General features: G+C 36.3%; 1 protein-coding gene across 1 annotated transcript; it reads right to left on the bottom strand.

The window, feature by feature from the left end:
• Nucleotides 1-24,736: 24,736 nt before the first annotated feature.
• On the bottom strand, nucleotides 24,737-82,481 carry Cand1 (cullin associated and neddylation dissociated 1). The gene is made up of 17 exons (XM_074083857.1): nucleotides 82,043-82,481; nucleotides 74,108-74,251; nucleotides 65,803-65,957; nucleotides 63,999-64,122; nucleotides 62,266-62,522; nucleotides 62,075-62,180; nucleotides 60,838-60,983; nucleotides 57,549-57,841; nucleotides 55,578-55,719; nucleotides 53,825-55,318; nucleotides 52,952-53,047; nucleotides 50,053-50,222; nucleotides 49,810-49,974; nucleotides 48,045-48,152; nucleotides 27,864-43,262; nucleotides 27,506-27,654; nucleotides 24,737-25,173 (listed from the first exon to the last, which is right to left on the bottom strand). Exons 1-15 carry the CDS (start codon nucleotides 82,108-82,110, stop codon nucleotides 43,038-43,040), a joined length of 3,693 nt encoding a protein of 1,230 aa, XP_073939958.1. The 5' UTR covers nucleotides 82,111-82,481; the 3' UTR covers nucleotides 24,737-25,173; nucleotides 27,506-27,654; nucleotides 27,864-43,037.
• Nucleotides 82,482-144,179: the final 61,698 nt, after the last annotated feature.

The raw sequence follows: 144,179 nt of genomic DNA, 5'->3' as shown, positions 1-144,179 counted from the left end.
GGAAAACTTCTAATGCTCAACTGTCTCCCTTTCTATCCTTTCTTAGAGAGCTTCCCTGTGGACATCCTTTATGTGTTGAATTGCATGCTCCCAAAATTTGTATGTTGAATTCCTAATACCCAGTACTTTAGAATGGGAACTTATCTGGAAATAGGGTAATTGCAAAGATAATTAGTTGGGATGAGATCATGGTGTGGTAGGGAAGTTACCTATCTGAGAAGGATTGGTATCTTTATAAAAAGAGATAACTTCGAAACAGACAGATAGATACACACACATGAAGAACTGTCCTGTGAAGATCCAGGCAGAGACTGGGTGATGCAGCAGAAGCAAAGGAACACCAAAGACTGTCAACAAACCCTCAGAAGCTAGGAAGGAGGCATGAGATGGATTTATATTCACAGGGAGCCCACACCTTGTCCATACCTCCATCTCAACAACTGAGTCTCCACATCTGTAAGAACATACTTTTCCACCTAGCCTGTGGTCCTTTGTTACAGCAGCCCCAAAATACACTCCCTCCATCTAAATTAGATGACCAGTTCTTCCTTCTCATACCACTTCCTTGTGGTATTGATTAAATTAGCAAATACTTTTTTTTTCTCTGCATTGGTTTGCAACATGTCTGTTTTCCCATTTTTGTCTAAGCTCAATGAGACACCAGTGTCTGTTTTGTCCACTACTGTGCACCCAATATCTACAATTGAAGTGACTCTGTAAGCACTTTCTAATGAATACCTAGGCTATCTTGTCATCGGAGCCAAAATGCAGCTGACGTAGGGCAACACACACTTATCTTCAGGAAGAAAAGTTAAAATACCTGAAGATACACCAATGAGTTGTCTCAGCAATCCTTCCTCAACAAGGTAGAAAGTGACAGTTGCACATGGCTCTTTGCCACATGCTTAGGTTAGTTGGCTGATATTAGACAGAGATCAGGAATCTGAGGTAAGTTCTAGAAACAGAGACCTATGTGCCTGGAGAGAACAGGCCTAGAGAAAACACTGCAGTAAGCCTGCATTTTTGAAAAGGCAGGAAAAGGTGTTCCTGGCTACAAGTAAGCAAAGGTATGGGTTCCATCCCCAGCACCACAAAAAATGAATACATAAATAATTTTTTTAAATGGCTTGAAACACTTGGCAAGGGAGGGAATGCAAGTGAAGGGAGACAAGTAGAAACTACAACAGCAGCTCCCACTTACAGAATTTGCACTAAGTGCTTGTTGAAAACTTTATTGGCTTTCTTCACTATATCCCCACATCAGACTTCAGTCAGTATGATTATTCCCATTTCTTACAAGAAAACTGAAGTTTTTAGAGTTTAAAGAAGTTGCTCAAGGTCACACAATTAATGACTGGTAAGCCAGAATTTAAAACCAGGGACTTGCTGCTCTGATACTTTCCCAGCATTACAGTTTTGCAAACAGTTGACTCAGGTGGCCTTTTTTTTGCATTGTGGTTTCTGAAAGCTCAAAAGCCTGTCTGTTATAGAAGCCATGGCTTACCAATGATTGTTGACCTGTCTATGGCCACCTACTAGACAGTATCTTGACATGGTAGGCTTGTCTCCTCTATAATTGCACAGCCAAACTTACTAGATCTTGAACTCCTACTATCTAACACAGAAACTGGCAGATAGTAGGGGCTCAATCATGTTTATATTCTGAATTAAATATGCAGTTGTTGGCCACCTATATGTATTTTAAAGGAAATTAATGTTAAAACCTTCTTCTTAAAAAAAGAATGCTCACAAAGGTATTGATCTAAAATAAAGCAATTTCAATTGTGGAATACTGCAATACAGTTATATTTTTGTAAATAAAGAAGCATTCAGTCCCACAGTATGGAAAGTTCCTGTTCTTAATTGCCAAGCTGTCTCACATATCTACTCTCTCTCTCTTATGTTCAACTTTCTTCAGATTCCCTTTTGTATACCTATTCTGATTTTGCTCGGATGTTTTTTGCTAAATCAGAAGCTTCTTATTTTAATAAAATCTCCAAGGTAATCAAACAACAGATATTTTCAAATGAGATCATTCTGAAAGGTAGCTAATCCTAGACAGACAGCTGTGATTATAAATCTCGAGATAAGTTCCTATCTCCCCTGATAAGAAAACCAGAAATCCATTGGCAGGTAGACAAGCAAGATATCAAATTCCCATTCCCCAACAGAGGTCCTATGAAATTGTTCCTTAGCAAATGTCCTTTCCTTTCCTTAACCTGAACTTATCCCAAGAAGACTGCCAAATGTCCACTTGAAGAACTCTTTGCAAAACACTAAATATAAAGAGTAATGGATACCAGAGAGTATTTTTAAAGTCATTTCTGGATGGCTGATGGGGACAAAGGAACAATTGATTAGGAGGAATAATTTCCAATGTTCTATAGCACAAGAGGGTAACTATGGTTGACAACAATTAATTAACTATTTCAAAATAGTCAGTAGAGAGAATTTTGAATGTTCTTTTACAAAGAAATGATCAATGTTGAGGTAATCAATATGCCAGTTACCCTGATTCTATCATACACACTATATATACATATTGAAATGTCCCACTGTATCACATACATATGTACAATTACCATGTGTTAATTAAAAATAAAGTAAAACATTAAAAAAAAAGCAATCTCTAATAGAGCCTTAGTATGGTCATATCCTTAGAAAGCACAGCTGCCATAGTGGTTTTCAGCAAAAGCAATAATTCTACCTTCAAAAATCTCATCTATAGCCCCTCAAAAATCTCAGCATCTTTCAACTGGAGGCCAACCTACTAAATGAATCCTGTACTCAACAGTACAAACTCAGAAAATGCAAGAAGCTAAGTGAAAAAAGAAGTGAGCAGCTGAGCAGAAAGTCCCTCTGTCCTCTCTTCACATGTGACATGGAAGTCAAATATTGCAATGAAAATGCTTACCCATAGCTCCTATCTTGAATAGTAACCCACCCTGGTCATGGGCTCCAGAGTGAGAGGTCTTGAGGGGAAAAATGCTTGCATTTTGTACTTTGATATTTATGATGTTCTGTCGCCATCTCCTGGAAGAAAAGACCAAGAATGCAAAAAGGATGTGCCAGGATTTCAGACTTCAAGGGAAGATAATTGTCCTCATTTCTCAAGAAAGGTAAAGACATTCTGCAGTCACTGAAAATACAAATGTGCATCCTATTCCAGGTAATTTAGCATACTGTTGGGCAAACAGGAAAGCTAGCAGGCAAATGTGCAGGGCTCCAGAGTCAGTTATTCCAGAACCAATAATATCACATCAAGCTTCAGTAAAGAGCCTTTAGAACTGCCAGTCCCCTGAGAAGGTCTGCATTCTCATTAGTAAAGAGATAAGAGATCCTATCTTGCAAGAGTCAACAGCAGAAGCTCAGAGAGATACCAAAAGAATAATTTCCACACAGACTCTGAAAATGATCATCCTTATCTTTGCATTTCAAGTTTTGGAATTTGGCAAAAAGAGTTCCAAGAATTTTAAAATGCTAGCAACAAGACTAAGAATTTTCCCAGATGAACTTTTATTTCCCAGACTAGCTTGGTGAAGTTAATTGCATATTTGGCACAACCAAAACCAGATGAATTGTACTGTTTGGCTTTCTCTACCAAATCCTGTCCATTTTTGTTTCTCGGGGTTTAGCTTAAACAACGACAAAGGAATGTGGCACAGCATTTTAAAACACACCTTTATTTTCATCAACATGGCTTTTCCATCAGTATCCTCTGCAATGAGTGAAAAGAAAATGATAAAACTTCAGAGGGGGGGACTGAAGATCCCTCACTAGCATTCAAGTGCTAGAGTACCTGCTTAGCAAGTGAAAGGCCCTAAGTTCAAACCCCAGTAACACCAAAAACAAAACCTTCAGAGTGGGAAACATGTCTGTCCACTCACTTCACACTCCCACATCACAAGTTATTCACAGGAGGAAAACCACTGATGTCAGTCCTACCAATCATCTCAGGGATAGTGTGAATCATCTATCTTCGCTAAACAGTTTGCACTCCTCCTGCCCCATTGTCTTGACTTTTGGGGGCGCTAATAACCTAAACAACTCACCAACATCTACTACCTCACCACAGAACCTTACTTGCTTTGATCTTTACAGTTTGGGACCCCATACATTTACTCTTTGAGCTATTTTCCAGCTCAACATTTGTATTGTTTATATTAAATGATAAATCCATATACCTCAGATACTTGACAAAGATATACAAGATTTTGATAGTACCAATGGAACAACTGCCTTTAAACCTCCGCCAGTCTCTTATTAAAATGAGACAGCCAAGTCCTAACCTGTTCGTAAGATATTCAAAAGTAAATGCAGCCATTTGGTACAGAACAGGTTTTCACTGCCATCTTTCATAAAATTCACCTCACTATTTGAAAAGAGTATCTAATCCTTTTCCTATAGCATGCACCAGTCTCTAGTAAGTTGGTTATTGTTAAATTCTCATCACCCAAACTCACAGCACAAATTCAATTTCCAGCACACAGAATTACTTGGGAATTTTCCCAAATGAGCCAGGTTCTGGTGGCCTGCTTCTATGTCAAATGTCTTCACTCTAACGGTCAGGGAAATGCCTACTTCATCAAAAACAGCTCAGTTGCCTTTCTCCTGTCTCCTCCTGGTATTTTGCTATCCCTTGCCTGTGTTCCTATAAGACATTGTTTATACCTCCATCACAGGTTCTAGCACCTGCAGGCAAAATCATCAAGGGTTCATTAATTTTTTATTAGCATACATTAGTTGTAAGGATACACTGTGACATTTACATAAGTGCTTACAATATATTTTAATTAGATTCACTCCCTCCATTATTCCCTCTCACCCCTTCCCCCTTCTTAGAAAATTTTCAGCAGGTTTCATTATTCTATTTTCATACACATATACAAAGTACATCCACCATATTAGCCCTCCTTCACCCTGTTTACCCTCGCCCCTCCCACTGGCCCCCACTCCCAGATAGGACCTGTTTTCCTTTTCTGTCCTTCATCTTTTTAACTGTCTATTGATTGTCCAAAGGGGTTTCACCTTGGCATTTCCCACATGTATACACTGTACTTTAATCAAATTAACCTCTTCTGTTACTCTTTCTCTATCACTTTGTTCCCCTATTATTCAACAGCTTACAGTGCATTGCATTTTAGCATCTTCATACACAAGTCATTGTATTTTAATATTATTCACATTCTTGGGCTGGTGGAGTGGCTCAGTGGCTAAAGTGGTAGAGTGCGTGCCTAGCAAGCATGAGGCCCTAAGTTCAAATTCCAGTACTGACAAAGTATACATATTATATATTTTTTTATTCACACTCTCTATCATTCTCTTTTTCTCTCCTGCCTCCTGTAGTCCCATCAGACAGATCCACTAATCCAATCATGTTCTCTTTTTTTCTCTCTCCATGTGTATATGTGTGTGCATGTATGTATGTATATGTTTGTATGAATAACTTATAGTCTAGCTTCCACATATAAGGGGAAATGTGACCTGTGCCCTTCTGAGCCAGGTATAGTTTGCTTAACATGATGATCTTCAGTTCCATCCATTTACATGCAAACAACATAATTTTGTTCTTCTTTTTGGCTGAATAATACTCCATTGTGTATATACAGCACATTTTCTTAATCTATTAATCAGTTGGGCATCTGGACTATTTCCAATGCTTGGTTATTGGTTATGTGTATAGTGCTGTAGTAAACATGGATATGCAAATGGCTGTCATATCGTGACGTACATTCCTTTGGGTAGATGCCCAGGAGTGGTATCTCTGGATCATATGGTAGGTCTATTTTTAGTTTTTTGAGGAACCTCTATACTGATTTCCATAGTAGTTGTACTAATTTACATTCCCACTAACAGAAGATAAAGGTTCCTTTTTCTGTGCATCTTTGCCAGCATTTGTTGTTGTTTGTCTTATTGATGATAGCCACTCTATTGGACCAAGGTGAAATCTCAATAAAGGAAATGATTTGCATTTCCTTTATGGATGGTGGATATCTCTTCATGTATTTTTTGGCCATTTGTACTTCTCAGAATTTTCTGTTCATTTGCCCATTTATTCACTAGGTTGTTGATTCTTGCAGGGTTATTATTTTGAGTTCCTGTACATTCTGGTTATTAGTCTCTTGTCAGATGTGTACCTGGCAAAGTTTTTCTCCCATTTTCTGTGGTCTGTCTCTTTAGTCTAGTGTATTTCCTTTGCTGTGCAGAAGCTTTTTAGCTTCATACAGTCTCATTTGTCAATCACTGAGTTACTGGAGTTCTACTCATAAAATTATTACCTATTTCTATATATTCCAGTGTATTCCCTACTCTTTCTTGTAGTGATTTCACAGTGTCAGATCTTACATTAAGATCTCTGACCCACTTTGAATTGATACTACCACAAGGTGAGAAACTGGGGTCTAGTTTCAATCTTCTACAGGTGGTTATTCAGTTTTCCCAGCACCATTTGTTGATGAGACTACATTTTCTTCTACACATGTTTTGGGATCCTTTGTTGAAAATCAATGCAGTTGTAGCTGTGACTACATTTTCTTCTACACGTTTTGGGATCCTTTGTTGAAAATCAATGCAGTTGTAGCTGTGTGGATTTGTGTCTGGGTCTTCTGTTTTTGTGCCAGTAATATGTTATTTTTATCATTATGGCTCTGTAGTATAGTTTGAAGTCAGGTATTGAGATATCTCCAGTGTTGCTCTTTTGCTTTGGCTATTCAAGATCTTTCATGCTTCCATATGAACTTTAGGATTGATTTTTCTATCTCTGTAAAGAATGTCATTGGAATTTTGATGGGGATTGCATTGAACATATAGATTGTTTTCAATAGTGTAGCCATTTCAACAATATTGATTCTGCCTATCCATGAGCATGAGATGTCCTTCCATCTTTTTTTTATTCATTAATTCACATGTGCATGCATTGTTTGGGTCATTTCTACCCCCTGCCCCTGCCCCACCCTCTCCTTCCTAACACCTCTCACTTCCAGGCAGATCCTGTTCTGCCCTTATCTCTACTTTTGTTGAAGAGAAGACATAAACAATAATAAGAAAGACAAAGTGTTTTTGCTAGTTGAGATAAGGATAGCTATACAGAGAGATTCCTAGCATTGCTTCCATGCAAAAATGTGTTACAACCCAAGTTGATTCATCTCTACCTGACCTTTTCACTAGTTCCTGATCCCTTTCCCATATTGACCTCTGTTGCTTTAAGTTTTCTGTAGTAGTTCCTCTGCAGTGGGGACATCAATCACTTTCATGTTTTGGGTTTCCTACCTATCCCCATACCTCCTGTATGTGCTCTCCCTTTAGCATATGACTTAGGTCCTACAACATTGCTTTATTTGCCCTAGATAACATACAATTTTTGGTCTTCTGAGCCTGGCTAACCTTGCTGAGGATGATGTACTCCAGTTCCATCCATTTACTTGCAAATGATAAGATTTAACTCTTCTTCATGGCTGAGTAAAATTCCATTGTGTATAAATACCACATTTTCTTAATCCATTCGTCAGCAGTGGGGCATCTTGGCTGTTTCCATAACTTGGCTATTGTGAAAAGCACTGCAATAAACATGGATATGCAGGTGCCTCTGGAGTAACCTGTGTTGCATTCCTTTGGGTATATCCCCAGGAGTGGGATTGCTGGATCATATGACAGATCTATGTTTAGTTTTTTAAGAAGCCTCCATATTTTTTCCCAGAGTGGTTGTATGAGCTTGTATTCCCACCAGCAGTATATGAGGGTTCTTTTTTTTCCACATCCTCACCAACACATGTTGTTGGTGGTGTTTTTGATGATGGCTGTTCTAACAGGGGTGAGGTGGAATCTTAACGTGGTTTTGATTTGCATTTCCTTTCTGGCTAGAGATGGTGAGCATTTTTTCATGTGTTTTTTGGCCATTTGAATTTCTCCTTTTGAGAAAGTTCTGTTTAGTTCAGTTGCCCATTTTTTATTGGTTCATTGATTTGGGGAGAGTTTAGTTTTTTAAGTTCCCTGTATATTCTGGTTATCAGTCCTTTGTCTGATATACAGCTGGTAAATTTTTCTCCCACTCTGTGGGTGGTCTTTCAGTTTAGAGACCATTTTTTTTGTTGTGCAGAAGCTTTTTAATTTTATGAAGTTCCATTTGTCCATCCTTTCTCTTAGTTGCTGAGCTGCTGGGGTTCTATCAAGAAAGTCCTTGCCTAAACCTATTATTTCCAAAGTATTCGCTGCTTTTTCCTGTACTAACTTCAGAGTTTCGGGTCTGATATTAAGGTCCTTGATCCATTTTGAGTTGATACTAGTACAGGGTGATAAACATGGATCTACTTTCAGTTTTTTGCAGATGGATAACCACTTTTCCCAGCAACATTTGTTGAAGAGGCTGTCTTTTCTCCACCATATATTTTTGGGGCCTTTGTCAAAAATAAGGTGGGCATAGTTGTGTGGATTCAAATCCGGATCCTTTATTCTGTTCCACTGGTCTTCATGTCTGTTCTTGTGCCAGTACCATGCTGTTTTTTATTGCTATTGCTTTGAAATATAGTTTGAATTTGGGTATTGTGATACCTCCAACATTGCTCTTTTTGCTGAGTATTGCCTTGGGTATTTGCAGTCTCTTGTGTTTCCAAATGAACTTTAGGGTAGATTTTGCAATCTCTGTGATGAATGTCATTGGGATATTGATGGGAATTGTATTAAACATGTAGATTGCTTTTGGTAGTATAGCCATTTTTACTATGTTGATTCTACCAATCCATGACCATGGGAGGTCACTCCACCTTTTGTAGTCTTCCTCGATCTCTTTCTTCAGGGATATGTAGTTCTCCTTGTAGAGGTCATTCACATCTTTTGTTAAGTTTACTCCTAGGTATTTGGGTTTTTTTGAGGCTACTGTAAATGGAATTGTTTCCATATATTCCTTCTCAGTTTGTTCGTTATTGGTGTATAGAAAAGCTAATGATTTTTGTAAGTTGATTTTGTATCCTGCCACCTTACTGTAGCTGTTTATGGTATCTAGGAGTTTTTGGGTAGAGTTTTTTGGGTCTTTAAGGTATAGGATCATATCATCTGCAAATAGGGATATTTTGACAGTTTCTTTACCTATTTGTATTCCTTTTATTCTCTCTTCTTGCCTAATTGCTCTGGCTAGGAAATCCATGTTGAATAAGAGTGAGGATAGGGGGAACCCTTGTCTTGTTCCTGATATTAGGGGAAATGGTTTCAGTCTTTCACCATTAAGTATGATGTTGGCTGTAGGTTTGTCATATATAGCCTTTATAATATTGAGGTACTTTCCTTCTGTTCCTAGTTTTCTTAGAGCTTTTATTATGAAGTGGTGTTGGATCTTGCCAAAGGCTTTTTCTGCATCTATTGAGATGATCAAGTGGATTTGTCTTTGCTTCTATTAATGTGCTGTATTACATTTATAGATTTGCATATGTTGAACCACCCCTACATCCCTGGGATGAAGCTGACTTGGTCATGGTGAATGATCTTTCTGATATGTTGTTGATATTATCTCCCCTTTGGCATTTCTGATTTTATCGATTTGGGTTTTTTTCTCTCCTCATTTTAGTCAGGTTTGTCAGGGGTCTGTCAATCTTATTCATTTTGCCATTATTTTATTCAGGATTTTTGCATCAATGTCCATGAAGGAGATTGGCGTATAGTTCTCCTTTTTAGAGGTGTCTTTGTCTGGTTTTGGGATGTGTGTAATACTGGCTTCATAAAATGAGTTAGGCAGTGTTTCTTCCCTATTTTGTGTAACAGTTTAAGGAGGGTTGGTATTAGTTTTTCTTTAAAGGTCTGATAGAATTCAGCAGAGATTCCATCAGGTCCTGGACTTTTCTTTTTGGGGAGACTCTTGATTGCTGCTTCAATTTCATTTTGTGTTATAGATCTATTCAGGTGATTAATTTCATCTTGGTTTAATTTTGGATGACATATGTATCTAGACATCTGTCAATTTCTTCAAGATTTTCAAATTTATTTGAATATAGGTTCTCAAAGCAGTCTCTGATGATTTCCTGGATTTCTGTGGTGTTTGTTATTATCTCGCCTTTGGCATTTCTGATTTTACTGATTTGGGGTTTTTTTCTCCCCTATTTTAGTCAGGTTTGTCAGGTTTGTCAATCTTATTTATTTTTTTAAACAACCACCTTTTTGTTTCATTGATTCTTTGTATGGTTTTTTTGTTTGTTTCTATTTCATTGATTTTGGCCCTTATTTCTCTTCTTCTGCTTGTTTTAGGATTTGCTTATTCTTGTTTTTTTTGGAGTTTGAGATGTAACATTAGGTCATTGATTTGAGATCTTTATGTCCTTTTTATATATGCACTCATGGCTATAAACTTTCCTCTTTGGACTGCCTTTGCTGTGTCCCATAGGTTCCAGTAGGTCATGTTTTCATTTTCATTAACTTCCAGGAACCTTTTAATTTCCTCTATTATTTCATCAGTGACCCATTGATCATTGAGCAATGTGTTGTTCAGTTTCCAATTGTTTCCATGTTTTTTACTATTGTTTTTGTTGTTGAGTTCTGGTTTTAATGCATTGTGATCAGATAGAATGCATGGGATTATTTCTATTTTCCTATATTTCCTGAGGATTGCTTTGTGCCCTACAATATGATTGATATTGGACAAGGTTCCATGGGCTGCTGAGAAGAATGTATACTGTGCAGAAGTTGGATGAAATATTCTGTAGATTCTGTAGACATCCGCTAGGTCCATTTGATCTATGGTGTGACTTAGTTCTAGAATTTCTTTATTGATTTTTTTGTTTGTATGACTTATCTAATGGTGATAGGGGGATATTAAAGTCTCCCACTACCACTGTGTTGGAGTCTATACATGTTTTTAGGTCCTTCAGAGTATATTTGATGAAAGTGGGTGCATTGACATTGGGTGCATATAGGTTGATAATTGTTATTTCCTTTTGGTGTATTTCCCCTTTTATTAGTATGGAGTGTTCTTTATCTCATTTGATCAATTTAAGTTTGAAATCTACTTTGTCCAAGGTAAGTATTACTACTCCTGCCTGTTTTGGGGGGCTGTTGGCTTAGTAACTCTTCTTACAGCCTTTTACCCTAAGCCAGTGCTTGTTTTTGTCAATGAGATGGGTCTCCTGTAAGCAACAGATTGTTGGATCTTCCTTTTTAATCCAATTTGCCAAATGGTGTCTTTGATGGGGGAGTTAAGTCCATTAACATTTGGTGTTAGTATTGATAGGTATGTGGTGCTTCCTGTCATTTAGTTGTTTTTGTTGTTTAAGGGTTTGTGTGCAGCTGAATCAATGTTACTCTCTATTTTCTTGCCTTTTCTTCTCCTGTGGTTTGGTATTGCCTGTCCTCTCATGGTTTTGTTTGCTTTCACTTTTTTGTGTGCTGAATTCCTTGAAGAATCTTTTGTAGTGGTGGCTTGGTTTATATTGTCTTAATTCTGCTTATCATGAAAGACTTTTATTTATTTGAATAAGTTTTGCTGGGTAAATTATCCTAGGGTTGAAGTTATTTTCATTCAGTGCCTTTAATACCTAATTCCATGCTCTTCTTGCTTTTAAGGTTTCCCTTGAGAAATCTGTGATTTTGATGGGTTTACCTTTGGATGTTATTTGTTTTTTCTCTCTTACAGCCTTCAATATTCTTTCTCTATTCTCTATTCTTGTGCTTGTTGTTTTAATGATAATATGTTGTGAGGTAGTTCTATTTTGTTTGTTGTTTTGTTTGTCTGTTTGTTGTTCTGGAGGCTTCCTGTACCTGAATGGGTGAAATTTTCTGTTATTATTTTGTTGAATATATTATGAATTCCTTTTGTTTGCACCTGTTCTCCTTCTACAATGCCCATGATTCTCAGGTTTGGTCTTTTGAAGGAGTTGGTGAGTTCTTGCATATTCCTTTCACAGGTCTTGAGTTGTTTGACTAATAGCTCTTTAGTTTTTCCTTTAATTTCCATTTTATCTTCAAGTTCTGAGATTCTGTCTTCCGCTTGCTCTAGTCTGCTGGAGTCGCCTTCCAATGCGTTTTGTGTTTCTGTTTCATTCTTTTTTTCTGAGGTTTTTCCATGTCATGGGTCACTTCCTCTTTAATATTGTCTATTTTTGTCTTTAATTCATTTATCTCCCTATTTATAGTGATCTGTGTTTCACTTTGGTGTTTATTTAAGGCTCCTATGATTTCATTTATTTGCTTCTGTGTCTTTTTGTATTCTTTATTTTTGGTGTCTTGAAATTTCTTGAGTTCCTCTTATACATTTTGGTTAACCATGTCTAGTATCATCTCCATGAAATTCTCAGTGATTACTTGCAGGATATCTTCTTTAAGAGTGTTCTTGTGGACATTGTTGGGTTCCTTGGTGTCATTTATCTTTGTTTTGTTGGCGTCTGGAGCTGGGTATCCATTTTCTTCATTTCCCTCTGAACCTTGTATTAAATTTTTTTGGGGGGAGGGGAATGGTTTCCATCCCTTTATCTTCTTCCCATCATTCCTGCTGGTATTGTGTAACTGTTCTTGATAGGCTAGTTGGTGATTTCAGTTACCTGCTTTCTTTCCCTTGGTTTAATTTTGTTTTGTGGCTGTATTGGATTTCTAGCTAATTGTGTGTGTGTGCTGTTTCTGTCCCTGGTTTGGGTATAATTTAGTATTAACTAATTCACAGTGATAAAACAAAACAAACAAACAAAAACCAACCAAAACAAACAAACAAACAAAAAACCCAAAGAAATCAATGGGGAGAGATGAGCAAATAAACAAGAAAGAAACAAACAAATACTCCAGGTTCAGGATCAATTGAATTTCAGTATTAGTTTAAGTTCTGGTGTTACTCCTCCAGTATCCAGTTCTGGTGTTGGTATTTAAACAGAGGCTCTGTCTTAGTCTTGCCAGGTGGTTGGCCTGAGGGTAGTGTTTTGTTTTTTTTTTCCTTCTGTCTTTTAGCAGTTGCTGCTTGGTCAGCTTCTCCTGCAGTGAGGTGTGGCAGCTCTGTAGTCTACTAGTTGTCCTGCTTTGGAGTTGGCTTATCTCTGTGCTTACTTACTAGGGGCTTGTGTCTTTGCCACGTACCCTTTCCCTGGGGCAAGGGCAAGGTCAGTGATCTGTCAGCCAGCTGCTGCTGTCAGTATGTTGTGATGGTTCACTGTTTGTTCCTCAACTCTGCAGAGCCATCTGACAGTGGGTGCCCTGTAGTCTGCTGCCTTCTCTCCTTCCCTACTTCAGGCAGTGACCTGTCACCTGCCTGCTGGTGGCCCTCCTGCCATTTGTTTACTGATGGTTCACATGAGTTCAGCTCCTTGCCTCTCCCCCCTTCTCCTGTGCACTTTCAGCAACCCCCACCCCTTCTGCTGTGTGCTAGTTTTCAGTTCCATTGTTTATTCAGTATTTTTTTTTTTGCGAGAAGTGGGGATCAGACTGTCCAGGGGTGTTGTGCCAGGGGTGGCTGAGGGATACTGCGTGATGCTTGGCTCTCACCTGTTTGGTCTGCTGAAGGTCTCCCAAGCACATTTGGAGCTGGCGGCCAGCGCTGGCAGCGTGAGGGTGGTGGCCCCAGTGTATCATGGCATGGAGAAGTTCCCCACAGGCTAGGGGTTCAGGGTGCCAAAGTTTCAACTCTCCCTGTTGCTTCACCTCTGCCAAGCATGGCTCCAGCATCTCAGCAAGGTCTCTGATTTATGGAGCTCACACTGCCTGCATCTGTGTCACAGTCACCATTTTGGATCCTCGTCCTTCCATCTTCTAATATCTTCATTGATTTCTTTCATCAGTGATTTACAGTTTTTCTTGTGTAGGTTTCTGTCCCTTCTTTCATTAAATTTATTCTTAGGCATTTTAATTTTCTTCATGCTATCACAAATTGTATCATTTTTGTGATTTTTTTCTCTCAGACCATTTATTGTGTATAGAAATGTTACTGATTTTGTGCATTGATTTGTATCCTGGCACTTTGCTAAATGTGTTTATGAGCTCTAAGAGTTTATTGGCAGAGTCTTTACAGTCTTCAGGTATAAGATCATATCATCTGTAAATAGGGATAATTTGACTTCTTTCTTCCCTATTTAAATCCCCTTTGTTTCTTTCTGCTGTCTTACTGTTCTGGCTAGGAATTCCAGTACTATACTGGATAAGAGTGGGAGAGTGGATACCTTTATCTTGTTCCTGATTGTAGATGAAATGGTTTCCATTTTTTCCATTTAGTATGATGCTGGCTGTAGGTTTGTCATATAGCCTTTATAATGTTAATGAATGTACCTTCTGTTCCTAGTTTCTTCAGAGTTTTCATCATAAAGGATATTGAATTTTGTGGAATGCTTTTTCTGCATCTATTGAGATGATGTGGGTTTTGTCCTTGATTCTGTTTATGTGTTGTATTATGTTTATTGATTTGCATATGCTGCACCATCCTGATGCAAAGGAATGAAAACTACTTGATCATGGTGTATGATCTTTTTAATGTATTGTTGGATTGTGATAGCAAGTATTTTATTGAGGATTTTTGTATCTATGCTCATTAAGGATATTGGCCTATAACTTTTTTTTTCTTTTTTCTTTTTTTGATGTCTTTACCTGGGTTGGGTATTAGGATAACACTGGACTCATAGAGTGAATTTGGCCATACTCCTTTCTTTGTATTTTATGGAGTAGTTTGACAAGCATTGGTGCCATTCTTTAAAGGTCTGGTAGAATTCAGGAGTGAATCCATGAGGACCAGGACTGTTCTTTGTTGGGAGCTTGTTTATAACTATCTCATTCTCATTGCTTGTTACAAATCTGTTTAAGTTGTCAATGTCTTCTTGGTTCAATTTTGATGGGTCATATGTGTCAAGAAATTTGTTTCTTTTTCATTTTCCAGTTTACTGGAGTATGAGGTCTTCCAAATATTCCCCTATGATCTTCTGAATTTCATTGGTGTCTGCTGCAATATTCACTTTCTGTTCCCTGATTTTATTAATTTGGGTCTTCTCCTTTCTTCTTTTGGTTAATTAGGCTAAAGGTTTGTCAACTTTGTCTTTTTTTTTTTCAAAGAACTAACTATTTGTTTTATTGATTCATTGTATCATTCTTTTTGTATTCAATTCATTGATTTCTGCCCTGATTTTTATAATTTCTTTCTCTCTTTTCCCTCTTCTACTTTTGGAATTGGCTTGTTCTTCTTTTTCTAAGAATTTGAGGTACATCACCAGATTATTTAGGCTCTCTCTAATTTTCTCATCTGGGTATTCATGGCTATAAACTTCCCTCTTAAAATGGCCTTTGCTGTGTCCCACAAGTTCTGGTAAGTTATGTTCTCATTTTCATTTTAATCTAGGAATTTTTTAATTTCTTCAATGACTCATTGATTATTCAAAAGAGTGTTGTTCAGTCTCCATGAGTTTGAATGTTTTTTGTGGTTTTCCTTTCCATTAATTTCTAATTCTATCCCATTATGGTCTTCAGTCAGGGTATAATTTTGATTTTTTTTAATTTGTTGAGATTTGCTTTATATCTAGCATGAATTCTATTTTATTTTATGGACTGCTGAGAAAAATGATTAATCTGCTGATATAGGATGGAATACTCTATAAATATCTGTTGGATCCACTTCACGCATGCATTGTTTAGTTCTAGGGTATCTTTGTTAATTTTTTGTCTATTGTTGAGAGTTGGATATAAAGATCTCCCACTATAATTGTATTTGGACCTTTTTATTCCTTTATGATCAGAAGTGTTTGTTTTATGAATTTGGGGGCACCAATGTCCAGTGAATATATATATTTAGAATTCTTTTATCTTCTTACTGGACTTTTCCCTTTATTAGTATGCAGCAACCTTATCTCTTCTGATTTTTGCTTAAAATCTGCTTTGTCTCATATGAGAATAGCTACTTTTGCTTGCTTTATGTGTGTCTTTGATTGTGAGGTGTGTTTCTTATAGACACCAGATTGTTGAATTTTTCTTTTTGATCCAATCTGTCAAACTAAGTCTTTTTGAGAGTTTAGTCCATTTACATTTAAGGTTATAATTGAGAGGTATTTACTGATTCCTGTATTTCTATTGCTTTTTTTCCAGAGCAAGTCTTGTTTTCTTTACTTTTGGCATTATTTATCTTCAGGTTTTGCTGGTTTACTAAGTTGATCATGCTTAATACTTTCCTAGCACTCATGAGTTCATCAATTCCCCTTTTGAGTTTTAGTCTTTCCTTGCCTCTCTTGTGTGTAATTGTTTTTCTTCCTCATCTGTGAGAATTATTCCCTTAAATATCTTTCATAATGCAACTTGGTGGACATGAATCACTTTAGTTTTTCCTTATCCTAGAAGGTCTGTTCTGTAGTTTTGACATTTTAGTGATGATATGGAGTGGTTCTTTTCTGGTCATGTCTATTTGGAGTTCAAAATGCATCCTATACATGGGTATCTATATCATTACAGAGAGTGGGGAAATTTTCTGCTATGATTTCATTGCCTTTATTTTGTATTTTAGCTCTTTCTTCCACCTGGATATTCTTAGGTTTGGTCTTTGGATGATGTCCCACTGTTCTTGTATGTTGTAATCATATATATTCATTTTTTCTTTATGATTATGTGAACTATCTGCTCAATCTTGTCCTCTATCTCTGACATTTTTTCTTCTCTTTTATCTTGTTTGTTGATAATGCTATCTACTGTGGTTTTTATTTGATTCATTGAAGTTTTCATTTCTAACATTTTTAGTTGATTTTTTTTTTCATAATTTCCATTTTCTTGCTGAGTTTCTCACCCATATTCCTGACTTTCTTGTCCAGACCTTGGATTTGATTTCCTAACTTTATTTAACTGTTTATTTGAATTCTCTTTGAGGTCTCTGATCATTTTTAACAATAGGCTTCTGAATTCTGTCTCATTATCTTTGAATTCAGTTTTTAAGTTGTTGTGGGGTTTTGGAGGTGAGACATTGCTTTGGCTTTTCATGCTTAAATTTCTACACTGTGATTTGTGCTCTGTTGGGCTCTTTTACTACCTTGCATTAGTGAAGAACCTACTTGAGGTGGAGGCTTGGACTTCCCTTTCCCTAGGAGAGCTGGGTCTGGAACCAAAAACTGTTTCTTAATTTTCTCTGTTGCCTTTCTGTTTTGCCATATTTTTCTGCTGCTCTATTCTTCTTTTGTGGCTCTCAGTGCTTTTCCTCTATTTTGCTTTTCTATATGTAGACTCTTCTTTGTTATCCAGACTCTTATTCATTGGGTCTGATAGAAAAAGCTTTGACTCCTTTGCTATCTTACCCCTCTCCTCATCATGGATAAATTCTGAGAAAGGATTAGGAGTTGGACTCTGTATACCCAGCACTCATGGAAAACATGCTGTGAATGTTGCCAGATAGACAGCTGCTCCATTAGGGAAAGGTTGTTTTCCAGTGGCACGTAGGCCTATGAACAACCAGGGAAATGGCTTCCTGGTCAGTTAAGAAAGGGACGTAAACATGAAAAATCACTTTCTTCCTTCCCTGTCTTGCCATCTATTTTCTATTCTATACATACCCTAATCCATCTCCCTTGGCCAAAGTTTTGGAGTTACCAGGAATAAATCTTTAATTAATAAATGAGGTTACAAGTCCTCAGACTTTCTAGGCTTCCTTGGAGAATGACAGAGCCTATCTGAAGTCTGTTAATGAACAGGTCACTGATACCCATGATATTAGTGTCCTATAAGATGCATAACCCTATACCAAGCCTATAGTTGACCTCATATACTATATGAATCTAATTTTTCAGACATGGACTCAGCACAAACAACAGTGCTTGTCCTCGCCTCCCAACCTAACTTACTAAAAACAAAGACTTTTTTTTCTTCCCAAAGTCAACTTTGTTATAGAGTTCTGTTTCCAGTACAGATAGACATAAATTAATTACTTCATGTTTTAGACTTGTTATTAATTCTTCAAGGTATTATTACTATGTCCAGAGAAAAAGTACATTTGGGTAGATCTCTGACATCTAAAGAACATATTTAGATTTAAACTATAGCTCCCAAGTAACATGCTTTGGTATCAGTCAGAAAGAACACTAGGCTGGTTTGAATAGGATTTGATATATATTTTACCATGTTATGTATGATTCTAATGTTCTAGATTATGAAGTATTGGTTTACTCCTTTTACTGATTTTGATAATCTATAGAGATTTGAGATACACAAAGGTCTGAGTACTTATATTTAAATGCCAGTTTCCTTCTGCTGTTCTTCACCACACTGTTCAAATCTCCCTATTTCAGGAAGTTTTCTTTTTTAAGTTTCTAAGTAATTATTTCACTTCTGTGCTCTTGTTTTTGTCTATGTTTTATTAAAATAGAGTAAGTTTTAATATTGACCATATTCTATGCCCCTTTCCCTATCCTCTCTCCTCAAAAAGAGGAAAGCAGTAGCTTTCTTTAGGTGCTGCCCTCCATTACAAAAGCCATGGAACGTATCAGGAAATTGAGAAGGAATGGCCCTTTATTTTTATTTTGAAAGGAGGGGAGTTAGTTTTGGGTTGTTTGACTTAGTTGGTTTTGTTGTTATTGTTGTTTTCATTTTAAAAACTGTGACTTGATGCACTGGGGATGCAGCTCAATGGTAGAGTGCTTGCCTAGCATGCACAAGGCCCTGGGTTTGATCTCCAGCACTGCAAAAAGCAAACAAACAACAACCTGGAACCTGGGACTGAACATCATGAGCCAGATCCTGGTGAATCTGGGACATAGGTTTTAGACAATAAGGCCTACTATATGATGAGGTGAGTGGCTTTGTTACTTCCCAAATAAAATGAAAGTTGGACAACATTTTCATTTCCACAGAGTAAAAATGGGAGAATCAGAGGGGATGAGACCACCATAAGTAAACTGGAAGGTCCCAGGAAAAGGGCCTAGCACTCCAATCCCCAGGCTGATTCATGGGAACTAGGAGAGAGCAGGCCTATAGAAACTTCAATTGCACCCCAGAAAGGTTTGCAGGGAGCTCAGATTGAGGAACAGTGCCCCCCACCTTTTCCTCACATAGTGAGTGATTCGCTTTTATTCCCTATGTTAAATGGAAAAAATTAAAGTAATACTGGAATTAGTGAATTCTCTATATGAAGTCTCTGATGATGTGATTTAAAATATATCATTTACCTTTGAATTTCTTTTGCACATATAGGGACTGCCTCTGCAGTTACAGCTTAACTTTTCATATATGTGCACAAGAGGACTTGGAATTGAAAGCAAGCACAATTTCCATTAGAATAACACTCCTTTTATCTTAATGAAAAGTTAATGCTTAAAAAAACGCTATGTCAAACCCTCCTCTGCAACAACATGCATTAAATTATTTTTGTTGGGTACCCTCTTATTAAAATATTCACTCCTGACAGGCATGCTGATGTTTCCTCAGTACAGATACATCTTCTCATGTCCCCCAGAGTGGATGGAAAGTGTCAAAAAACATCTTGAGCAGGTTACCTGCTCATCAACTTTTTGAGAAATGAAAATCTGTACTTAATTTCACATTACACATGGGCTTCTCCCACCTCTTACTTTTTGAGTTTGTTGTTGCTGAAAAGATGTAGTGCAAAATAAAAAAGCATTATCAAACAACCTAATAAAAGAACTGTCAATTTACAACAGACAATAAGTGACAACATCATTGTATCAAGGGTTCTTTGGAAGGGTTCTTTCTCGTATTTCCCATCTCCCTAACCCAAAATTTAGCACATTATCTACTTACTCTGCCAGCTAATGGCCTGGTGCTGCATCTATCTTGAAGAATGTTCTAGGAGCCAAGTTATAACTGGCTGACATACCAAGTTGTCAGCAGAGACAATAATGTCAGATACTTCTATCACCTAAGATCACCAGTAGGAAACTCTTCACAGTTGTATGTTTAGTTCAAGAGTGACCTGCACAGTGTCCTTGAAAGGGAGTTGCTGCTTACCTAGTATCAGGAAACTGTTAGAAAACAAGAGACGGATTAAAACATAGTTTTAATGTTTCATGTGCCCAACAATATAAAACCATTTTTGATCAATAAGAAATGAAAAAAACTATTTTAATAAATTTTATTGTAAAAAATGTACCAGTTTAGGTGATAAGCTGGATTCCCATCTAAGTTTAATATAAGTATGGATTGTGTGGAAGAATATGAGAAGAAGAAGGTCTCAGACACCATTCAGGGGTTCTGATCACATCCTCCTGGTTTGAGAAGAGAAACAGGTGGAGCTAGGCAGTGTTCAGCCACTACTGACTCTTCTCCAGAACAGTTCATCTTATTTTTGTCTTCCATATTGGATTTCCATAGAAGTTCTAATGTGAAAAAATGATTCTATGGTTAAAAATAAACCTGATAACACAGCTGTGGACAATGAAAGAGTTTGGGGAGAATTTTAAGTATGGGAGTAACATGAGCAGGTTTACATTTTTAAAATTCACTCTGACAACAGATGGGAAGATGGATACTTATGAAAAATAAACACCTGGAGTACGTGAGCTTTGCACATGAATGCAGACTTCACTGCAATAAGACTTAATTTTATGTCCTTGGCTTTTAAGAAAGCCTCCCAAATCACATTTCCAAGGTATCTTGTATTATGACCTGCATATCAAATTACGATTAGAATTCCATAAAAGTGCTGTTTCTTTAGATGATCTAATTTGATTTCAATTACAAATTATATTAAATAATGGTGTTTCCTTTTTTTGCACAGCTTCTATATGCTCAGAACTCAATTAAATGCTTGACTATGGTATAGTATAACTTTCATGATTGTTAATATTATATAGAGCTTGCATGTGTCAGACAATATCCTAAACTCTTTGTATATATTAACCTGTTTAATCCTCTCCAAGCTAAATATGGAACTATCTTTGGTTTTGAGATTAGTGAACTTATTTATTAATAAAACATAAGTGACATCAGAGATGTCTGTTTCCCTTTATCATACATATTAGCTTAACTTTCTGGGCTTAAAATTCAAGCATTGAAATAGCCAAATTCAAAAACACCTTAGCTCCAACAAACTAAAAATTGAATCATCAAAAGTCACCTCCGTGATCCTCCACTCTTTTCTATATATAAAAATGTACATATAAAAATAATGATACCACAACATGGTAGTAGAAAAAACTGAAATGAATGTACAGTCATGTTGAAATTTTTAAGGTGGTAAACAAATGTGAGTTACTGTGATTCTAAAAAAGAGGCAAGATGTTTTTTGTTATTATTTTACACCTCCCTTGCAAACCATGGGTCAGTCAATCTTCACATTATGGTCAGAATTTGGCCACTTCTCAGTGTCTCTGCCTCAACTTCCATGGTCCAGTGCACCAGTACATTGCCACAGCCTTCTAATGGGTCTCCTGTTTAAAGCTGTTCTCCTTGACACAGGAGGTAGGTGAAGTGATTTTAAAATTCAGTGCAGATGCTATTTCCCCTCTGCTCAAAACCCTCTGAAGAGGCAAAATAATGTCCCCTCCAAACTGGCCTAATTGAACCGTTAGTCCCCAGGACCTGTGATTATGTTACCACACACAGTAAGCAAGTATGATTAGGAAAGGGTCTTGAGGTGGGAGAGATTATCTTTGATTTTCCAGGTATAATAGCAAGAGTCTTCATCAAGGAGAGCCAGTAGAGTTAGAGTCAGAGAGGAAGATGTATGGATGGAAGGAGAGGCTGCAGCAATGCCACTGCTAGAAGAAGTGAGTCAAGGACTGTGGGTTATCTCCAAAAGGTGGGAAAGTTGAAGAACAGAGACTCCAAAATGAATGCAGCCTCACCACTGCCTTGATTTTAACCCCATGTATTGTGGAATGAATTGTGTTCTTACCCCCAAAGATTTGCTGGAGTGCAAACCCCCAGTACCTCAGAATGTGGTCTGAAAGGTGAAACACCAGAAGCTAGAAAAAAGGTATGAAGCAAATCATTCCTCAACAACTCTGCTGATGACTTGATCTCAGACTTTAGCCCCCAGAACCAAAAGATGAGAATTTTCTGTTGTGTAAGCCATCCAGTTTGTAATTACAGAAGTCCTGGAAACTAATGCATCCTATAAGACTCATTTTGTATTTCAGAGCCTCAGACCTGTAAGATAAACAAGTTGAACTTTCCTAAGTCACAGGTTGTGGAAATTTGTTCTGCAGACAGGGAATAAAGACACTTTCCAAAGGCTCCCCACATAAAGCCCTAAAAGTCTGAAGTTCTCTCCAGAGCCTAAAGTCTTCCAGCCACTTCTTCTCTGACCTGATCTACCATTACTCTTCCCATCATTCCATTTGCTCAGCTCCACTGGCCTCCTTGCTGTTCCTTGAACAGCCTTATTCATTCTTACCCTAGGGCCTTTGCCCTTGCTGCTTCCTCTGACTGAAATGCTCTTCATCCTCACATATGCCCCACTTCCTTCAAGCCTTGATCATTTGTCACCTTATCAAAGAGGCCTTCTTTTGGCATGCCATATAAAACAGCACCCTGTCTCCTTCCTGTTTTACTCTTCTTAGCATTTATCATCACTTCATGTACATTTGTTAATTTGTGATCATCTCCCCTCACCCCTATGAGAACATAAGTTCCTTGAGAGTGAGCTATTGTTTGCTCCACTCCTCTGACCCCACTGGCTGTAAAGGAAGGACTGAATGTACTTTGTCAATTGAAGTATTCAAAGTTGTTGCTATCACCTGCCTCTAAAGTTCTGTTCATGTAAACTATTTTCCGTATCTCCATCTTTGAGCATATAAACAATGAAACCAGTAGGCCTTGAGATCATAAATCCCCTATAGACTCACCCATGTGATTCCCATCTAAATAAATTGGAAGATAAGAAACTTCCCAGGGTGGCAGAAGCCCAGATTTCTCCCCAGAACTTTAAAACCTTTCAAACCAGAGCCAAGAGCACAGACAGCACTAATAGTTCAGAAGCAGGCCACTCCTGACCAGAGTAATGAGTCAGAGTATAACAACAGTTCCGGACTTACAATTAATTTCAAAAAGCTGGCCAGGCAATTAAGCCTGGGTCTGGAACTAGGTATTAACATATTTTTAACGCACTCTCACTTAGAAGTAATAAAGAGGGGTCAGGCTTTGGCTATTTATAAGGAATTCAAACTTAATCAGTTTTTTAAAATTCTTCCTTTTCTCACTTTAAATTTAACTGAAAGATGTGACTGTGGGTAACAATCTGGGCAGCCATAATAGAATCACACTGTAGATGGCCAGGCTAGAGAGAGCAGCCTGGAAGGAGACTGTTTCTCAACCTCAGGCTCTTTTACAAGTTAAATGACTCCATCTCTGAAAACAGCTGAAGATATGTTTGGGTCTTGGTTTTGTTGGAGCCATAAAAATCACCATCTTTTGTTTATTTGTACCTCCATGCCCACAGGCTTAGGATTTACAAAGTTGAGCACAAGCAAAGGAAAACATGGACGGACAGACGTGTCCATCCTACAATGAACTTCAACGATGTGCCTTCAGCTACTTACCACTGCTGGATAGGATCAGCCTGATGAATAGTAAGAAGAGATTCAGCTTACATCTGGGGAGATGCTTCCAGCCTCCTCAAAGTCCTAATCTGAAATTGCCATTGTAAGGAAAGAATGCTCAGGCTCCCCAAGATATTCCAAGGGAGGAGTTGTTGATGAGTCAGAATCCATGATATAATGAATCAGCATGTTATTAATAGTGTACAGAGCCATTTTCCCTGTGCAGACCTTTGGCTGCTGTTCATTCTCACTGAGTCAGGGCTGCCTCCAGGGCCCAGCATCTTACTCTTTCTGAACACATGCCCAGACCTGTGCTCACTGATGAAAACTCCTCTACCAGGAGGCCATATAAACAAAGGTGGTAAAAGATTCCAAACTTTAGAGATAGGCTTGAGGGAGCTAAGGGGTCCCATTTGGACCTCAGACCTAAGCCAAGAATGTCCTTCCTTAATGTTAATGGTATACCAGCCTGGTCTATCTAATGATAAGTGGCCCTTTGTTTCTCATCTGCTATTGGTCTTTATGTCTAATTCCCACAGGCTTTCCTGCTTCCCTTTGTCACATGTTATTAAAACGCTACCCTTTACTATGCAAGGAATCTCTACCACCTCGTAAAGGAAAACGCTTAAACTCTGAAATGATCCCTTGGGTTTCTTAATAAGCATCAAAGCACACGCAGTCACTGGCTAAGAACTTACTGGCCGTCAGCTTGGGGTCCCTCACTGGTTACCCCGCCCTCTCAAATTTAAATGACACAAAGTTACATTATAGTAGAATCACATGAGCCTATAGATCTGCTTGCAACTACTCAAAAGTACAAGTGTGGGCTGGGGTAGAGCTAGTGGTAGAGAACTTCCCTACATGTCTGAAGCCCTGGGTTTGATTACTAGCACTGCAAAAGAAAAAGGAGAAAAAACCCCAAAAAACTGTTCATGTGAAATTCAAGAATGCTACGGGTTGACTTTTACCTTCAGTAATGTTGACACTATAGGTCACTGCAACAGTATTACATAGTTGTTAGATTCACAGGTTGAAGGGTTGGGCAAACTGGGGTAGAATTCTGGAACCACCATTCACCTTGAGCAATCTCCTTGAGGTATGTGACCTTGAGCAATACCCTTAGTACTTTATTTTCCTGGACTTTAAAAAGGTAATAATAAATGTAATACCTGTTTGGTAGGATTTTGTGAGAATTCAATTTAAAAAAAAAACAACCCACTGCGCATGATGTTTGTCACAAAGCATGTGCTTAGCAACTGTTAGGAGTGACTGACAATGCTGTTGCTATTAATTTGCTACCAAATGAATAAATCTCAGCAAATATGACAATAATGGAGTCTTAATTAAAAATGTTCTTTTACTGTTACTATAATTTACAAATGCATGTAAAAGTAAAGCAATAGCTTTACATGAAGAAATAGTATATACACGATATAAAATAACCCAACCCTAACATCATATTTGAGAGTCTCAAAGAGAGAAAAATCAATAGACTGTAATGCAATAGAATATGAAGCACAACAGAACTATGTATTAGGTTTCTATTGCTATACAATGAATGACCAAAATTTAGTAGCTCAAAACAACACAAGTGATTATGTCAGTTTAAGTGGATTAGGTTTCCAAGTATAGGTTAGCTCGGAACTCTCCTCAGGTCATCAGGCTATAATGTCAGTAGCACCTGAAATCTCATTTGAAGCTTGAGTCCTCTTCTGAGTTCACTGGTTCTTGGTACAACTGTTCCTTATAACTGAAGCTTTTCTTCTAAGACCTGGAACAAGACAAGATGCCCACTTTGGACACTTCCATTCAATATAGTACTGGAAGTCTCAACACTAGTGCTTAGGAAGGAAAAGAAGTAAAAGGCATCCAAAGGCCGGGCACTGACAACTCACACCTGCAATCCTAGCTATCAGGAGGCAGAGAGCAGGAGGATAGGAGTTTGAAACCAGCCCAGGCAAATAGTTCGCGAGACCCTGTCTGTAAAAAACCATCACAAAAAGGGCTGGCGGAGTGGTTCAGGGTGTAAGCCCTAAGTTCAAACTCCAGTACTGCTAAATAAATAAAGGCATCCAAATTGGAAAAGAAGTAAATTCATCAATATTTGTAGATGACATGCTAGTACAGAAAACCCTAAAGAGTCTACCAAAAAACTAATAATCAAATTCAGTAAAGTTATAGGTACAGAGTCAGCACACAATCCTAACAGCACATAATCTCCAAACCACAAGAAAACAAAACTGAAAAATTTCTCATGTGATAAAACTCAGCAGCATTTCTAAACACTAACAACTATAACAGCACCAAAAATTAAAATACTTATAACTAATTTAACCAAGGATAAAACATCAATATACTGAAAAGTTTCAAATATTGATTAAAAAGAAATGGTAGAAGATACAAATAAAATGGAAGGATATTCATCATTCATGGATTAGAAGACTTAATATTATTAAGATGTCCATACTGTCTAGGCTCAATATAATCATTCAATGTTGTGAAAAAGCAACACTTTTCACAGAAGGAATGAAAAAATATTTTTTCTTTTTTCTTTTGCGGTACTGGGGCTTGAATTCAGGGCTTATACTTTGAGCCACTCCACCAGCCCTTTTTTGTGATGGGTGTTTTTGAGATAGGGTCTCATGAACTATTTGCCCATGGCTGGCTTTGAACCACGATCATTCCTGATCTCTGCCTCCAGGACAGCTAGGATTACAGGCGTGAGTCACTGGCACCCAGGAATAGGAAAAAAAACTTAAAATTTGTATGGAATCACAAAAGACCCTGACTTAGGCAAAGCAATCTTGAGCCAAAAGAATAAAGCTAGAGGCTGATACTACCTGATTCAAAATATACTACAATATACTATGTAATCCTTTGGATTTGATGACTTTGAAAAAAGAGACAAAAAAATTATTAAAATGAACTCGCATTTTTGCCAGGGGTTGGCCTTGGACAGTGATCCTCTTACCATGCCCCCACATAGCTGGGATTACAGGCGCAAACTAGTGTACCTGGACTTATATTGACTTTTAAATATCAGCTATATCACATTAAATAACACTACTTTTCCATTGTCACTACTGCAAAAGTCAAATTAATTCTAAGAGTTTACTATTATGATGAGTGGGTATAAACTATTTCAGGTGTTTATTTCTAAAGAAAACTCCTTTGTACTCACATTAATCACTTCAGTTCCTCCATAGTTAATTAGAATTGTTTATTTGTTCTTACATCCCCATATCTGTGACTATTATAGTCACCAATATAAAATGTTGACATGCCCATTTTAATAATTTATTTGTTTACTAAAGAGTTCAGAAATTTTATAACTGATATAAATCAGTGATCAAATACTAAGAAACCTTTTCTTTCAAGGTCATCAAATCCACAGTGGCAAAAGTATCAAGAGGAAAAATCAGAGAATAAAAATTAAAGAATTATTTTCATCACCACTCCCCACCACCAAAAATATATAATAGCACTTGAATAAGTCTGCACATGAAGAAATTTAATTTTATATCTATAACTTACTATTCTTTTATAATATTTTGACTGTTGGGCACAAAAGGATTAGGTAAAGGGAAAATTCAGGAAGGAAATTCTCGGGGTTGTAGGGGAGGCAGGGACAAGGTGGGGGCAGGAGCATGGTTTGGTTAGGAAGGAGAGAGAAAAATAAATGAAAAAGATGACACAGGCACACATAGTCTCAGAACAAAAGAGATTTAAAAATGACACCAATAACCAAGTCATTTTACAGACATTCTGAATACCCCTGAATCAAAGTGGCCCTATCGAAACTTCATAAATATCTAGGTTTTCATTTTTGCTACCAAAAAAGACTTACTGTTCTTTACTATATTTATTAACCTAAGCTGGACTACAGGAGACCTATATTTTAAATTGTATCTTGTTTGGATTTCCTCACTGTACATATCACTATTGTTAAATATATCTGTCAGTCTTTTTAAACTGTGTAAGCCTCTAAAGATGTCCTAATTCTGTTTCCCAAAACATTTTAAAGAAGTTTTGAATGCTAAATACAAAGTAGGTTTATAGCTTTGAGAAACAAGGTATCCATTAGAAATTACATTGAGGATTACCTGTGCCATCCAGACCTGATAATAAGGGATCATCTTGTGGACCAGATGCCCACCACCCCTACTCATCTTCTCACCCTCAGGTTACAGGAAGGTCAATACAGCAAAATCTTGTCTCTGAAGTTCTCTAGTCCATCTGCCTGGTCTTCAGACTGAAAAATAGAATGTTTCATTATTAAGGAGTAACTTATTTAAAGAAAATGGAATGATACTGTAATTTTGAAAGAGAAATAAGGTAATAAAACATATATTAGACATTCAAACCATTCAAGATATAGAAGGTAATGAGAAACTGTACGATCTGTACAGTTGCCTAGAACAATGGATAATGGAGCAGTAAACTCTTGGATATGCGGCTTGCCTATAGGGTGGTTCTTTCCTCCCTCTCATCCCTGGTGAGGCAAGTCAGGCAGTCTAAGCACTGGGAGGCAGAGTGCAGCATAAGTAAGGAAGGAGTTCAGTGATAGGAGACTATTTGATTCACATCCTGTTTCACAAGACAGGGACAGTGGTTGATGATAAGGTAAGGCTTAATTTCTTATATATATAATAAGGATATTTTAATATGGCCAAGAACAAGCCAAAAAGAACATCACATTTACAAATTACTAACTGATACATTTTAAAATCTACTTTCTTTCTTTTTAGTTTGTTTTGGTCATATGAAAATGTCTTCATGTCAATACTGCAAGAATATTCACTGCAGCATTGATTGGATTGACAGTATGTTGGAAACAACTTCAATGTTAAACTAGCTATGTAAATTATGGGCAATCTATACTATGGAATGTTAGAGTACTTTAAAAGAATGAAGTGCTTTGTATTTCCTCAAAGTGCAAGATTGTTCAAGCTCCATTGCTAAATTTTGAAAAAAAATAAGGGAAGTGCACTATCATTTAGGTTAAAAAAGATGTCTAAAATATGTTCGTAAATGCTTTAAACAATTTCTGGAATGATACACAAAAAACTTAAGAGCAATGCCTTAAGAGCAAGAGAAAAAAACTAGGAGATAAGCAGAGAGATTTGTTTTTTAACATATTGCTTTTCTAAAAATTCATATTTTGAATTTTTTATCGTGAGTATATTACTGATTCAAAGAACGATTAATACTTTGACAAAAGTTTCCCCATGTAAAAACAGCAGCCTTAAGTGGTGCTGCCACAATGATTCTGACATTAAAATTACTAACGAAATTACTATGTCCATAGAGTTGGCACTACCATCTGGGATATCTAGAAACATGGAAGCTATTTGTTCATTTATCTGCTCACATATTCATTCAGTCAAAAAGATTTTATTGGGTGCCATATAAAAGAAATGCAAATCAAAACTACACTAATATTTCATCTCACCTCAATTAGAATAAACATGTTCAAGAGCAAAAACAACAACAAATGCTGGCAAGGATGCAGTGAAACAGGAGCCCTTATACACTGTTGGTGGGAATGCAAATTAGCAAAACCATTATGGTTAAGTATTATGGAAAGCAGTATGGAGATTCCTCAAAAAGCTAAATATAGAACTGCCATATGATCCAGTGATAACACTCTTGGGCATACATCCAAAGGAACATAAGTCAGGATACAATAGACACTTGCATACTGACATTTATCACAGCACTGTTCACAATAGCCAAGCTATGGAAACAACTCAGATGCCCTGCAACTTATGAATGGATTAAGAAAATGTGGCATACATATATATATATACATATATATACATATGTATATACATATATGTATATATGTGCATATATATATAAACACAATGGAGTTTTACTCAACCATAAGGAAGAATGATACCAAGTGGTTTGAAGGTAAATGGATGCAATTGGAGGACATCATGTATGTCTTTGTTTTGTTTGTTTTTTTGTAGTACTGGGATTTAAACTAAGGGCTTCAGACTTGTTAGGCAGATGCTCTACTATTTGAGCCATACCTTTATCCCCCATACTGTATACTTCTTATACATTAATGGTAGCAAATCAACAGATAATAAAAAATTCCACTGGTAGCTGAGCACTGGTGGCTCACAGCTGTAAACCTAGCTACTCAGGAAATAGAGATAGGAGGATCACAGTTCAAAACCAGCTCAGCCAAGTAGTTCATGAGACCCTATCTCAAAAATACCCATCACAAAAAAGGGCTGGCGGAGTGGCTGTTGGGTAGGCCCTGAGTTCAACTCCCAGTACTGAAAAAAAAAATTCCACTGAGAGTTTATGTTCTATGGGGGAGGGAGAGGCACTTATGAAACATACAATACATAGGCTATATTGTACATTTAAAGGTGACAACTGTATGAAAAGGAGAGGGACAGGACTGGTGACTTTTGAGTACACATTCCAAAAAGTGGAAGGAATGAACAAAGTGGTTATTTGCCAGAGACAGAGCACTTTGGGGAACAGTGCTCTAAGAGGAAGGAAGAGGCAGTGCAAACGTCCTGAGCTGGTAGTGTATCTGGCACGATCAAGCAGCAACCAGGAGGATGGAGGAGCTGCAGTAGAGTGAACAGAGATGAGTAACTGAAGTTAAGAGAGGTAACAGAGGACTAGACCATAGACGGCCTTATAGGAGTTTGCTTTTCTGAATAACATGGAAAGCCAGTGGAAGGTTTTGAGTTAGGGAATCAGACTTAGTTTCTAGCCGGACCAGTCAGATTTGTCTGTTTAGACTAGACTGTAGGAGGACAAGTGAGGAAGCAGAGTTTGTGAGCGTGGGAGGTGGTTACAACAACCGAGCCAGGTTAGAGATGATCATAAACCTCACTAGATTTGACAGAATTAGAAAGGCTGAGAAGGAATTAGAACTATGCATGATTTTTAAAATTAAGTAAGGTTTCCTTACAAATTGTACATGTTATATGAGAAAAGGAAAAATCAAGAATGATTTAAGTTTCTGGGTTGAGAAATTGGAAGGACAAGGCTATCATTTATAATGATAAAGTACACTAGAGGCAGAAAAGTTATGAGCGTTGAGAGTCAGGAGTCAAGTTCCTGATCTGTCATGCTGGAGAAGCTTATTACATGTCCAAGTGGTGATGTCAACAAGGTAGTTGGATATAAAGGGCTCAAGTTCATGGGAGAAGTTCTAACTGAAATATCAATTTGGGAGCTGTCAGTATATAGGCAAATCATTAGTTGATGAGCCCACCAAGGGAGAGGGCATAACCAGAAAGAATCCAAAGTCCTAATCCGAGGTAACCCATGTTACCAGAGCAAAGAGAAGAGAAGCAGCAAGGAGACAAGAATACTAACAGTTCTCTCCTAAACAGTATGCATGGGTGTATGCACATTTTTTTGATAAGTAATTGAGCCATATGCTTATGAGTTACATTCTTTCCTCTGTATATATTACTCTTCAATTTGTATCCCCCTCTAGTCCTTAGCTTTCTTGTTATTTCTCCCTGGAATATAAACAAATTAACCTCTTCACCAAATTTTTTTCAGGTTTGCAGTTTCCTTCTCTTCAATATTTAATCTTCTCCCAAACACATGGCATATGCTCACAGCATTAAAGCATACTGAAATGTTTTAAATAAAATTGACTCTGAGACCCTCACTATTCAAAGAAGCATGAAATTTAATCTCAGTCTTGCTAATGGAAGTGGAACACGCACAAGAGTCCTGGGATGGAATTGGGATTAGGGTCCTCTATTCTTAACTCATTGTCCAAGTCCATGTAGTCCATTCTCCTGAAGAGCTAAGGAATCTTTTTCCAAACCTTGTAAGCCACAGAACTCAGACCAGACAGCAATCACATTCAAAATCTTGGGCCTTATGTAGGAACATAGAGTCCTCCCCAACAATTGTAGATATGTGCCCCACCTCCACTTTCCCTAGTCACAGAAGCTCCCATTCTTTTCCCAACTCCCTACTGTTGTTTCCTCCAACATTCCATGTCTCATTTCTCTTTCCTCTCATTTGCCAAACCTTCCCCTTCCAAAAGAAAACTAGGTGACATGTTTGACTTCAGGGTTGGTGGTAATGCCTGTGCTTAGACATGAAACACCTGAGGAAGAAAAACTCAGATTCAGAACACAAAGATTTGGCTAACTTTGAAGGACAAAGGTAACAATACCTACCTCTGTTTTTGAGGTATTTTAGTCTACATGTTTGTGCTCCCCTGGGAGAATCGGCCATCTTGGGTGTTGGATAAAGAGCCAATGTCAAGCCTTTGTTTATAGCACATCTAGCAAGTTTGTGGGAACAGAAGTTATGAGTCCTAGGATGAAGTGACCCAGATACCAGCCCCATTTTCTGTTATCCTCCAAGTAACTTCTGGAAATTCTTCCTTTAAAAGAATCCACCTTAGCAAATTCTCTTATCAATTTTAAGCTTTTTTCTTGCTAGATTCTCTTGGTGACATCAGTGTATAATTATCTTAACCATAGAAAAGAAAGTTTTATTTTTCTCTAACTTCCATTATTCATTGTCATCTTTCTTTTTCACTTTATTGTTTTTGGCGGTACTAGAGTTTGAACTCAGGGTAAATGCTCTACCACTTGTCATGCTCTCAGCTCCTTTTGCTTTTAGTTATGTTGCATATAGTGTATCATGCTATTTCCAAGGCTAGCCATGGACTGCAATCCTATCTCTATCTCTCAAGTAGGTAGGAATAAAGACATGTACCACCACACCCAGCTTTGAAATAGGATTTCCCTAACTTTTTGTCTGGGTTGGCCTTGAACAGCAATCTTCCTATCTCCACCTCTCAAGTAGCTGGGATCACAGTGTGAACCACTTGGTCTATTTTTCATTTTGTTTTTGAAAATCTCTAAGTCAATGTTATACAATAATGCTACATAATAATGGTAGTAATTTAGAATCTGATTTCAGATGAGATTGTTTTAATCTTTCACTAGTTAAGATACTATTTGTTAATGGTTTCTGATAACTAGTCTTTATAGCTTCACTGCCTTAATTTACTAATAAATTATGCTAATTTCAAGTCATCCTAGGATTCTCAACATGCAGGATAAAATGTTTTTCTCAAGGTACATTTCATCACCTCCCTTTCCCTGTTAGAAAAGTCCAGGCAATGGGAATTACACGAAAAATCTGTGAGTGGACAATTAATCTTACAGCCATTCATGAATAAACATGTTTAAAAAATATTTTTGAGTACTTACCTACACCATACTCTATGTTGTGTGTGTTAACTTTCTTAACAATTTTTTGGGCCTGGTACACATTACCTTCATTTTACTGATGAGGAAATAGATATGGGGACACTAATCATTAGCCTAAATTCTACTCACAAGAAGAAGAATCAGATTTGAATCCACATTTAGGTCCAGAAACTTTGACAACTGTATTGTTTTTTATTAAAGCATAAGACTATAAAAAGCTCCAAGATGGCAGATAAATTTCATGTGCTTGTATTTATTGTCTCAAAATTCTACCAAAATGCCAAGCTTGGTAACACACAACTATAATCCCAGTATTTGGGATGTAAAGGCAAGAGGATCCTGAGTTTTAGGCTAGTTTGCTACAGAGTGGGTTCAATGGCAGCCTGAGCTACACAGCCAGTTCCTGTCTCAGAAAACTAAGCTCTGAGGATGTACCTTGGTGGTTAAGCACATGTAAGGCACTGGGTTCAATCTTCAGATTAAAAAAATAAAAATCTGAATTAGCAGTAAACATTTATATAAGAAATAGATCAAGATCAAGATCAATATGAAAAGTGAGAAAGAAGGTCCAAGTATTTCAAAATTTTCTCTAAGAGAAAACGGGGCATCAAAGTGGAGGATGCCACAAATAAGAAAAGGTAGATTACTTTTGGTCTCGTCAAGGCCCAGAAAAAATTCCAGGCTGTGTCATTAATATGGAAAACAGTGCTCAGTTATTGGCAGTATTGTTAAAACACAAAGGGTTAGGAACAGTTGGGCCAGCTGGCTCTTCCCACACCCTCCCCCCTCAGTAACCATTAGCAATGGCATGGAGAACATGTGAGGAACAGCAGTTATCTGCATCAGCATTAACATAAAAGGTGCTTTTAAAAGTTTTTGACTGTATTACATGCTTGGGAATAGGGTTCAAGCTCTAAACACAGGAGTTAGGGCTCGTCGTCACTTGTCAGAAGGACATCTTCCTGAAGTCCTTGACTTAACTTACAAGATGAATCACAGCCAGCCAAATAAAAAGAAAGCAGGGCTTTCTAGGCAAAAGGCATACCTTGAACTTGAGTAAAGGTATGAAGGCAAAAAGCAGCATAGTATCCATCATAGTAGCAATCATTTTATGGTTGCTAGACGACAAAGGTTAATCCTAAGTGTAACAGATGTTAAGTCTGAACAGGTAGACAGAAACTGGATCTGGAGCTTGCATTTATCCTGTGGGCAAAAGGGAGCCATTGAAGGATGCAGTACAAAGATGTGAAATGATCAGAACCATTGTTTTCACAGTTGTTTAGAAGGCCTTAGGAATAAAAGCTTTCTGGGTGACATTGGGAGGCAACATTAAGATCTGGAACTCTTTAGGAATGAGAGTTACTGGGTTCCACAATGTACTGAAAATATGACCTCTGGACAGGGCCCAGCAATCTAGTTTAACAAGAGGACTGTGATATATACTCATTTGAAAACCACTCTTCCAAGAAATCTTTAACAGATTTTATATCATCCATGAATTGCAAATTTCCTGTGGAGCAGAATTTTATGATGCTTCCTTATTTCAGTCTTGTCATCATAACCAGCAAGCTTCTTGGTATCTTGTATTGCCTTTTACCTGTCTGTTGCCTTGGCAGCACCTAACTAAGTGCATAATAAATTAACTTGCTGAATGAATGAAGAGAGAAACAGCAATTAAGGGGCATTTGCAGCAGTACAGTCGATAATGAGGAAATGAGGTCTTGAATCTGAATAGTAGTGGAAATGAGCATAAAAGATATTTGGGAAACAAACTGGGCAGAATGCTGAGTTAACAATTACATAGCATTTAGTATGTGCCAGGTAGTTTTAAGTGACTTACAAGTATTACTATTTGATCCTCAAAATAACCCTATAAGGTACCTTATTACCTCTGCTCGCCCTATATTGTAGACAAGGAAAATTAGGTTGCATAACTTACCTAAGTCTGTACAAAATTCAAACCCATGTAATGTCTGGCAGCAGAATCCCTATTTTTGTTCTACCTCGAAATTCATGCTAAGCAAGGCTCTCAGACTTCCAGGTTCAGTAGAGAGGTAAATGGAGTGCCATTAGCAAAGGAATAAAGACAGGATGAACTATGAAAGAGGATGAATGAGTTCAGCTTTAGATAATCTGTTTGAGGTGCAACATATCTAAATGAGGTATCCAGCAGGTGACTCGATATTAGTCTGAAACACAGGGGCATGGACTGACTATATAGATTAAGAAACCAATATGCAAACCGTAAGAATAGATGGGATGACTCAGAAAGGATTACATGTAATGAGAAGGTATGTGGACTGAAGGACCTTATAGGTAAGTAGTGTCCTAGAAACCAAAGTAGCTTCAAGAAGGGAGTGACCAACAGTATAAGTAACAGAAACAAGAAAAAAAAACTTAAATGTTATGCTTTAGCATCCGAGTTCACTGAAATTATTTTGCTATGATCAATAACATAGGGATGAAAGCCAGAGTAGAATAGATTGAGAACTGAAGGCAAGAAATTAGGAAAGCAACAATCTCTTCAGACAGATGGTATCTTAAGGAAGATACATTTACAAATTTTAAGAATCTTTTAGATGAGACTTTAGCATCTTTTTCAAAGTACAGCAGTAGAATCAGTAGAGGTATGTGGGAAAGATTGGAGATCAATTAACTGAAACCTGGTACTGGAGGGAACTAGGCTGTGGGGGAAGGATGGTCTTGGGCTAAGGGTAACAGTACAACCTCCGTGAAGAGGACAGAAGGTTGGGAATGGACATGAGTCTAATGGTTGCCGAGTATGGGGGTAGGGATTAAATGGAAACACTTAAAGAAAAGGAAATTATAGAAAATGGGAGTATATGTAACCCAATAAAAGGATATGTAATTGTACCAAAATTACATATCAAAACATTTACAAAATCAGCCAGAGAGCATGGAGGAACAGAGAGAAAATTGTGGGAAATACAGACTACAGGACTGTATGAAGCTAAAAAATCAGTTTTAGAGTGATTGACAGAATTTGATTGATAGGTTGTAGTTAGAGGAAGATATTGGAGTTTAAGTTCAAACAACTCTGGATAAAAATTAGAGCATGCAAAATGAAACAGTAGGTGCAAGGTTTCAGTTAAGACAGGAGAAATAACTTTGATATCTACTGCATAGCAATGGTGACTAGAGTTAATAGTAATGTATACTGAAAAATGCCGAAAGTAGATCTCAAATCTTCTCAACACACAAGTATTGAGGTAATGGATGTTAATTAGCTTGACTTAATCATTTCACACTGTATGTATGTATGTCACTGTGCTGCATAAATACTGTAATTTGTCAATTTACAAGACTAAAATCAGAGAAAGTTAAAACAGTGGAGATAAAACTGATCAAAACAAGACTCACAGAGTTGGAATGTTAAGTGAGGGTATCTAAGAACATGTCAGAAAACATCTAAATTACTAGTGCTTTTACAGAGACTTCTGTTTTCATTTGGAAAAATATTTGAAATGTGACAATGAAAAAAATACATTTGAGATGTGTTTGAGGTAGACAATGCATTTCCCACAACCCTAAGTGCTACTGCTTAAAAAGAGAGTGAAAACAGTAGGGTTGGTTGTAGACCACAGTGAGGAAATGCTAAGGGAGACAGGATAGGAGTCTGAGCATAAAAGATCCGACAGGGTGATTGAAAAGAATTTTTAAGAATAGGAACGTGGAATTTTGTGGTGGAGTGTACATTTGACCTAACCATTTTCCCATGCTTCTCCAGCTCAACCCTAAACTCACTATTCTCACCAATCTTGAGAATGAGTATTTAGCTGTTATTTAGCAAGACTGCTTATCCATCAAAATGTCAGAAGTGGTGCCATTTCAAATGAAAGCACTGAGTCAGATATGATTCACTACTCACTTTCCCTCTGCCACAGCAAACACCAATGTTCTGAATGGTGTCTTGGTCATCCTGGGTTCCAGGAGAGATGGAAAGCAGATTCCTTTCCCCACTCCCCATTCTACCAACACTGGACATAAAAGAATAAATCACCTTGTTCTAGCCCACCTATTTAAGGAACTCCATATTGCAGCATATTTTATATATTTCCAAAACTATATTGGTTCAGTTTACCACTCCTTCATCTGTTATTACCTCAATAATGTCCTCACTCATTAGCAATGCCTTACCTTCCTTCCTTCCAACTCATTCTATAAACTACAGCTAAGCTTTCAAAAATACGTATCCTCACGTCACTGCCTGGCTTTTAAGCCTATTTTGTGACTTGCTGGTGCTCTTGCAATCAAATTCAAACTGTTTGCAAGGTCCCCAATCTTCTGTCCTTTCCAGCCTCTCACTACTCTCCCACTTACATTCTAAACTGCAGCAAAACTGAGCTCCTGAACACACCATAGTCTTGCCTTTATGCTTCTAGAAACTTAGGGGTCTTGTTTTTGGTGGAATTGGGGTTTGAACTCAGGACTTCAAGCTTGCAAAGCAGGCACTTTACCAGTTGAGCCACACCTTTGCCTCTATGCTTCTGTCAATACTGTTCTCAAGACAAGGAATATTATTTCCCTAACTTAGATCTGTGCAGACTCCCACACCAGAACCTTTGTGCCATAAAACACACCAGACCCTGTATTTCTCTATTATGCTAATTAACAGCAATTATGTAGTGTATCTTCCCCACAGACATGTCAAGTGCATACTACTAAAGAGAAAGAGGTATCAAGGGAAGGGAAAAATATAATTTTCTGTGTCTTTGGTGATCCATATACAGGAATAGAAGCATGGTAATGTATTTTTACAGGTTCTGTCAGATTTTTTGTGTCTTAACATATAGAGTGCTGGTAAGAATGATGGCGGCATGCATATCAGCAGTGGTGCTCTCATTTTGGCAGCCACACATGCTCTTCTGACTCCCAGGCTGTATGTAGAGGAAAACTGATGCTGGAACAAATTTCTAAATTTATCTTTTAAATGTAGATTTTAAGACTATGAATATCAATTTTCAGCTATAGGGGAAAAACCTATAAATATGTGGTAAACTGTACAAAGTTTTCAAATTTGGTCAACATTCTGTATTTAAATTCCTGGCCAATTTAGCCCTATTAATATTTTGCTAATATTATGTAAAGGGAAATTAATTTATCCTTGTTTATGCTACTTCACTCAAGTGGAAATGACATGGCTCAGAAACTTGGAAGATTACTCATTTAATGGTCTTGTTTCAAATAGGTCATTTGTTAGCAATTTTTCTGCCATTTGCAGACTTTAAAATCTTCAAATAGGCTTTGGAGTCATACAAAATACCATTATTTGGCATCAAGTAAACAGAAAACTGCCACTACTGGTAAACAAGTCTTTAGTTCAAGAAAACAAAGTAACAAACTGTTCTCAGGAAGAGAAAGTAACTAGTAACGCTGAAAATCCATCTACCTGAGCTTTTTTAGAATTCGAGTGCTTTGGTTGCTCATGGCTACTGCTCCTGAACTTGTATGCAGCTTTTTGGCTTCGATGCACTTAAATTGCCTCAGCTCACAGTTTACACTAGTGACCCCTTTAAAATAATTTCTATTAAAAGAGCACAAAGCCACTTTATAGCCGGAGGAATAAATTAAGGAATTTAGTAAAATCCATACATTTAAAAATCATTAGAGGACATACGTGAAGTAGAAACCTATTTCACTAAATCATGACCATTTTAATTAATTAGTAGAATAGGTTAATTTGAAGCAGTGCTTAGGTATAATTAGGAAAATTTTTTTTAAAAATAGGAATACCTGAAAATTTCTTGCCTGTGTAAACACAAGACCTGCTTATCTTCTCCAAAGAAATACCTAACTAGAATCTCAGGTGGACATAGCTGCTAGAAACAAAAATTCTTTCTCGAAATGATTCTCAAACATGGCAATATCTGTCTCCCTTCACCTGGGGGCACAGAGCAATGTCTAGAGACAATGTCGGTTGTTATAACTAGACAGGGCTAGTACTTACTGGTATCTAGTGGATAGAAGACAAAACACTCCTAAAAATATGTACAAAGTCTAAAATGTTAATAGTCTCAAGGTCTAAAATTCTGATCCAAAATAATTAATTTTTCTACTGAAGTATAAATTCTGGAAGAAAACATGGATTTTTATTTCTAGAATAAAGCCAGAAGCTCATTTCCAGATCTCCTGGGAACATCTAATTTAGGATTGCAAGCAAACACACACCTTTTGAAAATGCTACACTAGGATTACACATAAACTAGCGTTATACATGCTTAGCTGCCCCTACCTAAGCAAGCAGTTTTTATCATGTTTACAAGTGAAATGTCTGTAAAATAATTATGAGGAGGAATAGAATCATTACAGACTATCAAAACATGGAGCTATTATGGTATCATACAAAGCATAATTCTTTAGTCTCTTTTTAATAAGCATTCTAGAATAAAATCATTCCATGTTCATCTACTGTTAATAACATTGGCTAAATACACTAATTCCAATACTCCCTAATCTGTAAAGAATTTCATTTAAAAAAATGTGGGTTTTTTCCTTTCTACTTAAAACCTCAGCAAAACAAGCTTCCCAATCATCCCACATAATCATCTCAAAGCAGGATTTAAAGGTATGAAAGCCAGGATACTAATGCTCCAAGACAGAGCTTCACCTACTAAAATCATTCTGAAACCTGACACACTGATATTACAGGACTCAACAAAATACAATCATATGCATTACCTACTTGGTACTTTTAATTAAAATTGGCTTTTTAAATGTCCTACAAAATCAAACCTCTTTGTAGATTTAAAGCTAGCACTCTAAATTATGGAGAGCAAAAACATGTTGCTGAAAGCTCTTCACAAAATCTTTTCCAGGTATTAATATGAAAACAAGCTAGTTACTGTATTAGGAAGGAAAAATATGTGATTTCATTTTGCTTTTTTCATAAGAAAACAGCTTTATATGGTGAGCTTTTCATAGCTGGTAGTCAAATACTTCTATTATGTTCTATTTTTGCAATCAAAAGTATAAAGAAATTTTAGTTAACTGGAATATTCAGTTAAAACAAGAATAACTTTTTTCTAAACAGTAAATGACCTATTACTATAACTGCAAGTTTTCTATTGAATAGAAAATCAAACAAGATTTCAAAAAATGTATGAATTTGTGGTGGCAGTGGTTTGAAAATTTGATTCAATTTAAAAGAGCTAGAATTTAAAAATTTTGCTGAAATTTAGTATCTAAATATCCAAATATTGACAATTTTAATAATTTAATTTTCAGTTAATCTTTTTGTTTGTTTTGAGACAGGGTCATACTTACTCTGTAGCCCAGGCTGGCCTCAAATTCAAGGTCCTCTTGCCTTGGTCTCCCAAGAATTTTCAGTACAATTAGAATGGGCAGAAAATGCTACTTTAATTAAGAAGCATTGCTATATACTTTGTCATATGACTAAATACAAATTAAAAGGCTCATTAACAAGTTAACTGAATTCTTCAATGACTGAAGATTTTGTATACTTCACCAGTTTGAACTTCAATCAAAAGTATTTGTAATTGTACGGCTGGTACTGAGCCAGATATAAAAATGTCAGGACATCCCCTAGAACTGGTTAATTAGACATGTCCTGTGTTTCTTTGTTCACCAGGGAATATGTAAGGAAAAAAGTAACTTGGTTGTTTGAGTATAATTAAAAATCGCTTAAATACAAACATTTAATGAAGTCATCATATTCCAACTTTTCAAGATTTTAATTGCTAATATTTAAGCATTTTTCAGATATCATTAAAAATAATACATGACCATCACCGGGTACCAGTGGCTTATACCTATAATCCTAGCTACTCAAAAGAGCCCTTATCTTGAAAATATCCAACACAACAGAGGGCTTAGCAGAGAGGCTCAAGTTGGTAGAGTGCCTTCCTAAGAAGCATAAGACAGAGTTCAAACCCCAGTACTGCCAAAAAAAGGAGACATGACCAAAATATTAAACATTATCATTTAGTTCTACTGATTTTATACATAACTTTTAATGTTAGGCTCTACAATATCAAATTTCCTTTCCTTTCTGTTTAGTTTCATAACATAAAGTCAAAACTCAACCCCATACCAAGCTTCAAAAAAAAATCAGGTAAGTGATGGGGTGTAGCTCAAGTGTAGATGTACTATCTACCACCAAAAAAAAAAATTTCATATAGATTAAACTAATGCAAATGTCTGCATGCAAATCAGCAAACAGCTTGTTCTCATACTGCTAACTTTTCGGAACCCTCATGTGGAGAGCTGCTAAGCAGAACATCCTAATATTTTCAATAAGTAGCACAAGTGGTAGAGTATGTCTAGACTTCACATCTTACTACCTCCATTCCAGTATCTGAATCACATCACCATGAAATGTGGAGTTAATCAGTATAACTCAGCATTTAAATTCTGATCATCCTTCTCCGTTACTGTGTTGTGTGTGTTTGTAGATTAACACTAAACCATAAAAGCAGGATCTATTTTCTTCAGTAGTACAAGAATTTGTTAGAAAAATGAGCTGGCTTGTAAGACTTAAAAAAAAACCCACAACATAACATGCATCTAGGAAGTTACAAACAAAGGAAAAATATAATACAAATATTTGAATTTAACTTTAAGCAGTTAACTAAGAGATTTCAAAAAACATATGCATGTCAGTCTCCTATTCAGTCCTAGAGCCTGCAGTATTGTAATTTATTGTGAAATCATGTAACCAAAAAAAATTAAATAGATCCATAACATGTATACTACAGTAATGCATAGTACATAATACACTAACATCTCAAAATAAATTCCTATTACAACCTTATGCAAATTATGGTATAAGCTATCACCTGCCATTTGAAATGGCACTCACTTCATGTATGCTTCCATGTCAATGTACTGATCAAAATCCTTACTAGTAGCAATGCCTTCTGCATTATCATCTTCATATTCAAAACCAAGCTGTTAATCTAGTAAGCACAGTCTGTTATCAATTAAAACCATTGCATATTTGAATGTTAAAGCAGGTAAGTAATATAGCAGGAAAAATAATTCACAGTTTCAAAAATAAAGGGTACAATTTTCAAACATCTGACTGAAACTGGTCAATTTAACAACTGCCTCTTTCAATACATGTAAACTATGTTTGCACAGCATAATGAGATGTCCTTTATTTCAGAAGTTAGTTCTTACTGTTACAGGAGCACCACAAATTTGAAGGAAGAGGCTACAGTATGAAATGAGCTCACTGAAAAAATATGTTAAATAAAATTTCAACTACACCAAAGGTACTGCAAAAAGCTGTCCCCCGCCGAGCACAGATCTCTTTACCAGGAAAAAGCAGTTAACACTAACCAAATATAATGTAAGTAAGCTCTACGAGAGATGAGAAAAAATCTTAACTACAAGAAAATATTATCAGCTAACAAACCTGTGATAGCCAGCTTCAGAAATTTCCTAGAAACAAAATTAAAAAGCATACATAGTATTTGTATCCTTTGATAAGGAAGGTAGACATCCAATAGGAATGAAATAATCATCTGGCTTTAAGAACTTCTATGTGGAAACACACGCACACAAATGGGTAACTGAGAAAAACTGAGTATTTAAATATTCAAATTTTAAATGTGTAAGAAAATTTATAATAGAAAAAAAGTGGCAAATTGTTACTGTGACTTGATTTGCTGAAAACATCTGCAAATTCACACGAGCATTAAGAAAATCAGTTTCAAAAATTTACTCCTCTCTCCAGATAGGTGTTTTCTGTGCAAAAATAAATATCTGAAAATTGCACTAATACTTATTTTAACTTTTGTATTATGAACAATCTGCACATGCTGTTTTACAGACAATACATATTTGTAAACTTGCTCATGCAAAATTAGTGTGCGCAACAGGGCTATTGTTAGTCCATATACTTAAAAAATGATACCTTATTATTCTTTTAAAACTACCAACCCCTCTGAAATAGAACAAATCTTATATGGATAGTCTCGTCTGCCAGCTAAAAATCAACCAAAGTTGTTGAAACAAAAAAAAACATGGTTTTTGTCTTGCAGAATTTTTGAGTTTTAAATGAGAAAATTTATAAAACAAAGAAATTCATGGTCACAAAATTTTAACATTTTAATCCTAAACATTACAAGGTAAATAGATACTGCACCCTATTGCCACATTCCATAAACCAAACATTTAGTTTCATTTTAAATGTTGCCCTAACCACTAAAACATTAGTGGTTTTACAACCTCTGGATTATGGAAATATGTATTTCTGAAATAAATGCTACAAAAACAATGGAAGAAAGCTGAACTGTCTCAGAAAAGAAAAATAAGTGGAACATTTTGAAGCTTTTAGACACTTCTCTTTCCACGTCTTATGATTAACTTGTCAATTCAGTGCATTGTATGGTCAAATGTAATGGTCCCCATGTTGAACAAACATCTAACTAGTGTCCATTGATTCCAAATTAGTGGATGATGAATCTTTTTGGATACTTTCAAAGATGGCCGCCAGCTCAGGGTTAGAACTGATCTGCGACTGGAATTCACTCATCAGTGGACTCTTTTCTGCTTCTGGAATGGTTAGCAGTGCTGCTACTGCTCTCATGGCAGATCGCTTTAATTCATCTTGCTTTTCAAACTCCTGCTTTACTGAGTTTGCCTTTACCTGTAATACAGAGTAAACGGAGATTACATGCTATAAAGACAGCTCTGTTATTTAAAAAATTTAAGCAGACAGGAATATTTGGTAAATAAAAACACAAAGTCAACTGTTTTGTAGATCCAAAAGGCACACTACCGTCTAAACACAGTTTTAAACGTCTTTTCAAAGCAACGGCTTTTTTATTATTATTAACACTTTTATTAGTATGCATTGAGGAGTTCCATTGTGACATAGTCATAAATGTTTACAATGTACCTTGGAGAGATTTACCCCCTACATTACCTTTTAAGGGAACATTTTACACAAAGCCCTATAAAGACAAAATTTGGACTCACAAGGTTGAAACAAAGAGATTGGGACTCAAAGGTCTTATCTGCTTAGCAAGTCCTACTTTGGTCCCCTCATCAAGAAACTATGCCTGTAGCTACCCTTCTATTCACTATTCTTCAAACACCACAAAAATCATATCCCTGGTGCCTTTATTCATGTAATTACTTTGATTTAAAAAGCCTTATTTAAGTTTCTTGGTCTGAAATAAAATTCTGATTTTCTGAGACACATTTTAAATGTCACCACTCTCATATGTCACCACCCTTCCTATGCTTCTCTGCATAACCAGAATTAAATACTTCCTTTTTTATGGTCCTATCACATCTTACATCTTATTCCACATTAGTACTTCAAAACACTCATAATACTGTTATAGCAAAAACAAAAGCTTTCAAGAATAGCACTAACAGTGCTAAGTTTTATAAAGTATTTGTATTCAACAGGTAAACTTTTTAAACCAAATGCTACATATGATGCTAGCATAATTATTTTTATTGTCATATTAATTGTGCAAAGTAGTCATTCATTTTCATTTAACACTTTGGTATCTCCCCCCTTGTACCAATATATCCTTAACAGTCCCCCCTTTACTTTCAAGTTTCCTCTTTTTGTTCCCCCAAATTCTACATGTGAGATAAAACATGCTATACTTGTCTTTCCTAGTCTAGCTTATTTCACTTAACGGGACGATCTCCAGTTCCATCCATTTTCCTGCAAATGACATGTCATTCTTTTTTATGGCCGAGTAAAACTTCATTGTGTACATATACCACGTTCTCTTTACCCATTCATCCATTGATAGGCACTTATGCTGATTTCATAATTTGGCTATTGTGCACAGTGCCACAATAAACATAGGTATACAGGTATTACTATTATAAACTGACTTTTAATCTTTGGGATACACACCTAGAAGTATAGATGGATCATATGGTAGATCTACTTCTTTTTCTTTTTAACCACAGTGGGAGTTGAAATCAGGATCTTGAATTTGCTAGGCAACCACTTGAGCCACTCCGGCAGCCCTTTTTTGCCTAGGTTATTTTGCCTATCTATCTCAAAAATCTATCAGTCTTGGCTGGTCTGGACTGAGACTCTTCTATTTATGATTCCCCACATAGATGGGAATGACAGGCATGCATCACCATGCTCAGCCATTCAATGGTTGAGTTGGGGGGTCTCGTAAACTTTTTGCCCAGGTTGGCCTCAAACTGAATCCCCCCAATCCCCACCTCTCAAGTATAGCTAGGATTACAGCTTGAGCCACTGCACCTGGTTAAGGGTTCTATTTTTAATTTTTTGAGAAACCTCCATGCCAATTTCCATTTTTTCCAATCATCTTAACAGCATTCATTTTTGTTTTCTTTTACTTTTCAGTACTGGGGATTGAACTTAGGGTCTTAAGTTTCTGAGGCATTTGCTTACCACTTCAGTCCCAGGTCCTTTAGCTTTTTAATCTTTCAGATGGGGGTCTTGAGCTTTTGCCTGGGCCAGTCATGGACTGTGACCCTATCTACCGCCACCTTCTGAACAGCTAGGATTACAGACATGCACCATTGTGTCCAGCTTGTTTTTGAGATAGTCTCACAGTTTGCCTAGGCTGGTCTCTAACTTTGACCCTCCTATCTCTGCCTCCTGATTACCTGGAATTATGATTTGTATTTCAGCAGAACAAAGATGCTGAACATTTTTTCAAGTATTTATTGGCATTTGTACTTCTTCATTTGAAATCTGTCTGGCCAGTTCATTTGCCCATTTATTGATTGGATCAACTGCTCTTGTGGTTAATTATTTGAGTTCTTTATTCTGTATAATAATTCCCTGTTGGATAAGTACCTGCAGCCATTCTATAAGCTATCTCTTTCTCTCTGGTAACTGTTTCTTTTCTTGTGCAGAAACTTTAATGCAGTCCCATTAATTAATTCTTGCTATTACTGCCTGAGTTACTGGAGTCCTACTCATCAGCAGTTTCAAAGTTTCAGATCTTACATTCACATCATTGACCACTTGGAGTAGATTTTGTATAGCATGAGAGACAGGGCTCTAATTTCAGTCTTCTACATGTGAAAATCTAGTTTTCTCAATAGCACTGTTAGAGGGAACATATTTGCATATATTCTTCAATTTATGTTTTTGGCACCTTTGTTAAAACAGCTGTAGCTGTGTAGGCTTATTTTCAGATCTTCTATTCTGTTAGTCTACATGTCTATTTTTGTGACAGTACCAGGCTGCTTTTGCTACTATGGATCGTTAACATATTTTTAAGTCAGGTATTATAATTCCTCCAGCATTGCCTTTTGCCCAGCATTATTTTGGCTATCCAGGGCCTTTTGTGTTTCCATATGAATTTTAGGACTGTATTTCCTATTTCTGAGAAGAATTTCGCTGGAACTCTGATGGGTATTACATTGAATCTATAGATCACTTGGTAATATGGCCACTTCAACAATATTAGTTTTGCTAACCCATGAACGTGGATGATCTTCCCACCTTCCAGTGTTTCCTTCAATGTTTTATAAGATTTTATTCGAGAGGTCTCTTTCACCTCCTTAGGTTTATTCCTGAATTTTTTTTTTTGAGGTTACTATGAATGGGATTGTTTTCTTGATTTCCTTCTCAGCAGCCTGTTTGTTATTGATGTATAGAAAAATCTACTGATTTCTGTATGTTGACTCTGTATCCTGCTAACTTTGCTGAAAGTATTTACTAGATCTAAGAGTCTTCTGGCGGAAACTTTAGACTCTTTGAACTATAGGATCACAAGGACAATTTGACTTCTTCCAATTTGCATTCCTTTATTTCTTTCTCTGGCCTTACTGCTCTAGCTAAGATTTCAAACATCATACTGAGTAACAATGGTGAGGGTGGATGCTCATGTCTTGTTCCTTATTTTAGAGGAAATGCTTTGTTTTCCTCCATTCAATATAATGCTAGCTGAGTCTGCACATACAGCCTTTATTATGTTGAGGTATGATCCTTCTGTTCCTAGCCTCTTTGGACTTTTATGACAAAGGCATGTTAAATTTTATCAAAGCTTTTTCTGCATCTATTGAAATGATCACAATTTTTCTTTTTTTGGGTAAGACTTGAATTTGAACTCAGGGCTTCCCATTTGCAAAGCAGGCACTCTACCACTTGAGCCACACCTCCAATCCATTTCTGCTCTGGTTATTTTGGAGATGGGACCTGGGTGAACTATTTGCACTGGCTAGCTTCAAACCATCATCCTTCTGATCTCAGCCTCCCAAGGAGCTAAGATTACAGAGTGAGTCACTGGCACAGGCTGATTTTGTTCTTGATTCTATTTATGTACAGTATTACATTTATTGATTTGCACATGTTAAACCATCCTTTCATTCTTGGAATGAAATCCACTAAATAATATCTTATTATCTTTTTAATATGATGTTGAATTCAGTCTGCAAGTACTTCAATCAGAATTTTGTGTCTGTGTGTTCATCAAGGAATTGTTCTATAGTTTTTGGCCTTATCTGGTTTTGGTATCAGGGTAATACTGGCTTTACAGAATGAGTTTGGAAGGGTTTTTTCTTTTTGTATTTTATGAAAATATCACTTAGCAGAACATGTGCCTGCAGCAAAGGCAAATCTAAAAGCAAAGCTTATAGGCGTAAGTGCCTACAATTAAAAAAAAGAGAGAGAGAGAGAGATCTAAAATAAATAATCTAATGATCCACCCTCAAACTCTTAGCAAAAGAAGAAGACAAACCCAAAATAAATGAATTAGAGCTGAAAAATAATAAAATGAAAACCAAAATAATAATACAAGGGGCCAATGAAACAATGAATTGGTTCTCTGAAAAGATAAAACAAGACTGACAAACCATCAACCAAACTAATCAAAGGAAGAGACAGAAGATCCAAACAAATAAAAATAAGAGACAAAGATGAAGATATCACAGCAGATACCACTGAAGCGCAGGGATTAAGGATATCCCTAATGATATTCCAATAAATTAGAAAATTTAGAAATCTAGACATACATGACCTGCCAAAACAGAACCAAGATGATAGAAGCAATCTAAACAGATTTATAAGGACCAATGACATTGAAGCAGTAATAAAAAGAATCTCCCAACAAAGAAAACACAAGATCAGACGGATTTACTCCTGAATTCAAACAGACCTTTAAAGAACTAACATCAGTCCTCAAACTATACCATAAACTAGAAAGGTGCTAGCATAATTTGGAAAACTAGAGAATATAGAGTAAGTTAGGAATCCTGAATGCAAAAATTTGCACCAGAAAAATCAGCACCTTTTTTGTCTTAAAGAACTTTTCATTTTTAAATGAGAAAACTTATGAAAGAAGAAAAATCATGATCACAAAAAACATTTTATCCTGAACATGACAGGGCAAATAGACACTGGACTTATCTCCATACTCCATAAACCTTACACCAAGTGCAGTGTAAGTTGATGCCTGTCACTGATTACCTTAGTTGTACATGTGGCACGTAATGGTTCAACAAGTCTGTCCAACCTCTGTAGCACTGCACTTGGACACAGGGTAGAAAGTCTCACCAACATTAAAAATGTTAGCATCTGTTAGGAATAAAAAAAGGACAAAAATCTAGATTTAACATTTTTCTAAAGACAAAAATTGTAAATTCAAACAAACCTTTCATTTTTAATTTTCTTATTATCATAAGATTAATTATACAAAGGGGTTTCATTGTGATATTTATATACATGCATATAATGTACTTGGATAAATTCACTGTCAACATTACACTTTAACACTTGTCCCTCCCTCCTCCTTTTAAGCATTTTAGTGGTTTCACTGGGCTATTTTCATACATATATTTAATGTACTTTGGTCATATTCACCCCCTCATCACTCTGCCCGCCCTCTTCTTTCACCGTTATGTCAACAGTCCCCCTATTACAATTACTGACTACCCTTTTAATAGGAAAATGACTAGCATATAAAATAAAGCTTCATTTTAATGTAATAAGCCTTTGAGAATCACATATATTTATCTCAAACCTTATTTGACGTAAGTCGAATAGAGACCAACTACCATGTCGTACAAGAAAATAAAACTAGACAATTGGTTTTCAATCTTGGTTGCAGATTAGAATTAGCAAGCAAGCTTTTGAAGCATATCCATTCCTCAAGTCCCATTCCTAGACAGTTTTATTTAACCAAATAGGATATTTTTGGGAGGTTAGGAAAGGACTTGGGGTTTGAACTCAGGGCTTTACACATACTAGTCAAGCACTCTCCCACTTGTGCCAAATCCACAGAAAATTCAGTATTTTTTAAAAGGCTCACATGCAACAGAACAGAAATTCATAGAACTACAAAATACCTGAACTGGAAGAAAAGCTATGTAAGTTTCTACTACCTCAGCAGATTTTGGAGTGGGGGAGGCACTGTTACTCAAATTAATCCACACAATACCCAACAAACAATGTAAAACCACACATATTTCTGCTTAGCTATCACTTTTGCTCTACATAGCCAAAGGCCCTAATGGAAGAATAGGTGAAAAGAACCTAATACTTTACTTTTTAAATCATTCACATTTAAATCAAGAGATGAGAAATGAGAAAAACATTAGTGTTCTAAGTAAAATCCATGCTCTAAATCTAAGAAGTAACATGATTCCTCTCTAGTTGCTTCCACAGATTGTTTTGAATGTGTGAAAACTATTTTTCCATGTTGTGCTATACCAAATTCTTGATATTAAGCGCAGTACACTAAATTGAAAACAAAAATCCCTCATTTAGTTAAACAAAAAAGTTATCATTCGGATCAGCTAGAAATATAGCCCAAGAAAATTAACTGAGCCAGTACAAAGAAACTAGAAAAACCCTCCATGGGTAGAAAACTACAGTTCAACATTAAAACAGGCAAAAAAGATCACAATTTGTACTTTGAATAGCAAAACCTGCCTGGACTTTTAAGGGGAAGAATATAGATAGGAATATTCACTAAGCAAGCTAGAGCAACATTTCTTAAGAATTTTGCATCCATTCAACTTTCACTTTCAATAAAAAGGATTTTGGACTTTTTGTGTATCAACTGATGTTACAATGCCTCTCTGCTACTTCTATGTATTATAGTTTATAAAATGCTCACTAAAATCTTGATAGCCCAACTTTACTCACTTATACACATAAGTAAATTACAACGGCAAAATCTGCTAAAGCAAAGTGTTCTAAAACATTGTATAAACAGTCACAAAAGTCTTACCTTAATATCATAATGGTCCTTCAAACCATCTTCAACATGATTTAGAAACTCAAAGATATCTAGTCTATCAAGACAACTATCTAGCAGTGTATACATACACTCAAAAGCTGCCTTTCTAATATCCAAGCCGTCATCAACTGTGTGTTTAAATGGACCCATTTCTACCTGTTAAAGCAAGAAAGAGTATGTGAATATGTTATTTAAAAGTAAAAAGCTTAGATAAACAATGAAATCTTAACTTACCTCTCGTATAAGCTCCTTCCTAACTTTTGTTTCATTGTAAAGATGTGGAAGAACAGTATCTAAAAGATCCCTTATTAATGATGGCTTATTATGAGCTGCTGAATTAAATGTGACCAAGGCTACTCTTCGTACATTCAAATCTGGGTCTTCCAAAGTTTTTAGGAAATCGCCTGAAAAATCATTAAGCAATATATAATTATGGTAAGCTTAACATATAAGATAAACAGTATTTTTTCTAAATTAATTTAGCTTCTTATTCTTGGTATCACTGTTACTTCATGAAAGAATCTGATGAAACGGTAAGTGAAACATTAAGTTTATTTGGCAGCAAAGAGACTATTATTTCTTAAGTACATTTAATTGATAATCTACTCTTGGCACCTATAAATTCAGTGGTATTGACCTAAAGTTCCCCAATATTACTTTTATAGATACTTTATGAAGAGGTAGGCTACACAAAAAACTGACGGAGCCAACAGCCAAAAAAACCTAATGACTTTCAACACTCTCCTTTATAGCTCACTAAAAGCAACAACAAAAATTTTGGAGATCAGGTATATAGGAGGCAAAGAGGTGAGGACTGCAGTTCAAAACCAGGTAAAAAAGTTAGTGAGACTCTACCTCAGAAAAAAGCTGGGTACAGTAGGGCCCACTGTAATCCCAGCTACACAGCCACTTAAGAGACAGAGGTAGGAGGATCGCAGTCCAAGGCTAGTTTGGGCAAAAGCAGGAAAGCCTACCTGAAAAATAAACTAAAGCATAAAGGGCCAGGGGTGTGGCTCAAGTGGTAGAATGCTTGCTTAGCAAACATAAGGTCCTATGTTGGTCAATGATTTAGAAGTGGGGCTGAATGAAAAAATGAAATGTCTGATTATAATGAAGTTCAAAATAAGATTAACAAGATGAGGACAGACTCATTGCTTCACAAAGATTCAACAAATGACAGAGAGATGTGCCTCCAAGTGTTTTGTATCTTCACCTAAGAAATACCCGAGTTAGCAAAAACATAAAGAGTATTATAGGAAGAAACTGAAGCCTACCAGGACAAATACCAAAGATAGCATCTAGCTACATTAAAAGCAGATTTAGATCTGCTATTTTTACAAATGTGGGGAAGAATTAAAGTGTGAAAATCTATGAAGTCACACAGGTAATGGATTAAGATCATTTGTTAAATGTATAACTTTGGGCAAGTTCTTTAAGCAATCAATTTCCTAATCAATGAAATGAAAATTATACTTTTAGGGCTACTGAGCAGAATAAACAGCATGTACAATTGTTGCAAACAATGTCTGGCTCATAGGTAACATAACTGCACAGTAGAAATTATTTCTCATTCTATGATCCCAACTTTATCAGCAATCTTTTAGAATATACACGGAAATAAAGGAGAGATGACAGAAGAATTATCAATCTGAAACAAAGCAAATGGACAAAATGAAGAGAGACTTCAGACACTGAGGAGAGACTTCAGACTTCAGTAAACTCAATACTGGTGTCCAGAAAAAGTACTAGAATTGATCTTAAAAGGCTTAAGTGATAGCATGACTTCAAAATTATTTTGATGTACCAGAATAATCCTCCCTTTGTTTACATAATTCCTAAACCGGAATAAACTAGAACATTGTAAGAATAAATAGAACAGAGCATATATCTGCTTTCAGTAAAGCATAGTATATTTTAATATTGTTAGTATCATGGACAAAATGGTGTTTTGTGAAGAGTAGACTAGTGGTCTCTAATTCTGTAGTCCTGGAATTCAATTTTTAAGTTTCTTAGGTGGTACTAAATGTTCAAAGAGTCAAACACTGAACTATATGGTAATTCAATTAGAATGATAATCACCTGATTGAGTAATTATTTCAAGTATGCACAACTGACTACTGTCAAATTTTGAAACGTGTCTCTAGGTATGTGGCACAGGCCTCTTCCTCTGTCCTATCTTGTATAGTACAAAATTATGAATAAACACATCAAAGCAAAAAATGGGTTGTAGGGGAGGAATGGAGACAAGCTTCTTCTCATACAGACTTTATTATTTCTAAGTCCTCGCAAGAGCACCAATATGTGCCTATGTCCTCTTAATCTGAACTGGTAATCTCTTTCTACAATTCAAAATATTTCCTTTTTCCTTTTCTGGCATTGCAGAATAGCACAAAACTATAAAGCTTCTCTGCCATATCCCTCTAGTTTCTCTCTTGTCCTCAGGAAAGCACCAAACTAAGTTCTGAGAGTTTTTGGTAGCCACCAACTCCAAAGAAACTAATGATAAAAACAATAAAACACAAGATGTTATAAAAATATTAAGTAATCTCGGAAGCTAATTCCTGTCTTCACAGAAACAGAGATGGCTCTAGTGTTTCTTGGGTATATCCTCTTAGTTCTTCTGGGAATTAGCTCTACCCAACTTTATTTTCTTTGTTCTTAGGTTATTGCCACCTTATGTGAGAACATTTCCTTCAGTCCCTGAGAACTGGAAGGTTTTAAGCAATAATTAAAACTTGGGCCTCGAACAGCGCAAATGAGGTTCATTTGTATCTGAGAGGTGACTTATTAGTTAGATCTAGTACCTTTTTGTTTCATTCACTGAAGTTATCTTAGGTTGTCCAACAGATAGGACTACTAGATAGGTTGATTCTAAAGACATGCCAGTATATTTACTAGTTTTAATTATTTCTAAAATCATCTGGTAATGATTTTAAACTAAGCAAGTACATATAAATGAATCTGTTAAAGCTGTAAGATCATACATTATCAACAATCTTTTTAAAGAAACAATTTACCTTATGAGCATTTTAAAAATCATTAATTTTTAGTCACTGAAATTCTGAGTTCCTTGACAGTAACTCTGTATTTCCCCCAATAGCTAATCAGTACATTTATCTTTGTTTCCACTTACCTATACAGTTCTTTAATAGTGGATCAATAGGTTGAGGATGATCAGAAATAGTAAACTTCACAGCTGTAACCACAGAGCTTCGGGCATATGAGGAGCCTAATTAAAAATAAATTACAAGTCTAGTGATACATAGTACCTAAGAATCCGTGGACATTATTTTTCAAAGTATGCAACATAATACCAGTGTATTAAATTCCTTAGAATTCTCTTTGGCCTAAAAGAATATTTGTTACTGCTCTCAAGATACTAAAGGAGCAAAGTTTACTTACCTTAGAAATATAATCCCATTACATTGCAAAAGAAATAAATTCTTCTGTTAGGCGGGGACCCAAGGAAGGAAAAATGGAGAATCCAGCCCTTACAAAAGGGGGCTGGTTAAGTCCATACATAGCTTATAAAATTTTCAAACTTTTTACTAAAAAAAGAAATTTTTAAAGAATGGACAGCCATTACTACCTTATACTTGTGCTAATGGAGTCAACACTGGTAAATCCAAACTCTGTTCTTAAGATCTCTCATTTGAAATTCTTTCTTCAATTAAAAAATATTAATACTAGCAAGCTATTTATGTTATACTAATTCAGGAGCTGTCTCTTCCATATTTTAAGGCAAAACAGTAACATTAAAATGTAGTCAGGAGAAGAAACTAGATCAGATTAAGCATTACTTAATTATACTATCTTTCTTCTAAACATCAAAAATGCATTTGGAAAACAGCCCTACATAGTAACACAAAGTAGCTTTTCATCACATACCATTAGCTTTTATGTATTAAAAAGAAAAAAAAGGTATGTTTTAGCTTCCTCATTAGGCATGTTTCAAGGTAGCCAATTGTCACTAAATTTCTTTAAGTAAGAAAATCCATATACCCACCTGATATCAAATACCCCTTAAGCCGTGGAAGAAGAGTTTCTGGATCAATTAGAGTGAGTTTTCCTAGACATTCAGCAACAACATTTCTGGTACCTTCCTCTGCACACTCGCAGTGCTTTAGTAGTAAGGCCCAGATGTTTTCAACATATGGTTTAAGGCCCACCACTGATGCAGAGCTAATAATCTCCTTCAGGGAATGAAGCAGAAGATACTGCCTCTTGGGTTGACTGGTTATTTCTTGTAAGACAAACGGCAGATATTCAGGAAGGTTGCCCACACTAATGCTGCCTAAAGCATAGGATGCAGCTGATTTCACTTCTTCACTAGGAGATGAGAAAGCTTCTAATATTACAGATTTTAGTTCCAACTGCCCACTTAAGTCAATATGATGCCCAACTTCTCCAAGAGAAAGGAGTGCTAAGAGACGAATGGAATCTGTAGACCTTGAGTTCTTGACATCTTGAATAAACTGACCTACTACAGCTGGACCCTCTTTAGGGCATGCTCGAGTAAGGGCAGCCACACATTTGGCAATGGAATAGTAAGACTGCTTATGAGTAAGAGCTGTGCTCTGAGAGTAAACTGGACCAGTCAGCATGCGCAACAAATCCATATATCCTAGATTATTTGTTCCAGTGACAACCAGAGCTTGGAAAAAGTCTAGCATGGCACTAAGCGCTCCCCCCTGCAGTAAGGGTGATCTCACAAGTCCAATAAGTTCATTAAGAATGGATCCACTTATCTTTGAAAGGGAGGAAGGATACACTTTTGCCAGAGTAGTAAGAAAACTGATAGCCATCTGTGAAACATGCATATCGCTTTCACTGATAAGAGGTGGGAGCTCATCTAGAACTGCATCAATCATGGCAGCTGTCAAGCTGTCACTATAGTTTTTAATTAAAATATCTAGGGCAGAAAGGGTGCCCAGTTTCAGAGCTCTCTGGTTTTTCCTGAGAAATGAAGCAAGGATAGGAACCCCTTCTCCCAAGATAGGCCTCAAATCTATCTTCAAAGGTGATCCAGCAATCAGTGTCAATGCTTTCACTGTAGTTAACCGGGTAATTTCATTCTTAAGTCTCTCCAAGAAAATCTGAAGTGTATTAGGCAAGTCAGAACCCAAATTGTCTCCAAGGTTGCAAATAATTTGCCCCATACAGGAAATAGCCCTTTCCTTGACTTCCTGGTCAATGTCTGCTGCTTTTAACCTCTTAATGGTACAGGTAAATAGATCTTTGATGTAAGGAGTGGCATCAAACGAAGAAGGCTGATCTAAAGGACGGATTACTTTGACAAGCTGTTGGGTAACAAGAAGTGCTTCTGATGTAATCTTGTAAAATGGATCTCCAACACAAGCCACCACTGGAGGAACCAAAGCCTGAACGTGAGGATGGAAGACTTGAGGAGAGTGGTTACAGAGGATTACGTATAGGCATGACAAAGCATCAATCTTCAAATTTGATGAGCTTGATTTATCGTTCAATGAGAAAATGATTCCTAAAAAAACCAACAAAATATGTAATCATTTCTGTGCAGTTTAGCAAAAATTAAAAACCAACTCCTAAAATACTGCTAACATTCCCACCTTTATAATATGATCTCTAAAGTAGTAGAAACTTCACAACTTAAGTGCTCTATGTACAGCTTAAGTTGTCACAAATTTCCCTTTTCAGGGAAAAAATTACTTACATTCCCCTAAGTATTAAAATAAAAAGCCCTTTAAAGTTCCCAAAGAGAATGATCATTTCTCACATACCTGGTACAAGAACAGGAATGTGTTGCGTTAGGGCCCCGGGTAATACATTTACCAGTTCAGTTAACATGTTAAAACAACACTGTCGGGTCTTCACACTTTTTTCTTTCATCTGCTTGTGCAGAGCTTTAACAATGTTGGGAACCTGTAATCATCATATACTCATTAGCTGGTTCATTCACTGGTATTTCCTCAGTATACTTAATATGAATTATGGGATATGAGAAGAAAAAGAAAGAATTTATCTCTCTTTTTTTTTTTTCTGGCAGTACTGGGATCTGAACCCATGGCCTCATGCTTGCTAGACAGGCAATTCAACTTGAGGCACTCCTCTGGCCCTATTTTGTGTTTGGTATTTTCTAGATAGGGTCTTGAAAATACTAAATAATAGGGTCTTAAGAATTATTTGTCAGGGCTGGCCTTGAACTGTGATCCTCCTGATCTCTGCCTCCTGGGTACCTGGGATTGATTATAGGCATGAACCACTGGAACCCAGCTTTTGGTTACATTCCTGATTCATTTCTCTACTGAGACTACTAATACAGGCACTGTTAGATGTGAACCAAATATGCTGCATATTCTATATATGTTCTCCTGTAACTGTATTTGCTTGATCGTAAAAAAATTAGAGAAAAACTGTCATTTATCTTTCTGCAGAACAAAGTAGTCTTTCTTCTTGATTAAAATAATTTCCAATCAAAAATTTAGGAATCTTAATTTATAAATGGAAAACCAGCAGAGAGCATTAAAGGAACTAAGATGAATTATGGAAAAGCAAAGATAAAATAGTCTCTTTCTCTCTTTTTTTCCCTTTCAGTTTGCTGGTACAATGAAAGCAATTTCACTTCAAAAAGTAGTTACAAACTGCAGGGGTACATTCAGAGACATCTGGTCTAAATTGTGTTAGAAAACACTATAGACAGTAAAACTCTCTACTGACAAATTTTATGGACGCTAGGTTACAAACAGAGCTTCTAAAATCCCTCAATAACAAAACAAAAAGAGATTAAAAACAAAACCAAACAACCCTCCCCAAACAGCAACACTACATAGACACCTATCATACTAAACGATGATCAGAGAAATAGGGACAAAAGAGATTAACTAATACTCTGTGGTATTATCATAATTCCCAATGATTCCACTAAACAATCTCTAATATCTACACACTTAGTGCTTTTATCACATTTTAAAATCAATGTTCATCATTATGGATAAGTTCTCAAAATTTATTTACTTGCATTAATTGAAAACAAGATGCATATGGCATGTGTTATTTCCTCCTCTTTCAAATCTGTTTTGTAATCTATTAAAAAAATAGATATACTTATAGACCTCCTACATTACACAAAAGAAAATGCTTGGTATGTACTAAATACTCAATAAATAAGAGCGCTAATATTTAGAATCTAAGAAAAAGATGGCAAGTGAAAAATATGTATGTATTAAGAGCTGTATGTGGTTGGCACTATAATGAAGCCCCACACAGATCATTTTATCTCACTACCATGGGCAGATATTTCTAAGTGAACTCTTGCTACAAATGAGTAAAGCAAGGTTTAATAAAATGACTAAATTAGAAGTGAAGTTGGTTATATGACCCCTTGCACTCTATCACATGAGCCACACTTACAACCCTTTTAGCTATAGTAATGTTTTCAGACAGGGTCTTGGGTGTTTTGCCTGGCTGTCCTCAGACCATCCTCCTCCCAGCGATGCCTTCCAGTAGCTGGTATTAGAGATGTGCCCCACCAGGCTTGCTTTGTTCTTTGAGACAGGTCTTGCTAACTTTTTGCCTGGGCTGTCCATGAATCATACTCTTCCCCATCTCTGCCCCCAAACCCCCTGCCAAGTAGCTGAGATTATAGCCTGGGTCACCAGGCCTGACCTTTGAAACTCATATATTCACTTAAAAACAATTTTTTAAAACCACATTTCCTATCATTGCTTTCTAAAACACACTTTTAAACTGACCTGACTTTGAAGCATTGTTAAAGGTGTTTCTCCCTGTTCCATTGCATCAGGGTCGCACAGCCAACTTTGCACAGGACGAGTTTGCTTCAAAAGAGAAAGGTATGCATGAAAAACATCTGCCTTTACATTCTCTTCACGCTCTTTAAATCTGGATATCAGTGCAGGAGAGACGGTCTTGTAGAATTCTGGAAGCATTTCATGCCTTGTGCTAACTACGGCATCCAGGCACTTAGCAGCTGCGCGTCTCACTTTCCAACTCATGTCATCATCATCACTGTATTCATCATCACTCCCTAAAGGGAAGTTTTAATGTGAACAAGCTATTAATGATCTAAAAAAGCACATCATTTAATACAGAAAGTGAATTGGTATTTTTAACCACAACAGTTCATCTAACTTTTCATTAACAAATACGATAGGTATATGTATAGGTTTAAAAAGAACTAGACCTTAAATAACAAATGCAGGGCTTGTTATTTACACAAATTTGCCCATACATTAATTTTAAAGAAAAATGATCATGATTAGTATAATTTGCTACACATTTTCTCATTTGTTGTAGGTAACAAACTGCTGCTTACTTATAGCCCTTTAAAGTCATTAATACATTAATCTTTAGAATATAAATATTTAAACAAAAATTTCCCAGCCTTTAAAAGAAAATTCAAAGGACTGACTACTATTGGAAGATCAAAGGGAGTGTTTCTAGGACAAACTATGAAACAGATTTGTGATTACAGACTATGTGATAAAAAGAACAGTTAAAAATTTCATTCTAATTTTCTGAGGGAGAAAGAATCCTGACATTAGCTTTGTGACAAGGCTTACTAAACTTACTGATATGCTATTAGGACAAATATGCATATTCTCAACCTTTCAGTTTAGTCTAAAGAAACTATATGGTGGACTTTAGACCTAAAACAAATGCAGTAATATAACTGGACATGGGTTACATGATAAGAGGAGAATGTGTACAGGAGGAATAGGGAAAGGGAAGGAAACCTAAAACTTGAAAGTGTTTGATGTGCCTACTGTAGAGGAGTGAATAAAGTAATCTTAAACTGACAGAAGCCACTATGGGAAGGTAAACAGGAAGTAGTGAAGAGGTCTGGTAGAGATGAACCAATTCAGGTTGTAATACACATGTGCATGGAAGCAATGTTAGGAATGTCTCTGCATAGCTATCTTTATCTCAAACTAGCAAAAACGCTGTGTCTTTCTTATTATTGCTTATGTCTTCTCTTCAACAAAACTGGAAAAGAGGACAGAACAGGTTCTGCCAGGAAGTAAGGGGGAAGGGGAGGAGAGGAGGCCTGGGGGGCAGAGGGGAGAGATGGCCCAAACAATGTATGCACATATGAATTAATGTATAAATAATTAACAAAAGACTATATGATCCTCATTACACCAAGAAAATGCTGCCCACTATCAGGGTATTATTTTCTCCAAACTCCTAAGGTTAAACCTTAAACATTCCAAGCTTAAATACTGAGAATTTCATGTTGCTGATGTATACCTGATTGCATAAATTGTGTGTTTGTGTGTAAAACCTCAAGAAATTACTTACTATGTATAGTAAGTAATAGTTGTACAGTGTCAACTACATAGCTGGCACTATAATGAAAACTACACAGACCATTTTATCTTAGCCATCAGGCTGAATAAGTTGGGTACCAAAAATATCTGCAGTTCTCATGACAGTCTAAAACTATCTAACAGTGATTTTTTTTTTTATTCTTAGAGAAAACTATAAAGCATGGAAATGATTCCTCAGTGTTTATGTGGGGGGTGGAGAGTGTGATATTACTTGACTAGCTTATATTTCATTTAGCTAAATGGTAGCCAAATGAAGTCAGCTAGACCTTAGAACAGGATAATATAATTTTCTAATCACGAAATGTTTTATTTAATTTCATTTGCTTTAGCACATTAATAGGGAAATTCAACCAGTGATAAAATACAAGGAATTTGATTCATTCACCAATACCTATTTAAAGTTTAAAGGTATTGCCAAAATAGACTATTAAAAGAAAACAAACCAAGTCTTTTTCCACATCAACACGAGACATACATGACAGAAATATGTTTATTGAAAGTAAGTACATAAAAATTAACAAATGTCCTAATCACTGAAATTATGAGTCACAAAAACACCTTGAAAGTATAATGGTAAGTCCAAGGACTGAGCCTTGGAATGCTATGTTTAATGGTAGAGAGATGAAAAAGAACCAGAATGGACAACCAAAGAGAAGTAATCACAATGACAGAACTAAAAGCAGGCACATATGGTATGCCTAGAAGCTAAATAAAGAAATGTTGCTGAGACTGAGTAGCAGGCAAAGTTCAACATTTGCAGGGTTTTGCAATCTTGAAGGACTGGGTTAATGATGAAGATGAAGGGAAAGAAAGGAACTGAACAGCATTTGTTTGAGGAGTTCTGCTGTAGAGAAGAGAAAATGAACAGAATCTGCTAAAGGAGTATATGGGCCTTGGGAGGTTTTTTTTTTTTTTTTTAAACTGGTAGTTTTGTTTTCTTTTTAAAATGGGTTAAATTACAGAATTATTAGGAAAGTCATTATATAAAGCCAAAGAATCAAGCTAAAGATTGTTATTAAAAATAATAGAAAATCTTGCTGGGTGCCAGTGGCTCACATCTATAAGCCTAGCTACTTGGGAGGACTGAAGTTTGGCCCAGTCAAAGCAAAAAGCGAGACCCTATCTTAAAAACACCCAATACAAAAAAAGGGGTGGTGGAGTGGCTCAAGTGGTAGAGTATCTGCATAGCAAGTGTGAGGCTTAAAGTTCAAACCCAAGGACCACAAAAAAAAAAAAAAAACCACAAAAAAAAAACAAGAAAATTCACCAACCAAGTTAAATATCTATTATGATTTTTCCGATACAAACAGAAATAACTAAACATGAGCAATACTTATGTCTTTGAAGTGCTACTCCTTTCTAGAGTAACTACCACTAAAAAGTGACAACAATCTTAGGAGCATCAAAAATGTTTGTTTATGAAAGTTAAACAAGGCCTCAAACAATATTTAGGACTTTTTCATGAATGTAACTATAAACAAACAAAATTAACAGTCTTTCAATACCAACCAAACTGATCTGAATATGTGTATATTCAGATACAGTATTTTTAAAAGATGATTTACCTTCTTACAAAAACACTGCAGAAAATTTGAATACTAAAGAATGGCTCAATCTGCATTAAGAATCACATCCATTTATGATAGTATTATGAAATATAACAAATAGATTCCTTCTATTTAATTTGAGATACCTTGATCATCATCATCACCACCATCAGCATCCATAGCATTTTCATCCTCATCTTCATCATCGTAATTGTAATTTGGATCATAGGTAAGGTATTTGAGACAAATGTTTATAATGGTAGAAACGTGAGGATATACTTCCTTAGGACATCTGAAGACAAAGATAAAAGCTGCTTTAAATAACTGCCTTCATTCAGTATCTGCCACAATTTCATCACCAACAATATGTGTGGACGAGTGAGACCACTTGATCTTTTTCTTCCATGGACTACGTTTTAAAAGATTTACCTTTCAAATTATATTTATTTAATCAATTTTAAGATAAGCATCATACAGACAGATGGACACACCCATATACATATTTTAACTACGTTTTGGTTAACGAGGAGGGATATAGAGAGAAACTGGAATATGTTCTACATTCTCAAGGTGAAGATCAAATACAACTAGTATTATTTGTGAAAATGTTAGTGCATTCATTAGGTTGATCTTCTTGATATCTGTTGAGAAAACATAACATATAAATGCCCACAAGACCAACAAATAAAGAAATAATGTGTTTCTTAAAGAGACAGAAACAAACCCCAGAATTTCCAATTACAAAAAATTTGATTATAAAGTTATTTCTCAAAACTATGATTGGCAAGGAATACTGCAGACAAAAATCAGTAAGATATCAATATAGCCTTACTATATTAATCAAAGGCAAAAAAAAACCTGTTGCTCAGCCTTCTTGTACATAAGTGCACAATTTTTATTAAGATATTTAAAAAATATTAGTCAAGGTTTCCAAATTGAAAATCACTGTTCTAGCAAAATGGATGTAAGAGATCTAAAATAAAAAACTTCTGAAAGGACACAAAATTCACTATTTCTCATCAGATAATTTATTCTGCTGCTCTGGACACATACTACATTATCATATACCACTAAAGAGCATCTCTTTACCACTAAAGAGGCAAAAACAAAAACAAACCAAAGTTATTATAAATGCTTTCTCAGCTTCATTAAATAAAGTTCTATTAACAAAAAGGAAACATTTTAAAATGTGATGACCATATTTTATAATAGTGAGATATTAGCTTCAAGTATAGTATGGCTTATCATTTTATTTAATAAGGAACTAATTAAAATACATCTGAAATCCTATAAGCCATTTCTCCTTGTTCACATAATCTAGATCTTGATTATTATCCTATTCTTAAGGAAAACGTTAAAAAAACAGAATCTTACAAACTTTACCTTCTCACAAATGATTCAAAGGCTTGAATGCAGTACTCTCTTAATTCATCGTCATCTACATTACAAAATTTTACCACCAAAGGAATTATCTTCTCAAGGTATTCACCTATGAAAAGCATATGGCTTCTTAAAAACATGCACTACTTTTTAAAAATTAAAACACAACTTTAAAAACTTTTTAAATTTCTTACCTATTCTATGACCAGCTTGCCTACTAATAGCAGCAATACACTGTATGTAGGTTCTTGTTGTTGACATGGAATCATTTTTGGACAACTCTGACAATAAATGTTCAATAAGATCTACAAAAACTATATTTCCACAGCTCATAACCAGATGGCCAAGAGCAATAATGGTTCTTTTCCTCACTGCAAGTCTAGGGCTGGTCAACTGGGGAAGCAGACATGTCAGAATCGAAGGATGGAAATTAACAAGAAGTCCTCCTTGCCTTAAAATAAAAAAGAAGAAAAAAAAATGAATTCAAGATGTCTAAGCACTACTAAAATGTTTGGCCCCTGAACTCAAAGTAAATATTCAATTCAGGATATAAATTTAGTTAAGATGAATCCAAATTCAAAACAAAAAGAAAACTGAATTCTCCCCATCACTACCAATGCAAATGAAAACCTAGGTTAAGTGTACGTACATTTGAAATTTATGTCTCCAAATATCTCCTAGAATCTAATGACTAGGCAAAGTGCCAAACAAAACAATGACGTCACTTTTCTCGTCCCAAGATCTCTAAATGATTTTCTCTATTGATTACAGATTTTGGAAGATTCACAACACCCAAACTTTGACTCCACCCTCACCCTTGCTCATTTTCTCTATTCATCTGCATACTAATTTCATGGTCCTTTTGATCCAAACTGCTCTTCAAAATCATCTCACATGTATAGCTCAGTGAATCAACAGTATTCAAACGTCAATAATGTGCCAACAGTGGTAATGGTCAAATCACACAGAGAACAAAAAGCCTAACTAGATTATCACTGCTTATCAAATTAAGTATATTCCTGACCCACTTTAATATATGAGAATGATTTGCTACTTTTCTATTCATTCTGTACTCTGGAAAATTCAACTACAATGATTCCCATGCCAACATTAGTTACACAGATATACACCTAGGCACATTCATGAACTGAAATGCTACTCATTCTTCAAAACTCAATTAAAATGTCATTATTACATTAAAAAAAAAAAACTTCCTTGAGTATGTTCCCAGTTAAGTCTTTATTCGCTTTCTGCCTTCTAGCAATTTGTGTTCTTACCTCCTATAATAAAGTATAGTCTGTTTGTGTCAGGATTGCAGCTCCTCACTAGATTTACTTAATACATACACTCTTCATACATGAAGGCACTTATTTCAAACTGAACTGAATTAACCACAAATAACACATTTACAAGTAATGAAGAACTCAAATTATTATGAGAATCAAATTGACAGGTTCTTTAAGGTATATTCCCCTAAGAGTTCTCAAATCTATCTTCCAAAGTTTGACTTCCAACGAAAAATAGAAAAGAAACAAATGAACAAAAGCCAACTTCCTTCTCCCCTCAAAGCATACAGGATAATCATGGCAGCTGAAGGTTACCAGCATTTGTTTTACTACAAAATTTGTAATCCCACTGGCATATCTCCTTATCCAGGCAGATCACTGAACATATGAATACAACAGTAAAAAACAAAACATAATTGTGAAATTTTTTAAATCACAAATTTTATTACTTTTAGAATGACAAGTTTGCTACTAAATATTATATAAGTGTAATTTTCTTATGTATCCCCTTACCCATGCACATTTAGAAAATAGTTTAAATATGAATAATTTCTGGACCATGCTTTATTCTATTTACCTAGAGGGATTTTTAATAAATGAATATCTGTTTTACAAGTAATGCAAATAATGGGCACCATTACCTGCTCAACATATCAGCCATAATATCCAAAGCTTCTAACTGAACAGAGACATCTTCCTGTTTTGCTATCGCACTGGTAAGACGTCCAGTAATCTTTTTACATACATTAGCAGCTAATGCAGAGCCTGCACAAATAATAAATCAATAGTAATTTCAAGCAACCATGTTAAATTCCACCTTATATCCATAGTAGTTACCAAATATTCAACAATTCTAAACTTGATCAAGATACGAAAAGATTCTTGTCAGAAAAATACATATTTCAAAAAAGACTGCTTTTCAATAAAATAATTTAATAGAACGACAGACAATAATTGCAAAAGAAAAGTGACAGACATAAGACTCAGCAGATTTTACTGGACAACTTGAATGCTTACATATGGGCGGTACAGTGCGCATATCTCTCCATCGAAAAGCAGCAACAAAGAGTTTTCTCTACTAAAGCCTTCTTTTCTAGTAATTTGACCTTTTAATTTTGCAGTGAATTTAAAAAACAACGCTTAACAGTTCTTTTAAGAGAAAAATTAATAGCTATAATATGGCCCTTACCGATACAAAATTTCACTTCATTATAAAGCAGAAATTTTGTTTTACGATTCCTGTTATCAGGGCTATCATAATAAAAATAGGTTATGTTATTATTGACAAGTGATGGTCAAAAAGGAAGAAATAACTGTGAACATAAGAATCTGAATGATTTAAAAGATGTTCTAATGATGGGGAGGACATGAAGAAAGTACCAATATAGCTAATACAAAAATAAATAATGTACTTCAGAGTTAGTGAAATAGTTGACTGAAATAAATAAATACTCAATAAAGGTAAAGTAACACTAGCATAATCTGGGATTAAGAATACACACACAAGTGCTGGAGGATCAAACCCAGGGCTTTGCACATGGTAGATAAATGCTTTATCACTGAGTTACATCTCTAGTCCAAGACAAAAGGATTTGAATCTTTACCAACTAGAGTCAAAACTTTGGGTGAACTAACCTAATGTCTGAATTTCAGTCCCTCCATCTACAACCAAGGGAGGCTTTTTAAGACCTCTTGTATGGTTGATGCTTAGACTAGGTGAAGCAACACAGAAGTAGCATTTAGCATGATAACTACCACCATGAATTATTAACAAGTATTTATTAACAATATATCTGATGACATTATAACCAATCTAAATCTTCTCATAAAATAAAGATATAACTTCACCCCATTTACGGGTAAGACAGTAACTTTCAATTGTAGCAACAGCTTAGTAATCAAGACTGATTCTAAAATTTACATTATCTGCACATTTCTGTCAGAGGCCAAAAGCTAATTAACAAATTCATTATTTTATATTTTTCAATTACCAAGTAGTTAAATAAAGTTTTAACTTTAATTAAAGCTACTAGTAAACTGAACTACTTCGGAGCTATATCTTAACTGTGTTAAATTTTACAAAGTAAATGCTGCTACAAAACGAGTATTGGAATAGAAAATTAATCAGAACTCAATATTTTGGTTATCTTTTCTCCATTAGTTTCTCACAACTTTATACTTCAGTCCTGGAACATACAAGAATATAAAACTCTGCTCCAACATATAAAACTCCACCAGAACTGATATTCAATATCTAAATTCAACCAAAATATTTACTTAAAGCTAAATGTATTTTTAAGAAAAACAAGGTCCCAAACTTAATTTTTTTTAAATTGTTTAAAGGGATGCCCACATAGATCTTTTAGGACAGTCATGTCCCTCTCTCTTCCCTGGGGAAAAATACCTCCATGTAAAAAGAAAGTAAAAAAAAAAATTCTTGCTTACCACTGGAAGCTGGAGGAAGTTCTCCAATTACTGTTTTAAGGCCAATACTTGAAATATCTCGAAGTTGTTCTTTATCAGAAAGCATGTTAGTGCAGAGGGTATCTACAATTGTCTCTACTTGGTATTCTTTCACTTTGCTCACTAAAGGACCAAGACTGTAATATAAAGAAGAAAAATTACTTTAAAAATCTAGATACACACACACACACACACACACACACACACAGAGAGAGCAGAAAAATACATAAGCAGAAATATTAACTATGTCTAGCAACTGTCAATTTATCTAAATGTACATCGTGCCTGTATCATAAATTGCGTATAATAAGGATATAAAGAAAATTTGGTCAGATAAACTCCTTGTGGTTGGTTTCCAAGTTTTCCCATTGGTTTTCATCATAGTATCATGAAACTGAAGATGATTTCCATTCCCCACTCTAATCCTTCAAATATAGAGAAAACGTTAATAAAAAGGCTAATTAAGTCTGCTCTTAGTAAAAGGTTTTATCTACAACAGAAGTTCTATTCAATTTATCACTTTGCAAATTTGACCTTTTCTTGCTATCACCAAACTCAACCCTCACGAAGCAAAAGATTTTATAATGTCCTTAAGTCTCCTTGATCTAAAAAACAAAATTCCTTTGTTTTCTTGTCTAAATTTTAAAAGTATGAAGAAATTTGTCACAATAATCAAAACAAGGAGTACTCCCAAAGCACCTTACTTATCCTTCTTTGTATTTTACACTGTTTCTATCTAAGTTTCCAATATACCACTGGTTGAACCACTCTTTGAAGAAGTTCTTAATTTATGTCCTTCCCATAGACTTCAGCACTATGAATAGTTATCAAGAAGTAACTATATTCAAGATTAGTCAACTATGACCTCTAGTCTCCAAAACTTACTATCCAGTTAGTGAAGTAAGGAACTCACATACCTAAGAAACTAAGAAGGCACTGAACAGATTTAACACATTAACAGTCAAATTTTTAGGTACTGGGCTTTTAAGGGATAGTTAGAAAGGCATTTCAAATGGAAAGACAAGTTCTTCTAAAGACCAGAGACTAGAATGACAGGAATGCATGCTGAAAGAAATGATATAACAGACAGGAGGAAAACAAAATAGGAAAAAAAGGCTCCTCAGATAGAACCTTTAAAGTCAAGTCAATGAATTAAATGGGATGTAGTAAAAACTGAGAGTCAATGAATTTTTCAAGCATCAAACACAGGATGAAAATAGTTTACTTTCACAAATGTTCAGGTCAATGTCTCACACAAAGATGCTCAATAACTGTTAACTACTCAACCAGAGAAGCAATGGGCAGTGCAATTTGGAGAATTAAGAGAAAGGAAGAAAAAAATCAACTAAGATTGTCTGGAGAAATCTAAATAGTTAATTCCAAAATGATGGTAATGATATTATGATATATAGAGAATTAATGGGAAGCAATGAAAACCAGGAAAGAAAAGGAACACCAAACAATGAATTTAAAGAGTTTTAGCTGACAGCAGAATGGCTTTGCTTAACTAACTATACTGCAGAAAATCATTGTAAAAGTTCCAAAACTATCTCTTAGAAAACAATTATTTGAACAGCAGAGAACAGGATAAAAAAAATGAAAATAGCAAGTGAAACTGCCTTTCAAAATTCAAGATAAATTAAAGTCAATTTCAGATAAACAGGCTAAGAGAATGCATCACCACCAACCTTGCACTTAAATTCTTTGTGGTAAAGGAAAATTAAACCAGATGGTAACTTGGATTAACAGAAAGGAAGAAAGATCACCAAAAATGGTTATATGTGTACATATACAAAAGGCTACATTTAAAGGACTGTATTTTTCCCCTCAAAGCACAAATAAAATAATACTGTATTTTGGAAACACACACAAGTACGTACTTGACAAAACATAAGAAACAGCAGTAGCATCAATGACAGAAGGAAGGTAAATGAAACCATATTATGACAGAGTTTACATAATTTATATCAAGTGATACAATATTAACTCTAAATAGGCAGTGATAAATTTAAGGAACAATTTATAATACCTACTCTGTAAAATGATATATGTTCTTACAACAGAAGATACATGTTCTCAAAACAGTGATTCCCAACATTTTTCTTCTACGACCAACTTTTAACATGATACCAAAGAACTTTTCATTCCATGGGTATATCTGTCAATGCTTACTTCATTAAAATAAAAAATAAAGCCCATTGCATGTTAGCAATAAGTAACATTTTAAAGAAAAATAACTGTATTCTCAAAAATAGAAGTGAAAACATTGTTTTACATTTCTGCAAATTTCTTTCATGTCTGAGATTAACAGAAAATTGGATTTCCATATCTGGTTTTATATGTACTCGTGCTACCTTGTATTATGTGGCCTTTTGATAATTACACTGTGATCTTATGAGAAAATGAGAATAAAAAGGGAAAGTATGGCCTCAGTATTAATTTATTCATATGATCGTTCTGACCCTCTGAATGTCACAAACTACTTAACAGGACCCCCTCGCGATCAAACGTCTACGAAAGACAGGAGTGGGAACAACAAAATTATGAAACAGAAAACAAGTAAAATGATATATCCAAATCTAACCATATCAATATTTATAATGAATGTCAATGAATTAAACACTCTTATAATCACAAAAGGGTGAAATATCAAGAAGACATGACAGTTATAAATGTGTGTGTCATTGACAAAGACTCTCTGGACCAAATTTTATCCAGGCTCCTTTGAGCCCTCTTTTCATCTACCCCTTGGCCTTAGCCTCTATCCTTCATGGGCCTGCTAACCTCAGTGGTAATAAGAATGCCCTTACCCTTGGTATCTCCTCTTATGTAATTGTCTATTTCCTGATTTCATTATTCTGCTTGTTGACTCTAAACCTCTACTTGTCTTTATTGTACTCACAGTTGAGCCCGACTGCTCTCTCCTATAAGAATAAACCTGACATTTATCACAAGTTATAAATAAAGCATTCTTTACTGTTTAAAAAAAGTATCAGTAATTTAACATAAGGTACAACTGGAAAACTGAAGAGAAATTATAAAACAATCATAGTTGTAAATTTTAAAATCTCTCCCAGTAATCAAAAGATTGGGTAATCTGACAGAATACACATACAAACACTATCTTGACCTGACATTTTAAAACACTTTAAGCAACAGTTGTAGAATATACTTTCAAGTATATACCAAACAGAAGACCTACATATAATAAACTATAAAACAAATCTTTTTTTTATTGTTTTATTATTCATGTGCATACAACGCTTGGGTCATTTCTCCCCTATGCCCCCACCCCCTCTGCCCCCTCCCTCCCCCCCCACCCCTTCAATACCCGGCAGAAACTATTTTGCCCTTATCTCTAATTTTGTTGAAGAGAGAGTATAAGCAATAATAGGAAGGAACAAGGGTTTTTGCTAGTTGAGATAAGGATAGCTATACAGGGAGTTGACTCACATTAATTTCCTGTGCATGTGTGTTACCTTCTAGGTTAATTCTTTTTGATCTAACCTTTTCTCTAGTTCCCGGTCCCCTTTTCCTATTGGCCTCAGTTGCTTTTAAGGTATCTGCTTTAAATCTTAATGTTTTTAAAAAGTGCCCTGAATTAAGAGTATGGTTTTACTCAGTTGGGGGCATGGCTCAAGTGGTACCAGCACCTGGCTGGCAAGAGTCATGTTCAAATCCAGTACTTCCAAAAATAATAAATAAAAAGAAAACTTTGAGAACACAACAAAAAAATTACTGTAATTACTAACAAGTATGACATACAATGGGTTTATAGCAGTTGAAAGACTCAACACTGTTTTAATATTGTCTCAAATATTTCTATAGCTTCAACATAATTCCAATCAAAATTTGAGCAAGCTTATTTTAAATTGACAAACTGATTTTTAAAAATACAATGGACCTTAAAAAAAAAATATTTTTGGGAAAGAAAGACCAAAGCTGGAGAACTTCAATAACCTTACTTCAGGCTTATTTTTTTTTCCTCTCAAGAAACACTGGGCAATGCCTGTACGAATTTCTGGTTTTCACAAACGGGGGAGGTGGGAATGCTATGGGCAAACAGTGAGTAATGGCCAGATATTCTAAGCATCCTACATGTCATGGAACACACTAGATAGCTCCCCACAACAAATGATCTAGCGCAAAAAATCAGCAGTACCAAGGATGAAAAACCCAAGCTGTGCTAATGAAACAGCGTAACACTGTTGTAAGAATAGATAAATAGATTGTTAGAACCCAACAGATTCTAGAATTAGGTGCACACTTTTATACTCAATTTTTCTGGTAAAGATGCCAAGGCAATTAAATTCAGTAGGGAAAAGAAAGTTCTCTGAATAAATGGTGTTCTAACAAGTAGGTATCCACAAGGAAAAATATGAACTCAATTCACATCTCACATAAAAATTAATTTAAGATAGATCATTGAACTAAAAGTAAAAGCTAAAACTGTAATAATTATGAGGAGAAAATCTTTGTAACTCAACGAAAACAGATTTCTTAGGACACAGAAAATAGTAACCACAAAAGAAAAATTTTAATCTATAAAATAAATTTAAAACCAAAATTAAAAACTGAAGCTTAGCAAATTAGTAGATATTTACAAAACATGTATGTTTTGTAAAAAGACCTATATCCAAAATACCTAAGGAAATCCTACAACTTGATAATAACAATAATATAAACTCAATTTTTAAAAACTGGAAAAGTCTACAAAAACAAATGGTGAATAAGCATATGAAACAGCTCCTAATATCACTAGCTATCAGGGAAATATAAATTAATACCATACCTAAACACCTACTAGAATGGCTAAATTTAAAGACTAATATAAGTAACTATCAGTGAGAATGTGCACATTCTTATTGATATTCTTATTGATAGATGGTTAAGAGTAAAATTGCTATCGTCCATTTAACTTCTTAAACTGCCAAATTTTTTTCCTAATTATATGCACCGTTTTCCAAGGGACTGGCTCAAAAATGTTCAACTATTCATAATACCAAATCCTGGAAAGAAACCAAATGAATGAACTGCAGTTATCAATGGACAATTAAGCATTAATAAAAGGGCATGAGAAACTTACACAACACAGATGAATTTCACAGATGAAAGCAAAAAAAGAAAAAAAGCTAGACACAAAACAGCAAATACTGTATGATTCCATCTGCATGAAATCTTTTAAGAGGCAAAGCTAGTTTATGATGAACAAAACCTGAAAAATGGTGACCTTGAATAGGGATATTGTATGATACACAGAGAAACTTTTATCTTCTCAAGTAGTTAGCCAGTCTTTTGAAAAAGGTCTAATGTCACCTTTGTAACATACTTCACATTCAAATTACTTCATTGGTCCATTAATGCTCCACTACTTAACTGCTTTGAAAACATACTGCAGTTTTTCACAGACCTAACACCCTGCCAATCCTAGCAATTGTATTTTTCAGTTTTCTCAGCTATCTTGCACACATGCCCACTCCCACTCCAACATACTTTAGAATGAATTTCTCCAGCTTCAATTAGGTTAACATAAAATTTACCTGGAAAGATGGACAACTTTATGATGCTGAATCATCCTATCCAAGGACACAGGATGTTTTTCCCTTTGTTCAAGTACATTTTTACATCTGAAAGTCTTTTAGAGTTTCCCCCCAAGTTTTGAAAAAGTTGAAACTATACAACTTTTACCCTTCAAGGTCATGACTGTAACCTTTCTAGTTACCTTTCCTTCTAGACATTTTGTCTTTCTGATGCTATAATAATATTCACTCATATTCACTTCATTGTATCTTCTCATTGGTTATAAATACTTATGAAAAATGTTAATTTTCAAATGAAAAGCTGCTACATGAAAAACTAATTTTATAAAATCTGATTCTGCTACCTCACTGAATTCTTATCCTTTATATTTTTTTCTTGGTTGCTTTGATGTTTTCTATACCCCCCTCCTCCCCAACCCTTATAGTGACTAATGCCCTCAAAAGAAATAAAATAGAGATAGACATGGTTGCTTTGTCCTTGACCTTAGTAAGAATGGTTCTGATATAGCTTTTGGAGAAAGCCAGGTTTAATACTTAATGTTAAAGAAGGGCCTATTGATTCCTATGTTGTTAAATATTTCACCTGGGTTGGGATGTATGTAGCTCAGCAGTCCAGTACTTGTCTTATATGTCCAAGGCCCTGGGTGTGATTTCCCAGCACCAAACACACACACAAAGCACAAACAAACATCTTTGCTGAAACAAGTGATGTATTCTGTCAAATGGGATAAAGCATTTTCAAGCTGTTTTTTACTCTAATGACATGTTAAATATGATCCTTGGTTTTTGGAAGAAGTATTTTCACTTCTCTAATTATACTAAGTTGCCTACGTGGTTTTTATTTTGGTTCTTTAAAATCAAGAATCAATATGATTCAGTGTCTGACAACTAAGACATTTTTAATATTGTTAATATGTTGAAATATTACTATTGTTAATATGTTAATATGTTGAAAGAACTACATTCATAAGGCAAATAATATTGAACTAATTACCCTTACATTCTTGGGGTAAATCCTACTTGGTCATGGTATGTTCCTCTTAATATATTGCTGTATTTTATTTTGAACATTTAAATAAAGCTGGCCTATGGTTTACCTTTTTAGTGTTATCTTTACTAATCAGTATCTGTTATCAGTAATTGGTTTAAAAAAGTCTGGAAGGTTTTCAGACATACTTTAGATTGCAGAACCGTACTAGCGCTATCTATACTAGAATTAGCTGTTCTTTGTGGTTTCAAACATATCTGTGAAAGATTTCTCAACTTTTCTTTTGGGTGGCAAGTTCTTTGACAATTTTTCCAATTTCTTCAAAAGGCTTCTTAGTAATTTATCTATTGGAATTTTTCCTCCACCAAGAATCAATTCTTAGATTATATACCCATTACCATGATTTTCTGTCCTAATATATTTGTTTATATTGTAATTCCTTTATTTCTGGAATACATACATACATATATAATATATATATAGTTTCTTCCATAATCATCTTTTTTTCTTTTTTCAGTGCTAGGGATGACACCCAGGGCCTCACAAATGCTAGAGGCCACTACCACTGAGCTACAAACCCAGTTCCCAATCTCAATTATAAATGCAAATAGAAAAGATATCATAAGAGATGATAGAAAACCTCACATTTCTACCAAGTAAAGACTCATATTCAAGTAAGTAAGGTCTATGTACCTCCTAAGTCTCAATTTAGGACAAATACTACTTTTTGTTATTGTTTTTGGAGGACAGTATACACAAAAAACTTTTCTGAGACACAGACTTGCTATGTAGTCCAGGCTGGCTTCCAACTCTCCATCTTCCTACCTTGTATCACAGGCACACCCCACCTTGCCCAGTTCTAGCACGTATTTTGAACAAAGATTAATTTTATTAGGTACATGTAAAAGCAATTATAAGATGAAAAAAATTGAAGTAAAATTACTGATCATTTGCATTTCTCTATAACCTTGTCATTTTTTGAAAACCTACTTTATTTTAAACTTGCAAATGTCTCAATTTAAAGAAATTGGTACTGAGATCTGCAAATGCTTTGTTGACCAGTTACTATTAAGCAGATTGTAAAAGCTTAGCCTAAAATTAATTTGAAACTGTTGTAAGAATCCAGTGCTTTAAGATGATTCTAAATATGACATACGAAATGACACATAATTCCATAGATGAGATTAAAGGTTAAACTTACTAACAACTTACTATGTAAGAATTTCTAAAATTTAGCATTCATAAATTCAAGAGGCTTATTAATAGAATTTACTGAGAACTCAAATTTTGTACTTTATTAAGATATCATGACTAACAAGAACTCCTACTACATTGTACACCCAAAGACAATTAGAAATTCCCCAATTTTAAGGGACGTCTTTATAATCATTGTAGCATCAGTGTTGTTTTAAGGTAAGTATGATTTTATCTGCTACTATTCTCCCCCGCTCCCCTTCTTTAAGACAGGGTCTCACCATTTGGTCCAGGCTGGCCCTGAACTCAAGATCCTCCTCCCTTAGCCCCCCCCCAAGTATTAGGATTTCACGTGTGCATCACCAGGCCCAGCTGCTGCTATTCTTTATAAAAGACTTCACTATTAGCTTTTTTTTGCCTTGAACATGTGCTTTGTAAATTTCATTCTCAGTGAACATAAAGGAAAGAGGTAAGTAGGCCTTTCAAACACAGTCAAAAAAAATCAAGACTATGGCCAAACATGTAAGATTTCTTAAAGGGAGGGAGCAAGCAAAATATAACTTACCATTTGACAGCTAAATTCTGAACCTCACCATTTTTATCTTCCAATAACTTCAAAATCATTTTCACTACTTTCCTTTCACTATCATCATCCAACTTGATGGAATCCTTCTGCAGTTCTGTCATCAAATCATTTGTAGCCATAAACCTATTAAAAATTTAAATTTGTTAATTCAAAAATTTTAAACCATTAAGAAATTGATTTTTCAAATCCAATGTTACATCATTCATTCAACAAGCACACACAAAACTCACCTACTTCTTAAGTGATCACAAATTTAAATAATGTTACTAAAGGATAATAAAAAAATTGTTTTAAGCTGAAAGATTCCTTAGATGGGTGGAGGGACAAAAAGAATAAACAGCATGTCTAGGGAAAGGAATGCTCTAAAACACCTGTTGTCCCTGTGTTTTGGTGAGGCCTAGATAACATCTCCCTGATTTAGCAGCCATCTGACCCTCCTAGATTCATTATCTTAATTATCAGAGGTTATGAGACATGACCATGTGTAGGACTCCAGGTAAGGACCACCATTTTGAGTCTTTATTCTCACTTCTTGCATGGAGAGCAGGAAATGTTTCGCCCTTTTTCCACATTTCTCCCTAATTTTATCCTATTATATGAAATTTCTTGCCTACTAAATTCCACTTTCAGCTTTACTAAAAAAAAAAAAAAAATCGTTTTCAGATAGAGATTTCTAAAGTCCCAAATATGCTCTTTTATGGGGTAACTAACATCCAAAATTATCCTCTCTAGTCCAGATTTCAAATTTATTAACAGGACCTACAGCAAAGGCTCTTTTATTTTAATCAATTGTATCACTATTTTTTTTGGGGGGGGGGGCTTCTTTTCCTCGGCATAGGATATTAATTTTATCTAAGCCCTTAACCACAAACACTAAGAACATCTTCCTTGTATGATATTGTAAGTGTTGCAATGGGGATCACACACTACAAATTACTTGAAAATTTCCAATACAAAATCTCATCCTCGCCCTCACTGGGTATCAGGTATATTTTTAAAATGGTGATGTAATTCTAGAAAGTTGTTCCAAATGGCATCCTCCCACTCCTGTAAAGAACCACATCCAAAGGAAAGTTTAACACTGAATAGCCTGATTAAAAAAAAAAAAACAAAAAAAAAAAAACTAGGGTGATCAATCATCAAATCTTACTTTTCTTTCTCTCCTCCCTCCCTCGCTCCCTCCTCACCCCTCCCTCTTTCTTGACAATACTGGGATTTGAACTCGGGGCCCTGTGCTTGCCATGGAAGAACTCTGCCACTTGAGCCACATCCTCAGCCCTTTTTTGTTTTAGCTGTTTTTCAGGCAGGATCCCAGACTCTGATTCTCCTACCTATACCTCCCAAGTAGCTGAGATTACTGTAGCTCACCACCACATACAACTTGTTTTTTTGAGATGGAGCCTCACTAAATTTTTGCTCACGTTGGTTTCCTGATCCCCACCTCCCAGTTAGCTGGGATTATAGGCATGTACCATTCTGTCTGGCCCAAATCTTAGTTTTAAGTGAAAGGGTTGAATAGAATAACATAGTCGCCAATTTTTCCCATGTTACCAGAAAATTTATTGTTTTAAAATTAATTCCTCAGAATATTAAGTAATCATGCAAAAATAAAGCTTTGAGACCTATATAAAGCCAAATAAACTTTTCTCATAATTCTTGGCTCCCCTCCACCCATGAAAATAATCACACTGAAATAAAATCACTCAACTTTTTTTTGAGACAGTCTAGTTTTGAGTAAAAATGATGTTTTATTTAATCAAATGTCATAACCCATGTTTAAATTTGAAAAACTATTGGTGCTTAACTGATAAACTATGGAGATACTCTAGGAATATGGGCAACAAACTACGTGTGATGGTTAGCAAAACAACTTAATTTAGAAAGTCGTTAGCAATAAGGTAAATAATTCCAGTAACTAGAATGCTCATTTAACATTGATGTCAAAAGTTTTAATCTACACAGTAGTATGTAGTTCAATTCTTTACCAAGTTCTGTAAAACTGTTTATAAAGAAAAGTTTATATTCAAACTGGAACAAGAAAAGATAAATTAGGCATATACTCATAAAAAATGACAAAGCTCCTAATTACAAAATATAACAAAATTAAACCAAATAATTTTCATTAATCTTCTGAAGTTTGAAAAAACTGCATAGCACATAAATGCAGGCATTTGTATATAAACAAAGCACTGAAAACATTTCAGTCATTCTACTTAAATGAAATACAGTAAATACCCATAGTAGTTATAACCTCTAAAGATTTCTGCAATGCCAGTTATCTGCCTCAAGAGAAAACAAAGTAGTCATCAAGTTAAGTTAAAAAGCAGGTAAGTCCCCAAAATAAGCAGTGTTATGGTTCTGAATGGGCTCTACTGGTGTAGAGATTCATTTCTGTATTCATCATTTACTTATTCACTCCCCATTATGCTAGAAAGCCTATAGTAAGAACTAAGGACAGAAAAAAGGTGAATAGCCTTAACCCTTGACATCAAAGGGCTTATACAGAAAGAAGCCTACTGATTTTCAAAAATCTTTAATTTACGGTTAAATACTTTTTAAAGTTGAAATGAACACCAGCAAAATTAGAAATAGTTTTTCCTGATGTTTAAAAATATCAACAATTAGTTCTCAATGGTGATCCTAAATCCAGAAAGTTCTGAGAATTCATTTCTTCCATTAACCTGTTACCAAAAATTTGCAAAGTAAATCTCTTTATAAACAATTTGCTTGATCAGTTTGAAAACTGATCAAATTCAAAAGACAATTTGGAAATGACTCTTTAGCAGGATTAGGTTCGGTACTAAAGGCTAAGATGTTAGGCAAACATTTGGGTTTTTGTGCAAGAAGGTTGTAGTTTTTGTTTTTGAGGTGCTGCAGATCAAACCCAGATCCTTGTGTATTCTAGACAATCACTCTACCACTGAAATATACAACCAGCCTCTAAGGTTGGGATGATACATGCAGACTCAGTCCTTTCCTCTTCTTCATCTAGACAAGTCTCATAAATTTTTTTGGATACTCAGCGCACATGGAAATAGTCTTATCAATGAAGTGTTGTTTTCATCTCAAGGGGTACCATGCTTTAGGATTTTTTCTTTCTGGTGGTAGCAGAGTATCTCAGTGTAACGAGGAGCAGTTTGTGTAATTAAAAGTTTTTTTTCCTAAGTTTCCTCAATGATGACCCTTTCTCCACCTTTTCAGTGGTGAACCCTAGTTGTTGCTTATAGTATGTAATACCATCTTGAGTAAAACAAAGTTAACACCATCAACCTGTAAAGTACTTAAAAAGTGCCCAGAAATCACTTTCCTTTTTTTGGTGGGACTGGGGCTTGAACTCAGGGCTTTGTGCTTGCCCATGCCTGGCATCAGAAATCACTTTATCTCTGCAAATTTAATTCTTCTGATGAAACCCGCTTTTCTTCAAGAAAAAGTAGTCATAATAATTTCACTTAGCATTTATGTTATTGTAAATGCTCACACAGTACTGTCAGCTAGCTATGCAGTAGGATCTCCAAGGTCTCACTCAGCTCTGAAAGCCTAACTTTTAAAAATTTTTTAATGAATTTTTTTTTTTCAGTACTGGGGACTGAACTCAGGGCCTCTTATTTGCTAAGCAGCCCCTCTACCACTTGAGTCATGACCCCAGCTCCCCTTTTGCTTTGGTTATTTTTGAGATAGGGTCTTACTTTACATCCAGGCTGAACTGGACTGAGATCCTATTTACATTTCCCATGTAGCAGGAATAACAGGCTTGTGTCACCATGCCCAGCTTTTATTGGTTGAGATGAGGTTTCTCAGACCACCATCACCCTGATCTACCAAACAGCTAGGATTACAGGCTTGAGCCACCATGGCCTAAACTTTTACTGGCATTTTAAACAGTTTCCAAGACAAAATGCCTTCCAATATCTAAAACACCTTAACAAACTTGGTAACATAAACCACTACCAGTTGGGAAATGTATGTATTCTATAATACAGCAAGTTATTTTAAGATTGTTGAGATTTCCTAAAAATCTAATTTTCCCCTTACCTCTGGAACTAAAATGCAATTCAATGAAAGTAAGCATAGTAATCAGACTGCTGAAGAACTAGACAGAGAATTCAGTTCAGGAAGACCAGCTCTCTAACCTTTAATGATTTCCCAAACAATGCTTGCCCAGCTGTAGTCAAAATTATCTTCTCCTAGGCAGATGCAGTGCTCAGACCTGCAATCCCACCTGGGGGGTGGGGAGAGAGAAGATCCAGAAAAACAGAGGCCAATGCTAGACATGGTGGCAGTGCGCTTCAGGCCATTGGTAGGATGACTGTAATCTGAGACTGACCCTGGGCAAAAACATAAGACCATACCTGAAAAATAACTAAGGCAAAAAAAAAAGGGGGGGGAGGGGCATGGCACAGGTGGTAAGAGAGCCAAGTGCATGACCTTGAGTTCAAACCCCAGTGCTGTCAAAAAAAAAAAAAAAAAAAAAAATCAAAAAATTATCTTCGTCCTCTCCCCCAGGAACGTTTTATATAGTGGATTTTCATACTTATTCTAATTTTCTCTACCAATAATTTCATTTTCAAGAACTCACTCAGTTCTCTCCATGCACATGAATCTTGTTGCTTTAATTTTCTCTGCCACTTAATACCAACACCTACATATTGCCCTGGGATTGTTTATCTTTTTACAATATTGTCTTAACCATTCAACAATCATGTAGATTTACTGAGGGCAAGCACTAGATCTTAAAACTTTTTTGAAGGCCACCTCCCTCAAGGGATTAGTAGAAGCAACTTTCAGAGCAAAATATTCCCCAAGCCTAGTTTGACAGGCAATTGAAATTTAAGGAATGACTCAAATGTCCCCAAGCCAAGACCCTGGAAAAGTAGCATCACAAGGTTATTAAAGCATTCACTGGTACAAAGATTCCCAAACATTTCAGGTCTATCACCTAACTAACCTTGGGCAAATACATACCTAATACAAGTCTCAATTTCCCCAACTGCAATAGATTGTTTTTATAAGGATAAAATCAATTGTATGAAGCAGAACTATTATACAGAGATAAAATGGTATTTCCTTTAGTTCGATTCTTTGCAATACTTTAATTCAGTTGGTAGTAAAGCATGAAAGTTGCCTCAACCCTCTGAATAGTCAATATTAATATTCATAAATGGGGTACAGGGTTCATCCATATTACAGCTTTTCACTCTGTCATCTGTAGAATGAGCCACCTACTAACTGTAACATTCTATTTGTACTCTTTTACTCCTTGAGCATGCACCCCAAAGGTGCTTTTTCTTATAGTAACCAATATATACTGTTATAACGGTTTTCCGGGGAATGTCTTGAGTATACTCAAGAAAGTGTTTCCTTTAGGAAGTGGTGAGAACTGTTCTACCGTATTCTCCCAAAAAATATTATTGCATTTTTTTTATTCTAAAGGGTTACTTTAATTAGCATTCATTATTTTAAAAATATCTTTTTCCCAAAATCAAGGCTAGTAGGCAACAGGCATCATCCTAGATGGGATACACAAATGACCCTTCTCTTTTTCAGAGTTTGTAGTCTCAGGTATTCTTCCTCTCAATACTTCTCCATTTCACCCAACTCTAATATCCCACCTTCAGAAAATGCAAAATACACCAACCTATAATTACTTCTCTACATTAGTGGTCTATGCTGTTATCTAAATAGACACCTGAAATTTTCGGCTTAAAGGAGACATTTTTCAACTACCAGCTCAAGCCTCTCGAAAGTGAAAATGTAATCTCAAATTAAGAAGCTTGCTCAAGATCTCAGAGTTCACAATGAAGAATCACAAAAGACTAGAACCCAGTTCTTGTGACTAGGTCAAATTCTCTTTGGATTCTACCATGAGAATAAAGCCATTTCTTCACTTTGGCAGCACTATTTTCCTCTTCTTTCTTTAGTACAAAAAGTGTTTTACACATTAGGCATTTCATAACTTCAGTTAACCTTGCCTTTAAATTCTTCTGGCAGTAAATATTTTAAAATATGTAGCCACGATCTTGGTATTGGTATTTATATCAAAATAACTCAATTTCTAATGAGCACAAAGCATCTTTTCTTAAAAAATGTTGTAAAATAAATGAAAATGTGCAGGAAAAAATCTTCGAAATAGTTTATTACAAATGTCCACTACTTTAATCTTTTAATGTCTGAAACTTAATATACAGAGTACTTCAGTTCCTTCATGATGCTTTGTTACTGGAAGTCACTATTTCTAAAGATACCTTCTATAATATTCACCAACTATTTGAATTATATCAATAGTACACTAATCCTCCAATGTTTTGATTCATTCCAACTCATAGGTAGGTAATCTTTAGTTCAGCAATTACTAGTTTAGCATGAAAACATTCTTTCATATAAGTTTATTTAAAACAAAACCAAACACCATATGTGTGTGTGTATATATATATATATATATATATATATATATATACACACACACACACCCCTTTACAAGAAATTTAAGAAAAACTTCAGTCAATAATCACACATTCAAGCGCTTGGGGGCGTGGCTCAAGTGGTACAATGCTTGCAAGCACAAGACCCTGAATTCAAACCCTAATTCCACCAAAAAATATAATTAAAAAAAAAAAAAATCACACATATAACATCTCCACATGACATTTGTTTAGTCGTTCTAAATATTACCCACCAATTAATCTGTGCAGTTAAACAAAATTGTATTATTTTAGCAGAAGTATTTTAAAACACCAACACATCAACTTAATTAGGAACATGGCTATTACTTTTTCCATGGTTCTTTTAACAAATTGGAAAATTTCTTCTGATAGGATCTGAACAAATCTTCAGGTGTTAAAATGTATTGTTCATAAAACAAACAAAAAATCCCAAGTTCTTTAGCCAGATTCTAAAGTTCTATTGGTTATTTTGAAATGCACATCAAATTGCAATTACTAAAAACATGCACAAAACTGAAATATGGAAGAAATAAAGAGCTTTTCTTTTTTTTCAAAGTCCTGTTTGTGAAGGAATAGCAGGCAGGCAGCCATGTAACAATCACTGCAATGTGTATTTAAAAACCCCTATGATAATCTGCGAAAACATAACAAATCTTCACTATGCATGCCACAATGACTTGGGAGCAGCAGCCCAGCCAAGTCAGCTGGACCAGAACTGCTCCCAGGAAAGCTTCACATTCGCAAGAACGTGAAGGCGTTCTCCGCTTGCTCGGCCCGGGGTTAGGCAGGGACTTCGTGCATGAGGACACGAGACCGAAAGTCCCCGATTCTGCGTGTCACGGGGTTTTTTCTTTTTTACCTGACAAGGGAAACTGACAGCGATGCTGGCGGGAAAACCCTCCGGGCCGAGTTCCTTCCACCCTGGCTCCCTCCCCTCCCCCTTCTTCCCACCTTCGCGAAAGGAAACTCTCCAAAGAAAGAGTACCTAACCCAATCGGCGAAGGACGGGAGCAGTTCATCTTTGCCCCCGCATGCAGCCAGACCTCTCTGAGCTGCGGCGACGCGGGCGTGCGGACGGCCGGGCGGCCTGGCGTGTCTGGTACGGCCGGCGGCTAGGCCCCGCCGCGCGGGCTCCCCGCCTACATCGGCTCCCTTTCCTCCGTGGCGGACGGCGCTGCCCCTCCGCGATACCTGGGGCGCCACAATCGTGTCCCGGGGACGGCCAGGGGGCGGAGGGGTCACAGAAGGCAGGGACTGGGTGTGGGGCGGGGGTGGGGGGCCGCGGCCGACCACAGCCGGGAGAAAGAATGGGGGAGGGGGCGGAGAGGGGCCTGCGGGGATCGGGGAGACCCGGCGGCCGCGAGGCAACCGCATCGGGCCGAAGAGGCGAGGCGGGGCCTGCGGAGGGCCGGGGCCGCGGATGGGGGTCCCCCAGTCCCCTCCAGGTGGGGTTAGGATTGGATTTTAGCCTCACCGAAAGTCCTTGTCGCTGGATGTCATTTTTTCCAGCAAATTGGAGATGTGGTACGAGGCGCTCGCCATGTTGACGGCCTCGATCCCGCCCGCCGGCGCTGTGGGTGCTGCTGCCCGCTGCCGCCGCCGCTGCTGGGGCTCCTCCTCTCGTCTGCGGCGGCACCGCTTCCAGGGTCGCAGCGCGACGCTGGCTAGAGGCGCCTCGGCAGGATGCCCCCTTCCCCCAGCGAGACGGGGCCTGTCCCGGGGGGAAGCAGAGGTAACGGAGACGACCTAACGACGGCGCTGCTCGCGGGAGAACGAGCTCATGGGCGGCTGGGCAGACAGCAGGGTCTCTTCGGGAAGCCAGACACTTCGACTCGGGCCGTCTCACTCCCACTCCCTCCGCACTCGCTCCCCAGGGCAAGAGGCCAAAACCCGCCTCCTTCGCTAAGCGGGCGGGGGCGGCAGACGCGGGACGCTACGGAAGACTGGGGTCAGAGTTCACCGAGACTTCACCACGCACGCTGTGGAGCTAGTTAAAGGACAATTCTGTTGGCTGCGACCTGTGTCAGTCTTCATATGAACCGCCTTTTAGGAGGTGTGGCTACGACTAAGGGGGCTCTTCTCGCGAGACTTAAAAGCGACGGTTAAAGGACACGGAATAAGTGAAACAAGCGGGTCTCAACCTGAAAATAGCTCCATTATTCTTCTGTACGACATTAAGAGAAAAAGTTTCTGACTTACAGGTGTGTAACGCCTGGAAGTAGTGAGAATGAAGGGGTTATCCCGGAGACAACAGAAGCATTATAAAATGGAGCTTTCCTTTCGAATTGGACGCGTGGCCTATTGCCTTAACTTACCATGCTGTAGTGCTGCCACGTGAAAACCACAAATCCCAGAATTCAGTTGGAGGATACACTGGGTCAGGGTATGATTGGCTGCATGAACTTGTAGCTTTCTCATTGGTTGCCGTGGGAGCAGAGAATGCTGGGATTTGCAGGCTGTTTGCGCAGCTTTGCTGAATAAAACCTTTCAATCAGCGCGCGGTTTCTGACTTGAGTTCTTATTTACCTCAACACATGTTTGCTGTGCGATGTTTCCAGAGCTAGGCTGCTGCAATTTGGGCAAGCGTATTGCGGATCAGTTGGTATTCTTGAAAGGGACTTAATAGCGAGTTCCCAGCACCAATCCTTGCCCCTCTAAAGGCAGCAGAGACCCGGACTTCTGGCTGGACACCCTCAATTCATTACTCATACAACCAGCTCCTTACCTAATCCCACCGGGTTCTAAGAATAATGTACGCTGCCGATTGTATTCAGGCCTCCTCATTTTACCTAGAATAGTTTAAAGACTCTTCTGTAGTCAGCTTGTGTGGTCCAGCAGTTGTGTATTTTATCATTCCCTCAGATACTGGAACACAGCCATCAGAGATGAAATAAGCATTTGTTTACTATTCGGCTTTTTATTTGTTTAATATTTGGGATTTTTTCGTATGTTCTCCCTCATATGTGGACATTAAATCAAGGGCAAACAGAACAAGGGGATTGGACTTTGAGCACATGATAAAAGCGAGAGCACACAAGGGAGGGGTGAGGATAGGTAAGACACCTAAAATATTAACTAGCATTTGTTGCCCTTAAAGCAGAGAAACTAAAGCAGATACCTTAAAAGCAACTGAGGCCAATAAGAAAAGGGGAACAAGTACTAGAGAAAAGGTTAGATCAAAAAGAATTAATCTAGAAGGTAACACCCACGCACAGGAAATCAATGTGAGTCAATGCCCTGTATAGCTATCCTTATCTCAACCAGCAAAAACCCTTGTTCCTTCCTATTATTGCTTATACTCTCTCTACAACAAAATTAGAAATAAGGGCAAAATAGTTTCTGCTGGGTATTGGGGGGAGGAGAGGGAGGGGGCGGAGTGGTTGGTAAGGGAGGGGGTGGGGCAGGGGGGAGAAATGAACCAAGCCTTGTATGCACATATGAATAATAAAAGAAAAATGAAAAAAAAATTGGGGATTTTCACATAAATTTTACCAGCTGGAGGTCTACACGTAAAGGTTTGTTATGGGTATTAAATAGGTGGAGTTGGAACTACCAGGCAAACCGGTCTAAAAGAAAAAGCAAGCCCTGGGAAGAGAAGAAAACTCAATCTCATTCTGATGCTCCAATTAATATCAACACATCTTTAAATAGCTGCCTACACCCAAATGGATCAAATACATCAAATACGAGTAAAGCTACCTGACATTTCTTTACCATTCTTTCCTAGATTCACCAAATACGACTGTCTTCTGAAGGACTGTTCAAAACTATAAAAGTTAATGGAAGTGATCAAAACGTAATTTGGGTTCACAGTATGTCTTGAAATTTCCCTCATTAATTTTATCTACTCTTATGTATTCTTTACACATAATTTTTTTCTCTTTGGCAACGCCATATGTCTTCTTTCATTTTGCTCAAGTGTGCCAACATTAGGGCATTTTTCATCATACTGCCCTTGAGCACTTCAGCCACAATTAATTTCCTTCTGTTTTGGACAACTTTTAATATTTAATGTAAACTACAAACACACAAACAAGTCATTTTTCTTGTGTGAATCTCAAAATTCAAAACCTCAGTTATCTAGTAATTCTTTTAGTATCTGCATTCAATCAGGTACTAAACCCTAGTTTGCCTTTTTGTTTGTATAAATCTTTTTGTTTATCAGTTTCCAGTGAACTAGAATATTTGGAGTTAGACCTTGCATGTAAACCGTGTTTACTGTCATTTGTTAGCTGTAGTAGGCAATTAGTTTTAACCTCTCTCACCTTCATCGATGTTCATCAGCGTATTGCTTCATAGGATTGCTTTAAGAGTTAAATTAGTCCAGCACTGGTGGTTCTCATCTGTAATCTTAGCTACTTAGGAGGCAGAGATCAGGAAGGTCGCGGTTGGAAGCCAGCCCAGGCAAAAAGTTCGCAAGACCCTATTTCGAGGAAAAAAACATCACAAAAAAGGGCTGGTGAAGTAACTCAAGGTGTAGGCCCTGAGTTCAAGCCCCAATACCAAAAAAAACAAAAAGAGTTTAATTAGAAGTCTTCATATAAATGTTCTCAGCACATTGTCTCCAGCATAATAATATTTATAACTGATATTTCTTGCAAATATCTACAAAGGTCCAGGAAAGCATCTAATAAGAGTTAGCTATTAATAATAATAATAATAATAATAATAATAATTTATATTCTTTCAGTCTGTTTGCCCATAGTTTAAAGCCAGCTTAAAGTGGTCCAACACATTGTTTTTATAGCGTTGCTTACTTACTTAAAATGTTCAGTAGGTCGCTATTACAAAATAAGTCCAAATGCTTTGGCATTCCAGTGGCCTCTTTTAGTTGCCCCCAACCTTTTATTTCTAACCTTTCTGTGATTGTTCTAACATAAGAATTGCTCTCACTAATTAGACCCTCAAAGATCCACCTTTCAGTATATATAATAATTATAATATAGGTGCTCCTCAACTTATGAAGTTACATCCAGATAAACCTATGATAAATTGAAAATATCATAAGTTTAAAGTGCACTGGAGCCATCTAATCTGAACATCTGCTGAGCATCAAAATGCGTTTAATACATCCAATCTACTGAACATCAAAGCGTGGTGGAGCATCAGTTGTTTATTCTTGTGATGGAGTGGCTGTCTGGGAGCTGTGGCTAGCCTGTATTGCATTTTGCTAGCCTGGGAAAAGATCAAAATTCAAAATACGGTTTCTTCTAAATGCATATTGCTTTCATATTATCATAAAGTTGAAAATTTTTAAGTATAAAAATGCTAAGTAGGGCATTATCTATTATAATAATAATAACCACCTATTTATGGGTACTGTGTGGTATTAAATCATTTAATCTTCAAAACAGCCTTATAAGATGAATGTTTTCTACCTCTTAAGTGTAAGAGGCATAAAAAGGTTACGTAACTAAAGGCAACCAATAACATGGAGTCAGAATTGAATCTCAGGCCATGTTGTTTCAGTGCTCATACCCCAAATTAGTGCATTGGGATGCTTTTCCCTATCCCAAATATTTTCCCCTCCCCCATACCTTTTATGGGGTCTTGAACAAATTATAGCATGCAGATATATATATGTATATAGAGAGAGGGAGAGAGAGAGACAGACAGACAGAAAGAAAGAAAGATCCTTAAAAGCATATACCACTTTTGCTTCTTTCAAGTATGTAGCCAGTATCAAATTTTTAATGGGCCCATAGTAGTATTTTATTTTGCATTCTTGAACAGTATTATGATTTGAATCCAAAATATCATCCAAAGGCCATGTGCTAAAGATTTGGTTGCCAGTCTGTGGCAATATTGAGAAGTGGTGTAACCTTTGGGAGGTAGGGCCTAATAGAAGGAAGTTAGGTCACTGTGGACATGCTCTTGAAGGGGATATTGGGACCCTGGCCCTTCCTCCCCTCCCCCTTCTCTTTCCTGAGCTACCATGAGATCAACAGCTTTGCCCCACCACAGGTTCCCTGCGATAATGTTCTGTTTTAGTGCAGGCCAAAAGTGATAAGGCCAAACAACCATGGACTGAAACCTCTGAAAGCCTAAGTCACAATAAGTCTTTCACCTACAAGTTGATTATTTCAGGCATTTTGTTGCAGCAATGGAAAGCTGACTAACACAGCTACTTAGATACTTGATTTGGATCATTGAATATAGCTTGCTACTAAATCATGAAGAAATACTTTAAGGGTCTGTTTGTGCTAGGTTAATTTTAGGTGCAAAGGGAAATAAATCTAGGTAAAACCTCAGGTTTTCCTTTCTAGTCAATGGTCAGAATAGAAGTGTCAGACGAGAAAGCAAAAAAAAATGGAGACCTTCAAGATCCTGAGAAGTGCTTCAATATTAACCAATAGCTTAACTTAGTACAAAAACATATGTTGAGGGCTTACACTGTGCCAAGCACAGTGTGCTAGTCAGTGGGGACACAACAATGAACAAGACTATTCATTAACCTTGAACATTCATGTCGATCAAGTTTTAAATTTCGCATTAAAATGTTTATATCTTAGGAAAAATTGAGAAACGGTTTCCTCCTGAATATAGAACCAAGATAGCACCATATTATGTATTCAAATAAAGAGGTCTTAAAATTATCTTTAGAATGTTTAAATATAGTAGAAGTGAGGTAGACATTAAAAGATAAACGCCAATAAGTGGTGTACAATGGAAAGATCCTAACTCTTGATTTATTAATAATATGAAGTTGTTGGGGAACCAGCATGAAATATTACTTTGTTGTATTGTTTTTCAAACACATCTATAAAATACTTTCCATGATGCTTCATGACATTTTGGGCAGACCCCGTAGCTTTCTAGACATTTTGAGGTGTTAAAAATCTAATCTAGTCTGAAGGGTTTGAATATCCTTCCTAAAAGTCATACTGAAATTTTTATTGTCATTGTGATGGTATTATAAGGCAGGATGGGTATGTGTGCCTGGGGTGGGGAGGGTGCTAGAGATTGAATCTAGGGACTCCAGCCCAAGCGATGGCAAATTTATTTTTTTTACTTTTTTTTATTTGTTTATTCATATGTGCATACATTGTTTAGGCCATTTCTCCCTCCTACCCCCGTACTCCCTCCTTCTTCCCCCTACCCCCCATGGCTTCTAGGCAGAATTTGTTCTGCCCTTATCTCTAATTTTGTTGAAGAGAAAGTATAAGCAATAATAAGAAAGACAAAGCGTTTTTGCTAGTTGAGATAAGGATAGCTATACATATTCCTAGAATTGCTTCCATGTACAAATGTGTTATATCCCAAATTGATTCATCTCTAACTGACCTTTTCACTAGTTCCTGATCCCCTTCTTATATTGACCTCTGTCTCTTTAAGGTTTCTGTATTAGTTCCTCTACAGTGAGGACATCAAATACTATCATGTTTTGGGCTTCTTACCTATCCCCATACCTCCCGTGTGTGCTTTCCCCTTAACATGTGACCCAAGTCCAATCACATTGCTATATTTGCCCTAGATGTAAAGTTCGCATATGAGGGAAAGCAACGATTTTTGGTCTTCTGAGCCTGGCTAACCTCGCTCAGAATGATGTTCTCCAGTTCCATCCATTTACTTGAAAATGATAAGATTTCATTCTTCTTCATGGCTGAGTAAAATCCCATTTGTGTATAAATACCACATTTTTAAAATCCATTCATCAGTAGTGGGACATCTTGGTTGTTTCCATTACTTGGCTATTGTGAATAGCATTGCAATAAACATGGGTGTGCAAGTGCCTTTGGAGTAACCTGTGTCACATTCCTTTGGGTATATCCCCAGGAGTGGGATTGCTGGATCATATGGCAGATCTATGTTTAGATTTTTAAGAAACCTCCATATTTTTTTCCAGAGTGGTTGCACTAGCTTGCATTCCCACCAGCAGTGTACGAGGATTCCTTTTTCCCCACATCTTGCCAACACCTGTTATTAGTGGAGTTTTTTGATCATGGCTATCCTAACAGGGGTGAGGTGGAATCTTAGTGTGGTTTTGACTTGCATTTCCTTTATGGCTAGAGATGATGAGCATTTTTTCCTGTGTTTTTTTGGCCATTTGAATTTCTTCTTTAGAAAAAGTTCTATTTAGTTCAGTTGCCCATTTCTTTATTGGCTCATTGATTTTGGGAGAGTTTAGGTTTTTGAGTTCCCTGTATATTCTGGTTATTAATCCTTTGTCTGATGTATAGCTGGCAAATATTTTCTCCTACTCTGTGTCTTCAGTTTAGAGACCATTTCTTTTGTTGTGCAGAAGCTTTTTAGTTTTATGAAGTTCCATTTGTCCATCCTTTCTCTTAGGTGCTGAGCTGCTGGGGTTCTATTGAGGAAGTCCTATTACTTCCAGAGTATTTCCTGCTCTTTCCTGTATCAGCTTCAGAGTTTCAGGTCTGATAGTAAGGTCCTTGATCAATTTGAGTTGATTCTAGTACAGGGTGATAAACATGGATCTAGTTTCAGTTTTTTGCAGACAGATAACCACTTCTCCCAATATTTGTTGAAGAGGCTGTCTTTTCTGCAAGTATATTTTTAGTGCCTTTGTCAAAAATAAGATGAGCATAGTTGTGTGGATTCATATCCAGGTCCTCTATTCTGTTCCACTGGTCTTCATGTCTGTTTTTGTCCTAGTACCATGCTGTTTTTATTGCTATTGCTTTGTATTATAGTTTGAAGTTGGGTATTGTGATACCTCCAGCATTGCTCTTTTTGCTGAGTATTGCATTGGCTATTCATAGTCTCTTGTGTTTCCAAATGAATTTTTAGTAGATTTTTCAATCTTTGTGATGAATGTCATTGGGATTTTGATGGGAATTGCATTAAACATGTAGATTGCTTTTGGTAGGATAGCCATTTTTACTATGTTGATTCTACCAATATATGAGCATGGGAGATCTCTCCACCTTCTTTAGTCTTCCTCGATCTCTTTCTTCAGGGGTTTGTAGTTCTCCTTGTGGAGGTCATTCACATCCTTTGTTAAGTGTACTCCTAGGTATTTGATTTTTTTTGAGGCTATTGTAAATGGATTTATTTCTATATTTTCCTTGTCAGTTTGTTCATTATTGGTGTGTAGAAAAGTTAATTATTTTTGTTAGCTGATTTTGTATCCTCTGCTTTGCTGAAGCTGTTTATGGTATCTAGGAGTTTTTGGGTAGAGTTTTTGGGTCAACAAGGTATAGGATCATATCGTTTGCAAATAGTGATATTTTCACAGTTTCTTTACCTATTTATATTCCTTTTATTTCTTCTTCTGGCCTAATTGCTCTGGCTAGGAATTCCAGTACTATGTTGAATAGGAGTGGGAATAGGGGGCACCCCTTGTCTCATTCCTTATTTTGGGGAAATGGTTTCAGTTTTTCACCATTAAGTATGATGTTGGCTATAGGTTTGTCAAATATAGTCTTTATAATGTTGAGGTACTTTTCTTCTATTCCTAGTTTTCTTAGAGCTTTTATCATGAAATGGTATTGGATCTTGTCAAAGGCTTTTTCTGCATCTACTGAGATGATCAAGTGGATTTGTCTTTGCTTCTATTAATGTGCTGTACTACATTTATAGATTTGCATATGTTGAACCACTCCTGCATCCCTGGGATAAAGGCAACTTGGTCAAGGTGAATGATCTTTCTGATATGTTGTTGGATTTGTTTTGCCATTATTTTATTGAGGATTTTTGTGTTGATGTTCATGTAGGAGATTGGCCTATAGTTCTCCTTTTTGGAGGTATCTTTGTCTGGTTTTGGGATGAGTATAATACTGGCTTCATAAAATGAGTTAGGCAGTGTTTCTTCCCTTTTATTTTGTGGAACAGTTTAAGAAGAGTTGGTATTAGTTCTTCTTTAAAGGTCTGATAGAATTCAGCAGAGAATCCATCAGGTCCTGTTATTATTTTGTTAAATATATTATGAATTCCTTTTGATTACACCTCTTCTTCTTCTTCAACACCCATGATTCCCAGGTTTGGTCTTTTGATGGAGTCAGTGAGTTCTTGCATATTCCTTTCACAGGTTTTGAGTTGTTTGAGTAATAGTTCTGCAGTTTTTCCTTTAATTTCCATTTCATCTTCATGTTTTGAGAGTCTGTCTTCTGCATGTTCTAGTCTGCTGGAGTGGCCTTCCATTGTGTTTGTATTTCTGTTTCATCCTTTTTTCTGAGGTTTTCCATATCATGGGTCACTTCCTCTTTAATGTTGTCAATTTTCATCTTTAATTTATTTATCTCTCTGTTTATAGTGTTCTCTGTTTCACTTTCTTGTTTATTTAGGGCTCTTATGAGTTCATTTATTTGTTTCTGTGTCTTCTTGTATTCTTTATTTTTGGTATTTTGGAATTTCTTGAGTGCCTCTTGTATGTTTTGGTTGACCATATCTAGTAACATCTCCATGAAATTCTCAGTGATTTCCTGCAGGATTTCTTCTTTCAGGAAACTCTTGTGAGCTTCGTTGGATTCCTTGGTATAGTCTATCTTTGTTTTTTTGGGGTCTGGAACTGGGTATCCATTTTCTTCATTTCCCTCTGAATCCTGTACTAATTTATTTTGGGAGGGAGAATGGTTTCCATCCTTTCTTTATCTTCCCATCATTCCACTTGGTACTGTTTCTGTCCCTGGTCTATGTGTAATTTAGTATTAGCTAACTTACAATAGTAAAACTAATGAAACCAAGAAAGAAAGAGAAAAAAGAAAAAGAAAGAAAAAAATTTAAAAAGTAGAGAACCAAAGAAATCAACAGGGAGAGGTGGTGGACTAACCAACAGTGAACAAGACAAGCACTTAGAGAGAAAGAGAAAAAAGAAAAAAGAAAAAAAATAAATAGAAAAAAATAGAGAACCAAAGAAATCAACAGGGAGAGGTGGTGGACTAAAAAACAGTGAACAAGACAAGCACTTAGAGAGAAAGAGAAAAGAAAAAAGAAATTACAGGTTTAGGAACAAGGGAACTTCAGTGTTAGTAGTTTTGGCATTACTCCTTCAGCATCCAGTCCTGGTGTTGGTATTTAAGCAGTAGCTCTGTTGTAGTCTCACCAGGTGGTTGGGTCAGGAGACAGCTTTGTGCCATTTCAGGCAGCAGCTCATCTGCCACCTACTGTCAGCCATCTACTTTTGCAGGCTCTGCTTACTGAAAATTCACGCAGAAAGCTGCCCTACCTTCTCTTCTCTGGTAGAGAGACTTGTCAGCCGGCTACTTTTGCAGGCTCTGTTTACTGAAAATTCGTGCAGAGAGCAGCTCCTTGCTCTTCCCCCTTTCTCCGGTGTGCTCAAAGCATTCCGCCCTCTCTGCTGCATGTCCTTTTCAGTTCCTTGTTTATTATTCAGTTTTTTGTTTTGTTTTGTTTTGTTTTGTGGAGTGGGGGTCGGTCCGTCCAGGGGGCTATGCTGGTTTATCCCAGGGGTGGCTGTGGGAGTACCATGTGCCACTTATTTGCTCACCTATTGGTCTGTGTCTCCCAAGCAGGTTTGGAGCTCCCAAGCACATCTGGCAGCATGGGATCCCTCCTATTTTCTCAGTGTAACATGGCGTGGAGAAGCTTTGTGTGGGCTGGGGGTTCAGGCTGTTGGAGTTTCGCTAATTCTTGGTGGTTTTTTCCTGCCAAGTGTGGCTCCAGCATCTTATTTTTTTTTTTTTAAGTTTCTTTCTCTTTATTTATTTTTTTTTCATTTTTCTTTTATTATTCATATGTGCATACAAGGCTTGGTTTATTTCTCCCCCCTGACCCCACCCCCTCCCTTACCACCCACTCCACCCCCTCCCGCTCCCCCCCCCGTCAATACCCAGCAGAAACTATTTTGCCCTTATCTCTAATTTTGTTGTAGAGAGAGTATAAGCAATAATAGGAAGGAACAAGGGGTTTTGCTGGTTGAGATAAGGATAGCTATACAGGGCATTGACTCACATTGATTTCCTGTGCGTGGGTGTTACCTTCTAGGTTAATTCTTTTTAATCTAACCTTTTCTCTAGTTCCTGGTCTCCTTTTCCTATTGGCCTCAGTTGCTTTAAGGTATCTGCTTTAGTTTCTCTGCATTACGGGCAACAAATGCTAGCTAGTTTTTTAGGTGTCTTACCTATCCTCACCCCTCCCTTGTGTGCTCTCGCTTTTATCATGTGCTCATAGTCCAATCCCCTTGTTGTGTTTGCCCTTGATCTAATGTCCACATATGAGGGAGAACATACGATTTTTGGTCTTTTGAGCCAGGCTAACCTCACTCAGAATGATGTTCTCCAATTCCATCCATTTACCAGCAAATGATAACATTTCGTTCTTCTTCATGGCTGCATAAAATTCCATTGTGTATAGATACCACATTTTCTTAATCCATTCGTCAGTGCTGGGGCATCTTGGCTGTTTCCATAACTTGGCTATTGTGAATAGTGCCGCAATAAACATGGATGTGCAGGTGCCTCTGGAGTAACAGTCTTTTGGGTATATCCCCAAGAGTGGTATTGCTGGATCAAATGGTAGATCGATGTCCAGCTTTTTAAGTAGCCTCCAAATTTTTTTCCCAGAGTGGTTGTACTAGTCTACATTCCCACCAACAGTGTAAGAGGGTTCCTTTTTCCCCGCATCCTCGCCAACACCTGTTGTTGGTGGTGTTGCTGATGATGGCTATTCTAACAGGGGTGGGGTGGAATCTTAGTGTGGTTTTAATTTGCATTTCCTTTATTGCTAGAGATGGTGAGCATTTTTTCATGTGTTTTCTGGCCATTTGAATTTCTTCTTTTGAGAAAGTTCTGTTTAGTTCACCTGCCCATTTCTTTATTGGTTCATTAGTTTTGGGAGAATTTAGTTTTTTAAGTTCCCTGTATATTCTGGTTATCAGTCCTTTGTCTGATGTATAGTTGGCAAATATTTTCTCCCACTCTGTGGGTGTTCTCTTCAGTTTAGAGACCATTTCTTTTGATGAACAGAAGCTTTTTAGTTTTATGAGGTCCCATTTATCTATGCTATCTCTTAGTTGCTGTGCTGCTGGGGTTTCATTGAGAAAGTTCTTACCTATACCTACTAACTCCAGAGTATTTCCTACTCTTTCTTGTATCAACTTAAGAGTTTGGGGTCTGATATTCAGATCCTTGATCCATTTTGAGTTAATCTTGGTATAGGGTGATATACATGGATCTAGTTTCAGTTTTTTGCAGACTGCTAACCAGTTTTCCCAGCAGTTTTTGTTGAAGAGGCTGCTATTTCTCCATCGTATATTTTTAGCTCCTTTGTCAAAGATAAGTTGCTCATAGTTGTGTGGCTTCATATCTGGGTCCTCTCTTCTGTTCCACTGGTCTTCATGTCTGTTTTTGTGCCAGTACCATGCTGTTTTTATTATTATTGCTTTGTAATATAGTTTGAAGTCAGGTATTGTGATACCTCCTGCATTGTTCTTTTGACTGAGTATTGCCTTGGCTATTCGTGGCCTCTTGTGTTTCCATATAAATTTAACAGTAGATTTTTCAATCTCTTTGATGAATGTCATTGGAATTTTGATTGGAATTGCATTAAACATATAGATTACTTTTGGGAGTATAGACATTTTTACTATGTTGATTCTACCAATCCATGTGGCTCCAGCATCTTAGCAAGATTTTTGATTTATGGAGCTCACACTGTGTGCTTCCTCCCTCTAGTTGCCATCTTGGATCCAAACATTCACTTTTTGGAAAATAAGCCTATACTGCTGTCAGTGTTTCCAAGTGGGAGAAACATTCACTTTAGCTAAAATAGGCCTGTACTGCTGAACTGAAGAGGCACATGTGTCTGCTGGGAAAACAAGCTTGAGATGGCAACTTTAAAAGATGATTAGGTCATAAGGGCAGAGCCCTCATGAGAGGATTAGAGCCATTATCTTGGAGTAGGTTCCTGATAAAAAGATTGAGTTCATCCAAATTTCCTTTGTGTCTCACCTATGCTTACTTACCACTTCACCATGTTATGATGTAGAGTAAAGGTCCTCACCACATGTGGGTACCATGCTCTTGGATTTCCCAGCCTCCAGAACCATGAGCCAAATGGATTAACATTGTTTGTAAATTACCATGCCCCGTGATATTGTATTATAGCAGCAGAAAACAGAGTAGGATACTAGTTTAGTCCAATGTCTATCCAAATACTCTCCTCTGCTCTGGATTCTCTAGGCTTATGGGAAAATAACAAAAGAGAAAAGAAATAGAAAATTTTCCTTTGCTTTGTTGTTGTAATCCTCTCCTTACTGTCAATACCCTCTCTTTGGCAGACACCCAAACACTGACTTGCAGGATCCACAGTTATGAGTCCTTTAAGTTGTCTTTCAGAGACCACCCACTACATATTTTCCTGACAAAGTAAGTCTGAGCACTACCACAAGCCTCCAGGTGGCAACAGCACTCCTAGAAGGCTTACCTTGAGTGGGCTCAGAGGACTTGTCCATGTCACTCACTGAAAATCCACACATCAGCCACATTTTATGAAGGGAGTGCAGACAGCTGCAGAGCCCAACCCATCTCAAGCCTGCCACTTCTCTTTATTTCTCTTTTGGCCTCTTGAGAGAGCACAGATCTGCAAGTGGCCAACCAAAGAATAAATAATCTGTAGTTGTTGGATTGCAAATGTGAAAGGTGTTTTTTTTTTTTTTTTTGGTCATTTTGTCTAATCACTGCTTTCAAATACACTGTCAGATCTTTCTCCTCACCATTAATGATGTCTTGACAGCCCTAAAGTCTTGCTAGACCTTCCCTTCCTGCAGAGATTTCTGTTTCCTCTCGGGTTGGTTTTTGTTTGCTTTTTTTTATTACTATTGTTGTGATTGTTTTTGAAGTGGATAGGGGAGCAAAGAGTCAGCACTCTCCATCAATCAATAGTTACCCCCATTTCTTTTGGCATTCACTCTTCCCATGACAACCATATTGAATAGAGGGCATTGGTGCAAGGGTAACACAGTCACTTCTAGAAGCAGCCTAGCTCCCCTTGATGAGTCTTTATAAAAAAAAATACAAGTATACTTTAGATGTAGTATTTCCAATTCAGGGACTTCTAAGACCATAGGAAATGTCTCATTTTATATATGTGTGGAGGTAATTTGAGAAAAGAAACCTCTAAGGGTGTGAAAGGGTAAAAAAGAGAGACAAGTTTAGAGTGGTAGTGATTCTGTATAGGGAAATAAAAGGACTGAAGTGATACGACAGGGTGAAGTTTTCTTTCTTTGTTTTATGGTTGTTTATGTTAGCCTAACTAGCCCTGTGTGATTTGAGAGGAATGCTGTTGAGTTCAGGTTATTCTCCCAAATTGAATCACTTTTAGTTCCAGTCTGTTGGGTCTCATCAAGTAAACTCTGAATGAGGCTTTTCACGCACTTCTAAACTGAGTATAATTGTGTTAGGATCCTTATATATATACAATATATGTTGATATTTGGTAGCTAAGATAATTTTAAAGGAAAATAATAGAACTGAATTTACTCAGCTCCAGAGTACTGAACTTCCAAATAACTTCATTTGCTTGTCTGCCCCATTACACATTTGATTGTTCATTAGTACCCCTACTTGAGACTACTAATAAATAGAAATAAATGGAATTAAAACCCTCTCAATTTGCACTAAAGCAGTTCTAATGTGGCAGGAGATGAAGAAAAAAGTCAAAGTTATTAGGGTTTCTTTACATCTGTCTCCTCTTTTATTACAAAGAGGCTCTACTGAAGCACTTCCCAAACTGTGAACTGTAGTAATCAAGTTCCATAAAATGTTAATAAAAGCAGATATTTTTGGCTTGGGGGACATGGAGGTGTAGTTCAGTGGTAGAATGTTTGCCTAGAAGCACCAAGCCCTCAACACCAGCTCTGAAAACAAGACGACGACAACAACAACAACACACACAACACACACACACAGAGGTAAATTTGCGTCTCACAGTGTATGTTGGTGGTGACCAGTGTATGTATGGTGGTGGTTTAAAAGAAAAGGTTAGAAAACAATTTTCTTAACTGTAGAATATTTCAGAACATTTACTATGCTAACATATATTGTGAATCCCAAAGAGGAATACATAGCATGCAGCTGCGTAACACATTTGGGCATAGAGCTCAAAGTTGTTTCTATTATCATCTCAAGAGATGAGAATACCATGAAATATAATTTGGAAACCACCATTTTACTGGTATTTTTTCTGAGTTGAATGATGAATAGATGATTGGGAGGAAAGTCTTGGTAGAAAATAAGTTCAAGATACCTTTTAAAAACTGCCTTCTCTCAAGTAAATGTAGAATATGGTCAATTCCTACATTTGTTGTAAATTGAGTTAAAGAAAATAGATCTACATTTATTCAACCAGTTATGAATTTCCAAATTGTAATTAAGTCTTTGTTGAATGTCAAAGCTAATATGTTTATAGTAGAAGAAAAAGGGCAGTTCTGATTTGTGTTTCAGTACAGACAGCTTCACACTCAAGTAAACAGACACAAAATGCTTCCTGCTATGGATCATTTGTCAATACTAAATTTAACTTAGATACCAAAGGAAATAAATGCTATATAAGACTAATCTTGAGAAAATTTATTTCCAGCTGATGGGTAACAACTCAGCGGCTAGAGCTTTTCCTGTGATCTATTCTCTTCTAAACAACTGTTCAGAGCTCTTGGCTAATTTTTAGTGCCACTCTAAATCAAACTTAATTACTAGTCAGTGCAGGAATTATTCTTTTAGAGTTAGAAATACATTTGTAGCATATTAGTGAAAATTACAAAGATTATTTATGTCACCAAGGTGCTTCCTTTGGAATATCTACTATTTTATTCTTAACTTTTTTATATTGGTACTAACCATCATGTGAACGTTGTAACATTTTCTGATATAAATTGATAGGAGTACTGTCCAGGATTTTCAGATAACTCAACATACAACTTTACACATGTAAAGCTTGTTATCAGTTTGGGCAGAAAGATGTGGAAGAATGTTCTAGAATTCAGAGAATGCTACAATTTGCTCTAAATATAGGTGTTGTGCTGGTGATGTCTTATTGCTTAAAAAGGTATTCTAATTACTACCCAGTGCAAGTTTTGATTTTTGAAAAAAAAAGGTGACAAAAAGTAAATGAAGAGAAATCATTAATCCACAGAAACAGGGAATGAAAAAAATTACAATAAAACAAGACTGGGAAAACAGTAATTTAATGAAGATAAATGTAATGAAATGATAGTGAGGGTTTTTTCAGCAGTAGATATTGTAGGTTATAATATCAGTATATATCATTACTACTTACACTAATATGTTAAGTGGTAAAAATATTACATTCTAGAAAAATGCTGATCATATAAAATGCATTTTTGCTGCTTTATAACATTTTTGAAAATAGCAACTTTTCTATATCATCTAAGAAAAAAATCCTGAATAAGCTGTCTTTTTATTTGTGTCAGTTCTCAACAAATATCTCAGGGCTTTACTATAGTCAAAGTAGTATCTAAACATTTAAGGTACAGCACAATCTAGAAGTGGTTTAATGGAAAATATTTGTTAATTGGGCTACCTATTACTTTTAACACTTTAGTCAAGGTTTAAAACAAGAGAAAATATTTGCAGAGTATATTTAAAGAAAAACTTGTATTCAAGATATGTTATCAACCTATGCAACTATTAAGACAGAAATCCTTTTAAAATGTGCAAAATATTTGACCAGACACATCACCAAAGAAGCTAAAATATTATGAATAAAAGTCTATGAAACTACATATTTGTTAGAACAGTTAAAATTTAAAAGACCAAGCATGCTAAGTATTTGTAAGAATATGCTGTAAGTGGAACTCTCATACAGTACTGGTGGAAAACAGTTTGGTACTTTCTTTAAAAGTTAAACAAACACCAACCATATAGCCCAGCCTTTCAATTCCTAGATATTTACCTAGGAGAAATGAAAATTATATGTCCACACAAAGACAAAGAACATGAATGTTCATAGAAGATCTATTGTTAATAGTCCCAAGCTGGAAACACTCAATGTCCATCCACAGATGAATGGGTATACAAATTGTAATAGGGCCATACAGTGGAATACTTCCCAGGAATAAAGTGAGCCATGGATGGAACCCACTAAAATGGATGAATCTCAAAATCATTATCAGTGAAAGAAGTCAGGCTAAAAGGGGTAAAAATAATCTATGTATCTATGAGTCTATGTGCATATAATTCTGGAAACTTCAAGCTAACCCATAGAAACACAAAGCCCTTCAAGTGGATGTTTGGGGATGAAGGCAGAGATAGGGACAAATTTTTAAGGGGCTCCAGAACAGCTTAGTATGATGGAAATATTTTTATTTTAATTGTGGTAATGACTTCACACATGTATACGCATATCAAAACTCATGAAAAAGTAAACTTTAAATATGTATTGCTTATTGGATATAAATTACACCTCAATAAAGCTGCCAAAATAACAATAAAAATTCATGCTGATTAAAATCAAAATTATTTAAAACACAAGAGTCAAAATAACTTTAGTTTTCTTTCATGGATTTCCCCTCAGAAGAAAGTATTTGATCTAAGATGTAAGAATAAGGCATTGCTGTCATTAATGGAGATTAAGAGATATTCATTACAAAGGAAAAACTAGGAATCATGTAAGAGAGAGTTTATGACCTATATATATCACCAACACTGAGAAGAATTTTCAGAAACTAGTATATTATATTTATGAATCATAAAACTGTGTCAACTCTCCATTTAAAGTTACTTAGTAGATATGTATAAACTATTAAGTACTTGAACAGATAGTTCATATTTGCCTGTGCTTTGGCCATATTTCTGCCTGCTCTGGCATGTTTCTGCTTGGCTATTGCACAGTCACCTTAAACTTAGCATGATGTTCTATATAGAAGATGATTCATCTCTAATTCACATAAGTCTAAGTTCAGATCTCGACAATACTACTTATTCTGGAATCTTGGGAAGTTTTTCTAAATGATAATAGTATTTACTTCATAGAGTTGTATGAGGCTTAAATGAGACAAATAGAAAATACTTGGTATGAGGTAAGTACTTTACAAATATTCCTTTTTTATAAAAAACCCAATTAATTTTTCTCCAAAAAATAAATCCTCCTCTTTACTAGCACATTTCTGTTCACAGATCTAAAATATTCCAATATTCTAAGGTAGGAGATCTTGGGGAAAATCTTTAAATTTTGTATTTCCTTCATTATCTATATTCATTTTAATACCAATTCTTTTTTTTACTCTTCCACTTTTATTTATTCTTTTTTCATTTTTATTAGCATATATTAATTGCACATAGGGGTTTTACTTGATGTTTCCATATATGGATACAATGTATCCCAATCAGATCCACCCCTTCTATCACTCCCCCTCATTCCCACTTTCCCCTTCTTGAAACTATTTAATTACTTTGATATCATATATATCAGAACTAATTCTTGATTAAAAATTTCCTTTCAAATAAATTCCAAGTTCATTGGTCTCTCCAAGCTTACCATTAATTACTCATGTAGCAATTCAGTAAATTTTAACCATACCAACAAGTTACTTAAATTCACTAGCCCCAGTTTTCTCTACTCCAAACTGGGATAATAATATCTCTTTCACAGAGTTAATGTGAGAATTAGGCAATATATTGCACTAAAAATCCTCTTTACTATGGTTGGTAGAAGAGTAATTACCTGACAAATTTGAGTTAACTTTCACCATTTCCTCATTCTCTATTTGATAGCTACAGCTCAAGATTGTTTTAACTTTTTCAGATGCCACATCTTATAGATTGGTTCTTTCATTTTACAGTCTGTAGACTCCTCTAAACATTTCTATATATGCACTGTGCTCTACTTATTCCAACTTTCCTCACTCTCCTCTACTTTCAGAGTTGGTATTTCGCAAGTGATTCTGGCTGCACTTGGAATTCTGTGGTTCCATTTTTGTGCTAGTCACATTTCATCACTGACAAAATACCTGAGAAAACCAACTTAAAGGATAAAGGATTTATTTTGGCTCTCAGTTTCAGAGGTTTCAGTGCATAGTTGTCCATCTCCATTGCAATAGCCTGTGGTGAGGTAGTACATCATGGTGGCAGGAGTATGTGACAGAGAAGGCTGTTCACCTCATGGCTGCCAGGAAACAGAGACAGAGGAATGTGCCAGGTTAAGGTACCCTTCAAGATGCTCCCAGTGATCCTTTTCCTCCAACTAGCCCCACCTTCCACAGTTTCCCATTAGTCCACAATTCAATTATGAATCCATCAATGGACCCATTGATGAAGTCAGAGCCCTCATGGACCAGTCATTTCCCAAAAGCTACATCAGCTATCAATCAAGTCTGAATACATGAGCCTTTCAGGGACCTTTTAGAATCAAGAATGCTTCTTAAAATATAGATGCTCACTTATATTCCAGACCAATTAAATAATGAAAACCTCCCTAGATAATTATAATGTGCAAATAGCATTGAGAAGCACAATTTTGTTTTTTGTTTGCTTGGTTGATTTAGAGTTTGTTGTTCTTGTTTTGCTTTATTTTGTTTGACATTTAATTAGAGAATTTTGTTTTGGTTTCTGATGATCTGTTGGATCTTTAATTTACCACGATGCATGCTGGCTTTTCCTGGCTGTTACTCAGTTTCTGCAAATTTAGTGATCATGTCAGCAACAGCCTTAAACATATCATTTGCTTTAAAAAATACAGAGTAAAGACATTTGCATATTCTTGAAAAATTCTCTATACCTTGATATTAATTCATTAAGCAACACTTTGAGAAATATCACTAATCAAGTATTCTAATTACAAATGCACATAATTTCACTTGAGGAAACTTCTTAATCTGAAATGTTATCTGTTCTAAATTGTCTACAAAGAAGGAGAACCTGTTAACTCTACATTTTAAGTGCCTGTGCAGTTCTCTCATAATCCTCAACTATTATCAATAACCACTTAGTTGTAAGCAATAGTTTTTGATAAATTGAGATGCTTGTATCTGGAAATACTGTTCATTCAGGCCTTGAGATAAATTAGAGTAGGTGAATATGTATTTACAATTTTACTTTCTTGGTCTACCATTTCTTCTTAATTAATATTTATTTTGCTCTTTCTAAGTGGTGATAAGCCTTCACAGAAAAGCTAGAAACATAGTTAAGAGGGTAGTTGAATTAAAGAGAGATAAGTAATTCTTCTTAATTTCTTCTCTTCAGTAGTATTAGGCCTTTCACCCCATGTGGTTGACTGATAGGACATTCTTGTTTCCTTAGCTCACAAATAAAACTCTTTTTCCTGCTTATTAAATAATTTTCCCAAGACCCAGAGTCTTCTGAGCTCTTACCATCAGTGGCCTCACTTCCATATATTCTCTCTGACTTCTCCAAATTAGTTCACATATATTATTACTATTTTATTGCTTATAAGCCCTTCCTTTTAATCTGAACTCAGTGGAGAATTCTCCATGCATTCACATCCATCACTTTCTTATCTCCTATTTTCACCCTTATCATTGTAGATCAGAGGTTAGTAAACATTTATGTACAAGAGCAAATATTTAGGATTTATTATAACTACTCAACTCTGCCATTTATAGCACAAAAGCAGCCACCTAATACAAAACAAATGAGTATGACTGTGTTCCAATAAAGCTGTATTTATGAAGACCTATTTTTCACATATAAAATATTCTTTTGTTTTTTCAAAAAACTATTTTAAGATATAGTGGCTAATGGACCTTATGAAAACAGTTGGCTGTGTGGAATACTCATGTACTATCCCTGCTTTATAGGAATAAAAACGTATGATACCCCATAATCCATAAAGATGAATTATTTTTTCAGTTTCTTAGTAAACTTTGAACTGATTTTAAACAACTGTTTTGGGCTCCAAAGAGTAGCCTTACTATCTTAGCTTTAGGAGAGTAGCTACAGGAAATTTAGAAGGAGTGCTCAAGAGCTGCCCTGAGGAGAACTCAGAAACTCCCCACCCCTTCCCCTTTCAGTGTTGTTCTCTAAAGGGGCATTTTCTGTCCATGCTGGCTTCCCAAAGCCAGACTCATCTTCCCCAGGGTGACATTTCCCCATATCAGTAGGAATTTCCTGTCTTTCTCAGTATCTGATAATATCTCACAGTCCTCTCTACCAGCATTCCCAGGAATATGGATAAGGGAAGCTTCATAATTTCTCCTTGGAGGCTTCAGTGGAACAGTATTTTTGATGATCTATTTTGAAATCCTAGAGTTTTTGAGAAGAATTCTATGCAGTCTTGAGTTTTCTCTGCTGAATTATTCTATATTTTTGATACAAAACAGTAACCATCAACTGTGAATTGGAAAAAGTCAAATAATTGTAAAATGAATACAGTAATGAATTCTTCCACTTAGACATTATTCTCTTGCTTTCTAATATTTTATTTTAGAATGGCATATTATTATAGTCCACCAATTTTCTTTCCATATTCATTTCCAAATCCTCTCCTTAAAAAAACTCAAAAATATCTTCACAGAACAATATGAATTTTAAAAGCAAATGAAATGGCCTATTGAGTTACATATTAATATACATAAATGGGATACATATATTCAAAGTAGTGGTTTAACATCTATAAATTTAAGTTAACAAATATTTGTGATCACCATGTTATTGATGCTGCAATGACATAATGCACAGGAGGGAAGAGAGGTGTGGTCTTGATGTTAGGTAGATTTGAGCTCTTAGAGCTACCATTTACAATCTATGATCTTGCATGAAAATAGCTATTATTATTATTCAGGCCAATGGTTAAAAAAAAGAAAATGTCACAATGTGCGTTATGTAAACTAGAGGAAAGTGATTTGTTGTGACTGTGGAGAGGATGGACTCCAAAATACTAGGTAAAGAAATGAAATTAAAGAGGATCAGAGATGGCGGGTAGGGTAGGAAATCAGAATTCCTGAGCTCTGTGACTCCAGAAACCACCTCAAGATGTGGGAGCTACACTTGAGTGATTCTGATTGTTTCTAGCCAAAATAATAACAGCCAACATTAGGTGCACATAAAATTCAAGGATTAACCCTTAAAACAGCTTTTAATTGCACCTAACAGCTGGGACAATCCCAGCATGGCACAGCTGATAGGGTGTGTCTGCCCTGGGGGAAAAAGCCCCCTGGTTGTTTTCCCCTTTTCTTCTTTTTGTTTTCCTTTCTTTCTTTTCCAACAAGCAGAAAATAGTGCATCAATCAGAATCAAATTCTGCAACATCCTGGACCCCTAACCCATTGAAAGCCTACCTATGCCCCACTGCACTGAACCCAGTCCCATTAAGTATTTGCCATGAGAAAAGCTGCATGCTGTCTCTCTCCTACAGCCAGTTTCAAAGCTGCCTGTGTAAACCTGAAGACCCAACAGGTGAGCAACATGTACCACACGTGGCTCCCTTACTCACCCCCTGGGAACATAATCCAGAGGAGCCCCTGGGCAAACTGAACACTCTCCCCTCAAACAAAACTAAAAAGCATAGACAGCGACACAGCAAATTGTAATCTAACACCAACAGTAGGGGTGGGGTGGAATGCTGAACCTACCTCAGAGAACATGAGTGGTGCGAGGAGCTGAACTTTGAGCCAACTAAGGCAGGACAACAAGCCAATCTCCCAAAGCAGGGATGTGGTGGATCCCTGAGCTAGTCTTAAGGGACTAATGGGGTACTCAAAACTGAACTACCCCACTTTTCTGGGGGAGGAGCTGACCAGATAGTTGCAAGAGTAGGGCAACACAGCTGGTGCCTATTAAAAACAACAGATCTGACCACCTTGCAAAAACTGTGAGTTACCTTATATCCCAATTGCAACCTGCCCAGTGGACAAAAGGAACCATATACTGTTCATAAGCCATGGTGAGACCACTTCAGAACTACTGCTTGTAACAGATGGCCCATAAGACCAAGGAAAGCAGAAAGAAAAAAAAAAAGAACCTCCAGTCATCTCCCCCACAAGCTGTCTGACAAGAAGGCCAGCACCCTTCCCCACAAAGTCCAGAATACCAAGTGCCAGTACCAGGATTGGACACCTAAGGAATAAGTCCAGAACTTTTACCAAGCAAACTGAATTTTTTGTTGTTGTACCTGGGTTTGTTTTTTGTTTGTTTTTTGTATTATTACCTTTTCCATCACTATTTTCTTATCCTTGTTCTTACCCCTTCACATTTCCTCCTTTTCTTGTACTACAATCCATTGTTCTCCCTCTCAAATACTCTTTCTGCCCCCTTCTCATCCACTCTATCCCTGTCTTTTTCTCCCCCTCCTACCCTTCCCCAAAGTATCACCATACTACCCCTCCCTCCTACACACTCACCACCCACTATCTAGCCTACTGTACCAACTGTACACCCTGACATGAGCACTCACCACTAAAACATCAGAAATACACTCAAATAACACAAGGGGCTTAAAACCCAGCAGCCCCCAGACCTCCCCATCACCCATCCCACTCTCCCCTCTCTCCCCTATCCTTTAGTCCCACCTTTACCAAATACCCAAGTTTCTATTTCTAGCCAAACAACCATTAACCTCCCAACTCCCACTGCTTACAGATATTATCACCAAGGGGTTTCTATATAAGATGTAAACAACTGGACTGGCATTGAACCTGTGAATTTGTTATTGCTAATTTACACCTCCAGGCCAGGGACAGAAATAGTACATCAACCTGGATAACAACCAAGTCAGTGACAACACAAAAATTACATCAAGAGAAAGAAAACAGGCAATTAAAACCACCAACCAATCAAGAATATAGTTGCACATCACCAATTGGAGTGATGGGGAGAAGAAGAGAAGGAAACTACACTCCTCAAAAAAAAAAAATTCAATAGAGGATTTTGTGGGAAATGAGGAAAAGGGTACCCAGTTCCTGACCCCAACAAAACAATGATAAATGTCACTAATGAGCCCAATGATGCCCACAAAAAAAATCCCTCAAAGAGGAAATCATGGAAGAGATCACTGAGAATCTCATGGACTAGCTACAAGACCCAGTTAACCAGAAAGTACAAGATGCACTCAAGACATTTCAAGATACCACAAATAAAGAACTTGAGAAGACACAGAAAAAAATAAATGAACTCAGGGAGGACTTCAGCAAACACCAAAGTGATACAAAGGACACTATAAAAAGAGAGATATATGAAGTAAAGAAGATAACACAAAATATAAAAGAAGAGTTGAACAAAGATATGGAAAACCTCAGAAAAAAGAATCAAACAGAAATCCTGGAAGTAAAAAGGCTCTTAGTCAAACAAAAACACTGTGGAAGGCCACTCCAGCAGAATAGAACAAGTGGAAGACAGAATCTCAGAGCTTGTAGATAAAATAGATATTAAAGAAAAAAATCAGAAGAACTCTTAGTCAGACAACTCAAGAGCTGTGAAAGGAATATGCAGGAACTCAGCAACTCCACAAAAAGACCAAACCTGAGAATTATGAGCGTTGAAGGAGAAGAGGTACAAGCCAAAAGGATATGTAATATATTCAATAAAATAATAACAAAAATATTCCAAAATCTCAAGAAAGATTTGCCCATTCAGGTACAGGAAGCCTATAGGACACCAAACAGACATGACTAAAATAGAACCTCTCTACAACATGTTATCATTAAAATAACTAGCACAGAGAACAGAGAAAGAATATTGAAGACTGTAAAAGAGAAAAACAAATAACTCATAAAGGTAAACCCATCAAAATAACAGCAGAGTTTTTCAACAGAAACCTTAGAAGCAAGAAGGGTATGGAGTGAGGCATTTTGGTCACTGAAAGAAAATAATTTCAGCCCTAGGATACTCTACACAGCAAAACTATCATTCAAAATTGATGGAGGAATAAAAGTCTTCCATGATAAACAGGAACTAAAATACTTTATGACCACAAAGCCACCACTACAGAAGATTCCACAAGGAATTCTGCAGATAGAAGATGAAGGCAAACAAAACTACAAGAGGACAGGAAGCCTTAAACCACATGAGAAGAAAAGACAAGTAATCAAAGAGTAGCATTGATTTGGATGCACACACTCAAATCCCTAAACAACAAAAACAACTAAATGGCAGGAATCACCACATACCTATCAATAGTAACACTGAATGTCAATGGACTCAACTACCCCATCAAAAGATAGTGTTTGGCAAACTGGATTAAAAAGGAAGATCCAGCAATCTGTTGTTTATAAGAGACCTACCTTACAGACAAACACTGTCTTAGGGTGAAAGGCTGGAAGAAGATTTACCAAGCTAATGGTCTCCAAAAACAGGCAGGAGTAGCAATACATACATGAGACAAAGTAGACTTCAAACTTGCATTAGTCACACAAGACAAAGAAGGTCACTTCATACTAATAAAGGGGGCAAAACATCTAAAGGAAATAACAATCATCAGTCTATATGGACCAAATGTCAGTGCACCCAGCTTCATCAAACATACACTACAGGACTTAAAAGCACATATATACTCCAACACAGTAGTAATGGAAGACTTCAATACCTCTCTATAACCAATAGATAGGTCATCCAGACAAAAAAATCAACAAAGAAATCCTAGAACTAAATGACACCATAGATCAAGTGGACCTAACTGATGTCTACAGAATATTTCATCCTACAACCACAATATACATTCTTCTCAGCAGCCCATAGAAAATTCTCCAAAACAGACCATATCTTAGGGCACAAAGCAAGCCTCAACAAATATTAGAAAATTGAAATAACCCTCTGCATAGTATCTAATCACAATGCAGTAAATCTAGAAGTCAACAACAGAAAATACACAAACAATTGGAGGCTGAAGAACACATTGCTCAACAATCAGTGGGTCATTGAACAGATAAGAGAGAAAATCAAGAAGTTCTTGGAATTTAATGAAAATGAAAACACAACCTATCAGAACTTCTGAGACATAGCAAAGGCAGTCCTAAAAGGAGTTTATAGCCATGAGTGCATATATTAAAAGGACAGAAAGATCTCAAATAAATGACTGAATCTATATCTCAAACTCCTAGAAAAACAAGAATAAGCAGAACCCAAAACAAGCAGTAGGAAAGAAATAATAAAAATAAGGGTCAAAATTAATGAAATAGAGAACAACAACAAAAAAATGCAAAGAATCAACAAAACAAAAAGCTGGTTCTTTGAAAAAATAAACAAAATTGACCAGCCCCTGGCAAATCTGACTAAAATAAGGAGGGAAAAGACCCAAATTAGTAAAATCAGAAATGAAAAAGGGGAGATAACAGCAAACACCAAGGAAATCCAAGGAATCATCAGGGACTACTTTGAGAACCTATATTCAAATTGGAAAATCTCGAAGAAATGGACAAATTTCTAGATGCTTATGACCATCCAAAACTGAACCAAAAGGATATTAACCACCTAAACAGATCTATAACATGTAATGAAATTGAAGCAGCAATAAAGTCTCCCAAAAAAGAAAAGTCCAGAACCTGACAGATTCTCCACGGCATTTTACCAGATCTTTAACGAAGAACTAATACCAATATTCCTTAAACTTTTTCATGTAGTAGAAAGAGAAGAAACCTTGCTCAACTCATCCTATGAAGCCAGTATAACACTCATCCGAAAATCGGGACACATCCATAAAGGATACATCCAAAAAGGAGAACTAGAGTCCAATCTCCTTAATGAACAATAATGCAAAAATCCTCAATAAAATAATGGTAAACCAAATTCAACAACACATCAGAAAGATCATTCACTATGACTAAGTTCACTTCATCCCAGGGATGTAAGAATGGTTCAATATATACAAATCATTAAATGTTATACAGCACATTAATAGGAGTAAGACAAAAACCACTTGATCATCTCAATAGATGAAGAAAAAACCTTCAATAGTATTTAACACCATTTCATGTTAAAAGCTCTGAGGAAACTAGGAATAGAAGGATTGTATCTCAACATTATAAAGGCTATATTTAACAAACCTATAGCCAACATCGGCTATAGGGGAAAAAACTGAAACCATTTCCCCTAAAGTCAGGAATAAGGTAAGTGTGCCACTCTCTCCACTCCTATTCAACATAGTCCTGGAATTCCTAGCCAGAGCAATAAGGCAAGAAGAAGAAATAAAAGGAATACAAATAGGTAAAGAAATAGTCAAATTATCCCTACTTGCAGGTGACATGATCTTATACCTTAAAGACCCAAAAAACTCCACCTAAAAACTCCTAGACATCATAAACAGCTTCAGCAAACTAACAGGATACAAAATAAACTTACAAAAATCAGTAGCCTTTCTATATACCAGTTTATGAACAGATCAAGAAAGAATATATAAATGCAATTCCATTTACAATAGCTTCAAAAAAAATCAAATACCTAGGAATAAACTTAACGAAGAATGTAAGTGACCTCTACAAGGAGAACAACAAACCATTGAAGAACAAGATCGAAGAACACTACAGAAGGTGGAAAGATTTCCTGTGCTCATGGATTGGCAGAACCAACATAGTAAAAAATGGCTATACTACCAAAAGCAATCTACATGTTCAACACAATTCCCCTCAAAATCCCAATGACATTCATCACAGAGACTGAAAAATCTACCCTAAAGTTCATTTGGAAACACAAAAGACTGTGAATACAATCTGAGCAAAAAGGGCAACACTGGAGGTATCACAATACCCGACTTCAAACTATACTACAGAGCCATAACAATAAAAACAGCATGGGGCTGGCACAAAAACAAACATGAAGACCAATGGAACAGAATAGAGGACGCAGATATAAATCCATGCAACTATGCTGACTTAATCTTTGATAAAGATGTCAAAAGCATACCATGGAGAAAAAATAGCCTCTTCAACAAATGTTGCTGTGAAAAGTGGTTATCTGCTAACAGAAGACTGAGACTAATTTCATGCTTATCACCCTGTACTAGTATCATTTCAAAGTGGATTATGGTCTTAATATCAGACCTGAAACCTTGAAGCTAGAACAGAACCAGAAAATAACACTGGAAACAATATGCATAGCCAAGGACTTCCTCACTAGAACACAAGTGGCTCAGCAACTAAGAGAAAGGATTGAGAAATGGGACTACATGAAATTAAAAAGCTTATGCACACCAAAAGAAATGTCTCTAAATTGAAGAGGCCACCCACAGAATGGGAGAAAATCTTTACTAGCTACATCAGACAAGGAACTGATAACCAGAAGGGAGCTCAAAAAAACTAAACTCCCCAAAAATCATGACCCAATAAAGAAATGGTCAACTGAACAGAACAGAACTTTTTCAAAGGAAGAGGTTCAAATGGCTAAAAAACACATGAAAAAATGCTCACCATCCCTGGCCATAAAGAAAATGCAAATAAAAAACCACACTAATCCACCTCATTCCTGTTGGAATTGCTACAATCAAGAACATGTAGGAATACACACATACAACACAACACAACAAATGTTGGTGAGGATGTGGGGAAGAAGGAACCCTCATACACAGATGGTGGAAATATAAGCTATTATAACCACTATGGAAAACATTATGGAGGCTTCTTAAAAAACTAAAAATAGATCTGCCTTATGATCCATCCATACCACTCCAGGGATATACTTGAAGGAATGAGACTCAGGTTACTAGAAAGGCACCTGCACACCCATGTTTATTTCAGCACTATTCACAATAGCCAAGCTATGAAATATGCCCCACTACCAATGAATATATTAAGAAAATGTGGTACTTATACAGAATGGAATTTTATTCAGCCACAAAGAAGGATGAAATTTTGTCATTCACAGGTCAATGGGTGGAACTGGAGAACAACATTTCAAGCAAAGTTAGTCAGGCTCAGAAGGAAAACAATTGCATTTTCTCCCTCATATGTGGATTATAGACCTAAAACAAATGTAGCAATATTATCAGATATTGGTCACACTAAGGGGAGACCACACACAGGAGGAATAGGGCAAGGGAAGAAAAACAAAAACTTGAATGTGGTTGATGTGCTTACTGTATAAGAATGAATATAGTAACCTTAAAGTGGCAGAGGCCACTATGGGAAGGGGACTAGGAAGTAGTGAACAGGTCTGGTAGAGATAAATTAGTTTGGGTTGTAATACACATATGCATGTAAACAACACAAAGAATCTCCCTGTATAGCTATCCTTACCTGAAACTAACAAAAACACCATGTTTCTCTTACTATTGTTTATGTTTTTTTTCTTCAACAAAGTTGGAGAACAAGAGGGTGGAACAGGTTTTGCCCAGAGGTTGGGGAGGGATGTATGTGGTGAGATGGGGGAGGTGGCTCCCTTGATTCTTAAATAAAGCACACTTAATACAAATGTTATTCATATGGCTTCATGCACAGGTGTCTTCTTCTTGTTCATATCTTATGAGGTACCCAAGTGAAAATGTTGTGATATGATAGAACCCAAAGGACAAACATATTTTACTCATTGCTCTATATAGCTAACAAAAATGGTTTTAAAAGTAAACAGTCAAGGAATTCTACACATTAAACTCACTTATTTAAAAATTGTACAATAAGGTTTATTGTGACATTTCACTTTTATCCAATATCAATTTAACCTTTTTCCTACAGTTATATTCAATTCTTGCCTAGCCTTAAATCTACTAGCCTTAAATCTGTTTTATTTTATTGGCATCTCTCAAACCAGGTTTAATTCTGTTTGAAGCATAATATTTCACAGTATTACAAATAGCTTAGAAACCAGGGCAGGGACAGCAACCAAGATGGTGACTAGAGGGAGGAAGCAGAAAGCATTCTTCCTAAATTAAACTCTTGGAGAGACGCTAGAGATACACCTGGAAGAAAAAACCACCAAGAAGAGGCAAAACTCCAACAGATCCACATCCTCAGCCTGCACGTAGCATCCCCATGCCACGTTAAACAGAGAAACCAGGAGGGTTCCTGCCCTGCCAGACACCAGCTCCTAACCTGCTTGGGAGACCACCAGATGACAGAACTACTACTCAGACACCAACACCAGGACTGGATGCTGAAGGACTAACACCAAATCTATTAAGACTGAAACTTTATTGCATTTGAACTTGGGAAATTTTATTTTTTTATTTTGATTTATTTTGATTTTATTATTTTTTATCCTCTGTCTCTCTAATGCCTGTTTAGCTCACTGTTGATTAGTACATTATCTCTCCCTGTTTATTTCTTCAGCTCTGTTTTTTGTTTTGTTCTCTTTTTCTTTACCTTCTTAGCTTTGCCTCTCCTATCACCCTTCCACTCTAGATATCATCATTGTTACTATTACAAGCTAGATAATACTGAATTACACACAGTACAGGGACAGTAACAGTAGCAAGGGGAATGATGGGAAGATGGAAAAAAGAGGGAAACCATTTTCCCCCCAATAATAAATTAGTACAGGAACAAGTGGGAAATGAAAAAAACAGATGCCCAGACCCAGATTCCAACAAAACGAAGATAAACTATGCCAAAGAACCACTGAAGCCCACAAGAACATACTGAAAGAAGAAATCCTGCAAGTAATTAATGAGAATTTTATAGAGATGATACTGGATATGGTCAACCAAAATGTACAAGAGACACTCAAGAAATTCCAAGACAACAAAAATAGAGAATTTGAGAAAGCACAAGAGCAAGTAAAAGAAACTATAGAAGAACTGTATAAACACCAAAGTGAAACAAAGAACATGATAAGTAAAGAGATAAATGAACTCAGGGTGAAAATCGACAATATTAAAGAGGAAACAACTCAGGATATGGAAAACCTCAGGAAAAAGAACGAAACAGAAATGCAAAACAAAATGGAAAGCCAGTCAAGCAGACTAGAACAAGCAGAAGACAGAATCTCAGAACATGAAGACAAAATGGTAATTAATGGAAAAACTGAAGAACTATTAGTTAAACAACTCAAGACCTGTGAAAAGAAAATGCAAGAACTTACTGACTCCATCAAATGACCAAACCTGAGAATCATGGGTATTGAAGAAGGAGAAGAGATGCAAGAAAAGGAATGTGTAATATATTCAACAAAATAATAACAGAAATTTTCCCAAATCTAGAGAAAACTATGCCCATTCAGGTACAGGAAGTCTCCAGAAACCAAACAGACCTGACCAAAATAGAACTACCCCATGACATATTATCATTAAAACAACAAGTACAGAGATAGAGAAAGAATATTAAAAGCTGTAAGGGAGAAAAAAAATAACATACAAAGGTAAACTCATCAAAATCATAGCAGACTTCTCAACAGAAGCATTAAAAGCAAGAAGAGCTTGGGGTGAGGTCTTCTGGGCACTGAATGAAAATAACTTCAACCCTAGGATACTCTACCCAGCAAAACTATCATTCAAAATAGATGGAGCAATAAAAGTCTTCCATGATAAGCAAAAACTAAAACAATATATGATCACAAAGCTACCACTACAAAAGATTCTTCAAGGGATTCTGCACACAGAAGTGAAACCCAACAAAACCATGAAAGGGCAGACAGTACCAAGCTACAGGAAAACAAAAAGCAAGAAAGTAGAGAGTAACATCAATTTAGCTACACACAATCAAACCCTCAAACAACTAAGACAACTAAATGACAGGAATCACCACATAACTATCAATACTAACACTTAATGTTAACAGACTTAACTCCCCCATCAAAAGGCACTGTTTGACAAACTGGATTAAAAAGGAAGATCCAACAATTTGTTGCTTACTGGAGACCCATCTCATCGATAGAGATAAGCATAGGCTTAGGGGGAAAGGCTTTAAGAAGATTTACCAAGCCAATGGCCCCTGAACACAGGCAGGAGTAGCAATGCTTATCTCACAAAGTAGACCTCAAACCTACACTGATAAATGAGATAAAGAAGGACATTCCATACTAATAAAGGGGGAAATATACCAAAAGGAAACAATGATTATCAATCTATATGCACCCAATGTCAACGCATCCAATTTCATCAAACATACCCTGAAAAACTCTAAAGCATATATTAACTCCAACACAGTGACAGTGGGAGACTTTAACACCCAACTATCATCAATAAATAGGTCATCCAAACAAAAAAATCAATAAAGAAATGCTAGATCTAAAACATATGATAGATCAAATGGACCTAGTTGATGTCTACAGAACATTTCATACAACTTCTACACAATATATATTTTTTTCTCAGCAGTCCACAGAACCTTCCCCAAAATAGATCCTATCCTAGAGCACAAAGCAAGCCTCAGCAAATATAAGAAAATAGAAATTATGCCATGCATTCTATCTGATCACAATGCATTAAAACTAGAATTCAACAACAAAAATAAAAACAAAAAACAGGCAAACAGCTGGAAACTGAACAACTCATTGCTTAATGAACAAAGGGTCATTGATGAAATAAAAGAGGAAATTAAAAGGTTCCTGGAAGTCAATGAAAATGAAAACACAACCTACCAGAACCTATGGGACACAGCAAAGGCAGTCCTGAGAGGAAAGTTTATAGCCATGAGTGCATATATTAAAAATATTGAAAGATCTCAAATCAATGACCTAATGATACATCTCAAACTCCTAGAAAAACAAGAGCAAGCAAATCCCAAATAGAAGGAGAGAAATAATAAAAATAAGAGCTGAAATCAATGAAATAGAAACCAAAAAAACCATACAAAGAATTAATGAAACAAAAAGTTGATTCTTTGAAAAATAAACAAGATCAATAGACCCCTGGCAAACCTGACTAACATGAGGAGAGAAAAAACCCAAATGAGTAAAATCAGGAATGCAAAAGGGGAGATAACAACAAATACCATGGAAGTCCAGGAAATCATCAGAGACTACTTTGAGAACCTATATTCAAATAAATTTGAAAATCTTAAAGAAATGGACAGATTTCTAGACACTTATGATCACCCAAATCTGAACCAAGAGGAAATTAATCACCTGAATAGATCTATAACACAAAATGAAATTGAAGCAGCAATCAAGAGTCTCTCAAAAAAGAAAAGTCCAGGACCTGATGGATTCTCTGCTGAATTCTATCAGACCTTTAAAGAAGAACTGATACCAACCCTCCTTAAACTGTTCCATGAAATAGAAAGGGAAGGAAAACTGCCTAACACATATTATGAAGCCAGTATTACACTTATCCCAAAACCAGGCAAAGACACCTCCAAAAAAGAGAAATATAGGTCAATCTCCTTAATGAACATTGATGCCAAAATCCTCAATAAAATAATGGCAAACTGAATTCAACAACACATCAAAAAAAATCACTCACCACAACCAAGTAGGCTTTGTCCCAGGAATGCAGGGGTGGTTCAACATACGAAAATCAATAAATGTAATAAACCACATTAACAGAAGCAAAGACAAAAACCACATGATCATCTCAATAGATGCAGAAAAAGCCTTTGATAAGATCCAACACCATTTCTTGATAAAAGCTCTAAGAAAACTAGGAATAGAAGGAAAGTACCTCAACATTATAAGAGCTATATATGACAAACCTAAGGCCAGCATTATACTTACTGGTGAAAAACTGAAACCATTCCCTCTAAAATCAGGAACCAGACAAGGATGCCCACTATCTCCACTCCTATTCAACATAGTACTGGAATTCCTAGCCAGAGCAATTAGGCAAGAAGAAGGAATAAAAGGAATACAAATAGGTAAAGAAACTGTCAAAATATCCCTATTTGCAGACAACATGATCCTATACTTTAAAGATCCAAAAAAACTCTACTCAAAAGCTCCTAGCACCATCAATAGCTATAGCAAGGTAGCAGGATATAAAATCAACATAGAAAAATCATTATCATTTCTATACACTAATAATGAACAAACTGAGAAAGAATCTATGGAAACAATTCCATTTACAATAGCCTCAATAAAAGTCAAATACCTAGAAGCAAACTTAACATAGGATGTGAATAACCTCTACAAGGAACACTATACACTCATGAAGAAAGAGATTGAGGAAGACTATAGAAAGTGGAGAGATCTCCCATGCTCATGGATTGGTAGAATCAACATAGTAAAAATGGTTATACTCCCAAAAGCAATCTATATGTTTTTATGCAATTCCCATCAAAATCCCAATGACATTCATCAAAGAGATTGAAAAATCTACCGTTAAATTTATAGGGAAACACAAGAGGCCACAAATAGTCAAAAGAACAATGCTGGAGGAATCACAATACCCAACTTCAAACTATATTACAAAGCAATAACAATAAAAACAGCATGGTACTAGCACAAAAACAGACATGAAGACCAGTGGAACAGAATAGAGGACCCAGATATGAAGCCACACAACTATAACCAACTTGTCTTTGACAAAGGCACTAAAAATATATGATGGAGAAAAGACAGCCTCTTCAACAAAAACTGCTAGGAAAACTGGTTAGCAGTCTGCAAAAAACTGAAACTAGATCCATGTTTATCACCCTACACAAATATTAACTCAAAATGGATGAAGGATCTTAATATCAGACCCAAACTCTAAAGTTGGTACAGGAAAGAGTAGGAAATACTTTGGAACTAATAGGTATAGGCAAGGATTTTCTCAATGGAACCCCAGCAGCTCAGCAACTAAGAGAAAACATAGACTAATGGGAATTCATAAAACTAAAAAGCTTCTGCTCAACAAAAGAAATGGTCTCTAAACTGAAGAGAACACCCACAGAGTGGGGGAAAATATTTGCCAGCTACACATCAGACAAAGGACTGATAACCAGAATATATTGGGAACTCAAAAAACTAAACTCTCCCAAAATTAATGAACCAATAAAGAAAATGGGCAAGTGAACTAAACAGTACAACCACTCTGGAAAAAAAATATGGAGGCTTCTTAAAAATCTAAATATAGATCTGCCATATAATTCAGCAATACCACTCTTGAGGATATAGCGAAAAGACTGTGACACAGGTTACTCCATAGGCACCTGCACACCCATGTTTATTGCAACACTATTCACAATAGCCAAGTTATGGAAACAGCCAAGATCCCCACTATTGATGAATGGATTAAGAAAAATGTGGTATTTATACACAATGGAATACTACTCGGCCATGAAGAAGAATGAAATCTTATCATTTGCAGGTAAGTGGATGGAACTGGGGAACATCATCCTGATCAAGGTTAGCCAGGCCCAGAAGACCAAAAATCGTATGTTCTCCGTCATAAGAGGACTTTAAATTAAGGGCAAACACAACAAGGGGATTGGACTTTGATCACGTGATGAGGCAAAAGCACACAAGGGAGGTATGAAGATAGGCAAGAAACCCAAAAAACCCAAAATAGCATTTGATGTCCTCAATGCAAAGGAACTAAGGCAGAACCATTAAAGCAACAGAGGCCAATAGGAGAAGGGGACCAGGAACTAGAGAAAAGGTTAGTTTGAGAAGAATTTAGAATGTAACACATATGTAAAGGAAAGCAATGCAAGGAATATCCCTGCATAGCTATCCTTATCTCAACTAGCAAAAATCCTTCCTCCTTCCTATTATTGCTTCAACAAAAATAGAGATAAGGACAAAATAGTTTCTGCCTGGTCACGGGAGAGGGGGAGGGGCATGGGGGGAGAGGAAGGGGGGAGTGGGAAAGGGAGGGGAATCGGGGAGAAATGACCCAAACATTGCATGCACATATGAATAAAAGAAATAAAAAAAAAAGAAACCAGGGCATACAATCTCTCTAGAAATGTTCTTTCCCAATAACTATAACAATATTTTCAAATGTTCCTTTATCTTGTTCCTAAAAATTAAATACATTAAGATACTTGCCACTGTGGTTTGGATGAGTGTTCACCATAAATCCATATGAAAAGGGTTGACCCCTAGGGTGGTGGTATTAGGAGATTAGGAGATGGATCCTAATGGGAGCCCCTTAGTCTTTGGGAGTGTGCCCTTGAAGGACATCTTAGAACTCAGTCTCCTCCTCTCCCTCCTCTCCACCTTCCTCCTCCTTCTCCCTCTTTTCTTCTTCCTCTACCTTCTTCTTCATCCTCCTCCTCTTTGTCTCCCTCCCCCTCCCATTCCTCCTTTTCCTTCTTCCGCCTCCTACTCTTTCTCTCCCTTCTCTCCACTCCCTCCCCCTCCCCTTCCTCCTTCCTCCTCCTTCTCTTTCTTTCCTTTCCTCTTCCTCCTCTCCTCCTCCCCTTTCTTCCTCCTCTCCTCTTCCCCTTTCTTCTTCTTCTTCTTCTTCTTCTTCTTCTTCTTCTTCTTCTTCTTCTTCTTCTTCTTCTTCTTCTTCTTCTTTTCTCTCTCTCTCTCTCTCTTTCTGTCTCTCCTCTCTCTTTCTGTCTTTCTCCTCTCTCTTTTTCTCACCTTCACCTTCCTTGAGGTATGACCACATCCTGACATGCACTCTTGTCATGATGTGCCATGCTTACTATAAGCCCAAGTCACCTCATCTTGAATAGAACTTCCAGAATCATTAACCAAAGTAAATATCTCTCTTTCATAAGAAGCCTGTGTCAAGTATTCCATTATAATGGTAGAAAGCTGACTAGTTGCCAATCAGAGGAACTGTGGATTAAAAACTAAAGCCAAACCAGCCTGCATCTGTCAAGCCTAGACTAGACCAGTAGTGCATGAAGTGTGTGTGTGTGTGTGTGTCTGTGTGTGTGTGTGTGTGTGTGTGTGTGTGTGTGTGCTGCAATTGGTGGGAGGTGGGAAGGTACACCAAGGGTTGCTCAAGACTATCCATTGAGGTTTAGCAAGAATATATAAGAACTTTTGCTTATATGTATTTAAAATTTTTAATTCATATATATGCATACTTTATTAGTATGTTAATACATGTATGCAATTTTTAAATAAATAAATTACCCTATATTGGAGGTTATGCTCAGTTATTTTGAACTGCTATGTGTTTGCAAGCAATTAAAAATATTTGAAACTATTGGTCTGGAGAGAAGCATCAGTCCCACTTCCCACCTTCCAAAGTGCCAGGATCAGAGGTCTGGATTTCTTCATGCTGTGTGCTATGAATTCTAGCCCAGGACATTTGTCAGAAAGTCCCTGCAGTCCTGCAATACAACACAAGGACATTAGTTCCCTTTGCATCTTGCACTCAGGCAGGACATCACTGTCAGTTATAAAACAGGGACCATCCAAACTTACAATGTCATTTAATGTATCTTATATAGAATATATGGAGCTATAAGCCAGATTGGAACTTTTACAATTGTAGATTATTTCTTTTAAAAGTATTCATATCTCTCAGCACTAATTCTAGTAGGTATCACTGTTTTATTTTGACTTGTCTGCTTGAAATTGACAAGTAACTAATAGTAACTTCATAATCAAACTAGATGTATTACTAGAAGCTTAAAATATTCTGCCCCCTCTAGGAAAAACAAAAAAAAGAAGAAAGAAAAAAGATTAAAAAAAGGAAAAGCTCTTAATGAGAGACCCTCTCAGCAAGGAGAATGACAAATGCTTTGGTTTATGTTTTTTCAAAGTAATTTTTTTTGGGTGGGACAGGACTCAACTCAGGGCTTCACACTTTCTAGGTAAGTGCTCTACCACTTACCCTTTTGTTGTTATTGAATATTTTTGAAATAGGGTCTCACAAGCCATTTACCTGGGCTGGCCTCAAACTATGATGATCCCCATCTCTACCTCCCGAGTAAGTAGGATTATAGGCATGAGCTGCTGGCACCTGACTAGTAATTTTTGATTAATCTAAAAAATGTTATAAATGGCTTTGAATGCTATAGTGAACTATATTACAATAAAGATGACTGAATTTCCTTCTTTAATCATGATAAAAAATTTTGTATGGACTCAGGATATTAATCTGACTTAGTCCCTTTTGTAATGCTGTTAAAAAAGATACCTGACATCGGGTGCTTTATAAGAAAAAGAAGTTTATTTAGCTCACAATTCTGGTGACTGGAACATCTAAGTAGCATGTGGCAAGGGTTCCTGGCTATGTCACAACATAAAAGGCAAAAGAGAAATGGCCACATCCAGAAGGAGTCAAGGACCAGATGGCCTTGTTTTATAACAATCTGCTCTGAAGAGAGCTAATCCAGTCACAGGAGTCCTAACTCACTCCTGGGAGATGAAAGAGAGGCACTGGTTCCTTATGAGGTTGGTGTCCCTGTGACCTAATCACTTCCCATTGGGCTTCACCTTTAAAGTTTGCAGTTTCACCACACTGGGAACCAAGCTTTCTGCACATGAACCTTTGGGGGACAAAACACATCCAAACTACTGAACATTCATTGTACCAATTTTCAATATCTAGAAATACAGTGGTAGGAGATTAGACAGTGAATACTGACTTCTAGAAAGTATCTGACATTGGGAGATTATTTTCACAAAACAATTCATATTCTTGTTATCTATCCCTGTGTCTGAAAATGGGTACTGTCAAACCATTTGGGTTAAATTGAGGACTCTGGTCATTAGTGGAGGAGGGATCTATTAATTTTGGTTTTACTTTAAGCATTCTTTTGAGTGACCAGTTTGTTAAAAAATAAATCTCAGGGGAATTAATCATTTATCCTGGTGAAACATCCAATCTTCTTTCTGGTCCTGTTTTCTGATATTTTCTTAGGAAATGCAGCACTGAGGGCTTTTAGACTATTTTTCATATTCTTTTCACCCAAAGGATATAAATTCTCTAATATAAAAAGTAGATGCCACAGACGTAAGTGTTTAGAAATCGTAGTATAAAGGAAACTAATTTTCTTCCTGGTTTCTATTTTTCAGCAACACATGTTGTCAACTTTGTTTCCCATAATGAGCTTGCCACATGATATAGATGAAGGGTTTATCATCGTCCCTGCCCACATAGTATCCATATGGTACCTGTTGATAATGGTCCTCAGTAGTCGTTGGCCATGACACTTGATTCCAGCCTTTTCAGAGAAAAACAATTGTGCCTTAGAAGGTAAACTCTTAAGGTTGTGATTTCAGCATCTGCTCCAGCACAGTTTGAGAGTTGGCTAACACTAGACATCTAAAATAATTTCTTCAAGAGTAAGACACAACACAGCCTGAATAAACCACGAAGTAGTATTTTTTTCAAGAGTGGATATAAGTATGACGATATAAAAATACTACTATGAGAAGAAAGGTGCTTGATAAGATTTTGAGCAATAATATAAAATATTGCACATATTTTATAGGCCTGTAAGTAATAGTTATGTGTAGAAGATGGCCATGCAAGAAGTGCATAATTACATATAAGAATTTTATAATTTTTAAATACAAATATCCTTTGAGTTACTTCAAGTTCTTTAACTTTTTTGATAACACAGATCATATTATCAATCAGAAATAAAATGCTGCTGCACTGACAAGGTTAAGACTTTGGAGTTGAATAGAAATTAATGAATCAGAAAACAGGCGCTGGAGTTTAACTAACTTTATTTTATTTAAGAATAACAACTTCTAGTTCACGGGTTTGCTGTAAAGACAACATGGAAACATGCTTGTACACGATTTGGCCCAGCACCTCGCACATCGTTAGGTCTTCTATTGGACAGAGATATTAACTGGGAGGCTGGGCTAAATTGTCAACAATCTTAAAACAGGATTGCACACTCTTCTTCCATAGTAAGAGAGAGATTGTGAAGAATTAGAAATTGAAAAAGGTAATCTCTCCTCTAAATATTTCCTGTCTTCTTAGTAGCAATATTCAGTCTCCTAGTTCAGAAATGGAGCCAACTATTCTCAGAAGTTAAAACATTTTATTTCAGTCCTGGAACCTCTAAGGAAAAGAAGTCATGCTGGTCTTAGATAGTTGATTATGTTAGAACCAGCCACAAAACTCATCTTTCACTGCTTTTCATCTATGTCTGCCCTGTCCAGGATTCAGTCAGATCATCACTTGCTCTGGCATGACTCATAGTGAAATTGAAAAGATACCTGCCCTATTTATGTTCGCAAATAGACTTACTCCTATCTGCCTCTGCCCAATCATTCCACAATCTTCATTCACAACATGTGCCTGTGCTTTTTGTACTTGGAGCAAAATAATTTACCAAACTTTAATTTACTTATAATCTTTTAAGGCTGATTTGCCTATAGATATTCTTGGGTCTGTTTGTTAACATTAAAGGTTTTCATTACAAATCTGAAAGAGCTCAGTATCTAAATAAGGTCTTTATGTCACAAAGAGAAATACTCTGATTTGAGATACCTATATAACCTTTTTCATACGGGAAATGAAATGAGCTCCTCTCTTATTAGACATAAAAAACAGAAAACATTAAAGTAAGAGGGTTGCAGTGACTAAGAATAAACATCATACAGTTTCTCATTGTGGACTCTGCTGGGCCTTGTTTTGTTGCCTTGAACCAGATTAAAAGAACAGGGCAGAAGAGTCGTTTCTTGCGTTAGCTTAATGATGTCACAGAATTTGCTAGCACCTGCTGGTCTGCTGGCTCTCCATTTGTTTCTAGTCCTCTATCAAGTTACTGCTTTAGATGAATTGGGTCATGTACAATGACATGTTTACCCAGGTATTTCTTTATTATTACAAACAGAACACATAACTACTTTTCTATGAGTCTTATGGAATATAGAAGAAAAATGTCATCAAAACTGAGGTTTTTCTAACATGTTTCTACCGTGTCCCACATTTAAAAAAAATATTTCCTAACACACCCAGCTCTTGTAGATCTATCTATGTATCTATTTATCTTCTATCAACTATCTATGCACACACGTATGTATGCTCATAATACAAAACAAAGATTTCATGAAAACACTACTTACTGTAGAAATGCACACTAATGTTTTCTAATGTTTTATTTCATGTTTTCCTAAATAGTAGAGATCTGCTAGTGGATTATGACTTGTATTCTGAGAACCCCCTTCTCAGGAGAGTCTCTTGCTTGTTTGGCTGAGTTTATCATTGTCAAGTATGCAGGCTCAAATCCTACTGTCTATGAGAAACAATAAATAGGAGACACACTTTTGTTACCTCTCTGTGTTAGTCAACATCTGTTACTATAATAGGTACCTGGCATAGACAATTTATATAAAGAAAAGTTTTATCTTGGCTCACAGGTTAGGAGATTTCAGCCCATGATTGTCCTGGCAATAGTTTTTGGGCCTGTTGCAAGGCTACACATCATGGTGGAAGTTCATGTCAGAGCAAAACCAATAGCCTCATGGCTGGGGATCAAAAGAGAGGAAGAGACTACATTCCTACAGTCCCCTTGGAGGGCACATCTGTAATAAACTGAAGACCTCCACTAGGCTCTACTTTTTAAAGTTTCCACCACCTCACAATAACACCAAGCCTCTAACCTTTAGGGAACATTCAAGATCCAAACCATAGCACCCCACAATGACAAGTACGTCCAGAGACTAGGCTTGAGGTTCATTTATCCATATTCAAGTAATATTTACATCAGTACTCCCTGACAACATTCTGATGGCTAGTGGTACGTTCTGGAAGCTAGCACATAGAGGTAACAAAAATCTCCTATTGGTTTCTCATAGAAAACAGGAAAAGGGGGTAAAATTCAAAGTACCTAAAAATAAAATAATTATTTCTTCAGCTTCCAGAATAACAGCTGCAATTATTGTGCTTAGGAAAAAAGGAGCAGTGTCTCTTTCCTGGAGGAAGGAATGAGAGTTATTTATCTGAAGTCAGTTTGACCTAGTGGGAAAATATGCACAATTCCCACTCTGTCCTACCATGGACGGTTGAGACTATTGCTTTTATCTTTCTAGTTGCCTTTTAAATATATTTGAAGTCCATGGTTGGAAATAGGTTTTTTTTTTATTTAGCTACGCATGCAGATGGCAACAAAAATTGGGGACAGCGTCTGTCTTCTCCAGCAGAAATGTGGAGAGGCAGTTGTGGCATGTTTGACAGAGCTGGGACTAAGAAAACCTGGGCTTACAGATTCCATTCCTTGTGAATTATGCAGCCTTGGGAAAAAAGCATTAGCTTCTCACAGCCCAGTTTTATATCAAACATGTAGGGTGCCTATTGAATGCCAGGCACAGTGCCAAATTTTGGGAACTAAACATGACTAAAATATAACTCATGCCTCTAAAATAGAGATGATACTATTATAACATACTGCTCTCATAATATTAAAAGAGAGAAATAAATAAGATGATATTCACCCAATTTAGGATTACTTCATCATGTTAGGTTTATTTATTTTTTAATTGAAATTGTTTTATTCAATTATAGTGCAAAAATATATATGTTCAGCTAAACAAACAAATTAAAAAGCAAAAAATGTAACTCTTGATAGGTAGATGAATGGATAGATAGATAAGAGCGAGATAGGCTAGATAGATAGCTAGACCATCACCCTAAAATTCCCACTAGCTCTGCTCAATAACAACCTCTCCCTCCCTCTTAAGGTAGCAACTTTCCTAACTTGTACTGTTATCACTTTGCTGCTTATATATGGATGTATAGCCACATACATATGCATCCTAAACATTATAGTGTCATTTAGCCTGATTTTGAATTTTGTGCTAATTTGTACTAGTTGGCTTCTTTTACTTATTGCTCTTTTTTATAAAATGGCCCACTCTGTATTTTGTGAGGTATAGCTATTCCTTTTTTTTTTAACAGCACTGGGGTTTGAACTCAGGGCCTCATGCTTGCTAGGTAGATGCTTTTGGCACTTGAACCACTCCACCAGCCCTTTTTTGTGATGAGTTTTTTCAAGATAGTGTCTTACAAACTATTTGCCCAGGGTTGAATTTAAACTGAGATCTCTGATAGCTAGGATTACAGGCATGTGCCACTGGCGCCCGGTGCTAATTCATTTTTATTGCTATATAATAGAATAGAATAGAATAATATGCTACATTTTCTCCTTTAACCCACTCTATTGTTGATGGACACTTGGTTTATTTCCACTATTCGGCTATTACAAAAATGCTGCTATGAAAACTCTTACACACATCTTCTAGTACATGAAAGCCTGCCTTTCTGTAGCGTAGATACATAAGACAACTACTAACTTGTATGACATGTTTCTTCATTCCTGTTAGATAATATCTCTTTTCCAAAGCGTTTGTAGTAATTTACTCTCTCAGCAGTGAATAAGAGTTTCTTTAGAACTACTTTCATTTTTTGACACATAAAAATTGTACATATTTGTCATGTATAAAATGTTGTTATGAAACATTCTTACATGCAGAATGACTAAATAGAGCTAATTAACATATGTATTGCTTTATGTTTGTATCATTTTTTTGTGTGATGAGAACTTTAAGTTTTTCTTAGGGCAATTTTCAAAAATATAGTAAATTGCTATTAACTTTAGTCACTGTAGATCTCTTGAGCTCATTCCTGATATTTAACTGGAACTATATGTCCTTTGACCAACATCTCCCCAGCCCTGTTCCCTGCCCCTGGTTACCACCATTCCACTCTGGATTTCTATGCGGTTAACTACTTTACAAACCAGGTAGAAGTGCAAGCATGTGGTATTTGGGTCTTTTAATGAATAAATTTGTTCTTTAACTGATATATAAAATATAAATATTATATACACTAATGGGTCAATATACAATGTTTTGATGTATGCATACATTGTGTGTTTAAATCAGGTTAAACATTTATTTCATTTATCATTTCTTTTTATTTTTTTTGTGCTACTGGAGTTTGAACTCAGGGCCTGTGTTTGCTAGACAGGTGCTCAACCATTTGAGCCATGTCCTCAGTCCATAAATATTTATCATTTCTTTATGGTGAAGACCTTCAAAATCCTCTCATCTAGCCTTAAGAAATGTACAGTACATTATTATGTCTACAGTAACCCTACTGTGCAATAGTACTGCAGAGCCCTTGCTACTGTGGCATTTATTTATCAGTGCCTGGCTTATCTCATTGAATATAATGTCCCCTGGATTCTTCAGGTTGTTATGGATAACAAGATTTCCTGAATAATATTCCATTGAAAGAGAGAGTATGTGTGTTTGTGTGTATGCTTTTTTAAAATTATTATTCATATGTGCATACAAGGCTTGCGTCATTTCTCCCCCCTGCCCCCACCCCCTCCCTTACCACCCACTCCGCCCCCTCCCTCTCCCCCCCACCCCCTCAATACCCAGCAGAAACTATTTTGCCCTTATTTCTAATTTTGTTTTAGAGAGAGTATAAGCCATAATAGGAAGGAACAAGGGTTTTTGCTGGCTGAGATAAGGATAGCTATACAGGGAGTTGACTCACATTAATTTCCTTTGCGTGAGTGTTACCTTCTAGATTAATTCTTTTTTATCTCACCTTTTCTCTAGTTCCTGGTCCCCTTTTCCTATTGGCCTCAGTTGCTTTTAAGGTATCTGCTTTAGTTTCTCTGCATTAAGGGCAACAAATGCTAACTAATTTTTTAGGTGTCTTACCTATCCTCACCCCTCCCTTGTGTGCTAAAGCTTTTATCATGTGCTCAAAGTCCAATCCCCTTGTTGTGTTTGCCCTTGATCTAATGTCCACATATGAGGGAGAACATACAATTTTTGGTCTTTTGGGTGAGGCTAACCTCACTCAGAATGATGTTCTCCAATTCCATCCATTTACCAGCGAATGATAACATTTCGTTCTTCTTCATGGCTGCATAGAATTCCATTGTGTATAGATACCACATTTTCTTAATCCATTCGTCAGTGCTGGGGCATCTTGGCTGTTTCCATATCTTGGCTATTGTGAATAGTGCCGCAATAAACATGGGTGTGCAGGTGCCTCTGGAGTAACCTGTATCACAGTCTTTTGGGTATATCTCCAAGAGTGGTATTGCTGGATCAAATGGTAGATCAATATCTAGATTTTTAAGTAGCCTCCAAATTTTTTTCCAGAGTGGTTGTACTAGTTCACATTCCCACCAACAGTGTAAGAGGGTTCCTTTTTCCCCGCATCCTCGCCAACACCTGTTGTTCGTGGTGTTGCTAATGATGGCTATTCTAACAGGGGTGAGGTGGAATCTTAGCGTGGTTTTAATTTGCATTTCCTTTATTGCTAGAGATGGTGAGCATTTTTTCATGTGTTTTTTGGCCATTTGAATTTCTTCTTTTGAGAAAGTTCTGTTTAGTTCACTTGCCCATTTCTTTATTGGTTCATTAGTTTTGGGAGAATTTAGTTTTTTAACTTCCCTATATATTCTGGTTATCAGTCCTTTGTCTGATGTATAGTTGGCAAATATTTTCTCCCACTCTGTGGGTGTTCTCTTCAGTTTAGAGACCATTTCTTTTGGTGAACAGAAGCTTTTTAGTTTTACGAGGTCCCATTTATCTATGTTATCTCTTAGTTGCTGTGCTGCTGGGGTTTCATTAAGAAAGTTCTTACCTATACATACTAACTCCAGAGTATTTCCTACTCTTTCCTGGATCAACTTTAGAGTTTGTGGTCTGATATTTAGATCCTTGATCCATTTTGAGTTAATATTGGTATAGGGTGATATACATGGATCTAGTTTCAGTTTTTTGCAGACTGCTAACCAGTTTTCCCAGCAGTTTTTGTTGAAGAGGCTGCTATTTCTCCATCGTATATTTTTAGCTCCTTTGTCAAAGACAAGTTGGTTATAGTTGTGTGGCTTCATATCTGGGTCCTCTCTTCTGTTCCACTGGTCTTCATGTCTGTTTTTGTGCCAGTACCATGCTGTTTTTATTGTTATTGCTTTGTAATATAGTTTGAAGTCAGGTATTGTGATACCTCCTGCATTGTTCTTTTGACTGAGTATTGCCTTGGCTATTCGTGGCTTCCTGTGTTTCCATATAAATTTCACGGTAGATTTTTTGATCTCTTTAATGAATGTCATTGGAATTTTGATGGGAATTGCATTAAACATGTAGATTACTTTTGGGAGTATCGACATTTTTACTATGTTGATTCTACCAATCCATGAGCATGGGAGATCTCTCCACTTTCTATAGTCTTCCTCAATCTCTTTCTTCAGAAGTGTATAGTTTTCCTTGTAGAGGTCTTTCACATCTTTTGTTAGGTTTACACCTAGGTATTTGATTTTGTTTGAGGCTATTATAAATGGAATTGTTTTCATACATTATTTGTCAGTTTGCTCATTGTTAGTGTATAGAAATGCTAATGATTTTTCTATGTTGATTTTATATCCTGCTACCTTGCTATAGCTATTGATGATGTCTAGAAGCTTCTGAGTAGAGTTTTTGGGTCTTTAAGGTATAGGATCATGTCGTCTGCAAATAGGGATATTTTGACAGTTTCTTTACCTATTTGTATTCCTTTTATTCCTTCTTCTTGCCTAATTGCTCTGGCTAGGAATTCCAGTACTATGTTGAATAGGAGTGGAGATAGTGGGCATCCTTGTCTAGTTCCTGATTTTAGAGGGAATGGTTTGAGTTTTTCTCCATTAAGTATAATGCTGGCTGTAGGTTTGTCATATATAGCTTTTATAATGTTGAGGTACTTTCCTTCTATTCCTAGTTTTCTTAGAGCTTTTATCAAGAAATGGTGTTGGATCTTATCAAAGGCTTTTTCTGCATCTATTGAGATGATCATGTGGTTTTTGTATTTGCTTCTGTTAATGTGGTTTATTACATTTATTGATTTTCGTATGTTGAACCACCCCTGCATCCCTGGGATGAAGCCTACTTGGTCGTGGTGAATAATCTTTTTGATGTGTTGTTGAATTTGGTTTGCCATTATTTTATTGAGGATTTTGGCATCAATGTTCATTAAGGAGATTGGCCTATAGTTCTCCTTTTTGGAGGTGTCTTTGCCTGGTTTTGGGATAAGTGTAATACTGGCTTCATAAAATGTGTTAGGCAGTTGTCCTTCCCTTTCTATTTCATGGAACAGTTTAAGGAGGGTTGGTGTCAGTTCTTCTTTAAAGGTCTGATAGAATTCAGCAGAGAATCCATCAGGTCCTGGACTTTTCTTTTTGGGGAGACTCTTGATTGCTGCTTCAATTTCATTTTGTGTTATAGATCTATTCAGGTGATTAATTTCCTCTTGGTTCAGATTTGGATGATCATAAGTGTCTAGAAATCTGTCCATTTCTTTAAGATTTTCAAATTTATTTGAATATAGGTTCTCAAATTAGTCTCTTATGATTTCCTGGACTTCCATGGTGTTTGTTGTTATCTCCCCTTTTGCATTCCTGATTCTACTAACTTGGGTTTTTTCACTCCTCATTTTAGTCAGGTTTGCCAAGGGTCTATTGATCTTGTTTATTTTTTCAAAGAACCAACTTTTTGTTTCATTAATTCTTTGTATGTTTTTTTTTGGTTTCTATTTCGTTGATTTCAGCTCTTATTTTTATTATTTCTCCCCTATTTGTTTTGGGATTTGCTTGTTCTTGTTTTTCTAGGAGTTTGAGATGTATCATTAGGTTATTGATTTGGGATCTTTCAGTCTTTTTAATATATGCACTCATGGCTATAAACTTTCCTCTCAGGACTGCCTTAGCTGTGTCCCATAGGTTCCGGTAGGTTGTGTTTTCATTTTCATTGACTTCCAGGAACTTTTTAATTTCCTCTTTTATTTCATCAATGATCCATTCTTCATTAAGTAATGAGTTATTTAGTTTCCAGCTGTTTGCAAGTTTTTTGTCTTTACTTTTGTTGTTGAGTTCTACTTTTACTGCATTGTGATCAAATAGCATGCACGGTATAATTTCTATTTTCTTATATTTGCTGAGACTTGCTTTGTGCCCTAGGATATGATCTATTTTGGAGAAGGTTCTATGGGCTGCTGAGAAGAATGTATATTGTGTAGGTGTGTATGCATTTGTGTGTGTGTGTGTGTGTGTGTGTGTGTGTGTGATATTTTCTTTTTTGACAGTACAGGAGTTTGAATTCTGGGCCTTGTACTTGCTACCACTTGAGGCACATCCCAAGTCTGTTCAAAAATTTTGCTTTAGTTATTTTTCAGATAGGGTCTCGTGCTTTTGCCTAGAGCTGGTATCAGACCAAGATCCTCATACCTCTGCCTCCTGGGTAGCAGGGATTACAGCGATTACACTGAGTTTGTTCTTTAAGAGAGAATCTTGCTAACTTTTTTCCTGGACCGGGATTGAACCAGAATCCTCCTGTCTCTGCTTTCCAGGTAATAGGTGTGAGCCACCACATCCGGATGTTTTCTTTAATTATTCATTTGTTGATGGATGGTTAGGCTGATTCCATGTCTTGGCTACTATGAATAATGCTATAACAAACATATGAGTACAGATAACTCTTTGATATATGAATTTCATTTCCTTTGGATAGATATTCATAACTAGGATTGCTAAATCTGTTACATTACTTTCTCACCAACTTGTTATTGTCTGAGTTCCAATTTTAGCTATTCAAGAAGGTATTTAATATCTCTTCTTAGATTAAATTACATATCCCTGATTACTAATTAGATTGAGCATTTGGGTTTCCTTTTATGTGACATGCTTGTTTAAAATTTTGGCTCATTAAAAAAATTTAGTTGTCTGTCACCTTCACAATGCTCTGGATATGATCTCCTTGTCAGAATATATAATGTGACTTTTATGTAAATTACTTCTCCCACACTACACCTTGCCTTTTAATCTTTTACTGGCATCTTTTAATTATCAGTTAGTAATTTTAATATTAATTCACTGTATCACCTATTTTCTTTATGATAAGTGTTTTGTTTGCATAAACCCATTTCCTTTTCACTCATGCACTCCAGTGTACTTCTGGAAAAAATGAAGTGCCCGTATAAATGTAGATCTATTTGTTAGGTTTTTTTTAATATTTCCAGGGACCTCAGTGTTTATCATTGCAACAACCCCACAGATCTTCTATATGTTTACTGATTTTTATCTATTTATTTATCCAGTTACTAAAATATACATGCTATAATTTCTCAATATGATTATGGATCTGTCCATTTACTTCATAACTAAATTAATTTTACTTCATATATTTTGAGGCTAAGCTACTAATACATGCAATTTAAATTTAAATTTAAATTGTTATGTATTCCTGATGAATTGAAATTCTTATAATGAAATGGCTCTTTATTTCTAACAATATTTTTATCTCAATATATACTCATCTGATATTAACATGGTAAGGCAACAAATTATTAGGATTTTTATTTGGCTTATTTTACATACTTTTGCTTTCCTTTCTTCCAAGCCCATATTTCTTAGACATGGGGTATTTTTTTTATAAACAGTACCTAATTGCAATTTCCTGAAAATCTTTGCCCTTTAATTGAATTGTTTCATTGTTTACATTTTATATGATTGCAGGGTCATTAGTTATATCAGTTGTCAATTCATTGACTATACCAAATCCACCTTCATCACATGCTTGTGACATTGGACCATTTCTTTGTTGACAGATGGCATGATGTCAAGCCTCATCAGTAGAAGCCACTAGAGGGATAAAGAAAGAGGGTTCAGAGGCCAAGAGTGTGTAGCATCTCCCCATGGACAGCTTCCCTGGCACTTAGAGGGAGGCTTTGGTGAGTTTTGTCATTAAGCACCTCAGGAAATTTCTCAGCCATCCTATGGGCCATGGGATGGCCCACCTCTCCAGTGAGCTCTGGATTTGGGCACTAAGGGAAAGGAAGAGATTTCAGATTGGTTCTGCATTGGATGATTGGTCTCATCCCTAGAGGGAGAGGATACTCCCTTCATCTACGCTTCCTGCATTCTTTATAGTTCTCTTTACCATCGAGCAGGTATTCCCCTGTTATAGACCAAAAGATCCCTTAAAGTAAGCCTTCTCCTATTCAAATACTGTGAGGTTTCTTTCTCCTGAATGGGCACAGGGGTTAATCTTATATCTAACACTGCTTGCAATTTGGCTCTCTTGTTACATGAAATTTTTGTTATCCCATCTTGCTGTTTATTAGTTTGGTAACTATACATACTTTCAATACTGTTTTCATTGTTTATTAGTATATAATGGTTGTACAGAGGGATTCGTTGTAACATTTACATATGTGCTTACAGTACATGTTAGTTAGATTCACCCCTCCATCATTTTTCTTCATCTCCCTTCCCCCTTCTTAGAAAATTTCAACAGGTTTCATTATTTTATTTTTATACATGAACACAGAATGCATCCACCATATTCTCCTTCCTTCACTTTTTCCTTATGCCCTTTCCCCTCCCACTGCTACCCACTCCCAAAAAGGACCTGTTTTACCTTCCTGCCCTTCATTTTTTTTTGAAGTATGTATTGATGGATCAGGAGGTTTCCCTTTGTTTTTCAGACATGTGTATATTGTGATTCAATCAGATTAACCTCTCTATTACTTACCCTTTCTCTACCACCCTGCTCCCATTATTCAATAGACTTACAGTATATTGTGTTATATTCATACTCGGATGTAATGTTTCAATATTTTTTACTCTTTTTCTCTTCTGCTGATTCTGCATATGTGATGTATTACATTGATTGATTTGTGTATGTTGTACCATCCTTACATCCCTGGAAAAAAACCTGCTGGATCATGGTGTATGATCTTTTTAATGTGTTGTTGAATTCTGTTAGCAAGTATTTTATTGAGGATTTTTTCATCTACATTATCAGGGATATTGGCCTATAACTTTTTTTTGATGTGTTTGGGTTTGATATTAGTGTAATACTGGCCTCATAGAATGAGTTTGGTAGAAGTTTTGCCTTTTGTATTTTATGGAATAGTTTGACGAGCATTGGTATCAGTTCTTATTTTAAAGATGTGGTAGAATTCAGCAGTGACCCCATCTGAACCTGGGATTTTCTTTGTTGGGATGTTCTTTATTACTATCTCAAACTCACTGTTTAAGTTTTTAATGTCCTCTTGGTTCAATTTTGGGGGTTCATATGTTTCAAGAAATATGTCTATTTCTTCTTGGTTTTCCAGTTTATTGGAGTATAGGTTTTCAAAATATTCTTATAATCTTCTGAATTTCACTGGTGTCTATTGTAATATCACATTTTCATCCCTGATTTTATTAATTTGGGTCTTCTCCTTCCTTTTTTTACTCAGTTTGACCTGATGTGTGTCCATATTGTTTTATTTTTTCAAAGACCAACTTTTTGTCTCATTGATTCATTGTATCATTTCTTTGGTCTCCAAAACTTTGATTTCTGTCCAGAATTTTACAATCTCCTTCTGTCTATTACTTTTTGGATTGGTTTGTTCTTGTTTTTCTAAGAGTTTGAGGTAAATCAACAAATTATTTTTTGAGATCTCTCTAATTTTCTGATGTGGGCACTAATGGCTATAAACTTCCTTCATAAGACTGCCTTTACTGTGTCTCATAGGTTCTGGTAAATTATGTCCTCATTTTTATTTGAATCTAGGAATTTCTTAATTTCTTTAGTGATCTACTGATCATTGAAAATTGTTTTGTTCAATCTCCATGAGTTTGAATGGTTTTTGTGGTCTTCTTTGCTATTGCTTTCTAATTTTATTCCATTATTGTCTACTCAGGTACAGGGAATTACTTCAATATTTTCATATTTTTTAAGGTTTTCTTTATGACCTAGGATGTAATTATTTTGGAGAAAGTTCCATGTGCTGCTGAGAAAAAAGGGTAATCTACTTCTGTAGGATGGAATACTCTATAAATGTCTATTAAGTCTAGTTCATTCTAGGAGACTTTTGTTGATGTTTTTTGTCTGGATGTTCTGTCTATTGATGAAAGTGGGGTGTTGAGATCTCCCACTATTATTGTATCTGGATCTCTCTGTCCCTGTAAGCTCAGAAGTATCTGTATTATGAATTTGGGGGCACCAATGTTCAGTGCATATATATTTACATTTGTTTTATCTTCTTGCTGGATTGTTCTCTTTATTAGTATATCGTGACATTCTGTATCATTTCTGACTGATTTTTGCTTAAAATCCACTTTGTTTGATATAAGAATGGCTACTCATGCTTACTTTCAGTTTCTGCATGCCTGGAAAATCTTTTTACAACCTTTCACTTTTAGTCCATTTGTGTCTTTGGTTAGGAGGTGTGTTTCTTGTAGACAACAGATTGTTGGATCTTACCTTTTGATTCAATCCAATCATCTGTGTCCTTTGGAGCATTATGCCCATTTACATTTAGGGTTGTGATTGAGAGGTATTTACTGATTCCTGTGTTTCCATTGCTTTTTTTTTTTTTTCCTCCCACATTGAGTCTTAGGTTGATTGTTCTTTTCTTTTGGCATTGTTCATCTTCAGGTTTTACTGGTTTACTGAGTTGATATGCTTGATACTTCTCATGGGTTCAATTCTCCTTTTGAGTTTTATTCTTTTCTGGCCTCTTGTATTTGTGAATTTTTTTGTCCTCTTCCATGAGAATTATTCTCTTGGTAGATATGAAATGCTTTGGCTTATCTTTGCCTTGGAATGTCCTTATTTCACCATTGAAATTGAAGAACAGCTTTGCTGGATATAGTATTGTTGATTAGCAGCTATTCTCTCTCAGAGCTGAAATTATATTTTTCCATGCTTTCCTGGCTCTTAGAGTTTGTGCTGAGAGGCCTGAGGTGATTCTAATGTGTTTACCTTTATATGCAAGCTAGCATTTTTCTCTAGCAGCCTTTCAGTATCCTTTCTTTGTTTTCTAGTTTTGGCACTTTACTTGTGATGTGACATGGAGTTGCTATTTTCTGATCATGTCTATTTGGAGCATGAAATGCCTCATGTGAATGGGTGTGTGTATCATTACATAGATTTGGGAAATTTTATGTTATGATTTCATTGAATAGGCTTCCTATGCCTTTAGTTTATATTTCAGCTCCTTCTTCCACCCCATGAATTCTTAGGCTTAGTCTTTTGATCATGTCCCAGAGTTTTTGTATGTCATATGTCTTGTACAATTTTTCCTTTGTGATTGTTTGCATGCAATAACTCCATCTATATTGTCCTCCATCTCTGATAATCTTTCTTCTGTTTGATCTTGTCTGCTGATAACACTATCTGCTGTGGTTTGCATTTGATTTATTAAGGTTTTCATTTCTAATGTTTGTACTTTGTTATTTTTCATAATTTTCATTCCCTAGCTGAATTTCTCTTCCATGTTTCTGACTTTCTTGTCTAGGTCTTGGTTTGATTTCCTAACTTCATTTATTTATTCGTTTGAATCCTCTTTAAGGCCATTTATCATTTTTAACAGTAGGCTTCTGAATTCTGTCTCTTTTGTGTTTGGTTATTTATGGTTGTGTGCAGAATATTATATATTGAAAAACTGTAAAACATCAGGATGAGAAAAATATTACATTCCTCTAAAATCAAGGTAAATTTGCTTCTGTAGACAGCTAAAGACACTATAAATATGGGATTGCTGTAGGTCCATTTCAGAAACTTGGATAACTTTAACTTGAACCATAAATCACTGAAAGGACAGGTCTATTCCCAGTCCATCCTAATTTACATAGAATAGTCCTAGGAAGTTGAAGCTGAATTGTGGACCATGGATACAAATATTTGTTCACCTAATTCCATGATGCTGTCAAAATGGTCCTAAGTCTTAGCACCACCTCTATAATCAGCAACACCTTAAAAGCACTAATTTTTAGGTTTATTACACTGAGTTTGTTTTCTGAATATTAGCCCTGAAATTCTTTGTTCTCTTGTCAGCACCCTGATGTTTTAAAGTAGAAAGGTTTTTAAATTATTTTATCTAACATTCCCAGATCTTCTCACTGTGAAGGTTGGATTGAAGTACATTGTTATAAGATTCCTTGTTCTTCATTCCTTCTTACATTTCTGCTTTCTATTTAGAATCAGTTTTCTTTTCTGTGAAGAATACTCTTTAGAATTTCTTTTAGTTTAATAATGTCTTTCATTTTTGCCTTTGAAAATGTTATTCATTTGCTAGTGAATGCACTAGGGAGGCACAAGCAAGCCATCAAGCTGTCCAGTGTATAAAACACAGAAGGTGCTCATTCTCAGGCTTATGTTCTTCATGGGGTTGTCATCTGAGATTGGGTGTCCTGCTTACCTCACCTGAATTCAAGCATTGTATTTTACTCTTGTTTTTAAAAATTATTTTCACTGGATATAGACTTCTAGCTTAGAAGTTTTGTTCTTTCATTTCATTGTGGAAATACCATTTGATTGCCTTCTGGTTTGCCCATTGTTGAAAACCTAGATGTCCATATAATTATTTTCCTTTCCAGATAACATATCTTCTCTGGCTACTGAAAGATTTTTCACTTTCTCTTTGCCTCTATATGCAGCTTCACTATGGTATACATAGGAGTGAGTTTCTTTTCATATGTGCTACTTATAAGTGTTGTACTTATTAAATCTATGAATATTTGCCTTCAATAATTTAAAAATTCTTTTCAATGGCAAAACTCTTTAAATGTTGCTTCTTTCCAATTATTTTTCTTCTTTCCTTCTAAAAATTTAAGTATATATTAGACAATGTCTATTTTTTGTGTCTTATCATTACTTTCTCTATTTTCTATGATTTTTACCCCATGCTTAATTTTTGATATTTTTCTTTTTTATTTTCCAGTTCATTAATTTAAATTTTTGTTGTATTTAATCTGTTTACTTATTCTTTAATCAAGTTCTTAATTTTTATTATTGCATTTTTAAATTCTATAATTTTTATTTGATTCTTTCTTAAATCTTTTTTATATTGTACATTTTTGGCTGAAATTTTCATCACAGTTTTTATGTTCTTGAATGTGACAAATACAATTGTTTGTCAGACTCTGATAATTCTAGCAACTACTCTTTTTGCTTTTCTTCCTGCTATCTAACTCTAATTCAAGCACCTAGTCTTTTTGCTTTTCTTTCTGTTGTCTATCCCACTTATATTGACTTTTCCATGTCACTTGTTATCTTTAGTGGTATGCCAATCATTCTGTTTGAAAATTTGCTCATAGTAAGATTTTGAAGACTGTAATAACCCTATCTTCCTTCAGAGGCTTTTTTTTTTTTTTTCCTTTCTGTCAGGTGTCTGAAAGCATTAACCATCAATAATACCCTTCAGCTTTTCCGAGCCTTGAGATTTTGGGAGATGCCTGGAAGGTTTAAAACCACTTTATTCTTACAGAATAAGTAAACCCAAAATAAGTAAGTGAAGGCAACCATGTCCCCACCCATGTTACACCTTGAACTCTGATTTTTATTCTTATAGTTTTCTAAGGCCACTTGAGACTACCTCTGTCACAATGGCAGTACTCACAGGAAAAAGTCAATCTCAATTATCACAACCATAGTTCCAAATTTCTTCTACCACCAAGATATTGGCCCAATAACTCATCACTATTTGATTAAATCATTAATATTTGTAGGAAGAAATTTTCAAAAATATCCACTAGCTTAATTTATCTATGTTCAGCAATTACTGAGTCTGTCATACCATAAGTTTGACACTGTTCGGTTTATTGGTTAATTTATTTTTAAAGATTTAATAGTATTTCCTTTGTTTTGGCCACTATTACAAGTGCTTTATAAATGCTAACTCAATGAATAAGATAATGAACATGAAAGGCAAGTATTATTATCATCCAGTTTTACAAATGAAGAAATGAGGCTTAGAGAATTTAAATAATATTCCTGAGGTCCCACAGCAAATAAGGCACAACCCTAGGGTCCTCACTCTTAACATCTATGACTGGGTTCCTCTCTCAAAACTCATTATCTGTGTTAAGTCTTATTCCCCTACAGCTACCTGAGTCTTAATTGACTTCTTAAAAGGATGTGGATGCAAAAAAATCATCAGGTGCAGAGCTCTGTTACTCCTAGAATACAACCTCAGCCCTTGAGTATCACATTCTAGACCCCAGCTCTGTTTGCTAATATTACATGCAGAATCCTTTGGCATAGGAGCTTCAATTACTAGAAAAGGACTATGAAGACAACCTTCACTGATTTGTAGCTGTCTTTGATGTATCCTCTTTAGGGTTTGAAAGACAGGATTTTAAGAAAACCATGAATGTCTTAGCTAATAAACCCATGAAGTTTCATTGTCTTTTCTATCTGCTGCCACTACCACTTTGCTTTCTTTAAACTAAATTATTATCATATGGGACTTTTAGTTTCTATAAAAGATAAAGTGAGTGCAGTGGCATTTTTAGAAGTTAAGATACTGTGATGATTAATCTTGATTGTCAACTTAATTGGATTGAGGAGCACATAGGAGATTAGTAAAGCACATCTCTGAATGTGTCTGTGAGAGGTTTCCAGAGAGGATTAACTAAGGTGTGAAGTTCCACTCTGAGTGTGGGTGGCACCATTCCAGAGGGTGGGGACCCACATGGAAAAAAAGAAAACAATGAAAAAGCCAAGTGCAGATGTTCTCCCCCTCTGCTTCCTGGTTGCCATGAGTTGAACAGCTCTGATATACCATACCCTCCCCTCCACGCTGGACTGAAACCTTTGAGCCAAAAATGAATCTCTCTTCCCTTAAATTGTTTTGCTCAGGTATTTTGTCACAGTGACAAAAAAGCTAACATAAATAAATAAATGTTTATCTTTAGGGAAATATTTGTATGAAACTTAGTGGAATTGAAAACATTAGAAAAATGATTTCTTGGTTTATACTGAGAAGCTAAATACAACCACATAGCTGACTGGACATGATTTTTATACATTGTTAGTTCCTAGGACTAATTTCAATTTATGATACTCCATAGTACATGTACACATTAATCATTTTCACTGGGGATCAGAACTTTCCTTCTGGTTCTTAAATGTTGAAAAATAAATATTAAACCCTCCTTATGATCGTGTATTAATTAACATTTTTTCTAATTTTAAATTCATTCTTAAACACAACCCAATAATTAATTTTTCCCATTGTCTCTGTTTTGTACTCACTGTGCACAGACCTCCTAAAAAGGAGGTAGGAGAAACTAAGATTTATTGTTTATTATAAATTTGGCACAATACAGGTTTTTTACTACCATCCTTGGGCTGCGTAATATTTTAGTCACTCCATTTCTTCTCTATGCTATTTCTGGGAAAGAACTTTTCACATTGCATTATAATTTATCTAGTATCTATCTCTATCACTAGGATATAAGCCCCTTAAGAATTAGATTATGCATTTGTTGTCTCTATTTCACAATATTTAGTTCTAGTATGTAGCATATCCAAAATTTGTATATATAGATAAAGATATAGATAGATGTCTATATATCTCTATATATTATATCTACATATAATATATATGTATCTTCCTTCTCTTCTGTGTGCATTAGTACAATCCTCTGTTGAATGTGAGCTCAGTAGAGTGAAGTAAGGAAGAGTTTCATATAACACTATGTGCCAAGTACTTTGCATATATTCATCAGTGCATCTTCATAACATATGTATCATTATCATCGTATTGCAGGTGAAGACAATGAAATCAAGAGAAGTTAAGCACAACTTCTTAATTCACTGTTCAGATTCTTTCAAAAGGTAAGGAATGTAACAAGTATATATATTGTATAACTATCACTCAACCTAATAATTAAAACATTGATATATAATAATCACATTTTCTCTTTCCCTTCCTCTCCCCCTGCATTTGGTGGTTATCATTCCCATGCATGTGTTTAGGTTTTTTATATATGTATGAAAAATATATGAAATATATACACACATATATATTCCTAAACAAGATACAGTATTTTTCCATGTAATTATAGTATCTATTAATGCCAACCACTCTTTTAAAGTACAGAGGAAACAGTAGCAACAAAACAACATCCCTGTTCTCATGAAATGTCATTCCTGAGTGGGAAGTCAGACAATGAGCAAAGCAACATATGACATACCACGTGACAATAAGTAAAACAAAATCATACATAGTAAGTGATAAAAAAGATGGACCTGTGGAAGAAGATGAGGGTTCTTTTATCAAAAGATATTCAGGTAGCTATCTGAAAGAAATTGATAGAGTGATGCCTATGTTTAAAATGTGGAGAAATGTCAGTGGACTAAGAATGGAAACAAGGAGATTTGTGCAAGAAGTCTGGATGAAAGATAATGACAGCTGGAACTTTTAAGGAGGAAATTATAAGTGGTCAGATTCTGCTTTTATTTTTAGGGTGGTATTTATATTTGTAAGAGAAGGGGTTTATAGTTTTCCTTTATTGTGTTGTCTTTATGTTTCTGGAATCAAGATTTCATTGGCCTCACAAAACTATCTAAGGAAGCTTTTTTTTTTTTTTGTGGTACTGGGGTTTGAACTCAGGGCCTCATACTTACTAGGCAGGTGTTGTATCACTTGACACACTCCACCAGCCACTGGGGCAGTGTTATATTCCAGCTTTGGGACAACTTGTATTAAGTAGGAACTGACTGTCCATAGTGTGTTGGTAGAATTCATTCAGGTCTTGGATAATTTGGTGGATGGTGGAAGGCAGATGGAGGTCTTTGACTAGCATTTCAATTCCATTAATTCTTAGTGTCTTCTTCAAATTCTCCATTTTTAATTTTAGCATTTTAATTTAATTAAAAAATTTTTAACTTTTAGCATTTTAATTTTTCTTCAAATTTTTCCATCTCATCTTAGTTTTTGAATTTATTACTTTAGGTGTATACTTTTTAAAGATAATACTGCACCTGCATTTTTATTTCTTTTCTCATTCTATATTTTATTTATTCCCATATTCTCTTTTGTTAGATTGTATGACTCAAACTTTTTCAAAGAACAGGTTTCTGTGGTGTTCAAAAATCAATTATTTTTATTGTCATTGTCATATTTATCTATTTCATAGTGCTTTGCCTGTTAGAATATTAGTGATATTTCTTTACTTTTTGTTTTTCTAGATATTCTCTAATGTTTCTGCCCCATCCCATCTTCTTATATTGAAAGTTTAGCTAATACATTCACCTAGCTGAAAAGCCCAAAAGTATGAAATGCTTTCCAGTGGAAACCCCACTTTGTCCTTATCTATTGAATCCCCATTCAAGTGAATCCTACTCACAGTTTTGCATACATCATTCCAAGGTTTTTTTATGTCTGTGCTAATAGATACACATTGTCCCACTCTTTTGTAAAAGCTTTCATATTATAAATGTTCATCTCCATCTTTCCTTTTCACCTAATAATATATTTTATAGATTTCCATAACAGTACATAAAATGCTTTGTAAGTTTTTTACAGCTCCAAATATTATATGTATTTTATTGAATCATCCCCCTTTTATAGCTTTTTGAGTTGCTTCATATCTTTTGATGATATAAATGATATTTGTAATGGACATAACTTGCATCTTTTCAGCCTCACAAGAGCTTTTTCTCTCTCCCTTCAGCCGTCACTGTGGTGACCACCAGAACAGACTAAAGTTCACTCCAACCTGTGCCTTGTCCCTTTGCCCAGATATGTGACTTTCACTTCCTGCATCAAGGCACCTGTTGCTACTGAGGTATTAGATGCTGGATGACATGTATCGTGTGCAAGTACTCAAGCAGAATTACAAAAGTGAATCTTAGAGAACTGCAGAGAGTGATTCTTAATAAAGGGAGATAGGAGCCAGTAGAAAATGACCCACCCTTCCTTCTGCCCTCCATTCCCCAGGCTATCCTGAAACAGTAGTTTATAAGTGCTTAGGATCATGCTGGAACAAGACATTAGTCTTTTTTTTTTAGTGCCAGGTTGTAGCCTGCTCAGTAATATATCTTGTGTTGGTACTCCCTATTTCCCTGCCTCTTTCCCATTTTCCTTCACTCCTGCTTTCCTGCGCTTGCATTCTCAGGCAAAGTAGCAGCATATAAATGTGTTTGTCACAGGCTCTCCACACTGGAGAAGGCAGGTAAGGCAACTGGAATCAGTGATAACCCTTGAATGCAGATGCCTCAGGATAGGATTATGGTATCTTCCCCCCTGAAATCTAAGGCCAATAGGGAACCCATTACTGGTGGGTGCTGGGTGGTGATGACTCCTTCTTGCAACAGCATCAAAATCACTAACGTTTTCATCTTGGGCTAATTAGGATGAGGTACAGGGGAAAACTGAGGTACTGGCAAGTGCTATGGCTATAGCACATCTCATGCCTTAGAGGACATAGAGATCAGTAATAAGCACAAAGATTATCGAGAATATGAGATTCTGTTAATGTCCTTGGGAAATCCAAGTAAGGTTTTGTCGAGCCAGTTGCCACTGGGATAGTCTGAGGGGCACTATCAGGGTGATTCTGCTGTTGTTTCTCTGTTCCAACCCCGCTTTTCTATAATTTGCTTTGTCTTGTTCTACAAACCATACTTGTTTTGGTAGCTGACTTGCTGCCAGGTTTTTCCAAAAGGGAACACTAGAGGGAGACTGAAAGCCTGGAGGAGAAGCAACTATTTCCTTGGTTTGTGTCCTGTCCCACTCAACATCAATACCAGCTCCCAGCATGCGTACTCAAAGGCCCAAGTTCCTCTACAAGGAGGCTTTCTAGGGTTTAGGTCTGCATAAACCCACATTTTTCCTTTTCTTCCCCAGCCCTTGGAATGGTAGCTTCTTTCAATGCTGTTATTTTTGTTATCTCATTGTTTTCCTTTTGACTTTTCAGCTTTTTCATATCTGTTTAACCAATTTCTTACGATATGTTGTTCTATTTATATCACTGGATCAAGTCTGGTGTATTGAAATGGGTTCCCTTTCCAGAGATTATAGATATCCTGTGTTATAATACACATCTGGAAGCAGCTCTAACAATCTACTTGGTTGGTCGACAGAAGTTGGGCTCATAGGTGACTGCATGGAGATGTGGGATTTTCCCCACATAATGCAATAGAAAGAATTTTAAGTTTCAGAATGGGATGCTGGAGTGGCTGTATCACAAGTGACCTAAACACTAATCCCTAGCCATTCTCACTATATCTCCTCAGAGGACACTTACTGTACTAGGGCATTAAACAATAAGTTAGTGAGGGGGAACCAGCATTTTAGACCAGCTCTGTGGTGGTCATCCTTTGTAGGCCAAGCAAAATGTACCAGGTGCTGTTATTGTAATGGATGTCCTGATTTCAATGATATGCTCAGGTCCTGGCATTACAGAGCCAAATGTCATCACTTACTGCCAAAAATAAAGAGGACACATTTATAGGAATGAGTATTAAGGAAGAAGGGATAATCAGAATGCTTAGTCACCAGCTACAGAAATGCAGTAGACTTTCTACTAAAATATTACTCGATCCTATAACAAAATTTAAAGTGCCCAGTTCTCATGGACAGAATACTGACTTGTACCATAGCCTGTCCTATAATTTGCAGATGTAAGCCACTTTGCAAACTCAAATCCCTTTGAAAAGAACAGTGGTCCATTGAAAAAGTACCTTGCAAACTAGCTATAAGAATATACTGAAAAATCTTTTTCCAGGCTTTCCTCAAAGAGATTTTACTATCATTTACTGACTATACTAAGGGAAAAAACATACTCAGACCTTGGATGACATAACTTCTGTGGTAGCTTATAAGAAAATGCTCACCTCTTGTAGCCTTCAAGAAGACTGTGCTGAAAACCAGACCCTGGATCTGACTTTAAAGTGGAAATGCTGCATCACTTTCTTTTTATGCAAAAGACAGGACATTGGTATATTAAAAAGAAAGGAAAAAAATGGAATCCTGAGGTCTAGATTTGGGGCAATTTAGATAGGTGATCCTGAGAGTGTATAGTGCTTAAATTCTCCTAAACTCTTTCATCAGCAAAAGCAGATCCTTCCACATGCTAGGGAGAAATGCATTTTTGTATCTGGAAACCATGCAGTGATTTTAGCTATAACAAGTGTTTCATAAGGTGGTGCCTATTGTTAGCACCCCCACTCCAGCCTTTATTACCTTAGACTAAAAAGTAGGGTCAGATTTCAGCTCAAGTTGAATGAAGAAGGACCCTTTTCCATGAAGAACAACTTATCTATCAAGGGACTTAAATTATGTAAATTATATGTAGAGGTCCATGCAAGCAATCAGATCTTGAGAACATCGGCCAGACGAAGTATGGAGTACAAATCTAGATAGAGAAGAATATATTGCTATGAGGACACTTACCGATGACTCAGGATTCAATGTTTTGGGAAAGAGACCTGGAACCAATCTTCACAGCATGTTGAGATAGGTCTTTGAAGTTTGGATTCAGCAATAGCTTACAGTAAATGAAGTAAAGATGCCAGGATTTCACTGGCATGAGATCAGGAAAGCATTTGTAAAGCTCAAGTATATGGGGATTTAAAAATAGATTTACTGTGTAATTACTGAAGAGCCATCACCCAAAATGTCATAAGAGATCCCAAAAAATACTCTTTCTGAAACCAACAAAGAACATACCTGTAGAGGAGTCACCAGTATCTTCAAGAGGTTTCATTCTTGCTATTTTACACAGGTTGGAGCAGATGGTGTGAGTTGATGTCATGGAGTTGTTTTTGTGATTCTTGGGATTCATGAGGATGAAGGGATTAAGAGATGGCAGAAGTCAGGTGGCAGCACTGCATCATCAGGGGCAAGCGGCATCTAATTACCATAATAAGTAAGGTCAACATACGTCACAGTTTGCTGAGGACAGTTTTACCTGTTGCCCCAACATAACTATTATTAATAGTACCAGTTTTCACTCTCAAACGTGCCCTAGTTTTGACAAAGTCTTTGGTCATCTTAGTAATAGACAGAAATAATGATGAAGATTTTCCTGATCCATAGGGATCTAGGATATAGCTATTAGATCATGGTGTTACTAGAATCAAAGAAGGATAGTGGACTGATTTGTAAAACAATGGCTACAAAATTTTTTTTAAATAATAGTTGGTAAGGAGGGATGGGTGTCATTCATTATAATAGGAAATTACAATTTCTCATTTAGTTTCCAGATCTAAGCTAATTCACCCAGAGCCAAGTGATTGAAGCAAAGGCCGTGTATCCTTGAGGAAGTGCTGAGAGATAAT

Source organism: Castor canadensis, chromosome 8 (genome assembly GCF_047511655.1).
Source record: "Castor canadensis chromosome 8, mCasCan1.hap1v2, whole genome shotgun sequence".
In the NCBI taxonomy this organism is placed as follows: domain Eukaryota; kingdom Metazoa; phylum Chordata; class Mammalia; order Rodentia; family Castoridae; genus Castor; species Castor canadensis.
This window is presented reverse-complemented; position numbering and strand designations above follow the sequence as displayed.

Coding starts and splice junctions, on each gene's coding strand:
- Cand1 (XM_074083857.1), bottom strand. CDS start 82,110: ATGGCGAGCGCCTCGTACCACATCTCCAATTTGCTGGAAAAAATGACA. Junction 62,181..62,265: donor GCAAGCTGGTCATAGAATAG/GTAAGAAATTTA, acceptor TGCTTTTCATAG/GTGAATACCTTGAGAAGATA. Junction 55,319..55,577: donor CATTCCTGTTCTTGTACCAG/GTATGTGAGAAA, acceptor TGGTTTTTTTAG/GAATCATTTTCTCATTGAAC.